Here is a 144,179-nt window from a genome sequence, read left to right as displayed (position 1 = left end):
AAAGAAAGAAAAACCGAAGTTGTGGAAAGTTACCTTTCCCCAACTTTGATAGCTTAGAGAACAATGAGTGTTATTACTGTATTATTAAAGAATGGGTAGGTATATGCATTTTGCATTTTGGGGGTTAAATTAAAATATACTTAAAATTTCTAAAATACTTTTATTGCAATTAAAACTAATTTAGGAATTTTTATTTTAGACTTAAAGATGATAAATTATTTTCAGTTTTATTAAAATTTATTAATACACCATTTAATTATTCTATAAAGAAAATTATATATAATATGTCTCGGAAAAGTACACAAGATTATGGGAGGTGGGTGAATGAAACCATGGGAGGGTAATAATGGATGGCAATGCCGTAGCCAATGAAATTCTGACTGGGATTGGCTATTGCTGCTACCCTCCTGCCGTGATCATAGCTTTAATAGCTCAATAACACCTTATCCCTACACTGTCCTCTAGCGATAACGGGGAAGATGAAAGGTTTTCTTGCTTCGCACCTTTAAGCCAGTCCTTATAAGGATAAGGTACACTAGATTATACTTAGTTTAATTTCTGGGATATAGTTTCGATAACAAAAAACTTCTACAACATATCTTTCGTATTTAGAAAAACTTAAAAGTGGAATTGATGGGGGGGGGGGGGTGAATAACAACAGATGAAGTCGCAGCAGACCTAATCAACTGCCCGCTCAACTCCATAAAGTTCATAGAAAATAGAGATCTGACAAACGCTATACGCCGGTTAGTTCTAGTTGCATTAAGTAAGTACCAGCAAGAAATATATGGCCTCACGAGAGTCTGGGCTGTCATCGTTACATCCGAACACCTTCTGCAGGAAGGCATCAACAGGTCAATGCAATAGATGCCAGAAATTCGACCACGCGCAAAGACTTAAATCAGTATATTGTTGCTTTGAATACAATGATAGCCATCCGACCAGCAATTATGAAAATCAATAACCACGATCTTGGTTTTTTATAAGTACTCGTTGGAAGCGACGAAGTGTGCAAAAATCCGAAGAGTAGACTCAGAGAAAAATATATGAAACTATCCCCCCCCAAAAAAAATAATAAAACACCATTCCATAAAAGTCAACGACATCTCAAAATGAACATCGACTAGATCTTTCGAAAGCAACCAGTGCTCCCTCGAAGAAAACGAACCACATCTAGCAACATCTCCAACAGGAATCAAGCTGCCACAGTCACCGAATCATTAGAATAAAAGCAAGTCAAATACTGTATAACGAAACAACCCCTACATAGGATTCCATGAACAGTTTATTGAACGCACTCAAGCAGTCCTAGCTGCACTCAGCAGTGATTGAAAACCCAGCGATATCTAACTATTTCCAGATAGTCGCCTGAAATGCCAACGGCCTGCCCAACAAAATTCAATGGGTGTGATAATTCATCACCTGAACACAACCAGCAGACAATTCAAGAATCAGGGCTACGTCTTGTATAGAAAAACCTCCTCCCCCAATTCACGGCGAACAAGGTATCCTTCACATTGACGCACACGAAGTTGAAGCATTCGCAGACAGCTTAGAGAAACAATGCAGTCCAAACTACAATAATGCCGAATAGTAAGCGCTGAATCATCTCACATATCAGGCGGACATCCCATTAACCTCCCCATGTAAAATAATCGACATCATTAAAAACCACACACACACACACACACACACACACACACACACACACACACACACACACACACACACACACACACACACACACACACACACACAAGTATCAAATCTGGTCAGAATATCTAATAAAACTATAAAGTTCCTGCGTGACAGGAACATCCTCCACAGTTTGCCATCATCAGCGCAATGTTGAGATTTCAATACTTTCCATATCGCTGGAAGATATCAGATATAACACCTTATCCCAAACTTGTAAAATCACTTCAATTCTCATAGAACTACCGGCCAATGAGCAGTTCGGATTCCTCCTGTACAGCAAATCCAAAGAATTGTATAATTAATCGCAACCATGTGCAACTGGAAACGCATATCGAAGTCGTCTTTCTAGACCTCGCTAATGCTTTTGATAAATTATGGCACAACGGCTTCTTCTATAACTCATAAAAGCTAATTTCCTTATCAACATACTCCACGTCAGCAAATCATTCTTAAGCATCAGAAAGCTTTCTGATGCTTAAGACAGACTACTAGGAACCACATCTTCGGAACGGAAATTCACCGCATAGGTCCCCCCTAGACTCCCTGTTATTCTTCCCTCAGCTCCTGTACGGCTGACATCCCCTACAAGCCTGCGACCACCATGGCCTTCTACGCAGATGACACAACAGTTCTACATCTAGTTACTAAACGACTCCAAACCACCGTCACCAACCTTGAAACCGGATTCAATGATATCTACCTCATCCAACGTAAATTCCGAATCAAAACTCAACACTGCTGTTCACAAGAAAACAAATATCCCCTTAAGGAAATATCTACATGAACAATATCCCAATCCCATGTCATCCAGGAGTCAAAGATCTAAACTGACTCCTGTCTAGAATCTAGACAGAAGAGTCCGTTTCACTCACCACATCAAGTACGCCTGCTCTAAAGCAACTAAATCATTCTGCCAACTCTACTCTACCTCGTGCTCAATCGGTGCAGCCACCTAAATCCAAGAAACAAGCTACTCCTCTATACTGCAGCAATCAGAGCCGCACGACAAACTCCAAATATGAAACGGATTTAGATCATACAAAATAAATGTGTTCTCATGATTCTAGAAGCCTCATACTTCATATCGGCGCTCACGCAAATGCAAGCAAGGTTTTTTTAAACAATAAAACGACCTAAAATGAATTCAGAAGTTGCTATGTAACAAGTTTCAGACGATAGAGGTATAAGTAGCAAGCAAGGGGAGGGAAGGATCCAAAGAATTAGAAGTGTTTGTTAACATCAAGAAAATATTTGAATAATCATATAGAATCAAAATTTACCGATTATGAACTAATAGATGGCTTCTACAATAAGATATTGTGAATTTTGGGAAATTTCTGGCTTACCGGTTAGTATTTTCGGCGTTGTGTATTTCTCCATCTGATGTTTGCAGTTGTGTCTTGCACAATTTATAGCGCCCTCTAGTTTATCAAAGTATTTCTTTTAAATGTTTTTAGCATAGGTGCCTCTAATAACAATTCATTCGAAACGAACTATTTTAATCTTTTTTTTTGTATAATATTATTTTATTAACTACCTATTATTAGTTATGTCTCTTGAATGTTATTAAATCTATCGTGGAAAAAGCGTCTAGGTTTTTAAAATAGACGATATTTTAAAAATACTGTGAGTACTAACATTTCAGACTTTAGTTTTGTGGGTGGATGGATAGGAAGAGGTATATAGGATCATATTACACATGCGACTCGTATTATCTTGTAATGCATATTTTACAGGAACAATGGATATAACAATGCTGAATAGTATAGGATCACTCGTCTGCTAGGTGTTTTATAAAAAAAAAAAAAAAAGAAGAAGAAGAATAAATAAATAATTAAACCTGCCGCTTCACTGAATGATACCCACTTGAGGATCTACGAGGAAAAACGTCGGACCATTAATAATATAATTAAATATGAAAATAAGTATCATTCCGTTTATATATATGTAATACATTTTTTAACTTGGGGATATTGTATATTAGGATAACCAAGTTATTTTATAAACTTAGTTATTTTAACTCCTAATCCCAAGTATGCAAACAATTAAGTTTGCGCCTGAAACAAAGTTCAAGTCTAAAGATGGTGCAACACCAGGTTAACTCATTGTAAAGGTGGGTAAAGATCTGATCACTATTCTTAGTATTTTCCCATAATGTAAAGCACATCTCACTAGAAGATGTATACTGCAATGCATTATGGGTGGGGTCACTACCCAGACCGGTTTCAACCTTTTTTGAGGTCTCCTCAGTGAGTAGCTAGACCCTAAATACCAAAGTTATAGTAATACTGTTTTTATTTTTAATAAAAATCTCTGGAGGAGATATAGATGGAATACATTTTTAACTTGGGAATATTGTATAGCCTGGTTCCCACTGACGAGCCCTCAATAAAGGTCGAAACCGGTCTGGGTAGTGGCCCCTTGCCTTTAATACATAGCATCATACATCTCCTCCAGGAGATGTGCTTTGTATTAAGGGTAAATATTAAGAATAGCGATCAGAGCTTATTCTACCTTTACCACGAGTTGTCTTGATTTGCACTACGTGCAGGGTCAGCTAGACTTGCAACACTTGCAGGCACAAATTTGACTGACTTGTCTGTTTGCTTACTTGGGAAATGGAGTAAAAAACCAGGTTTATATTTATATAAACCTTGGTTTATATAGCTTGGTATCTTTAACATATATATATATATATAACTTTTTAAAAAGCCATTATGTTTATTTCTTATATTGTAAACTACACTATCGAAAAAAAAATTTTTTTTTAATTCAAGTCTCTCATCAATGGCCTTTTGAACATGAAAGTGGCGCTGAGATTCAGCAGAGAGAGAGAGCGAGATGAAAAGATAGAGTGAAATAGTGATAAAGGAAAGAAAGAGGCCTCAGGTGACGTTTTAGCTGTTGACCCACTGTTTACTTCTAAAACGATCGTTTGACTTTTTACTCATTAAAGGAAAAGTTCCCTCCCCCCCCCCCAAAAAAAAACACTAAAATCCTTTAAAAATATTACAAAACCAGTATACGAAGTATAAAAGCTGTGGTTTATTACCAGGCTTTTTCAGAGGTATAATGTCAGCGATTTTCCAATCTGTGGGAAAGTACTGGAATCTAAAATGGAATTGGTAAAATATTAAGTAGCTGAATTATGGCTTTCCTTGGGAGTAGCTTTATTATTCTATTGGTAATGACGTCGTCGCCGGGAGCCTTTTGTTCTTCAGATGGGATATAATATTGATTATTTCTGTCGGAGATGTGGGGGTGATGATTTCTGAATCATCCTTAGGCTGTCTTAATGCTGTTCTAACTTTACGATGAACTTTGTAAATGAGATTAATATTTAAGTTTTTATAGGATGGGCTGCATTGATTTTCCAGATTGTCAATTACGGCTTCTACTTTTTGTTCATCAGAGTGTGCAATTCCAAGTTTGGTCTTCATAGGGGGAAGGGCTTGTCTTTTGGTACGAAGAGATTTTACAAATTTCCACATGGAGTTATCTTCTGGGTTGATTTCCGTGAGTTTGGATTCCCATTTGGAATTCCTGTGTATCTGGAAGACTTCTCGAACCTGTCTGTTCAGATTTGTTTAAGGTTGTTTTGTCCTGCGTTGCTCTAGTGTTGTGATATCGCTTTCTGGCTTTGTTTTTGGCCCTAACCAGATCCATTATCTCTTCTAGGATCCAGTTGGATGCATGGAAAATAGTGGTTTGAGTGACCGATCCTATTACTGTGCTGATTTGCCTAGTATTTAGGCAACCGACTAAGGAAGAAAGCATCGGCAGGACAGTGTCACAGATGCAAAGTTTCGGGCAAGCCCAAAAACTGTGCAGAGCTGCCTGCAGATGCCTGAGATGTGGTGAGGGTCACCAAACCAACTCCTTCACCAAGCTCAGATCCACACCTGCCTGCTGTGCCAACTGTAGAGGACTACATCCCGCAAATTACAAGGGATGCCTTTTCCATCCAAAAAACCGTGGATCAACAAGTACGAGCCACGCTCCACCAAGCAACGACACCATAAACAACCAAGCAGGTCGCCCTCCAGATCATAACACCTTACATTCAGCAACACAGGAAGGCACTCGACCTTCATCCATGTTCAAATCATATGCGGAAGCGGTACGACCTGAGACTCCCTCATCGCAAGAGCAAACAAGCTCCAAACTCACATCAGCTCTAATCTCTTCACTTACAACAATGCTGCATGAACTCAACAAAGCAAACACCTCACCATCTTCCAGAAAGAGATTTTATCTGGAAACCGAATCCATATAATAGCTCTCTATAATGTTTAAAAAATTCAAACTGAATTTCCTCATGATAACAGCATGGAATGCCAACGGCTTAACAAATAAAATTCTTCAGCTGCAAGAATTTGTAAAGAGATACAATCCAGACATAATATTGATCAATGAATCTCACCTCAGACCATCAAACAACGCAAGACTAAGAGGTTATATTCTTTATAGGACAGACAGACTTAACTCTATTGGTGAAGGCACAGCTATTTTTATTAAAAATTATTTGAGCCACAATGCATTGACTAACCCTCAAACTGTAAATCTTGAAGTGACAGGTGTAGACAAATAACACAGGCAAACTCAAAATCTACACAGCATACAATCCTCCCGGCATTCCACTATTGACAGCAGACATAGACTCCGTGCTCGGCTCCACGGATCCAATAATTATAGCAGGAGACCTCAACTCCAAACATACAGCTTAGTTCAGTTCGTCAATCAACTCCAAAGGCCGTACCTTATTCAGCTAAACGTCACTCAACTCATCAATAGTAGCTGGACCCACTGAGCCCGCCCACTACAGCCCATCAGGAAGTTCTGACGTACTAGACATAGTTATCCTCAGGAACATCAGATATCAATACTAGCTGGAGGCATCAGAAGAGCTTAACTCAGATCATAATCCCATCCTGCTCAAGCTAGGACTTCAGGAGCTCTCTCCCCATCATTCTTTCTTAGTATGGGACAAGCTCTCTAAGATTCTCTCAGTCCACATCGGCCCACATCCTCTCATTCCAAAAAAGAAGACATAGGCCTAGCTGTAAGCAATTTAACAAGGTAACAGCATAACGCAGAAAGTTACTGTCTATAAGGGTGAAGCATAATGCTTTTAATCCCTACTATCTGATAGGTTACTGTGTAGGGAAAAATTTATGAGCTACGTGCTCAGTCCGAGTTGGCAAGTTATAGATCTTGAAAGCGAACTAAGATGGCCTTAGGTCATCTATATTTGCATAATTCCGGTTCATCATAATTTGCTGCTTGTTTAGATGTGAGGACGATTTTGAGAAGTACTTTACTGCGAAAGATTGCAGGAAAGAGTAGATATAAGGGATATTTGTGTCTCGATGAAGTTGAACATTTCTAATGTCCCATGGTGCATTTAAGATCATGCGTAAGCATTTGTTTTGCAGTCTTTGCAGTTTAAGGATATTTGAGCTTGAAGTATGGCTCCAGGCGGGGGACGCATAAGTCATAATGGGACGAATCATCAACTGGTGGAGGAGCAATTTGATTTTAATATCTAGTTTGCTGTTCCTATTGATAAGAGGATAGAGCTAAGTGATACCTTTTGATGCCTTTGCACATAAGGATTTTGTGTGCGGGCTGAAGGTTAGTTTTCTATCTAGCAGTACGCCTAGATATTTGGCTTCTGTTTTCCAGGGAATCCTGATGTTAAATAGAAAGATATCTTCTTTGGGAGATGTTGAATTTTTTGTGAACAGAAGAGCCCTGCTTTTTTGAGGGTTTACTTGCAGTCTTCAAATGGAGAACCAGTTTCAGCAGGTTATCTTATAGTCTCTTTGTAACAAGATGCAGTTTAAGAGATCTGGCCAGTATTGCTGTATCGTCGGCATAGAGAGCAATGATAGATAACATCGGGTTATGCGGGATGTCCGCCATGTAAATCGAGAAAAGTATCGGCTCCAGGAGGGATCCTTGAGGCACTCCAGCCAAGATCCACCGCTGGGTAGATACCGCCCCATTTAGTTTAACTTGCATACGTCTTCCAGAAAGAAAGGACTTAATGAGGTGGGTCAAATCCAGTGGAATGCAGGCTAAAATCAGCTTCTATAGGAGTCCAAAGTGCCATAAATTATCGAAGGCCTTTTCTAAGTCAAGAAAGACTGCTCCAGTATATTGATGCCAGTTGTGGGCCTTCAGTGTATCTCTCACTGCATTATTCAACCGGTTGAGTAACTTTTTGTCCTGGAGAGCCCTGGTATTAAAGTATATTTTTCTTGCCTTATTTTGTTCCCTGATTAAGTTCATAATATCTTCTGGAAGTCTTTTTTTAGGCTTAGAAGTAGGCGTATTTGAGGTGATAGATGATAAGGCTGCATTGATTTGTTGAGTAAATTTATTGATTGCAGAATCAATTTCTTCTTTAGAGTTAATATGAGGAACAGGACCAAAGTAGTTTGGAAGCACATTAGATAATTTTTCCGAAGGTATGAAGGTGTGAGGCTAGGGGGAACAGACCCTTCTGATTGCCTAATTGGAGTAGAATAAGGTTGTGGTCAGAGGTTAATTCGTCAAGTGAATCCAAGTTGTACTGCAATTTGATATTTTGGAGGACAACTATATCTAGGACGTCGGAGGAGCCAATTGGACTGAGATTAGTTGGTATTGAAGGACCAACCACAGCTATGCAATCGGAACTTCAGTAGTTAAACAGTATGCGGCCATTTTTGCTGATAGATTTACTGTTCCAGGCAGGATGTTTTGCAATGAAGTCTTCAGCGATGATGACCGGTCCTTTTACTCCAAGGATAACATCCAGATCTGAGGTCAACAATGTTTTTGATGGAGGGTTGAAAGCAGCAAAACTTTTTAGCTTTCCAATTGAGTTTGTGAGGACATTAATGCCTACGATTTCCAGGTTGGTGGTTGTAGGGTTGGTTATTGAATGATGGTTGATATAGTTTTTGAATGTTTTTAGAATATAGTTTTTTGAATATAGTTTTTAGGTGACTATACCTCCACCTCTATATCCAAGTCGGTCGTTTCTGTAAATCTGATATTCTCTGATTTTTAGGTTGTCAGCAGGCCTCAGGTGAGTGTCATTGATTAGAAATATATCTGGGTTATATCTATTATTGAATTCCTGGATTTCTATCACTTTATTTTTGATATGTTGGCATTCCAAGCGATAATCCTAAGCGAATCTGGGGTGATTTTTTCCTATGCATCAGAGAGTGCAGATAATATGGGTTGGGTTTTCTGTAAGAATCTTTTTATAACACTTGTTGATGAATTTGAGTTGCTGAAATCCTGCAGCATATTTGCAAGAGAAGAGGTGATAATAGCTGATAGATTTGAATGTGGATTAGCCAGGTTCTGTGTTTGTACTATCTGTTTGGGGCGGGCCACATCAGTATATGTTCTCTCTTGATGTTGAAGATTTATTTTCTTAAGAGGCTCAGTTAATGGTGGGCGAGCACCTGTTCTCATGTTCTCACTCTTGGAGGACTGAGGAGCTTGAATTTCAGGAACTCTCGCACTAGATGATGAGGTGGGTTGATAATTTGGATCGTTCCATATTTTTTTTGTGGTGATGTATATAGCCTCTATAATTAGTGAGGTGAGGACCGCCAAAATTAGCGCACTTAGCCGGGGTGGATTTTGGCTTGGTGCAGGTGTTTGTGGGGTGATTCTCGCCACATTTTAAGCATCTGTACTGGGCTTTGGATAGCTTCTGGGCATGGCCAAATTTTTGGCATCTGTGGCACTTCCCAGAAGATGCTCTCTTCCTCAATGGTTCTGGGGTGATTTTAAGTCCACAGATTGATTTTAGATTGTATATGTCTTTGTAAATATTATGAATCTCTACTACGACTAGAGGCAAAGGTGTCTTATTTGATCTGAACATTCTACTGACCTTTATGGAAGATAGATCCTGTAAGTTGAGGTCAGTGACTATTTCATCCGTGTCAATATCCTCGGAGACTCCTCGTAGGACCACTTTCAGATTTTTTTCTGAGGCAAGTGAAAATGTGTGATGTTGTGTTCCTCTTGCGTCCAGCTCCTTTGTAAGATTTCTATAATCAGCCACCGTGGCGGGCTGAATTTTTATGCCCTCATCTACATTTTTAGCCGATCTATAATTTATTTGTAAGTTAGCCATGATGATTCTTAGTGTTGTCCATCTCTGCTTTTCCCCTTAGGTTAATCGGTGGCACCTTTTCATTGGGGGAGGCAGAGGGGGTCTGAAATGGGAGCATTTTTGTCCATACCAACATCATTTGTTGGCTCAGCAGCGAGAGCTTTTCGCTTCTTACGAGTGTGGATCTCTCCTTGATCAGAAGGATTAGAGGCAGAGTCAACTAGATTGAGTTTTTCCTCCATTTGAGGAGAGTCTTCATTTTCCTCATCATCAACCTCGGATGAAGAATATAAGTTTAAGTAGCCGGGCCATTCTCGTTCAAATTTTTTGAGAAGCTTTTTAACAAAAGTGAGTGCTAGTCCTTTGTCGATCCATATTATGATATGGAAAATTTAAAGATATGTTATGTATTTTTATAATTTTGAAAATTTAATCTCTTTAATTAATTAAATTAATTCAATATTTTAAGTAAAATATAGGCTACATATATTAATTTTAAGAAAAAGTATACTAATTTTTGCTAAATTAAGATGATCATTCGTTTCCTCATGACCATTCGTTCGACGAGATTAATGTCGCGGTTAATTTATGTGCAAATTTTTATTTTATTTCACCTTCTCCAGTGAAATAAAATTTCCCATTCAAAAGTAAAAATTTACCTACTTTAATAGTTCATGATGGTAAATATGCCATTACGAACTATTATAGAAGCTAGCTATGCCTATTTTCTGAGGCATTTCAATTAGAAACAGATGACAAATCCTGTTATCGAAAGAGGTGCATTCTTTTATCATTAAAAAATGGTGTCTTCGTTCCCAAAATCGCCAAGTTAAAAAAAAAAAAAAAAAAAAAAAGGAAAAAAAGTCACTTTATTGTGAAATAATGTAAAATTAATATGCAGGGCATCACATTTTAATATAGATTTACTTATAAATTAAGATTATCTGTCAATGATAAAATTACATTTCTACATAATAAATAGCTACATTTTCCTAATTATTATTGTTACTGAGGATGTGACGTTAAGCTTCCACGTTTCCATGGAAACAGTTGGTTCCGCTTGCATATATCAGATGGCGCAAGAAACAGATTATTTTCCTACTTTTGTAGACCAAGATGACTGTTACGTCTCTTTCTCTCCATGGCAACAAAAGATTTTACTTGGTAACACCAGGTGGCAGAGGATGTTATGTGTACTGTCAATAAATGATTACAACAAACGGGATATTTCTGCTGCTTTGAAATATCGAAATAATAAAGAAGCTATCTAGTTCAACGAGTAGATAATATTTCTGCTTTCTGATCGCCACTGTAGGCTCTAATTCCACTACAGTATATCTTTAGGTAGTCGATGATATCTTCGACTACCTAAAGACCTCATGCTTATTGGAGGCGTAAAGGTGACATGGAAAAAAAAAAAATATTATGTGCCTCTAAAACAGGGTTCCCGGTTTATTCAAAGTATTAAAGTATTAAAGCTTTCCAATCATTACTGAGTGGACCTGTGATTAATAATAATAATAATAATAATGATAATAATAATAATAACTTTTTTCACTACCAGTGCAGTGATCACTTCGAGCACCTTGGGGCTTTTTTTCTCCTTTAAGATAGCGGTAGATCAAAGTGTCTCAATAAAAAAGCAGTACTTTTTTTTTTTTTGCTTCGTGTCAATCGGGAATATCATTAATTCTTAGGCATTCAGCTACTGTATTAGCAGTTATCAAAAGCAAGCATTTAAAGCAAGGCCATTACAAGGGGCGAACAAGGAGGATGAGTGTCCAAGGCCGAATACCTCTTTTTTGATCGAATATATATATCTTAATTGTGTCGCTTCACTGTTGGCTGTAAAAGTGAAGTGATTTTTAATTGTTCTAATGCTATCTTGACTCCTGAAAACTGCAAGCTCTTTCTGTAAGTTAAACTTGGACTTCACAGGATTACAGTTTTTTACCTTTCATAATCTCGGTTTGTACTTCCAAAAAACAGACAAATAGGCCAAGGAACGCACCATTAACAAACACAATATGCTTCTTCCATTATATTGGAATTAATATAATGGAAGTATAATTAATATATCAGTCGTTTGATGATTTTTTTTTCAGGATGACAATTTTTTTTTTTTTTTTTGAAAAATGGCATCCTAAATTGGGTAAGTGATTATAACATTGCTAACTAAAAAACTGCCAATAGTTTTAATCTGGTGGACTATTAAAAATATAAATAAAACCCCGCTAAGAACTTTTAACTAACAGATGAGAGTCAAAAAAAGTAATAATAAAATCCTGGAAATCAAATGTGTCGATACGAAATTGCATACGGCATCAGCACAAGAAACATCGAAGTTGTAAAAAAATATTGACGCTACTTTTTAAATAATTTTATTTTTAATGAAAGAAATTAATTGATATTATTTTAATTTAAGAAATAATAATAATAAAATTTCACCTCTTTATCGTATAAATTCCATATATAGTAAAACAAGTGTCTACGTCATATGCAACTGCAGACGTCGAAACTAAGAAATGTGTTTAAAAAATAATAATATAAAAAATCTCACTTCTGCTTCTAATCTGTACTTTTAAAATTATTTTATTTTTATTTTTAAATAATTGGTATTGTTTTAATGTAAGAAATAATAATAATAAAAAATTTCACCTGTTTATCATATAGATTCCATATATAGTAGAACAAATGTCTACGTCATCTACAACTGCAGACGACGAAACTAAGAAATGTGTTTTTTTTTAAAAAAATAATAATAATAACAGAAATCTCACTTTTGCTTCTAATCTGTAGACTCCATACATAGTGAAACAAATCTTTACTGCAGCCACAAAGTTTTAAATACATTACAGAACGCTTTCCTTGTCAACACAGGAAAAAATAAATAAAAAATAAATATTTTTATGCTATTCAGTATGAGTCACAGAAAAAAAAAAGTAATACTCATTTTAAATTATTATGCTATACTCCTTATAGACTGCTTAGCACAAGTAATGTCCGGCAACATAATAAATTGATGTCTTATTTGTTTTCTTCCGACAAATTTGCACTACTTAAATCCTTGCCATGTTTTTAACATAATAAACACTTCTCTTTTTCTGCTACTAACCAGTATTAATTTTTCTTAATGAAATGGTAAAAAGAAATGCGCTTTGTTCTCCTTTAACACAATGCCTCCCACACTTTTTTTTAATTTTTTTTCTCTCACTTTCTTTCCATCCCCAACGATGACGCCACGAAGCGGCCAACCATGATAGACTTCAGCCATTATTCCGCCTCAACAAAGATGTTTCGTTTGTCCTTTTTTTTTTTTTGCCCTCACTTTCCAAGTTAATCGCTGGAAAGATTTTTCAAGGCCATTTTTTTCTCTCTCTCTTACTGTTTCATCATTGAAGAAGGTTTAATGCTTAATAGCTTTGTCTCATTTTTCACGATACCATAGCAATTTAGAATAATTAAGGTGTCCAAGTACCCATTAAGAGCTGCTTATAACAAAGTTGGAGAAGATAGACAACTGAAGCGGTACAAGAGAATGTTGTTAACTAATCTGTGTTACGGATGACAGTGCCCCCTAGTTCAAATTGCCTCCCTCTCCTAACATGCAAACGTGGGTTGGATAAAAATTGCTAATGTGAAATTGTCCAACAAGAGAATGGACAAGAAAAGTCTGCTACCAGAGATGGCAAAATATTTTGATCAGAACTTCCGAAATGAGGTTTAAATGTTGATTTATGAAATAAAATTAAAAATATATATATATATTTTTGTTATCAGAATTTCAGAAATTTAAATGTTGATTTATGAAATAAAATTAAAAAAATATATATTTTTGTTATCAGAATTTCAGAAATAAAGTTATAATAAACGTCGCGTTATAAAACAAAAATAGCTGAAGTAATGCCCTTCAATTTACTACAAAACAAAAATTTAGCGTGCTTACATTTTGTAAACTTATTTATGTTTGTCATATTAATTTTATTTTGTTGTATTTTATTAATTTTTATTTTTTAGTTATTATTATTATTATAGAATGAGATAAGTGCTATATTGTTTTTTTTTAGATTCTATCCTATATATATCAGAGTAATTGAAGAAAAATAATAACTCGGCGCTTTCAGTGAGATTCACAGTAGCGCCACCCAAAGGCTGAAACCAGAGGAAATTACATTTTTTGTTTCAGTTGCATATAGAGCTTCAACAAGGGTTTTGCGACAACAAAGGTTATTCCTGTAGTCTTGGGAATAGGAATAAAAATAGATCTTACGAAGTCTTTAGGTATTATATCCTCCTCCAAGCTTCTATTCACATGTTGATCCGTATAGTTTAGGGAGTAGAATTGTAGATTTTTTCTTCCTGTACAGTATTGTTGAATAATAATAATAATAATAATAATAATAATAATAATAATAATAATAATAATAATAATAATAATAATCTAATCTAACCTGTGGCTTCCTGTTTAAGAGGGTTGCAGCTGATGAACAGTCCGCTTTCATGCCTCTCTATCTCTTGCTTTTGTAAGATTCTTGCCCGTCCAATCTTTGATGTTGTCTTTCCATTGCAGTCGGGTCTTCTTCTCTTTCACCCCACCATCCCCTGCAATACTATTCTGGGAAGCATTCCAGAAGAATCCCTCATCAAATGTCCTGCAAACGCTATTTTTCTTCTTTGGATACTAGACATATAGTCTCTTTTCATTTTGAATCCTTTAAGACCACTTCATTGCTCACTTTTTCAGTCCAGCTGATACGATCCATTTTTCTGAAGCACCACATTTCAAATGCATTCAATCGGTCACTCATCTCCTTATTGATCGTCCAGGATTCGCATCAACTTTTTACATTTTCTATTCTTTGTCCATTCAAAGTAATTTCCATCCCATCATTTCCTTTCCTTGAAATATTCATCACTTTTTTCTTCTGAATGTTCATTTTCATTTTATATCTCTCATTTCCAACTCTGTTCAGTCTGTTCAAAATTCTTTGCAAGCCTTCCTCTGTTTCGCTCATAAGTACAATGTCATCTGCATATCTTATATTATTTATCAGGTGTCCGTTTATCTTTATTCCATCCTTCAGATCTTCCAAGGCATCCCTCATCATTATCTACTCACTATAGACATTAAAAATGAGTGGGGCATCCCACACCCTTTCTTATGGAGATCCACTCAGTATCCTCTCCCTCAAATCTGACCGTGGCTTCTTGAGTTTTGTATATTCTGAAACAAAATTCTCATAATATTTTTATCTATCTCTATTTTATACAAAATATCAAATAAAACAGAGTGATTAACGTTATCGAAAGCTTTTTCATAGTCCCAAAGCATAGATATAAATCTTTATTGCACTCGATCATTCTTTCCCCCAATATCCGTAGTGTTGTGATAGCTTCCCTGGTTCCCCTGTTTCTCCTGAAACCAAACTGTGCTTCAAATTCCCTCTCTATCATCTGGTCTTTCTTTTATATATTATGTTGATTAGGACTTTTACAATGTGGCTAATCAAGCAGATAGTTCTGTGCTTGTTGGAATCCATTATTCCTGTAGTCTTGGGAATAGAAATAAAAATAGATCTTACGAAGTCTTTAGGTATTATATTCTCCTCCAAACTTCTATTCAAGATGATGGATAGAAGTTTTATTCCTTCCTTTCCCAATGCCTTCAGTAACTCTCCTTGAATATTATACACTCCTGGAACTTTCCTATCCTTTATTCTTTTAATGGTTGCTTCGGTTTCCCATTCTTTAATTTCTTGGGCATCATCATTTTCTATCTGATCACATTGTAAAGTACACAAACATCCAAAATTCAAATACATATTTTGCATTTACTGTAAGTTAAAATAATTCGTCTATTTACAAATACCTCTTTTCTTCTTCCAAGCACTTCAAGTGTCTCTGTCTTTGAAGAAACGAGCCACATCATACAGCATTCCATTTCTCATGCATCATTGTGGCATTATTGTGATGTCCTGGTGAAGTTGGTGACTCTGCTGTCACGTACTGCTCCAAGATTTTCAGAAAAAAAAAAATCGAAGTTAGAGTGAAGAAAAGAATTTTCATTAATGTCTTGTACTCATCGTGGGTACCGTACTCTAAGTGGATTAACTAGTACTTTGTAATTTTCAAATTTATTGTTGCTCTAAATTCTTCAACAATATTTTAAATACCTAAAATCTTACTCTTTTTCCTATTTTATCTGTTTTTTCTACCTTTAATCTAATGGTAAGTTATCCGGTCTCGTACAGAGATAGAGGGTTTCTAACCCGGAAACTCGGGTTGTTGTCGTCCTCCTAGAACAGGCAAACCGGCCAAATGAATACAATACACGCATCTACAGACATAGGACACACCGAGAGGCATAAGGCTAACCATCTTATCCTCGAGACGGTTGCGGTTGCTAGGGTAAAGATAACTTCGACAACGTAAAAGGTAGAAGAGGAGGATTAAGAAAGAGAGAAAGATCATTTTTGAAATTCACATTTTGACCCTTTACACTTTTATTTTGTAATTGTGCATTAACTATAAATTCCATAATTTGTATGTAAGTAATAACTAAATGGTTTAGAACAAGCAGAAGTACTAGATAGGGACCCAATACCACCAAGTATTTTCATCGCACATTTAGAAAGTACAACGGATAAAATGAAGGAAGATGCAAAAGGAATATCAGTGCATTGGATGAGAATTAACAATCTGAGATTTGCAGATGACACTGTTGTTATTGAAGAAGACGAAAGAGAACTACAAAAACATTGAAACTGTTCAATGAGGAAGGGAAGAGATTTGGCCTTGTTATGAACTTGGAAAAAACAAAGACAATGGTATTTGGTGAGAAGAACATGAAACAAATGATACAAGTGGATGGAATTGATATAGAAAATGCAGAAAAGTTCACATATTTGGGTAGTAAAATGGCATATGATTTGGACTGTAAAAAAGAAATAAAGATCAGGATTGCAAAGGGAAGAACAAATCTGAAGGCCATGGATAATATCTGGAAAAGTAAAGCGATCATACTGCAAACAAAACTAGAAACATGCATTGATCTGTGTGGATTTGATACGTGGGTAATAAATAAGGAATCAAGAAAAAGAATTTTGGCATTTGAAAGAACTTGTTACAGGAAGATTCTAAGAATAGGATGAGTACAGAAAGTCACAAATGAAGAGCTCTATCTGAAGATACAACTGAAGGCGAATCTAATGCAGAAGATTATAAAATGGTAGCTGCAATTATTTGGCCACATCTGTAGAATGAGTGAGGACCGGAAGATAAAGATTTTCATGTTTGGTATTATGGATGGTGTGAACAGAAGAGGTAGACCATACAGAGAATGATAGACGACATAAAGGACGTTGGAATGAATGTACAGAAACTGCGACACTGTGCACTGGACAAAGAAAGGTGGAAGAAGATAATGAAGGAGGCATCGAAAACCAACGAGCAGTGAGCCTATGGTTCGTGATGATGATGATGATGAATAAATGACATAGAAATAATTCGACTCTTATTAAGATACTTAACTTCCTTTGATATATATAAATTAATATTAAAATATACTAGGATATATAGAAAATATTAATTTATTTAAACTGAATAAATTCATTTAAAATATTCATTTAAAATAAGTTTTAAAAAATTCAAATCCAGTCCTCTCTCTCTCTCTCTCTCTCTCTCTCTCTCCCTAGCAGTTCTATTTCAACGTGATAGTATTGATTTAAAATAGAAAAGAGAGAATCTTCATACTGTGATCTTAGATCAAGGAATACTATAAAGAACTAGAGAATCTTTCAAAAGTCATGTTCTTTTACTGGAAAGAAGGGATTAAAAAAAACAAAAAAAAAGCCTCTGAATCACTAAGTGCACTAGAAACATCTTGAGGCCTCTGGTGTACTTACGATACGGACTACAGAGAAGTCACATAAAATTTTCTTTCATTTATCTAACTTATGTATAACTTACACTAAAATGCGTTATTCTTAAAAAAGAAATTTAATTTTCTTTATCTTTGAAAAAAAAAAAAAAAGAATACTGAGATGGTCGCTATTATCGGGAATTTCTAGATTTCAAGGATCCTGAAAATCTTTGAGCTCCACAAGTGGATATTTTTTTTTTCATTCATTTACCAATTAATGCACTCAAAATAATAAAATCAAACATATGCAACATAATTACTAAAATACTAAAATAAAATAATACTAAAAAAAAGTAAAATAAAATACTAAATTACATTACTGAAATAATGATGGATCTAATATCCACTTGACTTATGTAATATAACATGCTCATGATCCAGTTAGCCTTAGAAGGACATATCCATTGCAAGTTAATCAGTGTTGTTGATATTCCGTTGTCATGGTAACATTAACATTCGATTGGTAATGTCCTACTCGACCTAAGCCATATAGAAAGGTGATAAAAATAAACTGAAATTAACATCTGGTGATGCTGTGATTTTTTACGAACTGTCAGATGTTCAGCGTACCAAGAAAAAAAAAAGATAGAAAGAATTATGATCTTATTCTTTCCTGGAAATAAAAAAATAAAAAACCAGTGTAAACTTTTTTCCTTCTAGACCTTCGTACATTATTTCCCCTCTCAATTTTTTTTGTCTGGTCTTAGAACTTTATGTCGGATACCCATAGGCAGAGCGATATTGGCAAGGAAGTCTCCAAGGAAATTATCGTTTTCCAGCCCTCAGGCTAAACTTGCTTCACGTTACTACATCACACAGGGCACGAGTGCTGTAGGCTGTTAGTGAAGCGGAAGATACTCAGCTTGTCTTCCTGCCAATTCCAAATGCTCCGGGAAAAAAAAAAAAAAAACGAAACACCAAATCCTGAAAGGTATGATATGTTCATAGCTTCAATGACAGGATAGTAGCGCCTTTCCTAGTGATAAATTATCAACGAATAGAGAGAAAGAGAGAGAGAGAGAGAGAGCACATTTTCCCCTAAAGCGATCAGGAACCTCTGGAATGGAATAAAAGTAATTTACAGCTAGTTCCTCTTGGGGGAAACGAGTAATTTTTAAACACAAGTGTGGGTTGCGAATGTTTTCTTGACCTGGGAGGGTCTCTTTGACTGACATTTTGGGTTGTGCGAGGTCGCCACACCCAATTACAAACTATTTCCGCTTACTTCGAACAGATGGGTGCGTATATGTCCAAAAACGACGCTATTGGTACTATAGGGAATCTAGTGTGTAGTTTTGTCACGCGCTGTGTTAGTTAGCACGTGCGCCAATTAGTTACATTGGCCGGAGCCAATAGGAAAACAAGCGCCCCAACAGGAAGTTTGGACTTGGAGTGGCGGAGATGACTTCCGAAAAAAAAAACCCTCAAAAATATGAGAGTTTGAACGGAGGAAGTTAAAGGGGAACGAAGTGGTTGTCGCATAGCGTGCATGCTACTTTACTTTATTTGGTGTTTGGTACTTCCATGCATCCGCCAGCTGGCGTTTGTGATGTGTAACTACTTGGACTGTTTCTTCTCAGTATGAGGATGCCTGCGGACATTGATTTGATTAGAGATGAATGTGGGTGGTGATGGAGGAAGTAGGCCCATATACTCGAGCAATAGATCAAACTGTCATAGTCTTCCCGTAGTATCGTATATATAAATATAAATAAATATTAAAATGCTTAGGAAACGGATGAGACTGTTATGTTTTTCCTAATGTATACTATATAGGCATGGAGTGGTTTATGAACCTTTGTGCTGTTGGTATTTGAAATTTTCGAGGAATTTGTCAGGGTATGGCACAGAGGACTGTTTGGAAAAATATCATCGTATAATCTGAGTTTCGCTTGTAATGGGATAAGTAGTTTTCCCTCTAGTCTTCTTTCACTCACTGCATGGTAGATGGCTTTCTCTCTTTTTATTTTTAAATAAATATATATTTAAATATATCCATAAAATCGGAAAGGTCACTATTATTGATTTTCAAAAAAAAATAATAGAAGCCAATTACATTGCTCAAAATCTCAAGCTTTAAGAATGTGCCATTATAAGAAAAACGCACAAATATTTTATGGAATCTCGTCCATATGATAATTAAATAGGATTAAATACTTTCCACCTTACGCTGAAAGCAACCAAATTCCACTTAATATCTATTCATAGCAGCGAAGTCAAAACTAAGTTCATCTTCTATAATCTGATGAATTTACCGAAACAGTCAGCACACTGACACTTGTACTACTGACTTGTGCTGTATGTTACAGGTTTTTAGTTCTGAGCAGTTTAATTTAGAGTATATATATATACTGAATTGTCATTGCCAACGAGAACAGGAAGTGTAGGGTATCATCTTCGGCAAAGCTGAAATGATTTCTTTTGAAAATTCAAGGCCATTACGAGATAGGCTCTTATTGTGCATTGGTTCATTCTTCGAATTCATAGAATTCCACGAAACAAGTTCTAACCTTTGTAGTTTGTCTTCCTGCTCTTTGCGTATCGTATGCTGTTTATCTGTAAGCTTGGGGATCATTTGAGGAAATTAAATATCAAGATTGTTTGCCTGCTCTATATTCTTTTTAGATTATCTGCCTCTTTCAAGTTGCTAGTTTTTTTCCATTACCTTATCAGTTTTTTTTTTCCCTCCCCTTTAAGTGGGTTGTTCCTTTTTGAAGTTTTAAGTCCTGGTTGCCGTAAGTAGGCGACATTCCATCCATATTGTCATAACCCAAACAATTTTGTAGTCGTCCATCCACTCATCTTACTTCGCTATCTTGATTCGTAACTCCACATTGTCTTTCTCTTATATCCTAATACGTCTTTATCATTTTAGTTTTATTATTTATTTTATATACACTTCGGGGAAAAGGTAACCACTCTCTCTCTCTCTCTCTCTCTCTCTCTCTCTGTCTTAAAAGAAAGAGAAAATAACTATGCACGCATAAATTTTAACATTATTTATAATTTGTTACTTGTAGTAATGGTAATTAATTAAGATTAATATAAAAATACTGGCTTACTTTCAGCTGAAATATGCACGTAAACGATTACTTTATTTATTATTTTCCCAGTTAAAGTATTTCTCGATTTAGATTTTTTCATGCTTTTCAAGGAATGAAAATTTTGTTCTGTGTAAAATACTGTATACAAAAGTCGCGTATTGTGATAATGTTCGCTAGTGAGTCAATTTATATAACTTCAACCTTTAATTTTATTTCAGATAAACAATAAAATTCTAAAATAATTAAATGCATATATATTTTTTATTTAAATTTTGATTTAAATTTTAAGATAATTTAAAGTTTCTTAGTTTTTTGTAAAAACAATTTTACACTTTTCATAAATTAAGATAAGTTATAGACATAAATGTCCTTCGCATATATTGCATGTATCGGATTGATTCATTCAATCCAATACCCTTGGAGGGTAATGGATGGCAATGCTGTAGCCAATGAAGTTCTAAATGAGGCTCGGCTATTGCTGTTACCCTCCTGCCATGATCAGAGCTTTAATAGCTCAATAACACCTTATCCCTACACTGTTCTCTACAGATAACGGGGAAGATGAAAAGCATTCTTGCTTCGCCGCTTCAAGCCAGTCCTTATAAGGATTGCATGTATCTTTTACTTTAAATGTATTTTTCTATAAGGTATGAGAAAATAAGTTTCACTAGCTTAATTGGGATGTTGTTTTCAATAGGTTTGAAGTAAGGTATTGATGCCAGACCTTATCAAAAGCCTTGGCAACATTAAGCTAGAAAACGATATCACAACACTAGAGCCCCGCAGGACAAAACAACTTGAACATATAGGTTCGAGAAGCTCTCCGGAAATACAGGAATTCCGAATGGGAATCTAACATCACCCATGATTTTAACTGGCACCTTCACATTGCTGCTGTGTTCTTGGATGTTGCCAAGACCTTTGATAAGATATGGCATCAAGGCCTTATCTTCAAACTTATTGAAAACAACATCCCAATTAAGCTAGTGAAACTTCTTTACTCATACCTTAGACTCTAAGGCTTAGAGAAAGATACATGCAAGTAAAGCTCAACGGAATTGTTTCATCAAGGCGCAAAATTCTAGCTGAAGTACCTCAAGGTTCTCTTCTAGCCCCAATTTATTCACAACTTACGTATCAGACTATTCTAGCAAGGTCTCTCAGCCCTCGCCTGGCAATCACTAGACTCTAAGGAAGTATCAAAGCGCTGGAAAACTGGTTCACCAACTGGAGGATTCAAGTAAACCGCTCAATAGCTCAACCATGCTGTTCTCTCGAAAAAAGGTCTGCATTAAAGAAGGCATCTTGCTCTCTGGTCAAAAGATCCCATGGCAATCAGAGACCGAATATCTTGGGATTCTACTGGATAAGAAACTCCTTTTTAACAAGCACATCAATCTCATTGGCTCCAAGACATCTAAAGTAATAACTCAACTGTACCCAATAATCAACCGCAATAGAAAACTGAACTTACAGAATAAATTACTACTTTACCGGATGGTTATACGTCCAGTTATTACCTACGCCTCACCAGCATGGAGTCACTTCACGATCAAACATTTCAAAACTACAAAGAATCCAAAATGATGCCTAAGGATGATCCTAGATGCCCCATGGTTTATCAGAAATTCACAGATTCATCGAGAAACCGGCATTCCATAATCTCCTTCCTTCCTTCCTTCTTCGTGATCTCGCAGAAAAATTCTTCGTCAAGTCAAATTCACATTCAAACCCGCTGATCATACAAGCTGTCAATTACAATGAAACAGAGTACTACAAATACAAAAGACCGAAGGCTATTCTACTCCCAGCTGATCCTAGCTAACACAACTGCCCCCAAAGGGCGAGCTTAATTGCTCACAAAACTCCCTTTCCCAAATAACCTCCATTACAGACAAAGGGGAATATGAAAACACTTGTGCTTCACCAATCCTGACAGTAGCGTTATGCGTTAGGTTAATTTTACGATTAATTTTACGATTATATATATATATATATATATATATATATATATATATATATATATATATATATATATATATATATATATATATATATATATATATAAAAGGGGTATCTTTCAAGGTGACTCATCACATCCCATTGATCCCCTTAACTAGAATTTTAAATAAAACTACTCATCGTTATCAAACTGCGTAAAAAGTGCAGAGATATCTTACCTTTTATACATGGACGATCTGAAGTTATACGCAAAATCAGAGAATGAACTCAGATCATTCCTTAATACTGTGGACATATTCAGTCAAGACATATCAATGGCTTTTGGCTTAGACAAATGCGCAACTGCTGGAATAACAAGAGGAAAGTTTGAAGATCTCAACGAAATCGAGCTCTCAATGGTGAAAAAATCAAGGAATTGAAATTCGAAGATAGTACAAATTGGGAATTTTAGAAGCATCAGAAATTCTGCATAATAAGATCAAAGAAAGAACTAGAGAAGAATGCACAAGACGATTAAGAAAACTCCTTAAGTCAATGCTTAATGCTGGAAATTTGATAAAAGCAATTAACACCTGGGCCATACCTGTTCTGAGATATTCAGCAGGCATTGTTGAATGGACTTAGCTAGAGGTGGAAGATTTAGACCAAAAAACTCGAAAACTAATGACAATGCACCATGCCCTCAATCCTCGCTGTGGCATTGATAGGCTCTATCTGTCAGGCAAAAAATGAGGCAGAGGATTATTACAAGTAAAGCAAGTTATTGAAGAAGAAAAACGAAATCTGAATGATTATCTGCAGCAAACAACGGAAAATTTTCTAATTCAGGTAAGGAAACGGGGTTTATTTAAACCCGTGGAGACAAAATTGGAATACAAAACCAACCAAGTAGAAGTGAGAACCGAAAGATGGAAAAATAAGGCATTGCATGGAAAATACCTTCACAGCATGGAGGACAGCGTTGACATCAACTCGACCTGGTAATGGTTGAGAAATACAGCACTAAAGAAAGAAACAAATCGGTAATTTTTGCAGCACAAGAACAGGTCATTAAAATAATGTTATGAAGACAAAAATACAAAAAATTCAAGAAGATAGTAAATGTAGATTGTGCAAAGAAAAAGAAGAAACTTTAGACCACATTATAAGTGGGTGCAGGAAAATCGCACAAATTGAGTACCGTAAAAGGCATGATAACGTAGCTAAGATAATTCACTGGTATTTATGTAAAAAGTATGGGTTTGAAGTATCGAAAGACTATTGGAAGCATAAAATTGACTAAAAGATGATTGAGAATGAAAAACTAAAAATACTCTGGAATTTCAAAATCCAGACTGACAAAAGCTTGGAACGTCATACACCCGATATCAAGTAGTTGAAAAGAGTGAAAACAAGGGTGTTCGGTTTATCGAAATATCAGTACCAGGAGATAGTTGGATTGACGACAAAGAAACTGAAAAAAATCACAAAGTATCGCGAAGATATTGAAAGAGTAAAGGACTTTCAATATCTTGGATCGTACATCAGCAATACAGAAAATTATATCAGAAAACGTAAACAGTTGGCTCTAGTCTTCCATAGCAAACTCTGTCCCATCTGAAAATCATCATTAATATCATTAAAGACACAATTAAGACTCTACCATGCAACCAGTAGATCCATTTTCTTGTATGGTTCTCAAACCTGGACAATAAGCACCAAAAAAACTACGGATCTAATTAACTCCTTTGGAACTACATGTCTCAGACTGACCCTTGGATACACTTGGATGGATCTTGTCACTAACTCTGCTGTGTTAAATCTGGCTAAGCAAGAACCACTTGTCGATATAATCAAAAAAACTACAACTCAGATGGCTTGGGCATCAACTCAGACATCCTGAAGTTTCACCTTTTTTGGAATCCTTCATCCAATACAAACCAGAAGATGACAATCGCAGTAGAGGAAGACCGTGCAAACAATTTTGGCCATACCTATGTGAAACCATCAGTAGGCTGAACTGTAAAACTCCATCTGACATCTACCAGTTAGCTCAAGATAGAGAGACGTGGAAGACCATAATTTCCAATATTTAATTTTTGATATAAATCTCTTTTCCCTTTTCACATTGTATCACATTGTGAATTAACTATGATGATGATGATAGCATATAAATATAAGTTCACATACTTGGCTTACAAGAAAGCTAAGAGGCTTCAGGAAATATATAAAAGCAGGAAACTCTTGCAATATTAATTGTATGATAAAATTGGCGAGCGAAGGTACTTTTTATAATTCCTATCCTTAAAAAGAGCGTCTGTCCTATTAATGTTATTGATACTATGTTATTAATAATAGCAGGGCGATCAGAAAAAGCGGCAATGAATATAGTATAATTCAGAGAATGATAAGAATTAAAATTAAATAAACGCTTGACGTACAGGAGTATTCAGCAGATGCTCTCAAGCAAGATCAGCCAAGGTTCTTTGGGAAAAAAAAAACTATCCAACTAAATTCCAAGTAAACCTCCTTGCTTCTAAGAGAAACTCTCCAAAATTTCCACCATTCCCTCCGACATCCATTAAGAAAGGTGAACCAATCGGTCTCATACGGAGGTGGGAGGATTTTCTTTCCAAAAACTTTTTGAATTTTTTTTTAAAATTCGTCTTCAGCCATGACGTATTCAGTTTAAACATGAAACGTTGGAAAGATGAAAGTAATGACCTAAGAGCTCAAAAGGCTGGAGAAATTTGGGGAAGGATTTGTCGAGCAGTGTACGAAAATGGCTATTGATGGTGAAGAAGAATTATATTTGGAATTAATAATGGCAAATATAATAAGTAGTTAGAATAAGTAATAAGTAATATAATATAATAAGTAAGCAGTTTTAAAATTATATAAATTCTTATTTGTGTTTGATTGGTATAATTTTTTAGCCCTTGGGAGGAACTCCTGGAAGAATATTGAAGGGTAAGACACTATTATTACGTCTTCACACTGTAATATGTTTGCATTAAACTGGGTAATAAAAATTGGCCATACGGTGGGATGTATGCATAGTAGTGAAAGACAGAAAGAAACAATGAGAAGAACCACAATCGAATGCTATTTGTGCTCTCAAACAATGATTATTATCGTTCAGAAATGAACGATGTGGAATGATACCTCCATGGAGTCCCAGAACTCATCGTGCGAGACTACTCTACACCGTACAATTCGCTATCTACATCGGTGTTTCTTAATTTTTAAATTTGAATTTTTGAATCGTTATCTGCAAAATATTTCAATCAATAAAACATGATGATATTACAAATACGAAAGTAATAAATGCCAATTCAATAAAAATTGTATTTTTTCCATTCACTCGTTTTTTTTTTTCATAGACTACATCTAATACAAGTTACTCTGAGGAACCCCTATGGTTCCCTGGCACACAGTTTACAAATCGCTGGTCTCACTACATAATCCAACATCTACAGTACATCAACGTAACACATTACTAGACTGTATTACTGACTGTAAATTGCGTGCATTCTCTGATCTATTTTTTGTGAAAATACCCAACATTCTGATAGAAAAGTGCCTTCCATTATCATGTGAGATCGGTAACTCTCCTTTAGTTGAAAAAGCCCATTGTCACGAGAATCGAAGTAATGTCTTTTCCAATCAAAGGGTGCAATGTCCCTTCTTTCAATTGCTAAGAAGACACCGCATATAGTTGGACATGATTGATTATTGGTTGAAAAAGAGCATTTGGGACAGCAGCAGTTGGAATTTCCAAGTGTCTCATTCGATGTAATTATGGACATGATCGAGAAACTCAACAAGAGTCATGAGTAGGTTGAAGAATCAAATTTCCTCGTGACCAAAAAAAAAACACCAAATGTATTGAAAAAATGAAGGTCCTCTCTCTTTCTCTCTCTCTGTCTCTCCAGCTAGACCAATAGCCAACTCGTTTGACATTTCTTTGTCCAAAACGAAGAGCTACAAGCATAACAAAACTCCCACGTTTGGCTCCACGAGACTTTCCCCGTTTCCCTCTCCATGAAATCCAATAATTCATCTTTTAAATTCAATGAAGACACTCTTGGACGATCCCAAAACAGAATATCTCCAAGAATTTGTAGAAGTGATGAGTACTGTTGCAGCAGGAGTTCATTTTAAAGAATATTTGACTTCAAATCTTGTGGTTTCTTATTTGTAAAATCACAGTCTGGATATCTTTTGAATATCAACTTTAATTACTAATGTTGGTTTTTTAACTATTAATAAATAAAAATATGAAATTGTTCCATTAGGTATACAGAAGAGAATGCCTTTCAAGAAATAAATAAAATAAAATAAATCAAAATTTCATCAGGGTTATCAGGAAAGTGTTGCTGCTTAATCGTATCGCTTGTGTGCCATAATTCATGAAATGTGACATTGTTATAATCACGTTTCTAAATGATATCCTCGAAGCTGTTTGATATGGCTGAAGGATGCGCCATGGAGTGTTCTCGTTGTGGGAAGTCATCTTGCTAATGAGAGATGTTGGAGTGGAGCGTGGTTTTCTTTTGAAGTTCTTTTATTCCCTTCCGTGTTTTTTATTATTATTATTATTTCTTTACTATCACTCTTCACTGATTAGAAATTTGAGATTTGTATTCTGGGGAGAGTTTTTGACTTGAGTATTTTTGTTGTTTTGGGTTATGAAAAGAATTTCATTGTTAATCAAGGATAAATATCTCATTTTATTTTAACGATTTTTTTGAGAATAGACACTACGCATCGCATACGACTTATGACTGAGCATTTGCAGTGATTGCTAATTCATAACTAGTATAGAAATAGAAGAGACACGACACAACATAAATAAAAAAATGAATTTTAATTAGGAAAAGATTTTTGGAAAATTTTCTCGTGTTTTTTTTTTCCTTTTTTCTTTGGGGGTGCCAAGCCCCCTTGGCCCTCCCTCTGAGTGCGTCACTGTATCCTGGGATGTTTTGTGGATAACATCGAATATTTCTTGCAGAAAGTTTTTTTTTTTTTTTTTTGTGGATAAGCTGTTGTAAATGGTGTTTTGGATTTGTAGATTTATAGCATCGTTCTATGGAGACGTTTGTTTCTTTAGTAAACTACTTTAATGTTATACAATAGCGATCACTGAGTTTTCTCTTAATTATGTATGTGTGGTACTCATTATCTGAGACGAATACGTTCATGTGATGGACTCATGAGCTCACCAGCCAATTTTCTTAAACTCTCTCTCTCTCTCTCTCTCTCTCTCTCTCTCTCTCTCTCTCTCTCTCTCTCTCTCTCTCTCTCTCTCTCTCTCTCTCTCCCGCTATATCTGTTACGGCATTTGCAAAGCTGTAGCTGACTATTACATTCAATTATTTTGATCAGCTGTATTGATGTTCATATCACCAATCATAATAACTTGTTTATCATGATTGGCGATATGAGCACCAATATTCCTAGATGAATATTATTGGTCTTTCTGACTGGTCAGCATTAAGCAGCACATGTTCTAAGTCTTTTCAACTTACTGGTCCTTAGCATTTTCTCTCGTGGTTGATTGTTTGCTTGTTGGTAAACCTGAAGTATATAATTGGCAACTGTAGGCTGCTTCAATATCCACATTATATATTTTATTTTCCAATTCGTCATTTATTTGTCTTGCTGTTTCTTTATGCCTTCTCTGTTCTAGGTTTTCCTTCAGATTTTCCTACTTCGGAAAAATAGCATTACAATAATTAATTTTGATATCCCTAATAATGTTGAGAACCTTCTCTACGCTATGTTGTAATGTTCATTATTATTATTATTATTATTATTATTATTATTATTATTATTATTATTATTATTATTATTATTGGTAATGTATTTCATGAGGTTCAAGTGATAATCTTTCAGGTTATTGTTATTTTTGGTGTGGTGGTGGTGGTTGGTTGGGTAGGATTGTCGTGAATTACGGCCTAAGCAGCCACACCTATAAGACAGGTGTATTATATATATTAACTACGTGTGTTCTTCTGGCCAGTTTGCCTGCTTGAAAGTGGGATAACTATATGGGACAGACTAACTCACTTTCAACCGAAAAGCTTTATAAAGTTGTTTGCCTCATAACGGGATTTGAATCTAGATCTGAATTCAAATATTTAGGATTTTAATAATAAGTCCATATGTTCCCAATGGAATGAAGAGGAATAAGCAAGTAATAATAATATTATTTTCTGTACATAGAAAATAGCGATTTAGATCACTTTAGAAGTTTGATAATAACCTGAAATATTTACAGTACGTAGTTTGTATGTTTACTGTTGAAGCCTGATCAAGATCAAAATAATAATTTCGAAGAACGAACTACAAAAACGACATGTTAGTGATTAAAGTGTTTAGACTAAGGACATAAGATGATTTAAGAAGAATGTATAATTTAAATAGTGCAATATGAAGGCAACTCGTAACAAAATTGAAAACACACTTTGTTTATTATAATAATGGCAAATCAGTTTCCGAAACTATTGTTGGTTGTTATAACACTGTTTTTACAATAAACCGATATTGTAAGTGACTTCATTACCAACCAAGGTTTTTCTTTTCTTCCAATGGATTTTTTAGCTTGTGTTTCTTAAAAATTTTATAAATCTGATCTTTTTGATTTTTATCATGTTTATCGAAATATGATTAAACTTATTTATTTCATTAGAAGACTTCATGGTTCAATTTCATTAGAAGTCTTCATGGTTCATATCCTCTATCCAAAAAGAAACCGAACTTTTCGAAAATAGAAGAAACTAATGGCGTCACCTGTTGTATCTTTTTTGTTGTCGAAAGCGGCAACCTTCATTAGTGTTATGTCAACTGTTTATGACATTTGTTTCATTAGTATGTCGAGTTATAGTGCCAAGAGCGACAGCGTGTTTTGACGAACGGTCGGTCGTCACGATATTCATACCGTACGCGACGAATTCTCGCTATCAATCGCTTCAAAACCTCGAGGGAAAACTCACCATTGACCATTTGGACAGGCGGAACGAATTCTTTGTCGTTAATGCCCTTGGAAACAAATCGTAGAAACAAATCAGAATTGTCTTTACTTTTGACTTCTCCAAGCGACTTTTTTTCCGGATGCCCCTCTTCTGGTGGTCTCCATTAAGCACGCTGGCGCTTTGTTTCGGGCTCATACTCAAAACACCACGTTTCGTCACCAGTAATTTCAAGGAAGTTTGAGTCCTTACGAGCGGTTTTAATGAGGTCCTTGCAGTGTTCAATTCGATACATTTTTTGGTTGTCGGTCAACTTGTGGGGAACAAATCGCAAATTCAATTTACGAAGGCCCAAACTCTCGGTCAAAATGTTGTGCACAGTTCATTTTGGAATCCCCAATTCATCTTCAATCAATCTCACGGACGATTTCGGATTTTCTTTGATGAAATCACGCACTTTTTGGATGTTAACTTCGCTCAGTCCAGTTTTTGGACGGCTTGGCTTTTCGTCGTCCTCAAGCGTCTCTCGACCACTTTGAAATCGCTTAAACCACTCATAAACTTGAGTACGCGATAAGCATTCATCACCGTATGCTTTTTGAAGCATTTGATGCGTTTCGGTAAAACGTTTACCAAGTTTAACACAAAAGTCAATCGCAGCTCTTCGTTTGAAACTCATTTTCCGACAGTACGTCAAAACACACTGTCACTCTTAGCACTATAACTCGGCTTCTAATGAAACAAATATCATAAGCAGTTGATACAACACTAATGATGGTTGCCGCTTTCGACCACAAAAATATACAACAGGTGGCGCCACTAGTTTCTTCTATTTTCGCAAAGTTCGGTTTTTTTTTGGACAGAGGGTGTATATCGCACCACTCATGAAATTTTCCATACTTAAAATGTGGAAACAACCTCAGCCAGGAATATTGGCTGGGTAACATCTTCTATTAGAATTTTTATTGGCTTCTAGTAGTTTTTTTTTTTTTTAATTTAATGCATCTGTTTATTTTCTTTAAAAAAAGACCGGAAATACCGCAGGAGAACGTCATGTGACTTTAAAAAAGTGGAAAAAAGAATCGGCAACATCCATCTCCATCTATTGGCCAATCAACGAACCAAACAGCTTGATATCTTTTATATTTTATATCTTTTGCTAATATAGTAGAATTAGAAAACGTATGCATATTGCCATGAATGAACGAGACACTAAACTATCATTCCTTTTTCTCACTCATTTCCATATGCGAGGGTAGTCTGAAAAGTTCTCGGCCTCGATCACAGATGGCGACACTATCAGCAAGATTTTTTTTTTCTAAGTTGGTACATCTGTCATAAGCATCCATGGGAAATTGCAAATCATTCTATCAAGGAGTTTCTTTTATACAGCTATCTGAAGCAAATATCGTGCGGTTATAAAAATTCTTTGTAAAAGAAGATTGTAACTCCAAAAGAAAATTCGAAGTGTTCATAAAAATTTATGGGCAATCTTCTCCTTTGTTTTCGACAATTAAGAAATGGGCTGCCGATTTTAAAGTGGCCGTACCAGCCTTGAAGATGATCCACGTGAAGGACGTTCAAAAAGTGTAACTACACCAGAATTCATTGATCAAGTGCACCATATGGTATTGGATGACCAGCGAGTCAAAGTGCGTGAAATTGCTGAGATTATGGGCATTTCAAAAGAACGTGCAGGATATATTTTGCATGAAGAATTGCATATGAAAAACCTTTGCGCAAGATGGGTGCCGCGCTTGCTCACAGCAGATCAAAAATGCACTCGCATGAAAATCTCTGAACAGTCCTTGGAGCGTTTTAACGAGAATAAAACTAATTTAGTGCTTCGATTTTTTTACTATGGATGAGACTTGGATTCAGTATTATACACTAGAATCCAAACAGCAGTCAAAACAGTGGACAGAAGCCGTTTTTCAGCGCCAAAGCAGACAAAGTCGGTTCCATCAACAGGAAAGAAAGGTCATGGCATCGGTGTATTGGGATGCTAAAGTCATTTTGTTTATTAATTATCTTCAAAAGGGTAAAACAATAACCGGAGAATATTATTCCGATCTTTTAACCAGACTAGACGAAAAAATTCGTTGGAAAAGACCCGGTTTGTAGAAGAAAAAATCATCTTTCATCAGGACAATGCACCTGCCCATTATAGTGTTTTGGCAATGGGAAAATTAAGGGATCTGCACTATGAATTGTTGGAACATCAACCCAATTCGCCCTCTGACTTCTATCTCTTCCCGCAACTAAAACTCTTTCTCGCTGGTCAATGTTTTTCTTCGAATCCAGAGGTGATTGCAGCTGTAGAGGGGTATTTTGCAGATCTTACTGAGAACCACTACAGGGACGGGAAAATGGCGCTGGAGCATCGCTGGAATAAATGTATTAGTCTTAAGGGAGATTATGTTGAAAAACAAAAATAATTGTGAAATTATAAATTTGTATTTTCATTGTTAGGCGGAGAACTTTTCAGACCACCCTCGTATATACCGAAGTAATCGCTTGCACGGTATATTTAATGAAAAACAACCGAAAATCTAGAACGGTGTCCTTGAGACTGATTAGCTTCTCTTATAAATTTTCCTGGAAAAACGTTTTACATTTTGAATTGCACTTTGTTTCCCAAATTATTATTACAACACTTGAGTGGTATAAACTCATTGTCCACTCCTCTCACTATAAGCTCTCGAATGCTCAGCGAAGTCCAGAGGGCCGTATCTAGTTGCTCTCTGTTCTCATTTAAAATGAATTTCCCAAACTTCTCTGTCAAGCCTGCATTGTTCCATCAAATGTGTTTTCGATCAATATCCATAATAATGAACTTCTAGAAAATTTGGTGTTAATGGGTGTTTACGATTATGTCAAAGCATTTAACGCAGTGAGGCTAAAGATGTCATACCATTAGAGTTTCGATTCTAGTTCCAACCAAATGAATCAATGAGCTAGTCGATCTTTGCCGCAAGCAGGTAGGGTTTTCCTCCCATAAACTTGGCTCTTTAATACAGCTTAAAATATTCATGAAAGAAATCATCAGTTCTGAAATAATATGTACCTGATAGGGTTCGTGACCACGAGATGGTGACACTTGTCTGTCGTAATCTCTCCCTGAAAGCTCTGATTCATTGAGCTCACTATCAGCAATGGCTGAAGAGTAGATACATGCTGCTAACAATCTTCAGAAAGTGAAGGATAAACTCCTATCTCTATGGAAATAAAATTCTTACGAAGTTATTTTTATTTTATCTTAAATTTATAGCTGTAATATCATATGACATTTTTATGTGAATCCCACCGAAGAAAGATTTTAAATCAGCTAACGTACATTAGCACAGTGCTTTAGAGACGAAACATACTTTTACAATCCACTTCAGGTTTCGCTTTTGCCATACAATCCTAGTGAATGGAACTTTTGCTGTGTCAAAGACAATCGGTATGCACTTTCGGCAGAAGGCTGGGTTATTGAAGTTCTTGCTTCTTGGTGAAGTAATGTCGCTATTTTCCACAGACTGATCATTTCTTGCATCAAAAATTTGATTACTTACATGCTGTTTTTATACACTCTTGCAAGAGACTCATCCATTCTGTACGTAACAACACGAAAAATATAACTTCGATCGTATACACCACTATACACTGCTTATAAAGAAGTCAACAGACCCCATAGTGTGAGGAACCAACAGTAAATGTAGGACCTCTTTTCGCTGCGATGACTGCAGCAATTTTATGGAGCATACTTTCTACAAACGTACGATGGCGATCAATGGATCAAGCGAATTGCTCTCATCTACAAACAATCAAGAATTGAAACGTTTATATCTTGATAATTGAGCATTTCGGGTCGAATATCATCTAGAAGCTTGAGGTTTCTTTGATTTTGCAAAATAGGTTGGCCAGTTAGAAGAACTAATGTACGATTTTATGTTGGAACATAGTATTAGTAATGAATAGTAAACATCACAAGCAGAAATATAGTCTCAGCTTATCATTATGAACCCTGCTTCCTTCTCCAAAATTCTCATAATATTTCTGTAGGTTTGTGAATGATTTCTTTCTGGAATGTTTAGATCTTATGGCCTTAGCGGACATAATTTTATTTTCTGCATATAAATCATCATTTCTTAAAAATGTAAATTAAATATCTGGTTATACGAGGGGAAGTTATCTTAAATCAGGGCTGTCTAAAGCACTGCCCGCGGGGCCGCATGCGGCCCGGGGTGCGATTTTGTGCGTCCCGCCTGTGGGTTTTGATTTTCACGAGCGAAAAAAATAAAATAACAATTTGAATCGAATGCGTCTTAGATATTTTAATTCTATCACTAATCGATAATCTCGATGTTGGTAATTTTTTTGGTGTTTTTACATCACTAGATACCCACGTGTTTTTCAAATATTAGATGTGTCAAAGAAGCGTTCTTACACTGTTTTGTTCCAACGCGCATGCTCCGGGCGCTCACGGGGAACGTGAGCGCGCGATTAGTGTTGTTCGTTTGTTCAGCTGTCGAGGTTGTCTCGCTGCTGCTCACCAAATTAGTAGATATGCATTATGATGAGGCCCTCTGATAATTTTTTTTTTCTAATGCGGCCCTCGGATTACCTAAGGTTGGATAGCCCTGTCTTAAATAATAAGAATTATCAAGGTATAATTGTTTTGATAAAATTGTTTTGTTTTCCGATAACCCATTCTAAATGAAATTTTGATTGCTGTATTTTCATGAACATGTAACAAATTAACAAATTTTAGTGAAACACTGAGAGAATACATTTTAAAATTTAAATACATTGTTTATAACATAAGACCGTATTCTATTTTGATGTATTTACCAGTTGTAAACGTAATCATTACAGTCAATTCCTGTGATCCGATCTTCGCGAGGCTATTAAGATTTTTATTAATAGATTTAATTAATATTAATATTAAATATTTAATTAATATCTTTAAATCACTGCTGACATGCTTTACGAAAATTTTAATGGATATCAGAGCAGTTGTTCAGGGCTCCAGTAGAGAGAAAGTTGAACACGTGCCGATGACGTCATAACTGACATAACGGGCATCCATGATAGCGTGTCGATGAAATAATGTTCGATGTTACAGCGTAGAATAGAAAGATGTGTTGCTAATGAAAGAAGCCCAAGTGTTGAAACAAACGGAAATGTCGAATGGATATTGAAGGATCAAAGTAAATAAGAAATTTAAAATATAAAACAAACTTTCTTTTTTTTTTTTCAAGTTGCTAAGTAAAATACTAAAATTAATATGACTATAAACAGGCCATTATAACGACCGACACCCTTCTCTATCCCGTAACATTCCAACTAGCTTCCGGTCCAACATTCCGAGAATAACCAACTTCACAGCTTCTTTTTGCATCCTAGTTCCGGAATCACTTATTAAGAAATCCGAAACTACGGAGAAGTGAAGAGAAAAACAAAGAGCATCGTAGAGAAAGGGGTATCGTTGGCAGTCCACGACAGGAAATAGCAACTCCGTACACGATTTTCAGAAAGGAGTAGTGAAAAGCGAGTACTGTGTTCGTGTACTTGCACATGAATAGTGATGAGGTTGAGTAAATTTCATCCCGCAAATATCTTCTCGGAACGCGAATAAAAATAAAAATCCAGTCATTTTAATTGCCACTTGCTAGTCCCTCAGTGACACTTCAGACACCCCCGAACAACCATTTAGCGACTGCAATGAAATTTTTTATTAAGGGGGGGGGGGGGGGGGCTAAAGTCATGTAGACAATTCTGAAGAAAAAAAAAGCGCAATAATATTTTATGTAATCTGTTGTAAATAATTCAACCTTTATCAATTAAAAAGAACGGTTAAAATATCCCAAAGTTTTAAAACTACAACAGTAAACACAAAGTAAAGTTTAATTTTTATTTATCCAATAGCAACAGCTCTACATCGAACAAATATACATTCTGAGAAGTACATTTCATTTTCAAACAGCTATAATTTTCACAATCGCCAAGTGATAAATAGAATTTAAAAATTTGTACATTAAACAAGTCCAAACACTAAAAGTTTATGGAACAAAACTTTTAGTGTGTAAATGAACTTTAACAAAAAAAAAAAAAAAAACGCAGAGAAGAGCATTCACCATAGATTAGCAAGCAGACGAAAAGAAAAAGTAGAAATAGACAAGAATAACGACATCATATGAATCAAGTATCATTCGTCACTTTAATTTATTTTCATAATTAAAATTGCATTCATAGAAATCCATTATTTTATTTCAGTTATTATGTGTATTATATGAATACACAGATAATTATTGTAATTCCTAGTAAACGACTATGGTAAATTGCTATCAAATGGGTACAAAAAATCTTGACACTACCAAAAGCAATGCAAAGAATAATTTTGTTATTTTTTAAAAAAACAAGTCAATGATTCATTCTTTAAAGAGATGAATACACCATTTTTGCTCAGGAGAAATCCTTAAAAAAATGAAAAATGCTAATAAGAAATCGCACTGTTTTTCAGTGCGCTCATTTTAGAAATATGATTTGTACATTATTTAATTTTTATAATAATTATAATAACAAAAACATGATAGTTTAAAATTACTATATTTTATTACTGTTTACAAGTATTATTTTAAATAAAACTAATTATATTAAGCATATTAATTTAGACACCTTTTAAAGGAAATCTTAAATAATGTATATCAACGTTTAGTAGAGCAAAGGAGGAAAATGATTCAATCGACCGTGAGATGCGGTGATCGATTCATTCATTACCCTTGGAGGGTAATGGATGGCAATGCTGTAGCCAATGAAGTTCTAACTGAGGCTCGGCTATTGCTGTTACCCTCCTGCCATGATCAGAGCACCTTATCCTAACTGTCCCCTACAGATAACGGGGAATATGAAAAGCATTCTTGCTTCGCCCCTTTAAGCCAGTCCTTATATATATATAAGGACTATAAGGGAGGGAGAGGGGGTCAGGTGGTAGAATCCAATATTCTTGGAGGGTAATGGATGGCAATGCTGTAGCTAATGAAGTTCTAACTGAGGCTCGGCTATTGCTGTTACTCTCCCGCCATGATCAAAGCTTTAATTGCTTAATAACACCTTATCCATACGCTGTCCTCTACAGATAACGGGGAAGATGAAAAGCATTCTTGCTTCGCCCCTTTAAGCCAGTCCTTATATATAAGGACCTGTAGGGAGGTGTGTCTATTTCTTTCAAATTCATTCTCCTTTGGGCTGCTGATTACACGCACTATACTAAAAGTGAGAAATGTGAAAATTTATTGATTGATTTTATGAATTTATTGAATATATATTGATTTTATGAATTTATTGAATATATATACTAAAAGTGAGAAATGTGAAAATTTATTGATTGATTTTATGAATTTATTGAATATATTGATTTTATGAATCTATTGAATATTTTAGGCTATGTGAACTGTGACAGGATAGTGTGTACTTTAGGAAGTCCATACTGCTTATCTACAAATCATAGAAATATCTGGTCAATTATTACTGATTTCATACTTGTTGAGCTACTTCTATAAATCGATTACTTGTTATGAAATTCAGTACATTAATAACTTTGAAACAAACTCCTGGATAATACAAAAATGGAAAGGTGATAATCAAATTCACTACACTTATCATGATTCAAAAAAAAAAAAAAACTCACTTGATATGCATTCGTAGTCTATTCTCTATATGTTCTCGTCTTATATCATGCATTATTTTTTCTATTAAAATACACAATTCATAATCGAATAGTAATAATAATAATAATAAAGACTACTGAAGATAAAATATTACAAGAATTCGAAAAGAAATGCAAACTTTTGCTGAGAAAACTAAAATAAATTAGGACAAATAAACATTAGCCAGAGCTATAGAGAAGCAAGCATATTTAGATGCACACATTATTGAAAATATGATAGGCAGCCATTCGTTAGTGCTCATCCTACTATTGGAGTTAATACTTTTAACCCAGGAGAGTACTTAAGGGGTTACTGTCTCTAGTTCCTGAAACTGGTACCTATGTGATTCACTCCATAACTTTTACTCTTGAAGATCCATCCAAAAAAAGTCTGTCTATTAAATTTTTAATAGATCTCCATATATACTGTCATTGAGCCTTCAGAATGATTGCTAAACTAAGCTCTTTAATTTGTACTTCCTACCTGTTTTCTGGACCCTGTAATATCGACCAGAATTCCTGGTTTTTTTTGTACTTTTATAATTCTCCTTTCACAACTTATATGTGAATGATTAGCAAACTCTTCTTATTCTATGTATAAATACCGCTATTACATAAAATTAATGACAATTAAATCTCTTTACTATAAATATTGATTTAGTGCAGATAGATTTCAGAACGCTTGTTAATTTTTTTTCGTTAGTCACTTTTTATTAAGTAAAATCATTGAAATGTTTAAAACAATAACTGCAACTTGTAGTTACTATTAGTTGTTATTAATATTATGCAATTAATATTAGTTGCACTTGTAGTTACTATTTTATCAAGCACAAAATGTTTATTTAGAGGCAACTATTCAGGTGCCGATTTGATGTAAATTAAGTCAAGTATCAACAGTCTGGATTCTGAATTTCAACATGCCTGAGAATTTTTGTGTGTATTTATGTTATTCGGTTGCTTAACTCATCTCTACTTTGACAGCTATTTATTTTGACAATTTAAATGAAAATTAAATCAGTAACTGTCCAAATAAATTTACAATTAAAAATGTGCACACATGCGACTTGATATTTCTTAGGGAATTATTGTAATGACATAAGTGTGTTAAACAAAGTAAGCATTTGACAGTCCTAAGTAATTTAATAAATATAAATATATGTGTGTGACTAGCTGTTTCCCTCTCTCGAATCTACACTACAAGTTTAATACACAAACATGACAAAGGAAATTATTCAATAGTCTGTTACTCTTTATCATCCAAATATCCCATCATTAAAGAGAAAAACTTATACATCACACACGCATGTAATATTCACACATAATATATATACTATTTTATCATATATAACTTTTATCTAACATGTTACAAGAAGTTTATATGTGTAGTTAACAACAAACACCATTTTATATCTCTGATGCATAAAATATTATCACTAAAGTAATTAGAGAATTTCCGTTAAAGTTATATTATTAAGCAGAAAACCAATGTCTGCAATTATTCAGAGAGGCTGAAATTAAATCAATAAGACATCTCAATACACAAATTTAGAAAGTATTTTCAGTTGTTATCTCAAATGTGCGATGTTTTACAATATCCGCCTCATTGCAATATTGACTACTCAGAACACCATTAAAGGCCAAATTGGCTATTCTCATCTTAAAATAACGATAAATACCTTATCCCTTTGATATCGGAAATAATAAACTCATATATTTAAAATGAGGAGCTTCATGAACAAAGGTTCTATATAATTAATTTAACGTACAATGAATTGACTAAGCTGAGAACAATATACACCCAATTCTCCATTTACACGGTAGATTGGTTCCAGAAAAAATCGTGTAAATGAAAACAGTGTAATATATATATATATATATATATATATATATATATATATATATATATATATATATATATATATATATATATATATATATATATATATATATATATATATATATATATATATACGTCTCTTAACGAAAATAGTGTGTGTGTCAATAATAAAACAGAAATTCGAAAAGGTCCAAATACACCCGCGCATATGGTTATTAGTTAAATTTTATTCGCCGTCACTTTCTGACAGTAACCGCATTCTTTTGTGTGAGCCTGGACCATATGCAAGAAAATGACTTTGCAATTTTACTAGATATTTGAAGCCCTTCTTTAATTAATCCCGCATGCAGTCAGTAGAATCTCTTCATCTCGAGATTCTCAAGGACGGTTTCTATTATTTCGTCATCTCTAACAGCCTTGTCAACCATCAATTCTTATATCTGCAGACGAAAAATCATCAAATCCTTCTCCGCAAACTGCATGTGCTAATCTGATGATATTGGGATATTCAGTTGTATGCAAAGGTACAGGGTTTTCTTTTTCACACAATCTGGCTAAGTAACTTTCCAGCATGCATTTAAAGTTGATAGTTTCAATTCTGATCATGCCAACTTAGAAAGTTTGATGCAATCCAAAATAGAAAATTTCTTTCACACATCAATAACTGTTAGTAAATTATCCTTATCTAGTTTATCCAAAATGTATTGGAATGTTCTTCTTCTTATGTAGTAAGTTTTGAAGGTAGAGATCACGCCCTGGTCTAGTGGTTGTATTAGGTAGCAAAAAACAAAACTCCACATTCGGGTCTTCTAAAACAGGGTGGACAGGCACATTGTCTATAATCAATAAAACTTTAAAGCCCAGATTTTTTTACCGTCAAATAGCGTTTAACTTCTGGAACAAAACATTGATGGAACCATTCATTAAAAAGTTCTTTTGTAACCCAACGTTTTTTATTTGCCTTCCAGTGCACTGGTAACGTGTTAAAATCCACACCTTTCATTGCCTGCGGTGTTAGGGATCGATTAGTGAGTAATGGTTTTAATATACGATCTCCTGAAGCATTGCTGCAAACGATCCTTAGCTGCTTTAAAGGCACCAACACTTTGTGATTTCCACTTGGCATTTGTCTACATTCTGTTGCGTAGATTAATTCCTGATATTTACAACATCGAGGGGGGCGGGGAGGTCCCCAAAATTCAAGTTGAAGTACACATGTACTGTACTAGTAAATAATAATTATAATGGAAATACACTTTTTAAGAACTGAATTCAAATAGAAATTTTAAAAATAAGCGCCATTTGAACCGTGTTAAATCAAAATATACCGTGTAAAAATATAATTGATTTTGTTTTCTAAACCGTGTTATTTCGAAATCGTGTAAAAAGAGAATTAGCTGTATTTTTCGGCTAATATACCTTTAAACGTCGTTTGCAGACGCAGACCTGAAATTACATAAACTAATATGTATAAACTCACATTACAATATTAACAAAAAAATAGGTTAGGCTTATCATCACAGCTCTAACCAACGACAGTAATATATTAATTTGTTAGCTGCAGAAACAAAAACAGCTTTTCCACTTATGATTATAATTTACAGAGCAGACTAGAAGTTGGTGTTGTTACATTTCCAGCCACAATCACATCTCTTGATAGAATCCACTAATAGAGAAATGAAAGGGTGCAACAGTCACCACACTAGCGACACCTGAAATAATATCAACAATCACAATAATTATTAAAGAAATGTATATAATACATAAATAAGTACTGCATTAGCTAATTATGAAACCAATGTATTAGTAATCTGATTTCCAAATTTTTACACATTGAAATATCATAAATAAGATCATCATATCATAAATAAGTAAGAATATGTTGCAGGAAAACTACTAAATATTTATGATGAGCTGTCATCGAATATCGTAGTAATGCATAATCAGAAAGACAGATGATTGGTCAGTTAAATAGCTTAGTAAATTGCAATCAAATTTGCTGCGCGCGCATTCTGCAATCAAACCGATCGAAAAAGATGGCGCATACTTTCAGAGACTTGTCATTTTTTACGTCTGCTGTGTATGACAGATAAAAAATATTAATTTTTTTATCTGTCAAAAATAGCTGGAAGCTAAACTTTCCACTTAATCTTCGCCGACCGTTCGCTATATGTGGTAGTAGATATTTATCCTCAAGATTTTGCTAAGAAACTGGATATCCAATTATACTCTGATTGTAATATCGTTTCAAAATACTCTCTCTCTCTCTCTCTCTCTCTCTGCCACTCCCCCAACGTAACAAACAGACGATAAGAGTTGTTCGCTGAAGTAAACCACATGTCTTTTTTCGGGTGGACGAGTGGTTTGTTATTACATGCGCAGATCACCATTTAACCTGATTTTTGTGTTTTCTAAGATAAGTCAGATGATATTTTCATCTAAGAAACTAGAGTAGATCAGTTCAACCAGCAGATTAGATATCCTACATAAGTTATACTGATGATGACAAGGAAAATAAAAATTAAAATGAAAACATATAATAATAATAATGTAATATTACACTTTGTATGCTTTATGAAATAGAAAAAGTCATTATTATAAACACACACACACACACAGTTTAGCGTAAATCTATTTTTATCGATGATAGAAATATCCTTCAGACTCCAAAGCAATACCAGATAGTAGTAAAGCTTTGTTAGGTGAAATGATGAACAGCTGGTTGGTTTAAAAGCAGCTGCTGTACGATCGGTGAGTGGATAATCACTTGCGTTCTATATTTAGCTGTGACTACGGCCAGAGTAGTGACTTGAAAGGGATGCTGAGCAAAAATTTGAATTGGACCCATAAACGGAAGATGGGAGATAATATTTCCATTAAAATCGACAGTTTGGTCGCATTGCGAGAAATAGTGACTTTTATGAAAGGATTAGCAGAACTATTCACCTTGCTTATCGAAGTATACAATCTAAGGAGCTGTTCTTGACAAAATAATTTGCTTTATCTCTACAGGAAAACCATAACAAAAGAGCAGATGATAGTGAGATGATAACAAAGGCAGGCATGTTTTTAATTCCATGGTAATGGATGGAGGGATTGATTAGTTGGGGATAAAGAAGTCTAAAAATCACATTTTTAACAAAGGCTTTTTCTGAAAGTAAACTGTAAACAAGATAAGCACATATTCATCACAGAAATCAATTTTCTGGCTGGAAATTTTAATCGCTTTCTGCTTTGCTATTCACGCCGCTAGGAATCACCTATGATATTTATTTATTTACCTTATAAATAAATGTTGCATTGAGCACTTTTGAAGAATCCATGAGGCCAATATTAATTATATGATTTAGAAAATAGTGTGTATATATTTTTGATTAAAAATTACCTAAAAATATAAACTCTAAACACTATTTTTATTCAGTATTTGTACTTATTTATTTTGCATAAAGTTTTCTATTGTATACATAAAAATAACGTAAAAATTTGCTTCTGTCCTGCTTCTTTTGCAACAACTAGTAAATAATAAATGAATCATGCTTAAGAACCGAAGGAGTGGATAACCTTAGCAACACAGGATAATCTTTTCAATTTAACGACTATTCTGAATGAATTAATTTTGCCTATTTGATCCATAAATATTGTTTAGCGCACCATTTGTTTTCTTTTACGCTTAGGCATTCCTTACCGCAACTCATGTACATTTTCAAATTTTAAACAATGATTAAGGATTGCCATGTATCAGACAATGCAGGAAATGGATCTTCATGGTAAGTAAAGGGAAAAGAAGTAACCAGTATATTTTCTGAATGGAATATATAGAACTTCAAAGTAAAGAACTACTTTACTGTATCATTATGATTTCGGTGCTCCTAGAGCGCTGAAATATCATCTATTAATTACATTGTTTATTGCCGATATACACAATCCAGTCAAATGACCACAGCCATTATTTCACAATCGGCCAGTGGCACAAGCCAGTGTATGTGTGTGTGTGTGTGTGTGTGTGAAAAAAAATCGACTTAAATATCAAATACATAATGTTTCAAGCCATTTATTTCTTTGATAATCAGGGTGTTGTTTTCACACAACTTTTTAAAATTCATCTGCTCCTTAAAATAATCACAAAGCATTACAGTTACAAATTATCCCCGTGTGGTGGCCGGGATAAGAATAGCTCCACCGCAAATCCATGAGTGTCGTAAAAGGCGACTAAAATGGACGGAGAGTTTCGCTCTCTCAGGTTTCTTCCGGAATTTTGCTCCCGGTGAGGAGGCTTGGATTTCGGGGGTTTTCCCTGAGGGAGCATTTTGAGTCTCTGGGGAGGGTGCTCTCCGGCGTGGCCCGTGAGGGGGCTTTGTCGGTGGATGCTTCTCCCTGGAATATGAGCGGTTCTGCTCAGTGGTTGGGGGACCCGTCACTGAGTGGAACCAACGCTGAGTTGGACGGTCTTGCGGCCACTCGTAGGGAGTGGTCGGGGGGGGGATCGTCTTAAATTTTAGAGACGGCTTTACTTACATAGAAGCCCCACTGTAGCCCATGCATTTCGTAAGAGGCGACTAAAATGGGACACAAAGTTTCGAGTTTCGCTCTCTTAGGTTTCTTCCGGAATTTTGCTTCCGGTGGGGGCTTAGATTTCGGGCGGTTTGTCCTGGGAGAGCATTTTGAGTCTCTGGGGAGGGTGTTCTCCGGCGTGACCTGTGAGGGGGCCTTGCCGGAGGATGCTTTTCCCTGGAATATGAGTTCTTCTCGGTGGTGGCGGGGGGGGGGGGAAGTCACTGAGTGGAACCAACGCTGAGTTGGACGATTTTTTGGCCACTATGGAGTGGTCTAGGGATCGTCTTAATTTTTAGAGACTGCTTTACTTAGTTAGTAGCCCCAATGTAGCCCATGCATGTCGTAAGAGGCGACTAAAATGGGTACCCAGGGAGGGTAATGGATGGCAATGCTGTAGCCAATGAAGTTCTAACTGAGGCTTGGCTATTGCTGTCACCCCCATGTCATGATCAGAGTCATAGCTCAATAACACCCTATCCTTACATTGTCCTCTACAGATAACGGGAAATATGAAAAGCAGGTTTGCTTCGCCCATCTAGACAAAAAAAAAAAAAAAAATTAGTTACAAATTAGGTTCACTAAACATGAATAAGAGCATTTGGGTAGGATGGATCTGAATACTTATAACTTCATTTCTTTTACGGATGCCATTAGAATAAGATGGCATGTTCTGAGTTTATTTTGTATGCAGTATAACCTGTGATATAGTATTGCAGTGGAAAAAAATTGTTAAAAAATAATTTCGGTAATTAAAAAGAAAACAAAATTACCATATTGAAGACGGTAATTTTGTTTTGATGGTAAATCAGCATTGATGGGTATTGGGGTCGGGTACAACAAAAAGACAAACCTCATATTGACTCCTCATAATCAATTGAAAAAAAAATGCAATTTCTTACAGTAGTTTTCACATCGAGATCATTTAATCTTGCGTTTTATCAAGACCATCCTGCTTAATTCTCAACATAAAAACATATGAAACTTTCTCGCAATACTTCGGTTATGATACTTCATTATGAAGGCCATTGCTTTTTGTTTGTTCATCGAATGGTGTCTTCATACTAATCCCTACAGCTGTCATGCCACTCAACGTCAACTATGTATAGGTTTTCTCCGTGTATGTAAGCATGGAATTCTTTTTATAAAACAAGACAAAAAATGTATTTATTTAGGAAAGTGAGTAGCTATTCTGGAGAGCACAATACCGAAGTAACCCATGCAACATCTTTATTCTGAATTATGAAAATTATTTGCATACTTGTTTATTTTTTATTGTTTTTTTTTGTTTCAATTATCGTTAAAAAAATTAATAATCGTGATTCGTTTTCAGTTCTTTAACTCAGAATAAGTGGATTCAATGACAACACTAAGGGCAATGCATTTCCAGTTATTTAATTTAAAATTTAGTTCCGGTTATGCTTCAGAAAGGAACAAGAGGATAAATAACGGGGGAAAAAAAAAGTTTACAAAAGAAAGTCACTTTAATAGTGGAATGAAGGAAGGAAGGATTCTGACGAACATTAATTACGTTGCAATCAATCTTGAAAGAGCAAACCTTTCTGACCGAAATTCAGAGAGAGAGAAAGAGAGAGAGAAGGAACTGAACCCTTGCATATATCCCGTGTGTCACATGCACGTATCGCAGTATTTCCGGAAGGGCAGATCGTAGCGCACTTAGCAACAACCATGAACCAGTAACCTTTCGACCTACGGCTGGAATAACTTCTCCGGCAACTGTCTAGACACAACACTAAGGGAAGACGCTTATCGAGTTTGGAGGGGGGGGGGGGAAGAAAATGTAAGATTGCTAGTAAATGCGTTTTCTAGAGGATTCCTTTAAAAAAAAAAAAAAAAAAAGGCGACAATTCGATTCTAGGAAACAGTTCATGAATTTCATCCCATTTCTTCCCATTGCCCAAAATTCACGGGATGATTTGGAATAGGCAGTGACTGCCTTCTAATGTCCAGCAGGATGAAAATTGAATATTCCACTAAAAAAAATGTATATAATACTAAACATTCTTAAATAATCGAAGTTAAATAACTCTCAGATGCAAACTGTATACACTTGAATATACAAGCATTGTGTATTGAAAAAATAAAAGAAAAAAATCAGTTTGAAAAACAGAACCAAACAACCAGAGTTGACTAACGTAGTGGTTAAATGAATAAAAAGCTGTTTGGCCCTGTCAGAGAAGCATGTGGTGAAGTTATCTACAAAGACAGAAAAATACGAATTCTATGGTGAACACGGTAAGTTAAAGAAACACTGAAAGAAGTAATCTTATAAAAAGTTATTAATTGTAATTTAGCATGCACTCTTAGAGAATACAAAGGGGGGAAAATGCATGAAAATTATGTGTTGTATCTACACAAAAAAAGGCATGAGAAGATAAACATTATGAAAGTGGAGAAAAATTTTTGGTGGATATTAAAAAGCTTTGCTTCCTTCTATGAATCAGATACGTCACAATTTTTAGTGAATGTGGCAAATTAAAATGAGTTAGCCGGTCTCATACCGAGGGGTTTTTCGTTCCCCAGAATAGGCAAACAGGCGCCGTGAACACACATGGATTACAGTGATGAATACGTCCCAGCCATATGCCGGTCCCGAGCCCGGATCAAATTGGGGTGGTTGGGGAAAGCAATGGTGAACTACTCTGTAAACATCTCACCAGGAATACTTTGTGGGTAATGCCTAGAAAGACACCTACGGTCGGAAACGACTGAAAGGGAAAACCAGGTGGCAAATTAAATATAGAAATAGATTACAAAACAGCGTTGAAAACAATATTAATATATCGATCGGAGAAATGTATTAAAAATAAAACAGTTGATCAAAGACTAATGACCAGAGATATGAGAGGTCTATGGGGAAAATAAACAGATGATATTAATGGAATATACTGAAAGTAATGGATGTTTATATGAATATGAAAATGTACTAAAATATGAAGATATACAGGTGTTGGACAAAATAATAGAAACACTTGTTATACAGGTACATACATATTTCTTTATCAATATAGTGCTGGGCCACCTTTGGCCTTCAGTAGAACCTGAATTCTTCTTGGAATTCTTAGATTCTGGTAGAATTTTATACCATTCTTCTTGAAGGACATCTTCAAGTTGTCTTAAATGCCTTGGAGGTGGGAGAATCTGTTTCATAATCTAGTCTCCAATACCAGCGGTTCAATAATGTTCAGATTTGGTAATTGTATCGGTTAGGGAAGGTACTGAAATTCACCTTCACCTTTTTTGAACCACGACTGTACAGTACAAGCTGTCTGAATGAGGGGGGGAGGGCATTGTCGTCTTGGACTATTGCATTATTGGGTGGAAATAACATTTGGATCATGAGATGTACTTGATTATTCAAAATGTTCAAATAATCACTTGCGAGCAATTTTGCCATGAAGAGTACCATGATATTGCTGCCCAGAACATCAAAGAACCACCTCCATGCTTTACTGTTGGAACCATATATTTCGGATTGTAGTTTTCCTTGAGTGTTCTCCAAACTCAAACTCGTCCTGATGTAGGAAACAGCGTGAAGATCGACTCATCTGACCATATCACATTTCCAGTTATCTCTTGTTCAGGTTTTAAGTCGTTTACGATTCTGACCATTCTTTTTCAGTAATCGGAGGTTTAGCAATTGCAGCTCTACAATGAATATTGGATTTATGAAGCTCGCACCGGACATTTTTTGTTCTCTGTTACCTGTGCTGCAGTAGTTCTGTGATTTTTCAAAACAATCCTTCTCAGTGTCCGACCATCTCTTTCTGTCATTTTTGATTTGTACCCACTGTTTCTCTTCGATAATGTTGTCTTGCCATGATCTACGCATGCCAACATAATCTTAAAAACTGTCGATCTTGATACCCCCTAATGTAGCAGATTTTGTCACTGATACTCCAGCTAAACACACATCAACGACTTCTCTTTCAAAATCGGATAGATAAGTCTCCCATTTTACAATTTTTTAACACAAATTATCACTCAGTACTCACTAACGAATTTACCTGCGAACTACAGAGTGTAAACAAAACCAAACAAGAACATTCAGTGCTGCCACCACAAATGTTTCCATTATACAAACGAATTTGACAATGTGAATACTCAAGAATGTGTAAACAGAGTTGATCTTAGAGAGTATTGTTACTTAAATAGAACAGGTATGTAACGTTAAGAAAAGTATTTGAATAAAAATAAATAAATAGAAGAAGACCAAGATCGCAAGCAAATGCAATTAAGAGCGCTTCAGCAGAATCGAACTGCGAGAGTTGATGGAATCGGAACTCTGATATATATATATATGCTTTGAGAATAAAATAGCACTGAGATTCAGCACACAGAGAGAGGAAATAAAAAGACACAGTGAGATAGTGATAGAGGAGAGGAAGAGGCCTCAGTTGACCAGTTTTAGCTGTTGATCCACCGCACACTTCTAAAAAGGTCGTTTGACTTTTCACTCATTAAAGGAAAAGTCCCAAGAAGGGGACTTTTTATCTGTTTACAAGAGTAAACAGATAAAAACAATATTATAAATACTATAAAACCAGTATACGAAGCATAAAAGCCTGTAGAACCTAATAAACAGATAAAAAAAAACGGAGACCTGGCCCTGGAGATCCCGCCTTAATAGGGCTCAGGACCACCTCGATGTTGGCCTTCGCTGTCCGGGTTTGTTCAGGCCAACCCCTTACATTAGAACAAAATGAAATTAGACTAAAATGATAAAACGAATAAAATCTGAGTTTAAAAGGTCAAAAACAATGATTATAAATATATGCACACAATTTAATTCCTACCCTTGTGTAATCTGACATATGGTTGGTGGCCTACGCCATCTCCTTAAGGACCGTTCTTCGCCCAAAAGGAATCTTTCCTGCTCCAGGAATCGAAGGAGATAGGCGGAGAAACAGTTTGTAATTCGTCTTCCTCAGTGATGAGATGTTTTTACGTATTTTCCACATGGGATATTTCAGAACACTGATGAGAAAAATTAAGTATTTTTTGTTTTTTCTCACCAGTGGGTGAAACTGCAATAGTATCACCCCAGAGAAAGTGGGCAACGGGATCTTAAACAATTCAGCCAGCCTTCGCCACGTGCATTGCGCTGGTGTGGTAGAAGAGGTGCCTTACAGTTTTAGTTGCATAGCATATTTCACAAAAGGGATCACAAGTTCGGGAACGATATTGTGATTTTACTAGTTTCACCGGTAATCGGCCGTAAGCGAGTCTCCAAGCCAAATCCAGGTGAAAAGGTTGTTCCCAACTGTTTTTGATGTTCGTAAAGAGCACCTCTTCATTCGTAACCAGATCAGGCATTTCACAACTAAAAACATCAACACATTTCCAGTACAGCTACTTTGGGCTAAGCTGAAGCACCAGAACCCCATCTGTGACAAATCTTTTTAGTGTTTTACATATTGTAGAGTATCACTCTGCCATCGTCTCCACCTTCGATCCAGCGGTGGCCAGTGGTCCCGAAACAGGGCAGGAAATATCCAATGAAGTATTTAATTACATTGCCAGATGGGTGATTTAGTGCCAATGGTTTCCGTGTGGTTCGAACAGTGTTAATGAAATAGAAATATTTCAAGATCAGCCGGGTAAACCCTACTTGATTGTGGTTGTGGGGGGGGGGGGAAGACACGGAGAAAAGCCCTACGTACCTCGTGTTTCCTATGGCTCCAGAAGAAGTCGATGAGCTTAACTTCATATATATATATATATATATATATATATATATATATATCGCTGTCTGTAAATAACTTTATCCTGTGTGTCTGTGATGTTTGTTAGGTTGATTGTGTGTGTTAATTAGCATTATGATGATTTTGACAGCAACTTCGTTGTACTCATATATACACGGTACTATAGCTATTAAAATTAATTTCGAAATGATATACAATTTTGTTAGTGGACAAAATAGTTAGCAATGTTATTCTGGATATATCTAGTTAATGAAGTTAAGCATATGAATTTTTTTTAAGTTTCCATCTTATGTTTTCAACATAATTTAGTAATAATCCCAAAAATTATTGAAACGTTCCACATTACTAATAAATTTCTATATTTTCTTATAACTGAAAATCCATGCACAAGTGCATGGATTCCTCTGAGGGAAAAAAAAAAAAAAAAAGGAAATTTATTCTCCAAAATACATTTCGTTCCTGTTTAGTTTTGTAAAAATAATGTGGTTGCTTAGATACCAAAACTATACGAGTGCGGAAATTTCTTGTTGAACACAGAAGGTAAAAAACACCAGCTCCACCTTCCGGTCATGCGTGACGACTAAATCGCTCACTTCCGATATGTAGCAAAGGTGAAAACTGAGAAACGGAAAAAGGCTAGCCAAAAGGGACTCCACCCAGACAAAGAAAACTGAAGGGGGAAAAAAAAAGAGAGAAGTGATTGAAAACCGACAGATGTAAGCTTTTAGATGTGATAGAAATACTGTTAGGTGTTGGTGAATGGAATAATTTATATATAAAATTAATTTTATAACAAATACTTTTATATATTTAAGTATAATTTTATAGTATAAGAATTTCAATTAACTGAAAATAATTCATAAAAAAAAAAGACAGGCAACAACAGCCAAGAAAAGGTATGTGCGAATTTTCTTCTATTGTGCTACATATATTTGTCTGTAAAATACATCTGCAATGCCCTTAGAATTCTTGAGTAAAAAGCCAATGACATTAAAAAGGGACACTCCTAAACAAAAGTAGGCAAAATAGCCGTAAAAATAATACTTATAATTCATAAAATTTATCTATTGACACTATTAACAAGGATAGAAATACTAGATTCAGAAGAACAGTTCCATTACTGTAATTTTGATATTTAGGTTTGGGAGAAGGGGAGGCATAGTTGACTAACTGTAAAAACTTGGGGGACAAGTGGAGGGATTGCAAAATTTGACGTAGGAGAGGATGCATCTAGAAGCAGTGGCGTTGCTAGAGCTTTTGCTGACGGTGGCGATCCCAGTTTGCCGTCCCTCGAAATACTAAAATACCAAAAATATTACAAAAAATCAAAACGACGTATAGGGTAAGGTTCGAAGTGCCGCCCGGGGAGGACCTCCCCCTAGCTACGCCACTGTCTAGAAGTATATCCGTCAAAAAAGGAAGTCAGTGCATTTCCTTAGAAATATTTTGAATTTTTAACAATTAAAAAAATATATATAAAGATTCTTCCCATCTTAGACAAGATTCAAACCTGTTTTTTCCAAGGCAGCATATACAGCGCTTGTTACATACTGATTTGATGTGCAGATGTTAATGACTTGATTGTATAAAATTAGTTATATCTAAATAAATGTTTAAAAACGGGATGCTGTCCTAACATTATGTTTTTCAAAACTTCACTACGACTATGAAATATTTTTTTTTTTTTTTTTTGTCTTCTGAACATGCACTTTAACTCATTACAAGTCCGATATCAATCCTCGTGTATGAAGAAACACAGAGAGTGGATTCCTAATCCCAAACCCTATCATCACTCTTGTGCAACCGTGTAATCAGAGGAAATAATTTACTTGGAAGGTGTAAGTCACTTTTTAATACAAACAGCGAGTAATATATAACCCCGAAACCCACCCCTTAGGTCCGTTACATAGCTCTCGTTGAACCGAGTCTGCTAGTTGGTACACATCCATGTCGTTTATCTTTCCAAGTAGCCGTGTGCTACTACTGCACGTAGAAGGGTTTAGGCGGGGGTGTGGGAGTTGGTGTGAAGACGGATTGCACATCTGCGTGCGAAACTAGGACCCACCATTTTAATCTCCGGTAGGATTTTAAGGAAGTGAAAGGATGTCATTATAAGTAGAAATATATGGAAAAGCTACGTCCAAGGAGGGTTCTGAAGATATTAATCTCCCCCTACTTCTTGGGCTCACTTACTGCTAGCACTGCACCTAAAAGACTTGACGTGACGAATAATAGTGAAAAGGGGAGTCGAAACGCATTGTTGGTCACGTGTAAAATCTTTTTCCCTTTTGGAATCATTCGTTGTAAAGACACCTGTTCTGCATTTTCCTGCCTGTTCAGGATAATTGTTAACTTGAGTGTGATCGTAAGACCTTGTGTACGTCTTTTGTACTGCATTTCTGTATCACCACTAGTAGCCAAAAAGTTAGATTTTTTTTTTTTTTTTGTTATCAGTGGAATATCTGTCTTAACAAATTTTTTAAAGTATTTATTATATTTTTAAATAAAAAATAACTAAAATACTGTTATTCAAAATAAACATTTTATTAATTTTTGTAGAATTACTTTTTAATGCAAAATTTCGAACAATTAAATAAATGAATAAAATTATCTTAAAATGCATAATGTTAAACTTCTTAAAGTTGGTATTCGCTTTTTGAGCTCGATTCTGATAATATTTATTTGTAACATTTATTATGTATAACATATTTAGAAAAATTTTAAATTTCTTTTTCTGAAAAAAATAATTGAACTGAATTAAAGACACTAATAAATGAATTATATAAAAATGATATATGAAAGGAAAAACAGAAGAAAAAATTACGGATGTGTGAATGTAGCATAATCGACCGTGAGATGCGGTGATTAATACCATTGGAGGGCATGGATGGCAATGCTGTAGCCAATAAAGTTCTAACTGAGGCTCGGCTATTGCTGTTACCCTCCTGCCATGATCAGAGCTTTAATAGCTTAATAACACCTTATCCCTATACTGTCCTCTACAGATAACGGGGAACATGAAAAGCATTCTTGCTTTACCCCTTTAAGCCAGTCCTTATAAGGACTATAAAGCTTAAATTATTATTATTATTAATGGGTGGAGAAATTCTGGAAAAGCCAGAGGGTAACAGATGGCAATGCTGTAGCCGATGAAGTCTTAACTGAGGCTTGGCTATTGCCGTTACCCCGCCATGACCAGAGCTTATAGCTCAATAACATCATATCCATATCCATATATTTTATTCTACAGATAACGGGGAATATGAAAAGCATTTTTGCTTCACCCATCTAGCCAAAAAAAAAACTTAAATTAATAATTTAAATGACTAAATTAATAATTTTAGAATCTCTTTGATAAGAATTTTTGATGTTTGATAAATCATAATTATGCAATTAAAAATCAAAAATTACTAAAGTTATTTAATTTTGAGAATCTTATTTTAAGAAATATTTTTTTTAATTTAAGTTTTATCATAAAAAGTATTAATATAGGAATTACTGAGGCAAGAATTTGTTTTTTGATTTACATTTATAAGATAAAAACTAGAAAAAATTCTGAGCTCATAAATTCTACGCTCTACTATTCATGCAAATGTTTAAGTTCATTCTAAACAGTTTTAAGCATTGTGAAATAATATTGTGAGCAATATAGTTTTACAATACCATTAAAAACTATTTTTTTATAGTAATCCATTCTGTAATCATAATTGGAAACTTAAAAAATTTACAATTTCAAAAAAAAAGTATTACAAGTCTTAAAAGTGGTTACATTTATAAACTTTTATAATTTCTTAAAAACGATTGAAATGTATGAAAAATTATTGCAATTACGATGAATTTTTCCAATAATTATTGAGATATTAAAAATCTGTTACATTACAATTATAAAAAGCTGCTACACAGTGCCGTAGCTAGAACTTTTGTCGCCCAGGGCGATCCCCGAGTTTGCCGCCCCTCTCAATACACACCAAAAATACTACAAAAAGTCAAAACGACGTATAAGGAAACAAATTAAATCACTATGTTTATTTTTGAAGTAAAACTTTAATTTCAACATTCTAAAATGTTATTTTTCTTGCTTTTCCGTTAGCAAAATCGTCGATGACATTGGCGAAGCTATTTCATCACTCAGTTGCTGTTCTGTAGACAGTATAGCAAGATTTCTTAAACGCAAAAGTGTGAGCCGAACGTCCCCTCCGCTCTCCCCTACTGCTACAAATTAAAAATTTTTCTTCATCCATAGTCTATGTAGAACCGTTGGGATACTATAAAGGTGCAAGTCCTAACATGCTATCTTAGGTGTTTCTGTCTTGGGATCTCCTTTAACAAGGCAGAGAAGGAAGAATTAGTCGACTTTCTAATATTGTCTATCCAGGTAATTCTAGTTCGTCTCTGTTGTTTGATATCAGACGTCAAGCCCTCTAGTGCTGTTTTAGGTAAGCTCTCTGATCTAGTCACGTGGTCCAGCAACCGAAGCTGTTGCCGACGTATTTTAGTGATGATATTTTCTTGTGTCCTGGCAATGGAGTGGATTTTCCTTCTAACTTCACCATTTGTTACTTGTGCCGTGACACTTCAAAAGTCTTTTGTAGCACTTCATCTCGAAGGCCAGTAGCCTTTCCTCACCATCCTTTAGCAATGTCCAATTCACATTTCTATAGTATACGTATAGTAAGACAGAGTTAACAAGGATATCGATCACATAGTCTTGTAGGTAGCTGTATTTTATTGTATGGGAGCTCTGGTCAAATTTGCGTACTTTAATATCATGTTTAGACCATCCATCTGTGTTGTACACTTCCCCAGTAGGTGAATCGTTCTACTTCTTCCAATTTTTCATCATTAATATAAAAACTGAAAGATTTAATTGCTTTAGTATTGAATAAGAGTTTTTGCTCTCTTAACGTTTCTGAAGAGAATCAACCAGTTCGAAACAGCTGTCAGGACAGTGAAACTTTTATCAAATGCACTAGTAAAAGGTGACTATACGTACGCTTGGACGCTTGTATTGTTTTAAATAGCGCAAAGCTAATGCAACTCTAATGCCGAAGATTGTATTCTCGTACAGCGGAATTTTATGGGTTTTGTCTTCTTTTTTTTTTTTCACGCAGGGATATTTTAGTTGGTCTTAAAGAATATAACAGACAAAACGTTTGAAATCAGGATCCTTCATGTCCACAACAATATTGCCCATCTCTCCCCACAATTACTCCCAGAAGAGTAATTGTGGGGAGAGATGGGCAATATTGATGAAAATAACTGAAAAAAAGAATCGCTACGAATAAACAAACAAATTTGGTTTTGAACATAACACAATTCAGTAAGACCTAATAAGATAATAGGCAAGATGGAAGTGAATACAACTTCCTTACACAACAACTTATTTTATCGTTTACCTAAATTAATATTTGATGAGAAGTAAATCAATTTCCAATAAAACCATTAAAATAGTGAAAACTGGAAGCATATTCCAGATTTCCAAAAAAAAAAAAGAGTAACATTGATTCAATCTTTCTTCTTAGTGCACAGATTATCATCATCATCATGCGTATCAAGGATTTAGGCCTAGCATGGCCTGTTCCGGCCTTAGAAGTCATCGTTGAATCGTTTTCCTAATGGCTTGCACTTTAAGGCTTGTTTTGGTAATCTTTCTATTTTCATTCTTTTAACGTAGTCCATCCGTTTATGTTTATATTTTTTTAATTTTTTCTATTACTGGTTCCTGGTTTAATTCTTTCATAATTTCTTCATTTCTTTTGTGATCAAATAGGGTATACTTTGCAGTTTTTCTCATAAACTTCATTTCTGCTGTTGTTAATCTTTGTTTGTCTTTTTGTTTTATTGTCCAGATTTCGCTTCCATACATGAAGACCGGTAGGGCTAATGTATTGTATACTTTTAGTCTGGTTTGTTTTTGAACTAGGTTTGGTTTAAATAACCTTTCTTCTTAGTGCACAAATGAACCAAAAAAATAGATAATAACTCTTTGAATGAATCTAAATTTTGTGGGTTTAAAGATTATCAGTTTTGTATGTATAAGCATGACGATGATGGTAGTGGCAATTCGAAAGTTGGTGGACACAGAGAGTTGTAGAGTAGGTGCCCTCCCTCGATGAGTCGTGGACTCCTTGGAGGTGTCACGAAAAATAAATAAATAAATAAATAAATAATAATAATAATAATAATAAACTGCAGTTCTCCGATGGAAATCTCACTCCATTCCATTTGAATAAGCAGAAATAATGTTGATTAATATATAAAATCCAAAATAAATGCAAAATACCTGCTTTACTCCATCATGTCTTCTTCTTCTTGGTGAATGGGACTACTAGTTTTCTTCTCAACCGATGAGTTGAGGCGTCGCTTTTTCACAGAAAAATAATCTATTGGGAGGAAGATCAAAACTCTCAACAAAGATTACATAAAAAATAAAAACATTTATAATAAAGCAATAAAAACAACCACTAAAATTTAGCTATTTCTAGTATTGTATTTATTTGACACTTTAAATGAAGCATACGAAATTCTCTCATTTTTTTATTTAATTTAATTTATTTTTATTAAAATCCATTAATGAATGAAATTATTATTATTTTTTTACGGGAATTTATTTTTCTTAATATAACATCCTTTGCTAAACACGCGATGAAAATAGTTCGTGGAAAGAATTTGACTCTTTAAAAAGAAGTCGACAACGAGATATAAACATCGTTACATGTTGTCAACTTCCGGCTGTATTATCTGTAAAAGGAAATAAGAAATCTTTTCTTTCTGTAAAGAATGAGTCAAACAGGAAAGGAGCGTATGAAGACAGCACACCCTGGAAATGAATCATTTTGGACATTCTGAGCATCTTTCTAGAATACCCGGCATTTTGTCTTATTTTACTCCATTACGTATAATGGGAAACAAGTTTAATGAAGTGGTCTAATTTAGGAAATGAGAGTCATTGTACACAAACATCAACTATAACAATGCCATCGGCAGCATTTCCTGCCATTTCCCAGTATGCATTGCGGACGGCAATGCATGCTGGGAAATTCCATCCACCATTATATTATGTGTAAATTACATTTTCTAGCATCAATATTTCTGTCTTATAATAAAATAATAATCACATTCACATCGTTAAATTAAGCAAAAAAAGGTAAGTAAAGGACAGAAGAAAAGAAACTATGGTGGAAACTTTTAGGAAATCAAATTCTCTTTCACTGAAAAACGTGGGGGAAAAAAAGAAGTGTACATTTAAAGTAGTTATCATCAACATGTACAAAAAAAAAAAAAAAAAAAAAAAAAAAATCCAGACTCGGACTATAAGCTAGAAAATTGGTTTCTTAAACTTACATTTTCAGTATACTTTTATAAAAATCAAGAAACTATTTGCGAAGAACAAAGAAAAAAGTTTCAGTATAGCTGTCTGTTGGATGATAAGTTACAAAAATGACTCACTTCAGTAAAATAAAAATACATTATATGAAAAATCTGTTCCTATTAAAAAAAAAAAAAAAAAAATCCAAACTCAGAATGACTGATTTGCCGGAAGTTATTTACCAGAAGAACCAAAACTATTTTTAAACATTCAAATCCCGAAACTTGTGTAAGAAGAGACATGGATCAAAACAGTTAGCATAATCTTAACGATCAATCATTAATATAAATAATTAAAATGCATATTAATATTCAATGTCGCAAATGGAGCCATCTGGAGGTGAGAAGGATCACCAGTAGCTATTATCGTGGATGGAGATTTGTTAAAAAATGTTTATTGAGTTTGCCATATTCACAAAGCACTTTGCTCCGAAATTATCTCCAGAGAGAGTCCAGGAGGGAAGGAGGATTGTGTGCATGTTCTATAAGTGGTTTAGTCCAATTAACACTCATCCGTGTTTGTCGTTTGCCATCGTCAATCTGGTGAGGTTCAGTGCTCTACGGCAGCTGCTGATCAGTGTGAATCCTTCATCACCACGCTTAACACATGTAAAGCAAAGTAACAACAGATTTCTGTCGACTTCGTTCATCCACACCACGTGTGGACGTGAGTTTACTGGCAATTTTCCCACGAGGGAGTTTAAAGGCTGGACACCTCGGTCCGCCCTGATGCGCACACACAACAAAGGCGACCAAAACACAAGCGTAATCGCTCCAGTTAGACTCGTTATGGTCTTGCGCATGTGTGACGGACCGAGACTGGACAATTTCTCAACAGGAAACAGTTTGACGCCTTCCCATTTCCTCCCCTCATCTCTCCATTCCCAGACAGGTGTTCTACTCAGAGATCACTCGATAGTGCATTACTAGGGACGTTTTGTTTACTGAAATCAAGTTGAGAACCAGAGTAATTCCAATAATAATTTAAGAAAAAAATATTCATTAAATTTTGATTTGAAGAATTATTGAGTATAGAACTTTTCTGAATTTTTGATATGATATTTGATCGGCCTGACACAGAACATCACCTTATATAGTCCTATATGTATGGACTGGCTTAAAGGGGCAAAGCAAGAATGCTTTTCATCTTCCCCGTTATCTGTAGAGGACAGTGTGGGGATAAGGTGTTATTGAGCTATTAAATTAAAGCTCTGATCATTACAGGAGGGTAACAGCAATGGCTGAGCCTCAGTTAGAACTTCATTGGCTCCAGCACTGCCATCCATTACCCTCCCAGGGTAAGTTCTTCTTCCCAACAACCATCACCCAAAACATCACCCTTACTGCTATAAAGAATTTAAAGCAATATTAAGTATTCTTGTAAAAGGTATATGTAAAATTATATAATTAATTTCGATAAGACTAAAGATTCTTCATAGATTCATAAATATTTCATATTATATTTAAGATTCAACAATATTCTATAAATATATCAGATCTTTCTTTGAATTAAACTTTTTAAATTGACCAAAGATAATAACATTATGTGGTTCTAAAACTCCTATGAAGTTTTCTACAAAACAAAACACTGACAGCTTCCATTTCCGGTTATTTATTCAGCTAATTCCAGATATCAATATTTAGTGGAGGTGGATTTTTGTGGAAAGAAAGTCGTGTTTTAACTCTACAACAAAAGCAAAATCGACAGTTAAACACATGCAGATGTGTACAAATAAATACTATTTAAAATTAGGAATATCGTGTTCAGAGCCTCCGTAGCTCAGTCAGTATAGACCAGTGATTTTCAACCTTTTTCATAACACGGCACACCTAGACTAATTATTAAAATTCTGCGGCACACTAAAAATATATTCTTTTAATTTTTTTGATGATCTGACAAAAAAAGGCATAATTTTGATTGATTTACACACACAAGAAGATGGAAGACCAGACACTAATAAATAAATGCGCAAATTATGACATTATTTTTTTCAATTAATTTGTTTTCATAAATCTCGCGGCACACCGGTATTTTTAAATTCAATTACTCGAATTTAAAAATAAATTCGTTTTAAGTTCCATTTTATTTTATAGTATAATACTATATAATATAATATAGTATAATAATATATATAATAAGTACAGTAATTATAATTAAATATAACAAAATTAATAATATAAAATAATACGAATAATACAATATATCATATTACTTCAATAGAATATAAAAATAATATAAATATAAATACAAATAAAAATTACCCATGACAGAGAATTAAATAATATTTATTTGTTTGTCCAAGCATTTTATTTTTACCACTATTATAAAAGACAACCTTTTTATAGTATAATAATAAAATAATGTTATATGTATTAAGCAAAACTAACGAAATAATAATAAGCCACCACCATTTATCATAAACCACCCATAAAACCAAAAACATTTTCATTTAGCAAACCAACATTATTGACATTATTTGACTGACCCATTGGGTGTCAAGTTTTGGACCAAAAGGTCGTGTTGATGACTGGTATTAAGTGTTTGACCTAAAGGCCAGACACTTGATACCAGTCATCCACACCAAATGATGATGAGAAGATTACACTATCTATTATGAATTCGAGAACTTCGAAACTATATTTGGAATTTCTTTCGTAAGGAGGTTCATCTCTTTTGCTTTAAACGTGACGAGCGAATTGGGAATTTTTGTGGACACCCAAATATGTTCGATGTCTGATTTTTTTTCCCCAAATTGACCGATATGTCACTCACTCAGTCTGTGAACAGCGCCTACTCACCAACTAAGTTAGTTATAGCCAACGCCTACACTCTATTTATGTAACCTACACAAATGATGCAACAAGCAGAGTTTCCTTTTATTACACTAGCGTGGTTGGATGATAGGAATTTAAATCTTTTTTTATTTAATAAATGTCATCTACACCAAATCACGCAAAGTGATTAGCGAACTCAACTGATACTTGTTAAGCAATAGAAGAAAAACGTCAATAGAGTGCCGAGAAAGTACAGAATGGCTGAGGAAAAAATGAAAAACGTTTTTTATTTATTCTTTCTCTCTCTTGTTTATCGCTTTCGTGCTCTCTTCATCTCGCCTCTCAAAATGTCTTCATCGCTTTCTCTGAGTGTGTAATTAGTCGTATCTGTCTCTGTCTGTCTGTCTGTCTCTCTCTCTCTCTCTCTTAATGAGAGAGAGAGAGAGAGAGAGAGAGGAGGAGGAGGAGGAGAGAGAAAGAGAGACAGACCTATTAGAATAAATGATTTTAATATGTTACGAAAATCTGGATTCACATATGTGCTTGATGTATGTGATTGACATTTTTTTTTTAAATGCCCTACTCAGAAATACGAGATGAAAAAAGGTCAAAATGAAATAAATACTTAGAAACAAATCACAGTTAGGTTTAGATCATGATGCGTGAAAAAGTCGCTGAAATTTTACATCGAATGGGATAGCCTATTCGGTGACCCTTGTCTATGCTTTTGGGTCAAATGAAAAATGGCAAAAAGAAACGTCAGTGGATTCAATGGATGTTGATATGTTCATAGGATTTGTGCATAAGGTGAAATAAAAAACTTCTGCAAGGATTTTCTTCATAGGAAGAATACTGAGATTTGTAACCCATAGCTCATTAGAAGCATTATGAAGAAAAACAAGTTAGTCAAACAATGAATCTTGCTTCGTTTCTAAACATTCGACCTTATGGGGCACTCGTAAAATATATTGAACATGAAACATCAACGACTCCGATATAAATTCGAGCAGACCCCATTCTCTATAGATCACGATCCTCATCGAAATGTGTCGCTGAAAACACCACGTTCACATAAAGTGTAACTAATGGCTGTCTTTATTGATTTAGTTGTGAAGTCGCCCAAACGGAACGCAAAAACAACATTCGACAAGTGAAACGCAGTGGTGCTGAACACACCTACACCGTAATTGTCAAGCAACCCCGCATGTCGTCCAGGTAAGCTACGTTAACAAGTAGCGAACGGTGTCATCTTGACGGATGAGCTGAAAGCTGGGCTGCATAATTAATCTGCAATTCTCACAGCAGTCTTTGTTTCTGACTTAGGCCCCGAGGCGGGACCCGTTACTCAACTTCCGCTGCACAACAATATAGATGGAAGCATCCACAACACACGGCTTTCCCATAGCAATCACGCTCGCTTGGAGAACATAGGTCAATTAAATCCTCGACCTTGCTCGATATGTAGCAGGAAGTCACCGAGTGAGAACAATACTGGGACAGGCGCATCTGCCTTTAGTTTTTATGGATACTCCATCCATGACAAGAAAGGGGAAAATATATTGGGGGAATTATGAAACCTATGGGAAGATAATTACATGTTTCCGTTAGCTTTTGTTCAATCGTTATAGACGTGCAAACGCAAAGGTGCAGCTGCGTTCTCTTTGATTCTGTCGCGTGGTTGAAGACACGCGTGCTTCACAAAAACAATGTCCTCTTCAATGGAGAACTTGAAATCAGTTTGTTTAACACGGGAAGTTGGGAACTAAATTAATCCCACGTGTTATAAACAACACGCAATCTCACACTAAGTAGTTTAACGAATGAGGTTGTAAAAGACAAATTATTTAATAATAAAAAAACAAAACCCATCTAATAATTACCACGACCTCACATTACAATGTAAACATAAGTAAAACCGGTAAGATTGGAAATCTCTTTCGTCATCTGAAATTTAAAAGGTTCCATTGAATCACGACATTTTACCGTATAGAAGAAGAAATAATCCTGAAAATATTCTTGACAAAGTATACTAATATGTTATATGAAAATCTGGTCCAATATTTCAAATGGTTTTAAAATAAGCAACTGATACAACAAGTTTTCTATTTGGAAAGAAGCTAACATGTATCTTAATGAAGAAAACAATTTAGCTTCCTTAAAAGAAGTATGAGAAGTCAAATTTATAGTTTAGTAAAAGAGGGGAGGTTCAAAGGTCTTCTCCAAATATGGAAGTACCTGTCATTCTCTTTATCATTGCCCTGGTCCTGATTATAAGTGCAACAATTGTGGTATTCAGGGAGATCTTATGTGTGTGCCGTCTTAATGCAAATCAGTTCTGATAAAATACATCCAGGTCCCAATAAAGAGAACCTTAGGACTGCAAGCAGAAGCAGGAACAGTATTTACATTCGGTTACATCTATATTAAACTCATCTGTATAATACTTTCTCCTCTCTCTCTCTCTCTCTCTCTCTCTCTCTCTCTCTCTCTCTGTGTGTGTGTGTGTGTGTGTGTGTGTGTGTGTGTGTGTGTGTGTGTGTGTGTGTGTGTGTGTGTGTGTGTGTGTGTGTGTGTGTGTGTGTGTGTGTGCGTGCGTGCGTGCGTGTTTTAAATCCTGCTCATCCTCAACTAATACAGCTATATCATCACACATTATAATATGCATTTGCACTTTTCATAACCACTTCGTTTATTCCTTCTTTTACTACCTTCATTCTATTCTCTATATATATATTCCTATTGAAAAGAATGATAATGAAAGAAAAGATAAGAATGATAAAGAAAGAGTGATAATGTTACACTAAATTCCAACCTGGTTTGCCGAGTGGTTAGCACATGAGCTCTCCAATCAACAGGTCGTGGGTTCAGATCCCGCCATGAGCATGTGATATTTAGGTGAGAGACCACCATCCTACTTACTGGAGGCCTGAAGTGGCTCGAAAAATTTCCACGGTTGATCTCTAAAGCACGGTTTCGGGACTAAAAAAAAATCTTAACCCACTCATATCAGTTTGTTTAACACGGGAAGCTGGGAACTAAATTAATCCCACGTGTTGTAAACAACACGTGGTATTAATGTCCTATAGGCTTACAACGTTTTGTGAGTTGGAATCATATTTAAAAAAAAGAGTATTCAAATGGATGGATGGTCAAACCATTTTGACCAAGAGACCAGCGTCTATATGATATCTATCATTTGGTTGTTTTGAAAAAAAAAAAAAAAGAAGAAGAAGAAGTCAGAAGAATAGTGTTTATTTTTCTAGCAGAAACTAGGAAGTATTGTGAATAATACATTTTTCTTGCGACAAATAGTTACTAAAAACAAAGAATGAGTCTCTAAGTGGCGTAAAAGCTGGTTATGATTACCTTCTCTATCGCATTCAAGATCATTGAGGTTATGGCGATGAGACGATAGTTTGATAGCTGAATTTTATCTCCCTTTTTAGGAACAGGCTGAATAAGACTTGCTTCCATGCTGTTGAATAAATGCCAAATGTATGACAACTTACATAGGAAATGATATTGGATGTGGGTTAATTCTGCAGCACAAATGGAGGAATACAATCAGGACCAGAAGATTTAATAGCATCATCATCATCATCATTAAATTCCTGACATGGATCCTCAAGGGGTGTACAGGATATTATGATAGTGCTACATGAAAAACTTACATCATTACTAACTTCCTATCTACAATTTTCCTTCAAATCAATCTGTTACCTGTCAAGACGTCAATTTTATCGGATCTTATATTTCTGTCTTCTAAGACACTTTGTACTTCCACTTATATCTTGGTCTTCCTCTGGGTCTTTTTCCTGCCAACCTGGCAGAGAACACTTGTTTTGCTAATCTTTCCTCTCCCATTCTGTTTAAGTGACCATACCACCTGAGATTAGCTCTGCTAAAGCTCCTGGATGCTGACAATGTCAAGTTCTTTCCTAATATTCTCGTTTTTAATAAGATATTGCCATTGATGCCATCTGTTCACGCCTCTAATCTTTCTCAGGACTCTCATGTCTGCAATCTCTAGTCTTTGCTCAAATATTTTACTTCTGACCCAGTTCTCAGATCCATAAGTTAAAACTGGTTTGAACACTGTCTTGTATACAGCTAATTTAGTGTTTTGACTAATTTCCCTCTTATTCCATATAAATTTATTCAATTGACTTCCTACCATACCAGTTTCATTGATTTTGTTGTCTATTTCCATGCTTAATTTACCATTTTCACCACAGGGTGCACCACGAGAAGGTGAAGATTGGACCTTTGGTCAGAATCCCTGGTCGGTTCTCTGCATTCCTTTAAAGGCTATGTGGAGGTCTCCTCTCAGTTATACAGCTTTGACCGTTGAGTACCACTTAATTCATTTTTCAAGATGTCAGTTGCTTTCTCTCAAGCCTAAAAAAAATTCCTCCACTTCTACCTTAGTAGAACCTTCTGCGGGACCATAGGCACAATAAGTCTCATTGTCCAGTTCCCATTCTGATATTTGCCCACATCACTCTACTTGAAATCCTGCCATTCAAGAAGATTAGTCTCGTATTTTGTGTTCAATACTATAGCTACACCTTCTTTTCCCTGATTGTCATTGCCTGAATATAACATTTTGTATTTATTGCTCAGGAAAATCTCGTCAGATATTTTTTTGTTTGTTTTTGTTGTTGTTGTTTCAGTCATCCCTATTATGTCGATCTGGTACTTATCAAATTCCTCAGCTAGCTCCATTTCTTTACCATTCAATCTTCTTATGCTGATAGTACCATTCTTTAACTCTGATGATGTTTAATTGGGGTGTGTTTCAGTATTTGTTCCAGTAGCTGACTTTTCGCTGTTCGCCCTGGTTTCCTGGCGAAAACAAATAGGGGGGGGGTCTTATTTAACCGGGCGACGCCCCAGTCGACATGAAATTCTGCCATGTTGTACCATCATTTTATATTTTGGTTTAAGCCAATAAGAATACAATGTGGTCGGCTAAATCCCAAATTGCTAGTCCTTCCTTGTTCGTTTAGTATCTAGGTAGATACCCAACAGGGTGCACAACGAGAAGGTGAGGATTGGACATTAGGTCAGAAGTCCTGGTCGGTTCTCCGCATTCCTTTAAAGGCTATGTGGAGGTCTCCTCTTAGTTATATAGCTTTGACTCTTAAGCACCCCTTAATAGCATCAATACATTTTTCATGCTCTTCTGGGGAAATTTCAGAGGAGGAATGCTGTGAGCACTTCGTTATGTTGTAGGGGTGATTTGCCCTTGATCATCTATACAAGAGTTGTCGAAATGTTCGAGGGTGATGTTCGAGATGTGAGGTGAAAACAACGTAGAGAAGAAATTATTCGCCAGCCTTATCAGCGACGGGAGAGCTCGAGTGTCAGTTGAGCAGGAGGAAAGCTTCTCCCTCACGATATCATGGAATGCAAAATCACATTTTTTAGAGAGCCAAGATTGGTGAAAGTCCGGTTTTGCAGTGGAGTAGGGAATTAATGCGCTCATTCCAGTAAAGGATTGCTTCAGTGATGTGGTCGGAACAGGTGTTTCTATCAGGAAAGCGAAAACAGTAATCAGACCATGAAAAAGAGACGTTGAAATCTCAGTCATCTCTTTTAGCGACCAAGGGTGCGAATTTGAGATCGATCTGTAGAAAGGAGAAACATTGATAAGGTTATCGTTGGTATTTTCAATATGAGAGGAACATCCACAGCGTATTTGGAGAGAGAGGTATTTAAGATGAGATCCAGTGTTGAAGAATGATGAGGGTATTTGCTATTCTGGTTGGCAAGTTAACCATTTGCTTTAAAACACGATTGAAATTAAATGATTCCTTCTGGCTTCATCTGTGAAGTTACAGAAAGGGAGCCAGTTTATGTTAAGATCATTAAAGTCTTTAAGGAAGATAATCTTATAGTTTAAATAATTAGACAGTATGAAATAAACTTTTAGAGATACGTACGTAGTGAGAGCTAACTCTATTTTACTCCAAAGACACGTAAATCTGGGCACTATTAAGAAACGTAATATGAACATGCGATAAGAAGCGCCTAGGTAACCAAGATCAAGAGGGGGGAGCAATATCCCCACCTAATACGTACAAATGTGTTCATTGAATAAATGAACAACTTTAGCCATTTTCCAGGAAATGGTAAATAAAATAATAACTTCATTCAAATCATCTGATGTAACAAAACGTTTTGGCATGCTCCTTCCAATGAGATAAGTTTTCTTTTCTGTATGCCTCTATTTATGTTTAAATACACTTATAAAACTGCTCAAGCAATCTGTATATGTCTGTCTAGGGAGTAATATATATCTAATATATAACCATACAAATCAGGAAAAACTTACATTCGAAACAATGTTTTTATTTTTATTAATGAAAATTAACATTATGTTATTATTATTATTATAATGTGACACCTCCAGGCAGGTCCAAAGACTCATCGAGGGAGAGTGTAGCAATAGCATCGAACGATAAACCCTTTCCAACTACTAACCGCGCTCAAACTTGCTTAACTTTTTGCGAGCCATTAGTAGCAGAGGCCCTACCAATCGACCAACATTTGCTGGCTTAGTTTATATATTTTAATATAATATAATAATAGTTTATATGTATTTTAATATTTTATATAATATATGAATTTTAAGTTTTAGTCTATTGTTGCCTAAATTTTATTATATTCATGTAATTATTTGAGAGATAATAAACTATTATTATTAAAAAAAATTATTATTATTATTATTATTATTATTATTATTATTATTATTATTATGTGTTTTTTGTTAGAAATAAATAAAGTACGAGCTTTGCCACTAGTGTCTGACAAATAAATAATAATAATAATCATCATCATCATCATCATCATGTGTATCAAGGATTTAGGCCTAGCATGGCCTGTTCCGGCTTTAGAAGTCATCGTTGAATCGTTTAAGAGGATGTCCTAGTTTCTTTTTCCTAATGGCTTGTACTTAATAATAATAATAATAATTATTATTATTATTATTATTATTATTCTCATCTACAAGTAATCCTTATAAGCAAATGCAGAAATTTGTATGTATAATCACTCTTTCTCAAACTTTAAAAAATATATAAAAATAAAATAAAAAATAAAAACGTATACAAAAAATTTTAATTGAAATGTAATGTAGGAATTGCAGCACTTAGTGCTGAACTCTGTAAAATTATAAGGTGCAATGTCACACAAGATGTTCATTGTATGTATAAATATACAATAAACATCTTGTAATCAATAAAATAAATACATATGGAAAATATATATATATATATATATATATATAATAATAATAATAATAATAATAATAATAATAATAATAATAATATATATATATATATATATTATTATTATTATTATTATTATTATTATGTGTTTTTGCTAGAAATAAATAAAGTACGAGCTTTGCCGCTAGTGTCTGACAAATAAATAACGGTTTTCCTGTGGCGTCATCTACCGGTTGATAAAAATAACGAACTACAAAATATTATCATTTCCCTTACGTTGCACAGAGACGCTCCACCTATCCTTAATTAACACAATTTTTAATGTAGAAATGCACCAGACTTAACTTATAATAATTTTTTGTAAATATTACGAAATTAAACTATAAAAGCAGATCTTTTTTAGCATTTTTAACTTAAAGAATTTTTAGTGTCTTCAGTTTTTAGATCGTTTTAAAATTTCACTAAATAATTGCTGAAGTTATACGTAATGTTTTAAATATGTTTCACAATATTAAGTATTTAATTAGTTCTGAATAATAAATTAAATATAGTGTCTTATTTAATAAAGTTTATTAACCTGTTTTTTTTTGTTTTTTGTTTTTTTTTTCGCTATGTTACATGTTTATGGAAAGATGGTACAATTTGAGGTCAAACTTCGTCAAGCAGGATGCCAGCTATTCATTACGTTACATCTATAAACCATAAAGAGGCGGATTTTTCAGACAAAAAAGCACGAATTTACTGGGAAGTCCGATCACACCACCTACTGACGTCATTCCCCTCTACTCCTGTATCCGGCAAATGTCTGACACGTTGCTACAAGTTCAGATTTCTCTGCTCTCTAGATTAAACCCCTCACCTAGGAGGCGGAAATATCGGAATGCGTTCGTTCCGGCACAGTTCTCTCGCCACTGCTTCAAAGCACGTGACGCAGTGACTCATCGTTCGAAGTCTGTCGGAGACAAGGCTCGTGATGGGTATACTAATATAGCCGTAGATTCAACGCGTACTTCGTCCTCTAAAAAGAGAAAGAAAGAAAATGCCGCGGTTTGTTTACAGAAATGGAAGTCGGTAACAAACGCCTCTTAAACTGAATAAAACTATAGAATCCAGCGCACTCTACTCAAGTACACGATTGCCTACACGCAGACGTACACGCACGCGCGTCGTGATGAAATGACGATGTTTTTCAAGTTGCAGACGATGATTAGATAGCTTACTGTTATTTATAAGGTAAAACTGAACACGTCAGAAACAACCAACAAATCGGGCTATTTTAGTATCTATAAAATATTTAATAAATATATTATAGTAATGTTTCCTACACTACTCTGGGAGTGCAAGCAAATAACTTAATTTCTAGTAATATGCTAGTAATCAATCAATATATATAAAGTAGTGGTAGGAAAGAACTATGAAAATTTGTATACCAAATAGTCCTTATAAGGACTGGCTTAAAGGGGCGAAGCAAGAATGCTTTTCATCTTCCCCGTTATCTGTAGAGGACAGTGTAGGGATAAGGTGTTATTGAGCTATTAAAGCTCTGAACATGGCAGGAGGGTAACAGCAATGGCCGAGCCTCAGTTAGGACTTCATTGGCTGCAGAATTGCCATCCTTTACCTTCCATGGGTATTATTCACCCAACATTGATCTGTATACCAAATAAGTTCTTAAGTTCTTAAAAGAACTGATGGGGTGTTATTGAGCTAAAAGCTCTAGTCATGGCTGGGTAACGGCAATAGCCGAGCCTCAGTTAAAACTTCATTGGCTACAGCATTGCCATTTGTTACCCTGAAAGTCCTAAAAAGGACTTCGCAAATCCTAATCTATACCAAATAAATTCTTGCTGTAATCTATTATTGTGATATTAACTTATAATTTATATGGTATGAGATAAATATTATAACTTATATAATATAAACATGAAAATGTCCATATAACATTACAACACATAATATATTCGATGTTTTTTTTTTTATTCAATAGTTACTACCTTTAACCAGAACTTATTAAATATTTCAAAAATCCATATATAAACATTTAGATTTTATTCTTTCATTTATAAGTCTATTCCTGATTTCCAAGGGCAATCATTGAAAAGCCTATTTAGTAAAATCTTTATTTTTATTTTATTTTTTTTAAAGAGTGTGAAAGTTAAGCCAACAATGATTGTCTTAGAACAGTTTCCGGACTCATAACATGATTTCATATTTCATTAAACCAAGAGAAATTATGGTGCTAATTTGTTAATGTCCTTTCTATTAAATTTTTATTATTTATTTTATTTATTTTTTATGTGATTAGTCGCCCGTTACTCTCTAGGAGTAGTAGTTTCTCTGTAAGGTCACTAGAACTATATTATGCAGATTTACATGTCAAAGTATAAACGTAGTAAAAATATTAAATATTTTAAAATATTATAAGCAAACACTAGGAATGGAGACATACAGCTTTATGCATCAACAATCAGACCATATAAAGAAACATGATCCATGCGTTTTCATGAAACGATAGACCGCTAAATATCAATGACACATTCTTTACGTTTATATTGTCCGAGACACATATAATAAATAAATAAATGGTATTAATAAGGGTAGAGATCATAAATTAGTCAGATTGAAAAACTTTATAAAACAAAGAGATTGGAAAGACAGAAACTAATGAAAAGGAAAAGACTTACTATTGATTACCAAAATCTTCATAAAAAATCTTCCAAAAAAGGGAGAGAAGTTCATTAATAACAATAAGAATGAGAACTTAAATTTTTTATATAAAATTGCAATTATAAATTAGAATATATAGTGCTAGATATATAGTTAAAATTAGCCAAAGAAAAAAAATTAAAGAAAACTATCCAAAGAAACCAAAAATATTCTCAGAAAAATGTAGAATATATACTGTAGAAAGAATTCCCAGATTGTAAAATTCTCTGCCTTTAGTTTCGAGATTACCGGGAATGAAAAGAGTGAGGGATTTGAGAACGGACGTATTACTTTAGACTGAGCCTGATTTCATTGCATACATACAAGGTTTCTCAGTATTCCCACATTGCACTGGTGCTAACATAGTGTGATTCCTACTGTCTCCCCCTCTGCACGAAATGTGCAAGAGGTCAAATGGCCGGCAGGCCCCACCCGCAATGAGGACCAGTGGTGGTATTAAGGTTTTATAGGGAGGTAGGTTTCTAACTGTGGCCAAGTGAGATATTGATACTCCTTTTCCCTTAGTAGGTTCTAAGAAGATTTTGCTAGTAGACTAACTCAGTCTATAGGACATTTGCTGGCAGGCTTCAAGCCCTGCGGGATCATATATTGCTAGTAATCCGTCTAGGTCTATAGGATACTTTGCTGGCAGGCCCCCGGCCCTGCGGGATTATTATACTGCTTTTAACCCATCTCTGCTGGCAGGAAATCGCCACTTTGAGATGGACAACATCAAAGATCACATCCAGTTCCTTAACAAGGAGAAGTCTCTAAAAGTGCTCAAACTTATAATAAGCAAATTAGAAACTGACTGGCCAGGATTCATAAAAGAGTACATTCACTCTAATGATGGAGAGGAGGAGGAGAATGAGATCTCACAAGAGGATCTCATTGCTGCTCTGTCACCAAAATCCCCCAGTCAAAACATCTCTCAAGGGGAGCACTCTTACAAAAGAAGAAGAATCATAGAAGACCAGATGGACGAAGACACATGTACATTAGAAGTCCCAAAGAACACCGAAAAGGTTCCACCAGTAATACTAAGGGACAAGGACAAATGGACCACTGTCACCACAGCCCTTAGGGAACACAAAATTGCATATTCCTGGGCAAAAAATCAAGCTGAAGGAGTCAAAATCCAACCAGCCTCAGTCACTGACTACAGACAGCTGACAAGACTAATGGATAACAAACGTCTTCCATATCATACTTTTGCTTTACCCAGCGAGAAAAATCTCAAGGTTGTGCTTCGCGGAGTGACCGAGGGTGTCACCTGTGAAGAAGTCACCACTGATCTTATGAGTCGGAACCTAACACCCGTGAAAGTGAGTAGGATGCTCAGGGCAGTAAAAAGACCAATGCCACTAATACTCGTAGAAATTGATAAGACACAGAAAGAGATTTATGAATTAACAACGATATGTGGCCTCAGAATTTCTACTGAACCACTAAGGAAGAAGTCGATGGCTGGTCAGTGCCATAGGTGCCAAAGGTTTGGCCATGCCCAAAAACTCTGCAAGGCAAATTACAGATGTTTAAAATGTGGCGATTGGATTTGGAGTGCTTTTGGGAGCTAGATAAGCTGGATAGATAAGTGAAAAGTGGCATTTTGAGAGAAAGAGAATGTCTGGGTTTTTTTTTTCTTTTTTTTTCCGAGGATGCGAATGATATTGATATGATGTGTTTATCTCAGTCCAAGGAGAGAGAGATCTGATCCGCTCCGGGGATCTGTGTATTACTGTGGGTAATGATAGGTGAGCTGAGATTCCTTTACGAGAAAGACGGCAAGACTGCATTTTTGTGGCATCAAACGTGACTACATTAGATTTGCCTCGTTCAATGATGATATGGAGATCAGTGTTTGAGACATGGGTTGCAGCTTGGGATGTCTGGTCTGCGCACTGCATGATTTGTCAAAAGTGTTGGACGGATGTCGTCAAAGCTGTAGATTAGATTGGTGGTTACTGAGAGTTGGCCATTTTTGTATGGATGAAAGAGAAGTAGGTGATAGAACAAAACCATGAGGCAATCTCCGGAATTGGTGGCAAAGCTCGAAGAGAGGAAGCGTCTCCACGATAAGCAGTGAACGGCCAGAAAGAAAGCCTACTACCCATTTGCAGAGGGCGACAGATAGACCGAGGCCTGCCCAGGAAATTGCCTGAGCAGACCTCGCCAGAAACGATCACATGCTCTAGAAATGTCAAGAGCGACAGCTTATGATTCTTCGAACCTTTCCATAGCACGTCTTAATTTTCATCAGTAACCCACGTGCTATGGAAAGGTTCACTGCTTAACTTCTTCACTGCTCCACTTGTAGTGGAGCAGTTGACAACTGATGACTTTCTCCATTATTTTGGAGAGGATTGAAGCGAGAACAATCACTCGGCATTTTGGCGAAAGACTTTTATCTCCCTCTGTTTTTTTTTTTTTTGTTTGTTTGTTTTATTTTTTTTAAAAGAATATCTAGCTTATTTCAAATTTTTTGCATTTTCTAAATATTCGCAGTCTTCTCGTTTTTTTTTTCCGAGGAAGTATGAGATACGCTGTTTCTGGTATGGGAGGAAAACATTTCATCTACGCAGAAGTCAGAGGAGAAGAGAGTGATGCCAGGAGGTCAATTTTATTTTTAGGTGCTGTAACTGTGGTGCAATGATGAGAGAGAAAGAGAGAGGGGCATGTGACACATAAGGTCCGATAGCCTTTGCAACGTGCCATAAGGAACGACTTTTGTTTCTACAAGGAGAAGAACGAGTTTCTTATACGCCTCTTATGAATTAATATTTGGATTTCCTGATGGTTGTTTCGCATTTACCGAGTGCTTTACAGTAGACTATGCTGAATTTTTTTTTTAACCTTTTGTTAAACCATGATTTGGAAAGTGAGAAGGAATATTTGACATAATGAGAAATGAAAGGTTTCCTCCTTGTAAGGATAGTTTCTGTGACTCACTCAGAACAAACGTTTGGATCGGAAGAACGGAAGCAAGAAGTTCCAGAGGTCGTCCTAATTGCACTTTGTAATGCCAAAGGACATGAAGTTGGGAGTAGAATGGAATAAGAGGAAGGAAACTTACACAAGACTGTGCTCTGATTTACTGCTAGGAAAGGTGACCTTGCGATATCCCTGGAAAGAAAACTAGTTAAGAAAAGATCAAGGGTATTGAGAGAGATGAAAAAGTTATCAAGAAGTAGGATGGTAGGCGAACGATTTGTGTTTGGTGATTGCTTATTGCAAATAGTTCTGATACTTGCCCAACTTGGTCAGGAGTGCTGATAAGAGAAGCCAATAACAGTTGAGGGAAGAGTTTATTTGAAAGAAGACTCAGAGATGCCTGTTTCCGCTTTGTATCTTTTCTCCGGGTATTTTCCTGGGAACTATTCTGCATAAATGGCTGGCACCATTCCTCCGCCTTCCTTCTAACGTATAACACGCAAGAAACTGCTAGTCAACATTCTTTCACTGTCCAGTTCTAAATATACCAACCAACTTCTCATCCTTATGTTTTATATCTTCTATCTTTGTGCTCAAGAACAGCCTTCACAGTTTCCCTCATGATAACCACCTCTAATTCGTTAAAAAGCATATCAACAGGTTTTTTTTATTTCTTAACCCCTTGTCCACACATTACAGTTGCCCTAGTATAGGTTCATAACCTTCAGTTTGGGGAATTGCTATCAATAAACAAAAAAAAAAAAAAAAACATAGGTACCTCTATAATAAAGAAACGGCTGGATCCGTGTGTGTGTGTGTGTGTGTGTTATCGTACTGCACATTATGAGATTGTAAAAAGGTGACGAGTTTAGGATGAAGACAGAAAACAGTAGCCATTCGGTAGTGTAAAACATGTTCACAAAACTGGAACGACTTTCATGTATTATGGTTGAAATCGCGAGGGATAAAAACTAACAACTGTGTGTACCTGATTTTTCACGAAACCTCCAGAATGTATGGGATCGTCAGAGCATTTCTTTCAATTGTATATCCATTTATTTAGCTTTTCCAGTTACACAAATGAAGGAATTTGCCTAATCCTATTCATTGTATTCTATGCCAAGACTGCAGAGGTGATTAGTTCGAATGCACATACGATCACGGTACTGGAACAATGATCTGCCATCTCTTAGAATTCTACTTAAAAAAAAAAAAAAACTCCTTTATATATTTTTTTTCTGATACACAAAAAATATACAAAGTTGGTTGCATACATTATAAACAAAAATAATGTGATTACATGCTTGAAAACAAACTGTGAAACACTGCTGTAAAGCACCTTAAGAATAGCATTGCAGAGATGTTCTTCAAATTACAAAAACAGACAGTGAGAACAAGTATTTTAGAAAGCTCTTATATTGTATCTCCCGTAAGAAGAGGCCCTCAGTGTGGATTCAGCCATCACCTTTTTATCTATTATTTATTTCTTTTCATTTTTTTTCTCTTAAGCCCTTATCGACTATGTTGACTTAGGTGTGTAAAGTACTGACTCTCAAGTATGGACAAAAGGAGACGTATTCTAGCTGCAGACCAACACGAGAATGGTTATCAAAGAACCTTCAATCCCTGTATCTTTAATGTCATTGTTTGACATACAGTTACAATAATCTCTGGATTTGAAAGTCTATACACAGAATTCCCTAGATAACCACTTTGTGCCGATTGCATTTTAGTTTTGTCATAGTGCGTGAATTATTAGTCTCCATGACAACACGAGTCCTTCAAGCGTATGGTTCTTAATCCAGGCATAAAAGTTCTACGAGCTGTTGAAGGAGATATCAGAAACAAAAATAACATTTTATCAAGCTCTTTACTGACTCTGACACTATCAACTGCAAGAGATCATAAAAGATGACTTCATAACCATCTTCATCAGCCCTTATCACATTCACATAAAAATGAGCACGTGTTAAGTATTATTATTTCATTATTATTCATCAGATTTAAGTCATAATTTTAGAGGACAATGTAAAATCCATCAATATATTTAACATTTCACCTGTAGCTAATCAAATATATATACATGTGAAGAAATAATAATAATAATAATAACTACTCGAATATTCTCCTGATCGTTCTTCATTCGTGGGATGGCACTTTTTTATTAAATACTGGACACAATTTTAGTATAAACACCTTCATGACTCATGGCAATTCGTCTATAATACTGACACCACAAACATGGGTGTCGCTATCAGCTGCTGCCCACTAGAGGGCGTTAGTCCTTTGTACTTATAAAGGACACGCAAGGTCAATAATAGTGTTGCAAAATACTGACGAGCTGAAAGTAAACTATCCTTTTCTTTTAATGTCTCCGAGTAGCAAACTCGCCAAATATCTTTCTGAAAATGGTAAGTTGGTAAAAAAAAAAAAAAAAAGAGTTGTTCCAAATTTGGAAATTTCGAAATGAAAATATTTTTCCTGTGAATTCATTCATAAACGCCAAACAATTAATAAAGGAAAAACAGCTTTGTAGATATCTATAATACTATAACATGAAGTTTAAAATATCATGGTGTATTAAGAACAATTTAAAAAAAAGAAAGAAAAATTGCTTCATTTTTAAGAAACTGCTGCTATTTTGAAGAGATTATTATTACTCTCATTTTATTTTTAGAGAAATGACTGGTTCCAAGCTAGAATACGATAAACGGAATATTGCAACCAAATAATGTAGGCTAATATTGCAATCTTGGGTGATTTTTGACAGGAAAAAAACTGAACAATATTTCAGAAGTGAATAAAGTAACTATTTCCGTAACATCAGCAACTAAAAAATAATAATAATTAAAATTAAATCGGCCGTTTTGTAAAGTTATGTTTTAACTTTAAAAATTTTATAGTTTTTTTTAAATATTTTAAAAACTCATAAACTTACAAATAGGAAGTTAACAATGTTGAGTTTTATGAATACACACACACACACACAAAAAAAAAAAAGTCCACCACAGCGGACTTCCGACCGATGTAGTCTGCGTGATCACAAATCCTACACACTCATTCCGCTTGTGCTAAAGAGACCAAACATTATCTCACTGATCTCTTCAGAAATATATGAATAGTATTATATTCATACATCAAGGACCATCTACCATTTTTCAACATTTTTTTTTTTTTTTTGCAAAATCCATATCAAAACAAAAAGTAAACCAAAAGTACAATTATCAAATATGAGTATTATAACATAAATTGAATAAAAACAGTTTCTATAGATTATTTTTATTTAAAATATAATTAAATATATTAATACACCATTTGTAATTTTATATATAATACTTATTCGTTTAATTTTCTTCATCAAATCGACCGGGGATCAAGTGATTAAAAGTCCTTTTTAAGACTTCCAGGGTAACATAACAAATGGCAATGCTGTAGCCAATGAAGTTTTAACTGAGGCTCGGCTATTGCCGTTACCTAGCCATGACTAGAGCTTTTAGCTCAATAACACCCCATCCACACAGATTTTCTTCATTCAGATGACAGGATAAAGAGTCAAGGACTCAGTCCATCGCCCAGTTCTTTTAAGAACTTTAAAATCGAGCGGGTGTGTAAATTGGTGAGATGCGGTGATTTAATGCCCTTCGAGGGTAATGGATGGCAATGCTGTAGCCAAAGTTCTAACTGAGGCTCGGCTATTGCTGTTACCCTCTTGCCATGATCAGAGCTTTATAGCTTAATAACACATTATCCTTACATTGTCCTCTACAGACAACGGAGAATATGAAAAGCATTCTTGCTTCGCCCCTTTAAGCAAGTCCTTATAAGGACTAAATCGACCGGTTTGGAGGGTGAGAGTCCTTTTTGGGACTTCCAGGGTAACGAATGGCAATGCTATAGCCAATGAAGTTTTAACTGAGGCTCGGATATTGCCGTTACCCAGCCATGACTAGAGCTTTTAGCTCAATAACACCCCATCCACACAAATTGTCTTCATTCAGATGACGAGATAAAGAGTTAAGGACTCAGTCCATCTCCCAGTTCTTTTAAGAACTTTAAGAAAGGATGGACCGTGAGATGCGGTGATTAATAATATCCTTGGAGGATAATGGATGGCAATGCTGTAGCCAATGAAGTTCTAAATGAGGCTCAGCTATTGCTGTTACCCCCTGCCATGATCAGAGCTTTAATAGCTCAATAACACCTTCCCTACACTATCGTCTACAGATAACGGGGAAGATGAAAAGCATTCTTGCTTCGCCCCTTTAAGCCAGTCCTTGTAAGGACTATAAGGAATCATACATATACATACAGTTACCCCGTGTGGTGGACGGGATAAGAATGCCCCACTGCATCCCATGCATGTCTTACGAGGAGACTAAAATGGGTACCCAGGGAGGGTAACCGATGGTAACGCTGTAGCCAATGAAGTTTTAACTGAGGCTCGGCTATTGCTGTTACCCTCCTGCCATGATCAGAGCTTATGTCTCTATATTACCCTATCCATAAATTTTCTTCTACAGATAACGGAAATATGAAAAGCATTATTGTTTCACCCATCTAGCAAAAAAAAATTATACATTTGAGCTAATATAGATTTCCAAGGTAACGGATGGCAATGCTGCAGCCAGTGAAGTTTTACCTGACACTCGGCTATTGCCGTTACTTAGCCATAACCAGAGCTTGTAGCTCAATAACACTCCATCCACCCATTTTCTTCAATCAGATGAAAGGATAAAGAGTCAAGGAGTCAGTCCATCTCCCCCCCAAAATTATACAGTTGGTGTTTCTAGTACTGGCTAGGACAATTAAAGGAGCATTCGTCATGATTTAGTTGGAGAATAACTAAAATTTGATCATTTAATCATATGAAGAAATCAGTAGCTTAAATTATACCAGTTTTTGTAAACAGGCTGTCTTTCCTCACACTGATCTTGCCAACCAAAAGATACGGAACCATGGCGACAAAAAAGCAGTGCTTGATTACGAGGAAATTAACTTAAAAAGCTCTAACTTAGCAATTAACAGTATTAATAAAATTGGAGTAATAAAGATCCAAAATTATTGTGAAACCGAATGTATGAAAGTTTGAAAATTTGAGGAAGTTTGACATTTTCGAAAAAAAATAATCAGAAAACTTATGTGAATACATCCTCCGCATCGGAGTTGCCTTAGCATGCACAGACTTCCATATACAGGCCTTTTAAAAAAGGTTTCACTGGTCTGACAGCTGTTCTCGAACTGCTTGGTTCTCAGAGACCTGGCAGAAATCTTAAGAGGACAAGAACTCACATTCAATACCAAAGCAATCCTATGTCCGAGAGTTGTATTTTTCATAAGTGAACTCTCAGTCGGGGGGGAATAGTAATTATCAACGAAGCAGCCATGCGGGTTCAAATTTCTGTCAACTTTTTTCGAAACTCAAAGATTTTGTACATATTTGGCTTTGAAATAAGATTGGATCTTTAATGTCCCCTATTTTTATTATTTTACATTCCCAAAATGAAGTCCTACGACTCTTATTTTTCGTTATTATTTTGTATAGAATAATAACGAAATAATAAGTAAATTATAAAATTTCATTATTTTATAATTTACTTCCCAAAAGAATCACAATCGACCGTGAGATGCGGTGATTGATTCATTCAATCCAATACTCTTGGAGGGTAAAGGATGGCAATGCTGTAGCCAGTGAAGTTCTAACTGAGGCTCGGCTATTGCCGTTACCCTCCTGCCATGATCAGAGCTTTAATTTAATAGCTCAATAACACCTTATCCCTACACTGTCCTCTACAGATAACGGGGAAAATGAAAAGCATTCTTGCTTCGCCCCTTTAAGCCAGTCCTTATAAGGACTATAAGGACTTTACTTCCCAAAAGAAACATATGAGTTATTATAGAACTTCTCCGAAGACAGGATGTTGAAAGTCTTTGAAATATGGAGTAACTATTAACTTTATCCTGATATTCTATGGTATTTGTCTATAATCAGTAATGCAAAACAGACGGTTTCGTATATATAGATAGAAAAAACCGCGTCATTTGGTTGGTGGTGGGGGGGATCATTAATTAGTCATAAAGTTTTGCAGATAGTAAAAGTTATGAATATTAACTTAAATATGGAAATTTCAATAAGAACAATACAATGATAATTAGAAAGTATAGTCGTATTACAGTGAAATGCTGCTGTAATTTGCTTGGTCTTTTTTTTGCCTTTGTAATTTTTGATGACGTACACAGGCAATCAACTATTTTACTGCGTGTACAGCTGTGATGGAGAATGTATGGAATACAGCGACCTTGCAAAACGTACGTGTGGAAAATGGATAAAAAAGATTCATGGACTTGCTGCAGAGCATCGTCAACATAAATGATATAACCGACTTATAGCTTCACACGTAAAGATTTTAGAAAGTATTCAAGTGCAGTAAAACCTGAAATTCTTATGTGATGAAATACTTATAACATTATGGCAGAGAAATATTAAAGGTATGTTTTAAGGTTTTATAGTTTTTAAAGTAGTTTTAAAAGTTTAAGAAGAAAACAAAATATAAGTTGCATCAGTATCGCCTTCTAACTTCCAAGAAGTAGAATTTTTTTTTCCACTCCGCTTTTAGCATGAGCGAGTGCTGACAAACTCTAAAATTTAGTGAAGCCTTCTGCGAGATTATTTAACCCCATCGTAGCCTGATCCCAAGTCAAATGGAAATATTTTGTAATTTTATATGATTTAACATACTGTTAGTGTGTGGGAAGAAATAATATGTTATTACTTTATTATTAACTTTACAATGCGTAAAGGCCATTCAATCATAGAATTCTGTTATTGCTATTAGGATAATGTCCCAAAGAGCTTCCCAAAAGTATTTTATCTCACTGCAAGAAAGAGCAACTAGATTGATCATAAGTCTCCAACTTCCTGTAAATCTGATACGATGCAATCAGCAACCATCCTTTTACAGTTCAGTTCCTAACTCAAGAAACATTTTTTATTCTTCTCTTTCAATCCTCTATTGCTTTCTTTCCCCTTTCTTCTTAGTTTTTTTGTCCATTTATCTGTGTATTAGCATGTTGATAGATTGAACAGGGTGTCCTGTTTGAGATTACATCAATTACAAAAATAATAATAAAAAAAAAACTCTTAGATTTGTCTTTGATTAATAATGATAGCAACGACTTGACCATCATTATTAGCAGAAGTGAATAAAGTAATTTTGAATATAATAATATTCAAATTATCAAGAATTCGTTGTTCATGAAATTAGGTTATTTGAAAACAAAAAGTTTAAAAATAAATACGTGTTTTATAAAACTAAAGTTAGCAAATCAAATTTTCGAAAAACGGATGTAAAAAGTATACAGTAATGCAATATTTTGATTTTTCAAACTTAAAAAAGTTGTTCACGTACATAATAATGAGTGGATTGATCATCCGTAACCCTGCACCCCCTTATGGTTCTTCTGGAGAGTTTGCGTATTTTGTGGGATGAAAACCACTAATTTCTGGGATGGAAAGCTCTTCCACCTCCGTAGAAAACTAGTGAACTCACTTTCAATTGAAAAGTCCTTATTAAAGGTTTATGTCTTAGACCGGAACCAACTTCATTCACGATAGGGTGCAAATTTGTGCATTAGTACCATGGACAGACAAATTATTAAATAAGTCGGGAATTTTGTCCTCGACTGTTATCAATTTTGAATACTTCGGTACGACGACAACAGACACAATGCGTCACACTGGGCGACGAGGCTCATCTACATGATAACATTTCCTAGCCTTACCTCTGTCAGATGTATCAGACCCGCACACCTCAGCAAAACTTTTGACTCATCTGGGTGGCTTATTCTAACTTATTAGATGGTATCCACGCCTTGGCCGGGAGGATACTCAAAGCTACTTAATAGGCCCACTAGCGTGAAGGTGGAAGAAATGGATTTGATGACAGAAGAGTAAATGTCTTTATAGAGAATAGAGAAAACGAACGTTTCATTATTGTTATTATTATTATCCTATTGAGTTATATATACACAGTGACAAAATTCTACACGCATATTTCACAGGCGAACTCCTCCAACAAATTAGCAAAAGACAAAAATTATGAATTTTATTCTACTTCACATAATTTCCATGTGGGGGCGCAGCATGCAATGCCAATGAAGAATATGTGTTTTGGTGTGAAAAACACCTATAAAATAAGTAAAAAAAAATTATCTCTATATAATTACACGGGATATTTAATTATAATTCTATTATTATTTAATATTTAAAATTATTAAATAATATATTAAAATATTTTTGATCATAATAACAATAACCTTTTTATAACATTTCATATAAAATATATAAAAGCAATTTTGCAGCAAAGTAAAAACAAAATGGCTGACGGGGTCAATTATGGATTGATTCATTCAAACTTACATATATTCTTACAAGAGTATCGATTAGATACAAATTTTAAAAAAGTGCTAAAAATACAAATTTTAAAAAAGTGCTAAAAACGGCAAAAGAACTGAGTGAAGAGGTGGATGGAGAACAAGAATTTAAAACTGGTACGGAAGTTCGATGATAAAAGAAGACAAGACAATTTGACTACGAGCATCATGACGAACCGCGACAATCGCCAGATGATAAATTTAGAGTGAATGTGCTTTATACACTTCTAGACGTTGCAATGTATTCCTTAATAGAACGTTTTGAACAACTAAAAACATATTATGATCTATACTTTATACATATAAAGCATAATTGCATACTTTGACTATTTTTTTATGCATTGGTCAGTTCTGCAATTTATGTTGAGAGCGTATAACTAAGAATCTTCTCTTGGCTAAAAATCTCTATTCAACCAATTTATTTTCTGAAATTTTTAATTTCCTTCGATGTCCTTAAGTTCAACCTGGAGTGAATTTTCTAAACGGTCGAATACTGCAGACAGAGATAAAGAAAGGGTTTTGTAAACCCAGTACACATTCCGGCCACTGAATTAGAAACGTTTATTTTATACTGTGCTGAGCCTGCTTTAGCTGGAATTACATTATGCGGTTTGACATAGATTCCACAAAGTGATGCTTTGCATTTACGTCTACAACATATCAAGCATTCACAAACAGTCCTTTAACTCAGATAGTATATATGTATATACTTTGACAGAAAAGAACTTTGTTCCTGGAGAGGTTTTTCTAATATGTTCCATACATTCTCAACAGAATTCAGATCCGGGTTTGTGGTGGCTAAAGAAGATGCTCGCTGAACCACTGCTGAAGAATTCTGGCGCGATGGACAGTAACATCGTCGTCCATGAAACAGCCGTCAACTGCTGGATAAAAAGTCCACCTCAGGATGGATTTGATTAGTTAATAATGATCATATATTCCTTGGAGGACATCCGATCTTCCAGCAATATCAGGATTTTGTACCAAGAGAACATGACACCACCTCTAGAACCTTGAGTTGTGTTTACAAGGCAAGATGGGCTCGTTGATTCATGCGGCTCCGGCCAAACCCTCTGCCTACTGTTAGTACAAAACAAGGTGTACCGTGACTCGTCGGACTTCATGATTTTTTTCCAGTGTCCAGTTCTTGGCAGAAATCAGTGGTTTCTGTATAAGCATGTGAATGGCAATGCCGATCCTCTTCAATTCCCGGCGCATAGTTCGGTGAGTTGAGCATTGGTCAACGCTTCGGTCAGCTCCTGCTCAAAGGAACTTCTGTTTGTCAGTACACGGGCCTTCTAAGACGATGGCGATCTCGTTTCTGACAGACTGTCTTGAAACCACAGTTACCATGTAGGTTATTTTTCCACTCATTAAACATCCAGGATAGCTCACCTTTTGAAAATCAGCTTTGCTGTTTTCGAAATCGTGATTCAGGCCAGACGGGCATCCACAATAAGTCCAAATGATCTTTCTTGTGAACTCCGAAAGACTCTGTTTTTCCTATTGTGATCAACACTATTAACGATTACTAACCAGCAGCACTCTTATATTGTTGTCTAGAGCACGCAGTGACGCATGACCGACCATGTATTTTGTATATACGCTTCGGAAGTGACGCTTACGTCTCTGCATGGAGTTTCTAATCCAGTGAGCGGTGTGTGTAGATTCGTACCATGGGGAAGCTAGGGAATTTTTCTTATTTTTATTTATTGACTTATTTTTTGTTTTTATATTATTATTCATTTTTTACGTAGTTCGAAAACTCTGGTCTAGAGACCAACCATGTAGGGTTTTCAAGCCACTTCAAGCCTCCAATAAGCGGTAGATAGTCTCACAGTAGACGATAACATTCATCTTCCACCTAATTGCTGTTCCAAGTAATCTTACACCTACTCGCATGCGCACTGGTATATCAGATAATATATACCAATTTATAGTCTCTGAAGTAATTTATATTGGCAGCCATCTTTGCTTTCATTTCACTTTAAAATCTCATTCTCAATCTAATGTACTGAAGGCTTCTACAGTAAGTACTTACATTAATTGTCCAAAATAAGAATCAAACACTTCTCAACTGGATTTTATTTAAATATTCTGCTTCCTTTTTTGCTTTTACTAAAGCTCGAAACAGTAGTAGATTGTTAACAAATGCAAAACTACACGTTTCCATCTTTAAGCCAATTCACTTCTGAATTAGCTAAAAATATTTTTCACTACAATTCACTGTATACCAAAAACAGTTCACTGCATCCTCTGGTCTTTTGCCAGAAAGATTAGCAAACCGAACAGGTTAGGTACAAACAAGATCTCTGGTTCTGATCATATCATCCCTGGTTATATTCCAGAATCTCGTCCAATATCGTATTTACGTGTTTTTTTTTTCCTTGAAAATAATGAATAATTATCTAGCCAATTATTTCATCACCCGGAGGCCCCAAATGATCATCGATCATCAATATGGATTCTAACATTCTCGATCCACAGCAGATCTTCTGCCCAACATTACCAGCCTTTGTTTGGATATAAGACAAAGCAAGGTTTTCGACAAACCTTTTTGTCAACATATTCAAACTTATGAGATTTGATAGAAACAGGCCATCTTATGGCCTGTTTCCACACCCCTTTACAAATGGATAGCTATTTTCCTCTTAGTACGTGTAATGATGGATAGGTTCCTCTCTTCAGATTTCCCTATCAGTGTCGGAATATCCCAAAGCTCTGCATTTTCTCCCACGTTCTTTCTCCTGTACACGAATGACTTTTTTATTATGCTGCGATTGAAATCGAATCAGGCCTTTGTGATCAAAGGAGTTGACGGAAGATCTAAAAATCTTCCTGGTAAAATCGTATATCTCTATGATATGCTTATTGCAAAAGATTTAAAAGATAAAAACATGTTGATGGGGGGGGGAGATAATCTATATTACAAAACTTTGCAACATATACTTCATTTTTCTATTAATAAACAGAGATGCCATTACTGAAGGTAGAGGTTTTTTTCAGCTGCAAACTCGGATTTTTCGTCCCTCAGAACAAGCAAACAGGCCCCGTGAACATAGACACGTATCTACGGACATAGGACCATAGGGGGTTCGTGAAAAAGCTTAAGACAAGACTAGCTCAGTTCGTCTACAACAAACCATAATCCTGATATCACCTTGGTTACCTACAATGCTCTCTCTCTCTCTCTCCACTGTTTTTATTTTAAAAAATCTCCCTTCAATCTAGATGACCATACCTCCACACACAGGTTCAAGTGAGGTCAGATCATGAGATTAATAGAGGAATAATAAATTATTTATTCATACTAGTCATTTAATAACTTTCTTTATTGAAAAGATCGTTTTCATCACCTTTGCTCAGCCAGATCCTCCTAAAGTGCGAGGGTGGTTTGAAAAGTTCTCGGCCTCGACCATAGATGGCAACACTATCGACAAGATTTTTTTTTTTTTAAGTTGGTACATCTGTCATAGGCATCCATGTGAAATTGCAAGTCATTCTACCAAGTAGTTTGTTTTATACAGCTGTCTGAAGCAAAAGTGTTGCCTATACCCCTTGAAATGGATAAAATTGAGCATCGTGCGGTTATACAATTTTTGTAAAAGAAGGTTTAACGCCGAAAGAAATTCATAAACGTTTATGGGCACTCTTCACCTTCGTTTTCGACAATTCAGAAATGGGCTGCCGAGTTTAAACGTGGCCGTACCAGCCTTGAAGCAAAAAAGTGTAACAATACCAGAAATCATTGATCAAATGCGCGATATGATATTGGATGACCAGCGAGTCAAACTGCGTGAAATTGCTGAGACTCAAAAAAACGTGTTGGATATATTTTGCAACGAAAAAGCTTTGCACAAGATGGGTGCTGGGCTTGCTCACAGCACATCAAAAACGCACTCGCATGAAAATCTTTGAACAATGATTGGAGTGTTTTAACAAGAATAAAACTGATTTGGTGCGTCGATTTATTACTATGGATGAGACTTGGATTCACCGTTACACACCAGAATCCAAACAGCAGTCAAAACAGTGGACAGAAGCCGGTTGTTCAGCGCCAAAGAAGACAAAGTCGGTTCCATCATCAGGAAAAGTCATGGCATCGGTGTTTTGGGATGCTAAAGGCATTTTGTTTATTAATTATCTTGAAAAGGGTAAAACAATAACCGGGGAGTATTATTCCGATCTTTTAACCAGACCAGGCGAAAAAATTCGCAAGAAAAGACCCGGTTTGCAGAAGAAAAAATCATCTTTCATCAAGACAATGCACCTGCCCACAAAGGTGTTTTGGCAATGGGAAAATTAAAGGATCTGCACTATGAATTGTTGGAACATCCACCCTATTCCCCGGATTTGGCTCCCTCTGACTTCAGTCTCTTCCCAAAACTAAAACTCTTTCTCGCTGTTCAGCGTTTTTCTTCGAATCAAGAGGTGATTGCAGCTGAGAGGGGTATTTTACAGATCTTACTGAAAACCACTACAGTGACGGAATAATGGCGCTGGAGCATCGCTGGAACAAATGTTAGTCTTAAGGGAGATCATGTTGAAAAATAAAAATAATTTTGAAATTATAAATTCGTTTTTTCATTGTTAGGCAGAGAACTTTTTTCAGACCACCCTCGTAAATCCTGCACCCAGTTCTGTTCAAAATGAAGAGCCTTACACTTGTCGACATTACAATGAGATCCATCCTCCTTTGCTAAACTACTACTCTGTTTATGTTATTCTGTTTGTCTATTTATATCTGATCAAATTAATACTCCATTTCTATCAGTCTCAGAGTTATTTCTTAATCACTCTCTTCGTAATCAAGAAACAAATGTATATTCATTCCCTTTCAATCGACAATATTGTTAATATACAAATCAAATAGAAGGATAGATTGCTGTCTTTTTTTTTTTATTCTTTTTTACTCTGTTCTTGTATTGTACATCCCTTACTCACGTTCAAGCTCATACATACAGAAAGTTTCAGGGTTCCCTCCCTTCAAACGCAGGTTTTCCAGCCCGCAAAAAGCGAGAAAAACAATCGGGACCTATAGCTTTAACAACCCAACTCAGTTACCGGGTATCCATGTTACCAGCTTATTCCCAGCTCTTAGCTGTCTTGTTCATGTAATCGTATTCTGTCAAAGTCCAGTAGTATAACTATAGGATATTCTTCAACTCAGCTATTAATTTATTATAAAATATAAGTAGATTATTTAAAGTAATTTTCTCTCAAGAAAATCTAATAATCACAAGACAGTAAACATGTGGATTTTGTACAACTGCACAAGCCCAAAGGGCACAAAAATCCTTTATCTTCCCTTGGTTCTTTTTTTTTGTTGTTGTTGTTGTTTGTTTGTTTCAAAAGGTTTTTGCAATGGCTTCAATCCAGATTAATAACAGGAGCACTCGACGGATTCCTAGGAAAGGACACTCTAAAACACCTATAACTGGAACAATTAAAACCAGTTTTTTTTTTCTTTAGATAATATACGATTCCTTATATCTTCCTGCTCTAAAACAGCACTTGCTATTTATTAATATGGACAAGCTAGTTGCGTTGTATCTCTCTAAGAATTCCTGGTGATATTCAAAAGAGGGCAATCAGCTTAATAGACGAACCCTCAAAGGTTCGTCTATTAAGCTGATTGCCCTCTTTGAGGGTTTTATTTGTGAATATTTTATTTGTGAACTATGATATGAGAAGCACAGCTCTATAATTTTGGATTTAGAACTAATGAAAAGGCAACTTAGGTCCATATGAGGTCTATGAATTGCATATGGTTAGCAATAACTTTTTCTACTACTTGGGAATAAATTATGAGGTAACTCTTCACGACTGTCTTGACATTGCGTAAAGACGATCCATTTAGAACAAGATTAACAACAAAAAAGTTCTAATTACACAGACTCAGAATCTGAAAACCTTGAAAAATCTAGTATTGTTTCCTTCTTTTTTTTCTTTCTAAATCAGTTCATCAAAAAAATAAATAAAATTAATAAAAACATTATTACGAAACCATTCAAATTAAAAACAATTATTTTTCATAGACAAGCATAAAGCTAGCAAAACTGTGTAAAATATTTGTTTATATATTACAAAATGCATTACGTAATGCTTTGGCTAAATATTACACTTCAATACGAAGCAATCGTATTTCATCTAAACCCCCAAGTGTTATTAAATCGTAATCATACCTTGAGGAGTGTTTTCAGCGTCTAGAGCAGAGAGCGACCATGACGTAGTTAGTTGGCAACGTACCTACCCGCCAAAACAACTTTTGGCGGGAAAATAATCAGTAGGAGTCATGTTACCGCTAAGCAGTGATTCCAGGGCTCGATTTCGCTTCACTTCGTAAAAGCAGACTTGTGACGCTCCAGGAAATATCCCGCGCGAGCTTCCAGAATGATAAACTTAAAGTCTATTAATTATGATTATCGCAAGCGCACATAAAATTTCGTAATTCTTAGAAATCCCTGTGAGCTTTTAAGATAATCATAGTGGAGTGACGTCATCAAAATGTAGTCGCGCTTTTGACAGATTGACAACTCAGTTCACAAAAGCGCCTACAAGTTGAAAAAAATAACATGAAAATAAATGTGGAGTCATTCTGTTTAGTTGGAAAATAGAATTCTTGGAAATTTGTATTAAAGAATGTATAATGCAAAATTAAAAATATTAATATAAAAATTAAATTAAAAACGATATTTTCTTTGGTGATTTTTAATAAGAAATTGTGATATACTTTTTGTTTTTTTAAATGGAGAAAATTTGTAATGAAAACTGATAGGGCGGTTGACGTTTTTGGTACAGGGGAACGAATAACAATGATGTAGCCAACGAAGTTTCAACTGAGGCTCTGCTATTGTCGTTACCCAGCCATGACTAGAGCTTTTAGCTCAATAACACCCCATCCACACAGATTTTCTGCATTCAGATGACGGGATAAATAGTCAAGGATTCAGTCCATCTCCCAGTTATTTTAAGAACTAAGGTTGACGTTTTAGTTGCGATCTTAACAACCAACAAATTTATTTATATGCAGTTCTGAGTTTTAGCATGATAATATTGCAAGCAAGGTCAGTGGTGCAAATTGCATATGCGGAGTTACCAAAGCAAAGAAGGGGGGGGGGTGCATTATAATCTTCACTAAATCTTGCTGTTTGTTTCAATTTACAGTAACATGACAGATATTAATCTTTCAAGTCCTACTGATAAACACGTAAACAATCTGCTTACATTCCTCCATTATTCTCTCTTTCCATTGAAATATAGATTTATAAATAACATTTAAACAAATAAATTTACATTTTATACCTAATTTTGATTAAAATGATTTTAAAATAAAGGAACTATTGAATATATTAAATGAAATTACATAAATGTGTAATATAAATAAAGAAGATGCGTTCAGCTGAATTTTATGTTTAATTAAAATGATTATTTATTTATTTTTATTTTTGAAAACAATTGTGTAATACCTAATTATAACACTGACTCCATATTGTTTATGACAGACATTTAGATATTTCTGAATGTTATTTTTCTCTCCACGCATAGCTCCCTAATTAATTTTATTTTCAAATAATCTATCATTATTAATTAGAATTAGTTATTGTAGTTTTAACTATCAATATTAAATCTAGAATAATCGATCCTTGGAATCTTATACTATTTTCTTATTTTAAATTGTATAGACTAAAAAAGAAACACTCTTTACGTTTGATATAGAACAAAAAATAAAAAACTGCCTTCAGATTTAATTTTGCTATTAGAAGAAAAATTATCAAATCGTAAAAAAAAAATTATTGACATAAGATATGTGGCACATTTATACTGAAAAACGTTTGCAGTTCGTTCAATACAAGAAGTTTCTATATTCTATATTCTAATGGACGCCAATACCAAACTTAATGCTGGGGTTGACAGTGTTTCTATTTCTATACATGCATTTTGAACTACCTGAAGCTTAAATTTAAATATAACAACATAATAACAAATTATCAGTTATTTAACACAGTGAAATGCGAAAAAAACAGCACATTTAATAAGTATGGCAACATTTCTTATTTAAAATTAACATATAAGAAAACAAAAGGTGTCATTTTTTTCAGACACAGTTTCCTACTTTAAAAAAATGTAAATAATATTTAAATTGAAGAAATAATTAAAGTATGTTGCTATATAATTCCTAATTGAAAATATTTTTTTATTCAGTACAACAAAATTATTCAGCACCTTCATTTTTTTGATAAACTATCGATCTAGAGGCTAAATTTACATATTAGATGAGATGTATATACTAAATTACCCATATCATACTAAAGGAAAACGTATTGTAAGGAGGGTTTAAATTTAACTATTCATCTGTCTGTCATATCTCATACTTCTTCCTTCATTTTAACTTTTGCGAAAATAATTTAATAGTAGTAATTTAATAATTTATTTCAGTATTTTTCTAATACTGAACTAGAGAACTTTAAGGCTTCAATTTCGCATAAATAAGATATTAAAATGGAGGATATTATTGAATTATCCATATTTAGCTATAAAATATGGATGGAACTATAATATACTCCATTTCTGTATATGTGATTTTATTTCTTTATTGTTTTGTATATAAACTGAAAAACTCTTAACTTTAGGTTCATTAGTTTTTGATTCCTTAAAACCAAAAAAAAAAAAAAAATTAACCGAACTTGTTTACGGGTTGTATGAAATAATTTTATATATAATTTTATATTTTAACTAAATTCTTCAAACATGATGTACTTTGAAGGTGACTAAAACCGCAATATTTTTTAAAAATCTATATAATAAATATACACTATGTAAATATTATACTAAAATAATATGACCCTAAAAACAGACGAAAAATTTAAATGCGCTCATTCTGAGCATAAAATCGTGATCAGAACATTATCAAGAAATGCTCGAATTGAACTGGCAGTTGCAATGGATAGCAAATAACATTGGCAATTTCCTGTTTCATTGTTTAGTGCAATTTATTCATTGTAAAGCTTCAAGAGGAAATTAAAACTAATCAACGGGTTCATGTTTGATTATGTAATCTTGATGCTATACAAAGTCTAGTTTTCAGTGATATCAAAAGTTGTTAAAAGAATCTCAAATGATAGCCCAAAAGAAAGAAGAGACCCAGGTAAAATATATAATATAAAAAAAGCCTTATAACTGCTTACTCCATGAAAATAAATAAATAAAACACATGAATTTATTAAACAATATTCATCCAAGCTTGATTTGCTTCCTCAGTCTTAAGAAAAGGCTGGTTATATTCCACTAATTCAAGCCCTATGAGTTGTGAAAATACTTTCTGAAAATGAAAGCTGTGCCGAACAAGGCGGCCTTTTGCAGCTGCCCAATTTTTAATCCATCTAACTCGAGTGCTTCTAGATGTTTTTTCAATGTTTTAGGGATGGCGCCTAAAGCACCTATTATTATGGGAACAACTTTCGTTTTCTTTTGCCATATTCGTTCAACTTCGATTTGCAAATCGCGATATTTTGTAATTTTATCATTTTCTTTGTCGTCAATCCGACTATCTCCTGGTACTGATATTTCGATAAACTTGACACCCTTGTTTTCACTTTCTTCAACGACTGTGATATCGGGTGTATTACATTCCAAGCTTTTGTCAGTCTGGATTTTGAGTTCCCAGAGTATATTAGCTTTTCCATTCTCAACCACTTTCTGGTGAACTTTATGCTTCCAATAGTCTTTAGATACGTTTTACATAAATGCCAGTGAATTATCTTACCTACGTTATCATCCCTTTTACGGTACTCAATTTGTACAATTTTGCTGTATCCACTCATAATGTGGTCTACCGTTTCTTCCTTTTCTTTGCACAACTGCATTTACTGTTTTTTTTTGTTTTTTTTTCCTTCATAACGTTGGTTTTAATGGCCTGTTCTTGTGCTGAAAAAAATACCGATTCTGTTTCTTTCTTTAGTGCTCCATTTCTCAACCATTGCCATGTCAAGTTGTTGTCTATATATATATATATATATATATATATATATATATATATATATATATATATATATATATATATATATATATATATATATATATATATATATATATATATCCCATGAACGTATTTGTTATGCAGTGAAAAACGTTTTTGTGACCGTGTGGCAACATATTGGCTTCTCTAATGCTAAATCTCCAGAAAGCGATAGGTTTGATTCTGTTCTTCCCCTAAAGGATCTATTTCTAAGTTTGTTTGTTTGTTTGTTTGTTTTTTTCATTCGGTTCAAGAATTAGTTAATTTTTAGCACAGGTACTAATAGGGTTTTCTCCTCTTCCAGAAACTCGTTTTTTTAATTCGGTAACTCAGAAAGGGCTATCACACAGTTCACACTAGTTTAGACAAATAATACCAGTTGGAGTTAGGAACTCGAGATGGTGGAAAATGTGACTAAATTTCTTTCCGAAATTTTCAAAATCATCGGTAGCTATGAACTCAACTATGGGAGGCGATTGGGTGCCTGCCGATTGCCAAAAGTCAATTAGGACTGAAAGAGACTTCATTTGGGAAATAGAAAAAAAAGGTATTAGAAAATTTATTTATTGAAAACTTTTAGATCCCCTCCCTCTAGAAATTCTCTCATTTGAGATTAAAAAAAGCACAGAATTAATTAATAAAATACTTAGCGAACAATGTAAAGCATTTTGAAAGAAAAAAAAAGTAAAAATAAAATACATGACTTCATTATTCTCTCGAACATTTATTATTTGATGCACTGGTAACCATTGTGTTAGCGTACTGTGTGTACACACAAATATAAAATGTGCATGTATTACAATACATGCACATTTTATATTTGTATTCATACATGTTTACATTCACGAAATTAGTTTGACAAAAGAAGAAATAAGACCTAAAAATTTTAATGGAAAGAGATAAACAAGTATGTGGATGATATAAAAAATAAAAACATTTCAGTCTTGCTTTTTTACAATTAATTTTATCAGTGAGCCTCATGGTCATTTCGACCCACATACAGCCTATTTATAACCTGTTATGCAATTTATAATTAACCTAGTCACTGGAAAATTTATTCGTCCGTTTTGAGGAGGAAAAATCGGGATATTAAGATATAGCTAAATAATAATAATAATAATAATAATAATAATAATAATAATAATAATAATAATAATAATAATAATGCTTGTATTGCAAAGTGTAGTGAATTATTGTATTTGATAGGGTAATAACCTAAAAATGAAAAATTTTATCAGTATTAATGGTAAATGAAATTACCAGCAATATTTTAAGGTTATTATTATCTATATAAAATACCCTGCATGATAACCGATAAGTTGAATAATTTAAATAAAAGTTAACAATTTTAAATTAATATGCAGTTACTATCAATAAATATAATTTTAATTGGTGACGATTTCCAATTATTGTTTTTTTTTAAAGTAATAAGAAAGAAAAAAAAATAGACGGACGACTTTGTTTTCGTAATTGATACGAGAAGTGCAACTCACCTGTCATAACTCGTTGATCTGCGTTCTGTCCTTCACTGGGAGTACTGCATCTGTCGCCATGACAAGTGCTATCTTCGGAATTCACGATTACAGTCGGCCTCGATTCACCGCTTACCGAGAAACGGTTAGAAGTCTGTGAGACTGCTTCCTTTACTGCGGAACACATAGAGCCGTATACAGGCGGTATGTTAGCATCGTTAGGACCAACTGCCTCCCATTCCCAGTCTCCGGGAAGAGGGATCTCGTTTCGAAAGTCGAAGTTGTATTTCTCCATGGCTTCCCTGTCGAGCACGGCGTTCTGCTCCCTCAGAAACCTCTCCGTTTGCACGTGATCGACTGGACCAAACAGACAGACTTTGATATCCATCTTAGACTTACGACAATTGAGCGGCCTAAACGTAGCGTCTACGAACGCGTTTTCCTTCAGACGAGGAACTATCGATTGACTAGAAATGTTCATTACTTGTCACTTAAAAAAAAATAAGGGGAAAAAAACAACAAGAACGTTCGATAATTTCTACGAAACAGCGGTCTTCGGGGTTCGCTCCGTAACACTCTTGACGACAGGGGCTTTTTTCGTAATGACGAAATCGTCTTGTCGTTACACCAGCTATATACGCATATCTCCTATGACGCAAGCGTACGATCCGCTTGTCCTCGACATCATCCAATAGCGCCAGAGTGTTGTGGACACACCACACATGACGGAGGGAGTAATATCGCTCGGGAATGGGCGTTCGTTTTGCCGCCAAAAACACTCGTACATGAAATAAAACAAGTACGAACTGGAAACACGTGGTTGTGAAATGACTGAAGGCTTCTCCTCAAGGGCACGGAGAACCTTTGAGAAGAAGAGAAAGACAGAGAGAGAGAGAGAGAAAGAAAAAAACACACTTTTCCACTTCCTATTTAGGATCAAGGAAACCATTATGGAATGCAAGGCGGTTTAAACTGAACACGCATTACATATACCGCGGTAGCTACTCGGTGACCCACTTTATTTTGCAAGTGCGAAAGAGGCCACGTCCTTGGATGAACGCTGTAATCAAAGGATAAATGCGATTCCCGTACCGTAAGAAACACATAGAACACTGGTCATCTCCTGGCGAACGGAATTGTGGGTGCTAATGGAACCGGATGTGTACAAGTGTCAAATAAACGATCCTTGTAACAAAAGATCTTGCTTTTGTCTTAACTGAGTTAATCGCTTACTCAACACAAAATACATTAATTAATCTGAAACGATTCTTATAAAGAACCGTCACGTTAGCCTTCGTTATTAGAACATTATCCTATTTGTTAACAGAATATTATCATGTTTGATAATAGAATGTTAGTCTTTTGCTAACAGAATATTAGCCTTCATTAATTGCATATTATCTAGTTGATTAACCAAAATTAATATTTTAATAGAATTAGTTTTTATCGATAGAATATTATCCCTTTGTTAATAAAATATTAGCCTTTGCTAAACAGAAATTTATCCTATTTGTATGCGTAGAATATTAATATTTGTTAATGGAATAGTATCCTATTTGCTAATATATAAACCTTTGTTAACATCGTATTTATTAATAGGATAATATAATAGTTGTTAATATAATAATTATCAATAATTGTTAATAATTCTTAATTTTAATGTTAATATAATATTTTCTTGTTTGTTAGTAGAATATCACATCCTATTTCTTAATAGAATATATTGTATTTCTTAAACATGTTTTTTTCTGTAGAAATATCTGAAAAATATTACGAATAGCTTGGATTCCTATTATAATTTATTACATCTAATAATAATATTGGTCTTAATCTTTATTTCATTATTCTATTAAATTCGACTATCCAGTGCCTTTTATTATTCTGATCTACTGATCGGTTGCTGGCTATCAACACAGACATGTCAGTCATTTACAAAACATTTTCAAATTTTATGTTACTGTTTTCACAGTGACGAAGAGATAGTTGCAGATTGGAAATTTTCTTGGTTGTGTGGATGATGTATTCTTCTTTTGAGTATAAAAACTGTAAATTTGGTCTCCAGTTTGTTTATAAAACGCTACATGTAGACTGCCCAAAAGGTCCCTATTGGATCGCAGAGAATGCGATTCTCCAAGTACTATCCCCCATAAATTCGGTAATTTTTGTAGCATAGAAGGAGTGTGGTGGGTATTGTCCGACATTGTGCGATGTTAGCATCAGATGTGAATGCTCCACTCTAGTAAGGTAGATTCCAGTAACGTTGTGTTTTGCTGAGATGGTGAAGGATTCCTTATGCTGAAAATATTGGTGTAATTTGTGTAAAACTGATACATTTTTGGAGTATTACTGCAATATTACCAGATTACAAGAAATATCTGGTCTTCTTGGCAGTTATAAGCACTAATGCACTATAATTGTCAAAGTTCAGCTTCAGATGTGATCTTGGCATGATCATCTGAATAGTAGATTTGATAATGCCTATCTATTCACCGTGGTCCCATAATCCCAGAATGGTAGGGATCTGACAATGCACCATCTGAGTGAGACGTGGGGATAGAATATTCTCTAGAGTGATATTCCTTTCACGCTAGATAATAAACTTGTTGCTACTGTTTCAGCTGAAGGTTAAATGCCTACTGAGGTTCAGCTAGTGGCTGTATTTCTGTGTGAACAGTTTAAGTTCGTGTTACCGCTGTTATCAGTGATTGATTGTAATACTCATACATCTCTGATAACAACATTAATATAATTCTTTAAGCTGATTTAGTATTTTGTACCTAGTATTAGGCTGTTGATCATCCAGCATGCTCACACATATGCAAAGAATGCTGTCTAGGAATGTAGATACTGCTATGAATGGAGGAATGATGTTGTATACTGTATTGTCCGTACATGTACCATACGGAATGGTGTCAGGGAATGATATATTTTCCTGTTGCGGTAGATAGCAGAGAAAAAAAGGTGCCGGACGATATGAATTGTAAATTAGGTTCATAGTCGGATGGAGATTTAGATGCTTTGGACTGCTGAAGGCCATCATTTTTCGATTTGGTATTAGAATTTTGCTTTTTAGTTTGTTTGTTTTTTATTCTATTAGAAAACTTTTGCCAGTTTTCTGTTTTAGATTCAACTGAGAGAGAGAGAGAGAGAGAGAGAGAGAGAGAGAGAGAGAGAGAGATGATCCTTTTTCTGTGCGTTTCTAGTGGGTAAATAGCATCTCAATAAAAGAGCATGGGTGCATTGCATGTTGTGAAGACTGGACAGCAGTAGATGTCTGTTAGATTTTTTTTGAAGAATATCTTCCTGTATTTGAATAGCGGTGTGTTATCCGCAGAATCCTGAGGAAGAAGATGAGAGTTGCAGGATGTAATCTTGTTTTCAAGAAAGATTAAGCGCTGACAAACATTGTTGAGGGGTTAGTAGACTAATGAAACTGTGTAATTACTGATTTAATATGATGGAAAACTTCAGGTGCTGCATTTTGAAATTATACTAGAAAACGTTGGCTGCCATCGGGTTTATGATTACTGCACTTCCCTGGATGAAGAGGTTACTCATGCATTGTGTTTTTCCAGAACCTTGTGGAAATGGTTGCGTAATTTTGTTAGTTAGTATATTCTTCGGTTAGTTTGCTGCTATGAGGTGTTCCCGATGGTTTATGTAACCCATTCATAAACTTTTTTTTTCCCTGGCAGATTTCCATGACTTACTTAAGAAATACTAATTACTTATTACTTTCCTGCGCCACTAAACACAACAAATGGAAGCATAAACAGTTTTTAATTGTATGGTAAATTATTTTCTCGTCTGTGAGTAGATGTTTTATACTGTATTTTCCAAAAATGATATTTTAACATTTTTTATGAAGAAAAGCTAGTATTTCTGGTTTTTCCCCTCTTTGGGTGAAGGAACAATAAGAGGACCATCTCCAAAAAAAGGAGATGGTCCTTTGGGAGATGGCTCATTGGGATCCTAAATACTTCACCAAACATCCGCTAGATACGCTATGAAGACTGTTTCAATGCCGTGGCATGCAGACGTCACAATATGGATCTCACAGTCTAGGACGATATTCTGATTTTATCCATTTCACCAGGAGAAGGCTGTAAACAGTCCTCCAAGTCAAGTTCCAGTGAAATATTTTCATCAAACTTTTTTAATGTTTGTGAAACGCATCTCTTCTTTTGTATCCAAGTCTTCAGTTTCGTGAGTGAGACAATAGTACCATTGAATAGTGCAATCCAATAGTACCATTCTGGCACCATCTTGGTACACGATAAGCACAACCAAGTGGTCCGAAATAGGGAAGGAAATGTCCAAGGAAATATTTTATTAAAATACTGCTGTGCGATATGAAGTCACTGCTTTCTTTTCTTTCTTTTTTTGGTTTGAATTATAATAGTAAAACAGGTATGTAGGAAACGTAAACCCTTAAAATAGATGGAACATGGAGAAATATCCCTTATATGACTGTTTTTTTTTTCTTGTGCTTCATTTATGTTAGTTATATTTATTGTGTGGAGCAGGTCTTGAAGACTTACGCAGGCAGGATTGCCTACACAAGGCTTCTCGAGTTGAAATTTCCAAAGATTTTGATTCTAGTTTTTTTGGATTATCACAAAGACTGTTGACCACACTAAACTGTCGTACTATGATGAAGAAAATGTCTCCAAACAGAGCACTCTTGCTATGATTAGAGGCTATTGGTATAGCTACTTCTCTCACTGCATGAGAGTCGTAATTTCTTCGGAAAAACGGTCTCAATACTAGAGACAAGAGAAAAAAGTTTGGTGGGGGAGAAACCTTATCAAATTCCTTTGAATATAGAATAGGCTCTGATAATGTATTGATGTTGCAACTTTCTCGTAAATTTTTTTCATTACATTTGGCACACCAAGGACCACATCGACTTTCTTTTAGGTATAATGTGGGAAGTTGCGGTTTACACTATCGAATTACTACTTTTCGATATCCACTGACACAGGGGGCGAGTGAAAGTTGCTTGTTCATCACGAGGCAAATGAGATCTCGGAGCAGAATAGGATGAGCTGCATCGGCCTGCTCTGAATCCCCATGCTCTTGAGTACTAGTACGCGCATTTCCCACTTGTTTTCATGCAACATCAAATCATTTTGGTGAATATCTTGTCGTCTATGTTTGTTAATCAAATGGACCTCCAATTACACCCAAACTATGTGGATCTCTCTCTCTCTCTCTCTCTCTCTCTCTCTCTCTCTCTCTCTCTCTCTCTCTCTCTCGCTCTTGGGAGATAAAAATTGCACAGCTGCTGACAAATTCAGCAGATATATAGTTAGATGCATATGACTTATCCAGCCCAGGGCTTTAAGTCTTTGTAAGCTAAGGTAACTTCTAAAGAAACGGAATCCCATTGGATTCCCTCCCCTCCTATTTGTCGCATAGCAACTGCAAATCCCATTAAACATGCTAGAGAAATTTGTTGGAAGTTTCCAACGTCCTTTAGGTGTTATATTTTGATGACTAAGGGTAAGTTGATTTTTAACAGAACCATGTTGTGATATGTTATTGAATTATCAGCTGTGTTCCTTAGGGTAACACTGTGTACTCAAATTTCCTGGATAATCGAGTCTTGTAGACTCCTCCTGTGATCATGTGATACCAACTCTTTTCAGATATTTCCTGCTCGAAATGTCAATTAAATTATGGTTATTGCAGTCAAGTTGGAGTTCCTTACGACATGCTACTGGTACAGAACTGCTGTTAGCCCCCCCCCCCCCTTTGTCATAGTGAGTATCTTCGATGCATTTCCAGTCCACAAATGCGATGATGCACTGACTCTGTAAACGAAGGGTTCCAGGAATGTGAAGAAGCATCGTTGGTGTATGTTATTATATGTATGATAAGGAAGTGGATGACCCTTCCCTCAAACTTCCAGTCTGTAGAGAAAACTAGATGTCTGCACATTGAAAACCCAGCCTAGAATAGTCGGACGACAATGATTGCCTCCTCCTTTCGATAGGATCTCTAAAACACCAGAAGCTTCATAGTTTCACAACCGATAAAACTATTCTCCGAATGAAAGCACATGAATTTGATATATTCTTCAAACAGTGCGCTGTGCACAGAGAAACAGGCGTAGACATTTAGAGCAATCGCATGGAAGAGTTGTTATTGGTGTTAGTGATTAGTAAAGTAACCCCCCCCCCTTTTAGCTATTTCTGTTAAAGTGTTATATAAGGATGATACATCAGCTTAATTGAGCAATAGTAGTAGAAAGCAGCGAATTGCATGCCGTGCTGTCTATAGATAGAGGGTCTTGATTTTTTACCTGTTCGTAAGCATGATCCCTGGTGCTTTATTGATGTTTTGATTGTAACTTCCATTTCTTCAACCGTTTCTTTGTCTTGTGTTCAATCAACAGGCGGTGATGGTGTTGCCGTTTTCTGAGTTTCGTTGACTAGTGTGTGTTCGAAGATATAGTGGTGGAAGTTCTGTCTTGAGAGCTTTTTTTTTTTAATTTTGTTTTCCTCGTTCATGTTTTTGTGAATTTTTGTCCATTTCACCTCCTCAGGATCAGATGTTGTTGGCACCAACGTTGGAAAGTCCTGAGCCCTGTTTGTGGTGGTAAACATGTTCGTATTATCGAATGGGGGATGGTGAGTGGTTCTATTGCATTCCTCATTCATTCGTGTACAATACGGATATATATTGATTTTATGTTCTTTGAAATAATTTCTGCAAGAGCTGTTGCAATGCTGTTTGGACGCCTCCTGACTCAAAGTCGGTCACCAGAACCCTTGAGGAGTCGATGAGAACAAAACTGACAGGCGCCCTTCATTTCTATCATTAAAATTAATTCATTCGTAAAGGATGAATATAAATATTCTTAGATCTCATAGCAGCAATTCATGCTTAATCGTCAAGGATTATTCTAAGATCACCAACAAATCTAGCCACAAAGACCAAACAGCAAGAAATTCACTATCTATCTATAGACATTGTCTAAACAACTTCTCAAGGTGGGAAGAACAATCAGTGTCTATATACATATATCAGATACTAATATTTGGGAAACATAAGTTAAAGAGCAAATTTAACAAATGTTAAATGTACCTCTTTAATCATAATTGGCTGAGTACTTGACGCATGCGCTCTTCATGCAACAGGCTATGAATTCGAATCCCGGCGTGGGAATAGATGCTTGTGATGGTCTTCAAGTAGGAGATGAATTTTATCGTTCGGTGTAAGACCACATTCCCGCTTATTGGAGGCCTGAAGTGACTTGTAAGGATCCATGTTCGATCTCTACGTAAAAAATAAGATAAAAATATAAAGGGTAAATAAAAATATTAAAAAAAATTCTTGGACCGCAAACTAATGTACTGTAGGTTTAGAAACTTTTGTGAGTGTGAGTCACAAAACAAGTATGGATTTAATTTGCATTAGTATTTTAATAAAAAAAAATAATAATAAGCAACAGTCTTATGTGGGTTCTGGCATCTTCAGAACCTTTTGCCAATCTTCCATGTTCATTGCAAAATTTAGATCTTTTACGTTTTCCTTCTCCCCCCCCCTTTCCTGGTCTGATATTGAACGCATATAAACACGCCCAGTCCATCCCTAATTTGCTGGTATTTGATAATATCTGCTTCATTAAATAATCTGTATGATTCACTTATAGTGCTCCAAAATGCATGTGAGTATCCTTTTGTTTTCAAGGGGAAAAAATCTTTCGTCCATTTTTGATAATATCCAGGTTTCAAAAAACTCTGTCCGGTTTTTTGAATCTCAACACTGATTTCGTTTTTACAATAAACTTCAGTTTCATATTTATACGAACCGATTTCTATTTTATAAATAGATTCTATTTATCCTGCCTATAATATAGATAACTATTACATTACGTCAAAATTTGTAGTGATCAGTATCTCTGATGAACTTTTTCATGAACTATATGTTCGCGGGTTAGCCTAGTGGCTTTGCGCTTCGCAACCATATGCCTGGGGAAGGAGTGTCCTAGGTTCGATTCCGTCGACGACATGAGGAACTTAAGGCTCTTTCTCAGCCATAGCCAAGTTAGTCGGTCTTGGGCGTGGACAGCAGGGTTTTTTCCCGCAGTTTATCTAGGGGTTTTCATCCCGCAAGCAGGCAAACCCGTCGTCGACACACACGGACTACAGTCAGGAATACTGACCCAGCCATAGGTGTGATTCGTAAGCATGCCGGTTCCGAAGCCCGGATAAAATTTGGGGGGGGGACTTACATGGTGCCGCACATTCCCGTAAAAGGGAACTTACTTTGTATCATCACACGGTAAGGAAAGGAATGAGCTGTATTAAACAGTGAACAGGGTCGGGAATCCGTTGTCGAACATGCCTTTTTTACGCATACTGGTCTCGACATGTTCTGACTTTTATTAGGACGCCGAGTGTTTCTCATTGTTGCTTTGATTAGGACAATAAGCTTCTCAGTGCTATTATATATCTCGGTGCTATTCAATTATATATCAAAATTGAAAAATTTATTAACCGTATGGAAAGGCTTATGTGTTCGTCGCACATGTTGATTGGATTTTAAGAGTACAGATTGATAAGAAAATAACTATTTATTGACTTAATTGCTAATATTTCGCTGGTATTCTATCCAACATCTTCAGAGCACACAAACGTTGTTTACAGTAGCGAGACAACCAGAATGCTGTGTAACAGTGGAACTAGTATGAGCAATTGTAGCGTGCAACACATAGACTAAAGTCCTAATTAGGCGCCAAAAGTTGGGGGAAAATATGTCATCGAGCCTACTATGGAGAGACAGGAAGAACTGTGGACATCCGCCTCAGTGAACACAAAAAATATATCCAGCACATTCACTATGGCAAATCGGGTCTAGAAGACCATGCTTTGGATATCCTCGCACACAGGATCGATTGGGAAAAAACAAAAGTGCTGCACAGAAGCTTTTACAAGTCAGAGAAATTGTTCCTGGAATCAACGGAAGCCTTAAAACATACTCAGCCTGTGTTCGCATCTATACAATCAATATGATAAATGTCTTATCAACCTGTGTTCGCATCTATCTATACCGTTAAAATCCAATCAACATGAAAAATAAAAATTTTTATGGACCAGTGGAATTTCCTTGCAAATTCCATTTTTACTCTTATAGTCCTTATAAGGAGTTTTCTTATAATGCTTTTTATCTTCCCCGTTATCTCTAGAGGACAGTGTAAGGATAAGGTGTTATTGAGCTTATTATATATATATTATTATATATAATAATATATAAATAATAATATATAAAGCTCTGATCGTTGCAGGAGGGGTAACAGCAATAGCCGAGCCTCAGTTAGAACTTCATTGGCTACAGCATTGCCATCCATTACCCTCCAAGGGTTTTAATCACCGCATCTCACGGTCGATCGATTTTCCAATATCCATTTTCCTTCCATTTTTGTACTTTAACATTAACATTAACATTTCTGGCTAGATGGGTGAAGCAAAATTGCTTTTCATATTCCCCTTTGTCTTGTAATGGAAGAACTTTGAATGGAGTGTTTGTGAGCTATATGCTCGCCCATTGAGGGCAGTGAACTTAGTTGTGTTCAGCTGAGCTTAAAATAGATTTTGGTCTTTTATATTTGTTGATTTCTTCTTCATTATATTCCGAGGCTTCCTTGATTAACGGGTTTGGATGGTTACTTGTCTTGGTAAAGAACTTCTCAGTTAGATTTATGAGAAAGCAAGAGATATAAGGGATATTAACTTCTCTATGGATCTGGGTGTTTCTTATAAACCAAGGGGCATCCAGAATCATCCTCAGGCACTTATTCTGTAATCTTTGGAGTTTTAGAATGTTTGATTTTGCGGTGTGGCTCCATGTTGGCGATGCGTAAGTGATAACCGGTAGAATTATCATCTTGTAAATTGTTAATTTTGTTTGCGTGTCCAGTTTACTTTGTCTGTTGATCATAGGGTAGAGCTGTGCTAAGACGTTGGATGTCTTTGAGGTAATGTAACTAATATGTTTTCTGAATAGGAGTTTATTATCAAGAATCACTCCAAGATATTTAACTTCAGTCTGCCATGGAATCTTTACTCCCAATAAATAAATATCCTCCATGGTATGCATTTTCTTTCTAGTAAACAATATAGCTGAGCTTTTCTGGGGTTTAACTTGGATCCTCCAGTCTGACATCCACTTTTCTAAAGTGTGTATGCTAGATTGTAGTCTTTTAGTTGCCAGTTTTGGGCTGAGTGATCTTGCCATCAGTGAAGTATTATCTGCATATAATACAGTGAATGTTGTTCTTGGGTTCAGAGGGATGTCTGCTACATAGATTGAAAACAGGAGAGGTGCCAGAAGAGATCCTTGAGGTACGCCTGCCGAGATCCTGCGTCTGGTCGAAACCTTTTCGCCCACCCTAACCTACATATATATGTCTTTCAGGTAAGAATGTATTACCTTTATTAACCTGACTGGAAAATTAAATTTTATCAGTTTGTGGAGAAGACCTTGACGCCATACTTTATCAAACGCCTTCTCTGCGTCGATGAAGATGGCAGCTGTATTGAGTTTCCAGTTGAAATCTTTAGTAATGATTTCTACTAGCCGGTGCAACTGTTGAGCTGTACTATGGGCCCTACGGAATCCGAACTGTTCATTAGGCAAAATTCCTAATTTATCTGTTTCTGCTTGGAATCTTGAGAGGATCACTTTCTCTGTCACCTTTCCGAGGCTGGATAATAGGCTTATGGGTCTGTAGCTTTCGGGAAGGTGAGCATTTTTTCCTGGCTTTTTCAGTGGTATGATTGTGGCTGATTTCCATGTAGTAGGGAAATGCTGGAATCTAAAGATGGCATTTGTAATGTTGACGAGATGGACAATGGCCTTTCTTGGAAGTAGTTTTACTATTATGTTAGTTATGCCACCGATCCTGGAGCTTTTCTATTGTTTAGATGGGAGATGATATTTATCATCTCTGTTGGAATTTGTAGGAGTGATATGTTCGGAGTTACCTGTGTTCTGTCTTAAGGTTGTCCTAACATGACGATGTATCTTGTACATAAGGTTGATATTTAAATTTGTATACGATGGCTTGCACTGAGATTCCAGGTTATCTACTAGTGCTTCGGCTTTCTCTTCATCTTTGTGAACTTTCCCTTTCTTGGTTTGTATAGGGGTATGCGTTGCTTTTTGGTGCGGATTGCTCTTAAGAATTTCCATACAGAATGATCATCAGTGTTGATGTTAGCCAATGTAGTTTCCCATTGATGGTTTCTGTGCTTTTGAAGAGCTTCTCGGACCTACCTGTTTAGATTATTCAATACTTTTTTTATCTTGTGGGGTTCTTGTATTGTGGTATCTCTTCCTGGCTCTATTTTTGCTCTGATTTGATCCATGATTTCTTCAGGGATACGGTTGGTTGGGTTGAAGACAGAGGATTGTCTGACTGATTCAATTGCTTTCTGAATTTGTATGGTTAAGTTATTTATTGCTGTGTCAATCTCTTCCTTTTTACTGATATTGGGTAGTGGACCAATATGATCGGGAAGAACCTTGGCTAACTTGTCCCATGGTATGAATGTGTGCAGAGGAGAGAATTGATCTGATGAACCTAGATTAAACACTATGGGACTGTGGTCAGAAGATAATTCGTTGACTGATTCCAATTTGAATTGGTATCTTAACTTTTTAAAGATGACAATCTTCAGCACATCCGAGCCACCCGAAGGGCTGAAATGGGTGGGCTCAGTGGGACCGGGCACTACAACAGAGTTGAGCATTGCATAGTTTAAAAGTGTGTGGCCTTTGGTGTTAGTTGATGAGCTGTTCTAAGATGTGTGTTTTGAGTTCAAATCTCCTGCTATTATTATGGAGTCATTTGGACCAAGTATGGAGTCCAGATCTGTTGTCAGCAGAGGAATGCTCGGAGGGTTATAAGCAGCATAGATCTTGAGACTCCCAGCATTGAAGGTATATGCCTCCAGACCGGTCACCTCCAGGTTTACCGTTTTGGGCTTGTCTATTGTATTATGATTCAAATAACTCTTTATATATATATGGCTGTGCCTCCACCTCTTGTGCCAAATCTGTCATTTCGGTACATAGTGTATCCACGGATTTTTGGGTTATTAGCTGGTCTTAGGTGTGTTTCACCAATCAAGATGATATCAGCACTGAGACGAGTTGAAAATTCTTGAAGTTCCAAAATCTTGTTCATCGATCCATTTGCATTCCATGCTATTATCTTAAGAGCTTTTGGTGTGAATTTATTATTCATGACAGATGGCTATTATAATGTTTTGAGTGCTTTGCAGGAATCTCTTCTGGAAGATGTTGAGGGGCATGTCTTGCTGAATTTGTGCAGCATAGTGGCAAGTGAGGCTGTTAAAACGGATGCTATGTTGGAGCTTTCTAGCTCGAGAGATGTAGGAGGCTTAGTTCTTGCAGCCTCATCATATGTTTTGGTCATGGTTGTTCCTTCTTGTGAGGTAGAAGGCAAGGAGTTTCGGACTGGAAGACGGTTTGTTTGGTTGCTTAAAACATTGTTACGTGGCGGAGCAAGATTGACTTTTGTTGGTCCTCGATTTTTTGGATTGGAAAGGCACCCCTTGTAGTTGGCGGGATGAGGTCCTCTGCAGTTTGCACAGCATGCTGGAGTTATGCGAGGTTTGGTGCAAGAGATGGTCTGGTGTCCCTCGCCGCACTTCAAGCACCTGAAGGCTGCCTTACATAATTTTTGGGCATGACCAAACCTTTGGCTTCTATGACACTGACCTGCAGATGCTCTTTTCCTGAGAGGCTCAGTTGAAATTTTGAGACCGCATACTGCAGTCAGTTCATAGATCTGCTATTGTGTGTTGTTTATTTCCACCAGCATCAAAGGCGTTGGTCTTTTATCTGGTCTGAGCCTCACTTTAACTGGGGACAGGCCCTGTCTGGAGAGATCAGTGGACACATCTTCAGGAGTGATACCTTCAGCTATCCCACGTAGAACAACCTTCAGGTTCTTTTCGCTGGGTAAAGTGAAGGTGTGATATGGGACGTTAGCATTGTCCATAAATCTGGTCATCTGTCTGTAATCTAAGACAGTAGTGGGTTGTATTTTAACTCCCTCATCTGAGTTTTTAGCCCATAAGAATGAGATGTTTTGTTCTCTTAGGGCTGATGAGACAGGGATCCATTTTTCCTTATCCCTTAATATTGCTGGTGGTATCTTTTCTTTATGACTATTCCCTGTTGTTTTGGGTTCTTCCACATTGGTGGAGATTTTCTTCTTCCTTTTCACCAATTGGAACTCTATATCTGTTTCCAAGGTATGATAACTGCTGTCTTGTGATGCAGCATCTTGCATACTTGAGGAGTGTGCTAAATCTGATTGCGTCAGAGTTATGGGCTCTTCACTCATGTCAACCATATTATCCTCTGAGACTGCTGTGGGGGGAAATGTGTCAAAGAGTTTGACTTTTCCTGGCCAATTATCACTCAGCAGCTTTCCTAGTCTGAGGAATTCGAAGTATACTTCCTCGAATTTGGCCTCATTCAGCAGTTTTGCCATGACAATAATTTGGAAATGTGTTAAGACACGGATGGAGAAAGAGTAGAGATTGCTCAGGTGTTCCGAGCAGGTAAAGATAATCCTGTGAACTTTTGAGGGTCCACTAGCAAATCCCGTAGACACACTAAGGTGTCTACCAGCAATAAGATGTCACGATATGAAATACAACAATTGCGATACTAGCAGCAGTAGGCCTAGCGTATCGCCCTTTGTAAATTCAATTGATTTACCTGGATGAACCAGTATGGAAAATAAAGGGCCTGTTTATGGCAGCAAGCAATTAACTGATATTACTAATGAATATGCATAAATCTCTAAAAACATATCAGTCAAATTCATTCACAGTTCACCATCAATAATACACGACACGAAACACTAACACGCGAGCCGCCATCTTGCAATCATCCTACGTGCAGTGTCGGTGAATTTTCTTCTCCCATTTTTGTACAACAACAACAACAACAACGTTACTGGCTTGCTGGGTGAAGCATAAAATGCTTTTTATTTTCCCCTTTATCTGTGTCGAGAAGCTTGATGGGGGGAGGTTGTGAGTCTTATGCTCGCACTTCGTGAATTATGGAGTTAGCTCTGTTCTGCTGAAAGCAGAATTGCCTTAGGTCTTTTATGTCTGATTAGTGGGTTGGGATGAGAATGTGCCTTGCTGAAGAACTTTTCCGCATGGTCATGAAGGAGAGAACGGATGTCAGGGGTTCCGGTTTCTCTGTGGATCTGCGTGTTTCTGACGAACCATGGAGCGTCCAAGATCATCCGCAGGCATTTGTTTTGTATCCTCTGTAGTTTCCAGATGTTAGATTTGGATGTGTGACTCCATGCCGGGGATGCATATGTGATTACTGGTCGTATTACCATCTGATATAATAACAGCTTGTTGCGTTTATCCAATTTGCTGTTGCGATTGATCAGGGGATAGAGTTGGGCTATGGTTCTGGATGTCTTTGTGCCTATGAGCTTTATGTGACTGTTGAAATTTAGCTTTTTGTCTAGCTGTACTCCAAGGTATTTGGTTTCTGTCTGCCATGGTATCTTTTTACCGAGGAGATGCATATCATCTTGGATGAAGGTTTTGCGTCTGGTGAATAGTATAGCTGAGCTTTTGACGGGGTTTATTTGTATCCTCCAGTCGGAGAACCATTTCTCTAGCTTTGTGATGGTATCCTGGAGACGACTGATCGCCAGGTGTGGGCGGAGAGATCTTTTCATTATGGCTGTGTCGTCAGCATATAGGGCTGTGATGGTAGTCCTCAGGTTCTGAGGAATGTCAGCCACGTAGATTGTGAAAAGTAAAGGAGCCAATAGAGATCCCTGTGGTACTCCTGCCAGTATTTGGGGCCTAGTTGAGATGGTGCCATTTATTTTTATCTGTATATGTCATTTTAATAAACGTTAGATATAATAAACTTTAAGGTGTGTATGTCTTTTGTAACTGATTTTACTAAAATTTTGGATAGCTTTCTACTCATTAAATATGTCGCAAATAAAAAATCTAACATATTTTAATTCCGATACGCTAATATGATTTTAAATTGAAAACATTAGAGTATATGAGTTTACCACTATATTTAGTACCATAGTTGTTTGATAGGTGAAATACAGTATTGGTATTCATTGAAATTACGATGAATGACATACGTTTTAATTGTATTTGCATTAAGACAGTATATTTATACACATACATTTTCCGGGAGGAAAACCCTTCATACCTCTTTGTGAGACCAGCTAACTTACCTTCAGTTGAAAAAGCCGTAAAGCTTTTTCGTGTCTTAAACGGGATTTGAACCCAGATCTTTTTCCAACGAAGATATGAGCACACTTCCACTTTATATTCCACAATACTATTATTAATCTACGAGGGATAAAAATCACATATTTTCTAGAACAGTGTTTCTCAAAGTGTGGTACGCGGATCCCCGGGGGTCCGCGAAAGGTCTTCAGGGGGTCCGTGGCAATTTTGGGCTATGCATCATTAACGCATGGAATAAAATTTAAGTTTAAGATCGTAAAACGTTCCTATTGTATCACTGAATAAGATACAGAGACATCTGCAGGCTATGTAATATGTTTCTCAACAAATAGTGCAATTAGAGATAACTGGGTAAAAACTGAACTAATGAATCGCATGACCCCTCCCACATAAAATGCTAGATAGTAGACAATCAAAACCATGTGGTGCACCGCCAACATATGGTTTTGTTTGAGTGAACGTGTTAAAACTAAGAAATATATAGTGATTGTGTTTCAGATATTATATAAGGAATTCGGTTGAAGAGAATTAGCATTTCAACTGAACTGTCGGCTTGCCTTTGTCAATTAGTAGCGCGATCTTTTGTTAATACCGCACCAATCATATGGACGTCTTCATAGCTGCTTTATCTCTACTGGCCTACTATTGCTGTCTGTTTCGAGTTCTGCTTTCACTAGCCATTTGTTGAAGGACTGTTCGTTAAATACGGTAATTTTTTTAACCTTTCAAATTCTTCAGTATGGATCACTGGTTATAGACTGGATTTTTAAAATACGCAAAAGAGAGGAACATAGTAGATACAAGTAGCTGTCAGCAACAAGAAAATGTTGATATTGTATCTGGATCAAATGAAATTGATTAATGTGTGTCGTCTGACATCTCTAAAGAACCAACTAGGAAGAAGATGAGAAAACTTCGTAAGTATGATATAAATTACTTGAAATGTGGATTTTCATGGACGGAAATGAAGAGGAACCTATTCCATTATGTGTCATTTGCGGTGAAACTTTAAAAAATGAAAGCATGAAACCATGTAATTTAAATCGCCATTTTGAATCGAAACATAATGAATGCAAGGACAAACCTGTCGAATTTTTTCAAAATAAACTAAAAAATTTAAAAGAATCTCAAAAAGTGATGTCGATCGTGTCAGGAGGTGAAAACATGAAGGCTTTAGGAGCTTCATATCGTGTGTCGCTATTAATAGCAAAAAGTGGTCCAGCAGAAACAATTGGTGAAACTTTGGTCAAGCCTGCAACAAAAATAATAGCGGAAATTATGATCGGAGATAATGCAAAAAGATCTTTTGATAGGATTTGTCTTTCAAATAGTACCGTTCATCGAAGAATCACTGAAATGGCTGAAAATATAAAACAAACATTGTTATCCAATATACGTAAGAGTCGTTATTATGCGTTGCAGGTAGATGAATCCACCGACATTACAAATTTTGCAAATCTTCTAGTGTTCATTAGGTACGAAAAAATTCAAAAAATTCATGACGACCTTTTATATTTGCCAACCCTTACAGAAACATATAACAGGAGAAGAAATATTCAACAGCATAAATGCATCAAAACAAGCTTGATTAGAAAAGTTGAAAAGAATAATCAGAATAATCGAAAAAACGAAAAAAATTCGTTTTGTAAAAGGGAATTTTGAATAAGGCTGCCGAAATCGTGGTTTGGGATTTGATTTACTCATCGATTACTGATTCATTTTCAACTCTTAGCCCCCTCTTCCCCCCCCTCCTTTGGTTTCTGAAATTTCACGTATATAAAAAGATTTTTATTTTCATCTTAAAACGTTTCATGGATTAAAAATAATCACATAAAATAATATATTATTATTAGGTTCTTTACTTTGTAATTAATTAAAATAAACTAGTATGTATACATAAACCATACGTAAATCTCCATTATTAAGAGACCAATATAAATAATAAACATACAACCAAAAACTAATGATGTTGTTCTCAATAGCCTAATTTAAAGAAAGAGCGAGGAATATTATACTAATAATAAAGTTTTGATGGCTTTAAAATGTAGTGCTTTTGTTTATTTGATTTTTATTATTTCCCATTGTTTCTTAAGCATTTTATTATTAAGCATTACTTATTAATGTATTTTATAAAGTTAATTATGTGCCATTAAATATCATTATTTGTTTATTATTCATATGTATTGAATTTATTTATAAATAAACGATTTAGTCGCTATTCAACTATATTTAGCGGTATGTAAAAATTATCGTAGAATTCAAACTGATTCAGCCACTGCGATTTAAGCAAGTTAAAAAAATAAATAAATAAATAAAATAAATAATAAAAATTTAAACTCGATTTTTAAATGAATGATAAAACAGATGTTACTTAGAATATAAAATATAATTATTATATGTTATATAATGATATATAATAAAAATATATAAAAAATAAAATATAATTACACTGAAATCGTATTTTACATAATAATCTTTATTGGTGCATAATTTTGCTATTTAGATTATATTATATAAGAAAAGTCTCTACCATCAGTATTCTATAGTGCAATATTTCAGAAATTATTTTTTTAAAAAACACGATTCATATAAATCACATGATAACTTGACGACTATCTACATCAACTATATTCAATCTAGAAGTATCCATGTTCTAAAAACGTCCATGTACATTGATACTATGGTAATTTTAAGTACCAGTAGCTAGAAAGAATTTCATTACAGAAGACACACAGTCGAATTTATAAATGCCTTAAAATATCATTTAAATTTATTAGACATCTTCCTAATTTAAACCTTCTTCGGCCCAATAATTTCCATCATATAGCTGAATTATCTCAAATATCAACCTTGATTTTGAACGAAAGAATCGAATTCCATTATTCTTTCATATCCAGATATTTTCAACGTTAGCGTTAGAGTTGTGATAGTGAACTACTTAAAAGACACGAACTCTACACAGGATTCTAAAATGCTGAATAATCGAATTATAGTATGTTTTATCAAACTCGTCCCAAATGTCGGGAAAAAATTTAATTTCCTCATATTGTAACAATTATAGAAAGCTTTATGATAAAGCTTGTCATAGTTGTGCATAAAAATATACTGAAGTGCTTCCCCCCCCCCACGATTAGTGCTATATGTGTTAACTAGAATATTTGTTATTATTCACTTGCTTTCTTATTGCGTTGATAATTCACGACTGTTTGGTTGTTTACGATGGTACACGTGACCCTCATTGTCAGAACAACAACACTCAAATTTCAGTCATATGTGTTTCCGCACTGTATATTGTTTCAACAAGCCTGTCCACTTGCTATCTGACCTTTTGGGCCATAGGACTCCTGCGTTCCTTTTTCTTCCTTGTTAAGTCAGAGTGTTTTGTTTATAGACGTCAAAGCAGTTCAATTTCGTTTCACAATTTCAAACCACATAGTATGATTTGAGCGATTTTCTCTGCATTATTCATTCTTTACACAAATTCTGCTCTGTCACTCCTTTATAATCCATATTTCTCTTTTCTCTTTGTAACTTTCACAAGTAACTTCGTCTTACCTAAGTATCTCTATGTAACTCACACAAGTAACTCTATGTAAATTTCTCGCATAAACAACTGTATGTAAATTTCACAAGCAACTACGTCTCACATAAGTAATATGTAAATTTTTATGTTAAAGCCTGTCAATGTTTTTCTAAAATCAGGGTAACTTTTCGATGTTTTGTATAACTAAGAGAACAAAAGTTTTTTTTTTAATATATAACTGAAAAAGAAGCCGGCTGTTGTTGATGATAAAACGACAGAAGATAGTTTTAAGAGGAAAACCTCGCTGTTCCTAAACGAAAAATGTCTCGTCTGCTATGCGATTATTTCATTCCTATCCCACAATGCCTTCAAGTTTTTACAGCAAGGAAGAGCATTTATTGTACGTTTTACGAGAAAAGCAAATTTCTATTGGGGCGGGTTTAATCAGAAAGGTAGGACTAAAGGACAAAATGCTGATCGTATCGGCGGAAGAGATGTTGTAAAGTATAGGAACACCATGCACATGTTTGAAACCTCTTCAGAATCATATTTATATAATTTATTTCTATAAAAAATAAATATAAATAAATTCAAAGTGTTTTTTAAATGAAATTAATGATTATTAAAGAAAAATATTTGTAATAACGTGCAAAAATAAAGACACCAAATATATATATATATATATATATATATATATATATATATATATTAAATATCTGAAGTATGAAGATTATACAGAATGCAAAATGTTGGCTAATACCCTTGGAAGGTAATGGATGGCAATGCTGTAGCCGATGAAGTCCTAACTGATGCTCGGCTATTGCTGTTACCCTCCTGCCATGATCAGAGCTTTAATAGCTCAATAACACCTTATCCCTACACTGTCCGATACAGATAACGGGAAAGATGAAAAGCATTCTTGCTTCGCCCCTTTAAGCCAGCCCTTATAAGGACAGAATGACCAATTTTTAATAAAGATGGCAGTCCGCCGCCTCTATAATCGAACCTGTCGTTTCCTTATAGGAGATAACCCCTTATTTTAGGGTTGTCCGAGGGACTCAGCTGTGTCACGCTTATTAGAATAACATCTGGTTGATTTCTATGGGTGAAACCTTGGCGCTCCAAAATTTTGTTTCTAAGGCCGTTTGCATTCCATGCAACGATCTGAAGAGATGCTGGAATAAGTTTGTTTCTATTCATCTATAAGTGCTGTGAGGGTGGCCTGTGTTTCGCGTAGGAATCTTTTAGTAGAGGCTTCTGAAGGGTTTGACGAGGCAACGATATATTCAAACATAAAAGACTAAAAGCCATTTTAACTTCATGTAGCGATGCATAATCCCCATGCCCATCCAGGACGAGCAAACTGCTCATAAAATTTTACATTCACTGTAACCGTAACAGATAGCGAGGAATATGAAAAGCATCGTGCTTGATCCCACTAATGCCATTAATGTGAATTGTCACAAAATGGGAAAGGTTATTGAAGCACGTGTTTAATGTCGATAAAAGGATGTAAAAAATGCTATGAGAAGCACAACTGGTTTACATTTTCAGCAAATTAAATCAGGACTGCAATACTGAAATGATCTTATATTTCGTCTTCTAGTTCCTTCTAATTGTCTTTTCCATCTTATCTCGGCATTCAACGTGCTTGAATAACCTTTCCTGTTCTGTTCTGTTTAAGTGACTCCACCTTCGATTGGCAACGCTAATGTCAAGTCCCTTCATATTATCTTCATTTTTAATATGATGATGCCATCTGTTCACTTAAAAAGTTTTTCTCAAAACTTTCACGTGTGCTGTCTCGAGTCTTCGATCGATTGTTTATTTCTAGTCACGTTTTTCAATCAATAACTTAAAAACTGGTTTGAACACTGCCTTGTCTACTGATAGTTTAGTTTACTAATTCTTCTGTTATCCCATACAGATTTATTTTTATTATTTTGCTTAGAGTGAAAATATGATCCCGATAACCTCTAATTGGACAATTTCTTCTTCTTCTCCATCAAGTTTCTCTTCCAAAAAATTTCTTCCCTTCTTCTCAAGTATGCCTGCATAAATTTTACATGGAACACTCGATGCGAAAATTGCTTTGTAATTTTCACATTCATTTGTATTTCTGTCTTTACATACGAGTACTCTCAAAAGTCTAGTCTACTGCAGTTATTCGGAATTCGACCCACTGAGCAGGCCTTCTGAATTATGCAGTACAACCACTATAAAACGTTTATACTTCCACATTATTTCTGGTTGAATATCATCGGTTACAGACGCCTGTCCATATTTAAGGATTTTTCATGACTTTTTCTACATCGAATAATGACACACCCACAGCTTGAAAAAAGATCAGCGGACACCTACCATGAGCAATGTACATCATACTAATGAGTGACCTTCTCGTTGCTAGTATAAATTGGAGGAATATGATGCTCCCAAGTCAGTGAAACTGTGTCCGGGTGCAATGGCTGCGAGAAGGGAACTAATGGAGTCAGAAAGAGGCGTTTTGATAGGATGCCATGTTGTAGGCCTATCCGTTTGGCAAATTATTGACAAGTTGGGTCATCCCAGGTCAACAACTAGTTTTGACTTCATACACTTCCATTCCAGTATGGTATCACTGGTCAACTGTTGCAAGTGCTACCTGCGGTGGACGACTCACCACACTCACTGAACGTGACCTCAGGGTGCTACGAAGGATATGTGAAAATCACCATTCGTTGGCCCACACGTTGAATGAACAGTTCCGGGCATCGGCTAGAATACGAATCTGCACCAAAACATTCAGAAGCGAGGTGGATATCCATGGTAGGACCACAATACGTAAGTCCCACATTACTGGAACCAACATGCATCGTCGTCTTCAGTGGTGCAAATAGCGCGTTCAGTGGGACGTGGAAGCTTGGAAAGCTGTGTTATGGAACGATAAATCACGCTACACCCTTTACGGTGAAGATGGACGTGTGTGGGTGTGGTGGGTGCCCTGTGAACATTTCTTACCAGAGTGTGTAACCTTAACTTTGAAATTCGGAGGTGGCGGTGTGATGTTATAGTTCTGTTGTTCCTGGTTTGGCCTTGGACCTCGGTTTGTGGTGCCACGAACATTGAACTCAGAGAGGTATCTGAACATTCTGGACAATGCAATGTTTCTTACTTTGTGGTGTTTCTAAGGAGTCTCTTTTAGCAAGACAATGGTCATAAGGCTGCTGCTGTAACTGCGGGTTTCTGGATTTGAACATCATCGCATTTGACTGATCTCAAATGAGGAAGGTTTCATCTGAACCCTATCGAACATCTGTGGGATGAGTTGGAGCGTTGGATGAAATCAAGGGACGTTCGTCCTGCAACATCCAGGACCTCATTCCATGCCTACAGGAAGAATGCTCCAAAATTCCCATTGATCACAATCGTACGCTATAGAAAGTATGTCCCATACGATTGTTGCAGCCATCGCAGCGAAAGGTGATTCTACATCTTATTAAGGTGGGTGCAATATGGCTCTTTGTTCCTCACACTATGGTGTCCGTTGACTTCTTTCCAACCCTTTTTAGATGGGAGACGAACTTCATCACTCCATGTGAGATCAGTGTCAGGCTTACTAGAGATCCGAAATCGCATTGAAGAACTTCCCTGTTACGTTTCTAGATCTCTCTACATTGCATAAAAATGGCCAAACAATCCATGAAAATTTAATAAAAAGAAAAAGATAATATCCTTAGCCCACCCATGTACCAACGCCACACTACCATCCCCAAATGGTTTATTACCTTTTGGGGATGGTAGTCGCATAAAAATTTATTCCAACTATCCACAATATCTTCATTTTTATGTCGCCTTTTTCATCTCTGAATCTTTTTACACCATTCGTTCTTGCATTTCTAAACTTTGAAATCTTCCTCATATTTTATCTTTCATATTCTTAGGCAAATTCTTCCGATGAATTCTATTTAGCTACATTTATACACGGTTTAGCATTCTAAAATATTTCAGAGAATATGTTTAGTTAGTTTTTAGGAATTTTCGATACGCTTTCTTCTGTTCGTTGACTTTAACTTTCTCAGTCTGCCATGGAGCGAGCTCTGATTTTTCTATCCGTACAGAAAACTTCACACATGCTTCTCCGACTAAGTCAATCAATGCGTTTCTTCCTCTAAGGTTTGACTTCTATCTTCAATTTTTTTTCTTTTTTTTCGTCTCCAATAATATTCTTATATTGAGTTTATATGTTCGCATCTGAGAGCCTCCGTAGCTCAATATAAACGAAGCGATTTGGTCGGAAAGACCCGTGTTCGATTCCCGTCAGTGACATGAGGAACATTTATCTGACCTCTTTCTACAAAAGGTGAGTTAAGCGGTCATATAGAGGTAGGTTTTTTTTTAAACCAGGAAACTCGGGTTTTTCGTTCCCCAGAGCAGACAAACCGACCTGTAAACACACATGGATTACCGTCATGAATACGTCCCAGCCATATGCCGGTCCTGAGCACGGATAAAAAATGGGGGTTAGGGAAAGAAATGGTGAACTACCGTGTAAAAATCTCACCAGGAATACTTTGTTGACAAAGACTACAAAGTATCTCCGGTCGGAAACGACTGAAAGGGAAAATCATTCATTCAGTTTGCCACTGAAAGCTGCTCGACTTAGATTATTTTTAAAACTTTTGTAGATATTTACCTTTTTTTTCGATATGATATTCATTTTCTCCTTCGTATGAATAAATGGAGTCTACGCTCGATTTCCTATTTCGAATCCTGTGAATACTCTTATGTCCTGAAAACCAATGAAAGCACAGCGTTATCAACAATAACGTAGTGATTAAGACTATTCTTTTTTATCTTGTATCTTCTCTCCGTGTAAGTTTGTGCACATCATTATATTGGAACATGGTGTTAGTGATGATTAGTTCATGTCCTGAACATAAATTCAGCAGGTATTTACATTATTATTATTAACTTTGTCCATTTCTTCACATTTTTCAAAATATTTCTGTACATCTGGGATTCATTTCCGTATCTCTATTCAAGTATAAGCCTTCACATATTGCATCTTATCTTTCTCTAATGCACATAATATGTTATTTGATCGTTACTTCTATTCTTCGAACGATTTTCTACTGGTTGTGGCTTCCCTCGATGAGTCCGTGACTCCTCTGAATAATTTCCATGATCAGCTTTTTCTTTTTGATAAAATCGATTTTTAACTAAAAATTTTGATTTCCAGAAAGATAACCTCCCAACCCTAGTACGAGAGTGGATGACTCATTTTCGACTCCGAGTAAAAGGCTACTCGGACTCGAAGTCCTTATGAAGTTCTTCAAGTCCGAATAGTCTTTATACGGCTCAAGCACTATGTAGGCTCTACTTTTACAAACATACAAATAATAAGTCATTTTATTTTAAATATTTTTGCTTATTTTCTATAAAATAAAATAGTATTTCTAATAGAAAATAATAATTAGTTTTAATTCAGATATTTTCTGAAGATAGAAATGATTTAGAATATAAAATTCAAGACAGTACTTATAATTTCTGATAAGTGTATTTATTAAGAATTTGTGAAGAGTTCATAACATAATGAGTATGGCAAATGCTTGTTAATGTTTATGGGTATTCCTTGGTTTATTTATATTTATTTATATATTTCATGTATTTCATGAAAATTTTCATATATTTCATGAAAAAATAGTTGAATTTGAAATTTCATGTGTTTCATGAAAATTTTCATGTATTTCATGAAAAAATAGTTGAATTTGAAATTAAAAAAAAGAAAACGACTAGGCTTAAAATTCATAGATGCAGCCATTTCGTAGCTAATTATAGACATAAAAAATTTCAAACTGATATTGTCTAGGAATAATTATTACAGAACAACCCATTGCAGGGTTGTTCTGTAATAATTATTGCAGGAGTCCATTCTGCATTCTCCAAAGTGTATTATCAGATATTTATTTATTATAATTCTTCTTAAAAATTACAAATTCGAATAATTTGTAATTTTTTTTTTCAAATCTACTATTTACTAAAACAATCTACACATTCCTATCTTAAAATCCCAACCTTAAAATCGCACAACACTAGTGGGATTTTAAGGTTGAATTATATAAGTTGAAAAAATTGTTCATCGGTTTTGAAAAAAAAATAATAATTACGCCTATTTTACATTTTATTTAAAAGATTCCTCTTTTATTTTGCTGGATTTATATTAAAGAAACATACTTTAATGCAAATAACTTTGCCTTGCATCATACCACTACATTTTAAGAAGTTTGATATATTTTCATCCAAAAATTAATTTCGCAGTTTCATTCCACCAGGTGGTACTCCTATCACGGTGAAAGTCAGTATATATGATAGTGAAGGTGTGTACAGTATGTACTATTCCTTCGAAATCGCTGATCGACACGGCCAAGGAACGTGCTTTTTTTTTTTTTTTTTGAGGGACTTCAAAAAAGGCACGATTGTAGGGTACCGTTGAAGGGTGGTAATAGTCCATGAAACTGCCAATTTTATAGGCTCTTCTCATAGCGCTGTGAAGTATTCCAAGAATGGAAAGACATTGGACAGAATCATTCGCTGGACCAATAGTGGGTAAGCGTCCAAGACTCATTGATGCTCGTCGTAAACGCAGATTCACCCCTTGCTTAAGTCCATGGATGAAAAGATATGTAACGGCTGACCATGGAATTTAACCAGGAATACATGGCAGTATTCTCCAGACTAAAATCTAGCATACCCTTCACTGCATGTGTCTCCGAAGTAAGTACCTAGTGAAGATATCCATGCGTACGCTAATCTTAGTTCAAATATATTGAACATTACATTGTGATAAGCAAATGCTACAGCTGTTGGGGGGAAAATGTCATCGAGCCTACTATGGACAGACAGGAAGAACTGTGAACATCCGCCTCAGTGAACACAAAAAAAAATATCTGGCACTTTCGCTATGGCAAGTCAGGTCTAGCAGACCATTCTTTGAATACCCCGCACACAGGATCAATTGAAAAAAAAAAAAAAAAGTGCTGCACAGAAGCTTTTACAAGTCAAACAGGTTGTTTCTGGAATCAAAAGAAGCCTTGAAACATACTCCAAACCTCAACAGGTATGGCTGTATAAATCTACCAAAGATTTGGGAGACAGTCATCCTAAGACTAAAGGCCTAATTAGGACTTTAGTCTTTGTGTTGCACGCTACGATTGCTCATACTAGTCCCACTATTACACCGGATTGTGGTTGTCTCGCTACTGTAACAAACTTTGTGTGCTCTGTAGAATACCAGCGAAATATTAGCAATTAAGTCAATAAATAGTTATTTTCTTACCAATCTGTGTTCGCATCTATACCGTTAAAATCCAATCAACATGAAAAATTTCTTATCAATCTGTGTTCGCATCTATTTGTGTGCTCTGTAGATGTAGATGTCGGATAGAATACCAGCGAAATATTAGCAATTAAGTCAATAAATAGTTATTTTCTTATAAATCTGTGTTCGCATCTATACCGTTAAAATCCAATCAACATTAAAAGTGAAAAATTGCCTAATCTCCTTGCAAATTCCATTTCTATAAAAGTGTGAAAAATTGCCTAATCTCCTTGCAAATTCCATTTCTATCTACTAACTGTACATATAATTTTAATAAATGTTATATTAAAACAACATTTATTAAAAAATGACATACACATAAACAGGTGTGTATTTCTTTTGTAACTGATTTTACTGAAATTTTGGATTGCATTCTAAATCATTAAATATGTGGCAAATAAAAAATCTAACGTATTTTAATTCCGATACGCTAATATGATTTTAAATTGAAAAGGAAACATTAGAATATAAGAGTTTACCACTGTACAGTATTTAAGTATTTAGTACCATAGTTGTTTGATAGGTGAAATACAGTATTGGTATTTCACCTATCAAACGTATCACACGTTTTAATTGTATTTGCATTCAGACAGTATATTTATACATATACATTTTCCGGGAGGAAAACCCTTCATACCTCTTTGTGAGACCAGCTACTCACCTTCAGTTGAAAAGCCGTAATAAAACTTTTTCGTGTCCTAGACGGGATTTGACCCCAGATCTTTTTCCAACGAAGATATGAGCACACTTCCACTTTATATTCCACATTACTATTTTAATCTACGAGGGATAAAAATCACATATTTTCTAGAATAATAAGAACGGAACAATAATTTTCCCTATAAACATAAATTTGTGAAAGAGAAATAAAAGAGAGTATCTTGAAAAGCATTCTGATAGCAATTGCAATAATCTGATTGTCTTTTAGAATAATCAGAATAATCGAAACACGAAAAAAATTCGTTTTGTAAAAGGAAATTTTGAATAAGGCCGCCGAAATCGTGTTTTGGGATTTGATTTACTCATCGATTACTGATTCATTTTCAACTCTTAGCCCCCTCCCCCCCCCTCCTTGGGTTTCTGAAATTTCACGTATTTAAAAAGATTTTTATTTTCATCTTAAAACGTTTCATGGATTAAAAATAATCACATAAAATAATATATTATTATTAGGTTCTTTACTTTATAATTAATTAAAATAAACTAGTATGTATAAATAAACCATACGTAAATCTCCATTATTAAAAGACCAATATAAATAATAAACATACAACCATAAATTAGTGATGTTGTTCTCAATAGCCTAATTTAAAGAAAGAGCGAGGAATATTATACTAATAGTAAAATTTTGTTGGCTTTAAAATGTAGTGCTTCTGTTTATTTGCTTTTTATTATTTCCCATTGTTTCTTAAGCATTTTATTATTAAGCATTACTTATTAATGTATTTTATAAAGTTAATTATGTGCCATTAAATATCATTATTTGTTTATTATTCATATGTATTGAATTTATTTATCTCAAATAACGATTTAGTTGCTATTCGACTATATTTAGCGGTATGTAAAAATTATCGTAGAATTCAAACTCATTCAGCCACTGCGGTTTAAGAAAGTTAAAAAAAAATCAAAATAAAAAAAAATTAAATTTAAACTCAATTTTTAAATGAATGATAAAACAGATGTTACTTAGAATATGAAATATAATTATTATATGTTATATAATAATATATAATAAAAAATATAAAAAATAAAATATAATTACACTGAAATCGTATTTTACATAATAATCTTTATTGGTGCATAATTTTGCTATTTAGATTATATTATATAAGAAAAGTCTCTACCATCAGTATTCTATAGTGCAATATTTGAGAAATTATTTTTTTAAAAAACACGATTCATATAAATCACATGATAACTTGACGACTATCTACATCAACTATATTCAATCTAGAAGTATCCATGTTCTAAAAACGTCCATGTACATTGATACTATGGTAATTTTAAGTACCAGTAGCTAGAAAGAATTTCATTACAATCGACACACAGTCGATTTTATAAATGCCTTAAAATATCATTTAAATTTATTAGACATCTTCCTAATTTAAACCTTCTTCGGCCCAATAATTTCCATCATATTGCTGGATTATCTCAAATATCAACCTTGATTTTGAACGAAAGAATCGAATTCCATTATTCTTTCATATCCAGATATTTTCAACGTTAGCGTTAGAGTTGTGATAGTGAACTACTTAAAAGCCACGAACTCTACACAGGATTCTAAAATGCTGAATAATCGAATTATAGTATAATGTTTTATCAAACCCATTCCAAATGTCGGGAAAAAATTTAATTTCATCATATTGTAACAATTATAGAAAGCTTTGTGATAAAGCTTGTCATAGTTGTACATAAAAATATACTCGAGTAATCCCCCCCCCCCTGATTCCTGTTATATGTGTTAACTAGAATATTTGTTATTATTCACTTGCTTTCGGCCTAACTTATTGTGTTGTTTTTCAGATACTTCAGTTCTGTTGTTAAGGTTTCTGATTTGTTGATAATTCACGACTGTTTGGTTGTTTGCGATGGTACACGTGATCCTCCTTAAGAGAACAGCCACGCTCAAATTTCAGTCACAGCAATCTGTTATTCCGCAATGTATATTGTTTCAACAAGCCTGTCCAGTCTCTATCTGACCTTTTGGGCCATAGGACTGCTGCGTTCATTTTCTTCCTTGTTAAGTCAGAGTGTTTTGTTTATAGATGTCAAAGCAGTCAATAAACGTTTCGCAATTTCAAACCACATAGTGTGATTTGATACATTATTCATTGTTTACACAAATTCTGCTCTGTCATTCCTTTATAATCGATATTTTTCTTTTCTCTTTGTAACTTTCACAAGTAACTTCGTCTTACATAAGTATCTCTATGTAACTCACATAAGTAACTATATGTAAATTTTTATTTTAAAGCCTGTCAATGTTTTTCTAAAATCAGAGTAACTTTTCGATGTTTTGTATAACTAAGAGAACAAAAGTTTTTTTTTTAATGTATAACTGAAAAAGAAGCCGGCTGTTGTTGATGATAAAACGACAGAAGATAGTTTTAAGAGGAAAACCTCTGTGTTCCTAAACGAAAAATGCCTCGTCTGCTATGCGATTATTTCATTCCTATCCCACAATGCCTTCAAGTTTTTACAGCAAGGAAGAGCATTTATTGTACGTTTTACGAGAAAAGCAAATTTCTATTGGGGCTGGTTTAATCAGAAAGGTAGGACTAAAGGACAAAATGCTGATCATATCGGCGGATTAGATGTTGTAAAGTGTAGGAACACCATGCACATGTTTGAAACCTCTTCAGAATCATATTTATATAATTTATTTCTATAAAAAATAAATATAAATAAATTCAAAGTGTTTTTAAATGAAATTAATGATTATTAAAGAAAAATATTTGTAATAACGTGCAAAAATAAAGACACCAAATAGTTAATTATATATATGTTAAATATCAGAGGTATGAAGATGATACACAGTGGCCCTATAGGTTCTCGGATTTGATAACCTAAAGTCCTTTTCAGGACTTCTAGGGTAACAAATGGCAATGCTGTAGCCAATGAAGTTTTAACTGAGGCTCGGCTATTGCAGTTACTCAGCCATGATTAGAGCTTTTTAGCTCAATAACACCCCATCCACACAGATTTTCTTCATTCAGATGACGGGATAAAGAGTCAAGGACTCAGTCCATCGCCCAGTTCTTTTAAGAACTTTAAGAACACAATGGCCTGAAATCGACCGTGAGATGCGGTGATTAATACCCTTAGATGGTAATGGATTGCAATGCTGTAGCCAATGAAGTTCTAACTCGGCTCGGCTATTGTTGTTACCCTCCTGCCATGATCAGAGCCTTAATAGCTCAATAACACCTTATCCCTACACTGTCCTCCACAGATAACGGGGAAGATGAAAATACCCTTAGAGGGTAATGGATTGCAATACTGTAGCCAATGAAGTTCTAACTCGGCTCGGCTATTGTTGTTACCCTCCTGCCATGATCAGAGCCTTAATAGCTCAATAACACCTTATCCCTACACTGTCCTCCACAGATAACGGGGAAGATGAAAATACCCTTAGAGGGTAATGGATTGCAATACTGTAGCCAATGAAGTTCTAACTCGGCTCGGCTATTGTTGTTACCCTCCTGCCATGATCAGAGCCTTAATAGCTCAATAACACCTTATCCCTACACTGTCCTCCACAGATAACGGGGAAGATGAAAATACCCTTAGAGGGTAATGGATTGCAATGCTGTAGCCAATGAAGTTCTAACTCGGCTCGGCTATTGTTGTTACCCTCCTGCCATGATCAGAGCCTTAATAGCTCAATAACACCTTATCCCTACACTGTCCTCCACAGATAACGGGGAAGATGAAAAGCATTCTTGCTTCGCCCCTTTAAGCCAGTCCTTATAAGGACAGAATGGCCAGGAGGGTTGAAGAGTCCTTTTTAGGACTTCCAGGATAACAAATGGCAATGCTGTAGCCAATGAAGTTTTAACTGAGGCTCGGCTATTGCCGTTACCCAGTAAAGTACCCAGTATGTGGCTTTATATTGTAGAGCACGTACTTTGGGAGGGATCAAATAAAAATTATATATACTTTGAGAACAAAACAGTCCCATAAGGCTGACGTTTTTGTTAACACTTTCTTAACAGAAGTACGACTCTCCTCCAAGAAAATTTTGTCGTTTATCCACTTCGCATTCACAGAGTGAAGTGCTAAAACAGCATTTAGCCTGGGTAGTACTGGTAATAATATATTTGGTAACATATACTATTCCATAAAATACCGTATACTGTAATGTAATTGAATAGAATCCTATATACCAAGTGAGATAACTCGTCACATAGCAACTTTAATTGAACATTGAGCATGTTAAATTTTTTTCTGAAAAGGAATACACCAACACGAAATTTTTTTTTCTTTTGACTAGATGGCTGAAGCAAGAATGCTTTTGATATTCCCCGTTATCTGTAGAAGACAATGTAAGGATAGGGTGTTATTGAGCTATGAGCTCTGATCATTGCAGGAGGATAACAGCAAGAGCCGAGCCTCAATTAGAACTTCATTGGCTACAGCACTGACATCCATTACCCTACCTGGATACCCATTTTAGTCGCCTCGTACGATCGTACGACATGCATCAGCTGCAGTGGAGCTATTGTTATCCCGATCACCACAGACCTAACACGAAAAATTCGTTAAATTCAAAAAGTTATAAATATCTTAAGTTTTCTATAAAACGGTGTATAGTTGAAAATCATTAACACAATAATCTAGCTTTCTCATAATAATTTTAATTAGTTAAAATTGTATACTTATTTTAATTGAAGAAGATTATTAATAATAATAATGAGTATAATAATAATATATTATTAGTTTACTTGCAGATGAGAAAAAGGTCTGGGTAACAGAACTCTATGGAAGTCACAAATACATTTTAGAACTTTTAAATCTGAGCCAAGATAAGTAGTTAGATGGGTGGAGATTGGATTTCTTCCTTCCGAAAACTCCATTAAAAAAAAAAAAAAAACGGATAATTACCCAGACTGATTGGTTGAGTTGGTAGTTGTGAAATTATTTAGATGGTAGGTGATTTTTGTCTTCCGGTGAGACTTCATCTTGTTTATTGGAGGACTGAATGGCTAGAAAAAGGTTCATGTTGTGTTTAGAGGGAATAAGCCGGATTATTTAAGCTTTGGTTAACCCTATCATGGTAAAATGACCATTCATATCTTGAAACAAAGCTAACGAAATCTAATTAATTGGCTGGAGGCTGACAGACAACACATTCTATAAACTGTTCTCTCTACTGATTTCATATTGCTAGGGCATCACCAATTGAGGCTTGCGTCACATCATTTTCTTTGGTGATTGAGTACAACAAATAAAAAAGTAGCAATGCATATCTAATTCATTATTCTATATCCAGACGTTCTGCCTCTCTTTTTTCGCATTATAATGATGTTATTTCTAACCCAAAACAAAATGAGTGGAAGAAAAAACAAAAAAAAAAGGGAGAGACTATCCACAAACTGTGTCGCAACTCTTATTTCCTGCCGTAAGAGACGTATGCCCAGAGACCGCATGGCACCATTACCCCGTTTTTATCACTTGGCCAACATCCGCAGCTTTTAATGTATGAATAGACAGAAAAATGGGGGAAGGGATGTTTACAGTTTCCTCTTGTATGATGTCAGAAAACGTTTCTCGGGTGACAGGTTATACGATTTCCTTTATGGTGACAACATGCAAACCTTAAATTGAATTCAAAATTCCCCTGGTTGCTGAATAATAGTACGAATGGTGCGTAAATATGATGATAAAAGCAGTTACATTCAAATAGTACACAGTTTTCGATGTGAATTTTACTGAAATTGAAGAATACCGTATATATTTTTCAATTTCAGTATTTCGGGTTACACATAATCTAGGTTTTTTTTTTTTTTTTTCATTTGTATAGTTTAAAGTTAATCGAATGAGAAGTGCTAAGTACAGTCATCAGCAAAACTGTGAAGTCAATCTGCAGTCAACTAGAGAAGATCGCTGATATATAAAAGCATGAAAGTATAGGTAAGAAACGGAGCCTTCTGGTTCCTAGCATTACTTGCAAACTGCAGATAAAAATCCATCAACCAGCACACGTAATGTACATCCTCAGAAAGCTAGAAACCCAATTGTAAAGAAAGAACTTTTACTTAGTAGATCTTTGTGCAAACGATCAAATTTTGTATACATATCAAAATCATCAGATTCTCAGAGTTTTCCATTTATCTAAAAGGGGGGGGGGGGGCTTAAGCCCAGACGATTCCATGTTGATTGACAGAATCCATAATGATTATTAGTCTATTAGTTGGATGGCTTCCAGATAGAAGTTGGTTGCTGATAGATTCCTTCATTGCTTTTTTGGGGAGAAAAAAACCGAAGTGAGAATTATCAGCCAACAGAGAATTGGGCGTTAATTAGATGGCAAAGATTTATCAACCTTTTTAGGAATGAACTGAATGAGGCGAGAACAAGAGTCGACTCGGGAGCACAAACTTTCAGTATAATGTTATGTGTTTGGAATGGTAGGAAAGCACTTACCAAGATCTTCTATGCACCAATTTGAGCCAAAGTAAACATATCAATGCCCAAATATCAGGACTAATATAACTTTTTTTTTATGGAGGAATGAAACAACGTTAAAAATTCGTTCAAATAATTTTAATGCAATAGTCAACCTAGTGTCTCAAAGCACTCCAATGTCAATAAACTGTTGTTTCTTTGAATTCTATTTCTCTGTTTACTTTTAAGTAGATGTTAGCTGTGAATTCGTAATCCGATTTCTGAAGAATCAAAACTTTTTCCGGAAGATAATTCATTTTATTCCATTTTTTTTCGTTTGTTTATTTATTTATCGTGTGATAGATATGAACTGATCCCGCTGAGAGTGAACAAAATCACATTATTTGCGTTTTGCTATAATATTATCAGGATCAACTGGATACATTTCCTTTTTTTAAAAAGATCTAAACACACAGATCACCTTGAATACTTAAAAAATCGTTGCAATGAGCAATTGTTGGTGTTAGACATTAACGATCACCAACGATATCACTATAATGAATACAGCATCCATGGCCCACTCGGTATAGACAAAGTCCTTTGATCGGAAACACCTGGGTTCTATTTTTTTTCTCTGACGCAAACTTTATCAGATCTTGTTGGCAAAAGGTGAGTTAACCGGTCTCATACAAAGGCAGGGGGGATAGGGGTTCTCTTTCGGAAACTCGGGCTTTGTATCCCTCAAAATAGACAAACCGACTCGTGACCACACATATTTACAGACATAGAACAATTCGGGATGGTAGCCTGCACTGGTCCCCCAGATAGGATGTGGTAACTTCTGCTTAATACCTCATCTCAAATCCAAATGCCAATCCTGGATATCCCATACGCTAATAACAACATAATAATGAATGCGTCTACCATTGGCAAGAAAAAAACTACAACTCAAAACTGTACGAATTACGAGTTATACTTCTAGCTTAAACTGAAGAGAATGAACCTGTAATATGTAGAGAAATAATTAATGCCATTTGTTTGCAAAGTGACCCAGGTAAATGCTTGCAGTGGTCAGTAACCTCGTACCATGTTTTGTTTTAGAAACATCCCATAACATTAATGTTTGGAAAGCAAGTTTTGAATAAAATTTCCTATTCATATACAGTATAAACAGAGGATTAAGGGAAAGGTTGTGTGTTGCTGTTGGCTCATTGGTTATTACATACAGGATTATAAGGATGCAGGCTTTCAGATTGGATCCTCATTCCATTCGTTGTCCAATGGAATTACAGTTGAAGCAACTAATTTACGAGGCTAATGCATTATGTCTGTTAACAGCAGGTACTCTCCTGCTGGCTTACCTGTTTTGCGAGATGAAAAAAAAATCATAAATAAAGAAAGAAGTTACAAGGTTTCTTGGAGAATAAACACTGCCATTTCCGCAAAAGATCGGTGAACTCACCTCCAGTTGAAAAGGCAACCACGCAGCTTCCAATTAATTACTCAACATGCCCTGAATTCCTTGATTTCAGGACATGTTGCTAGTGTATTCTCCAGTTGATCTGTTTATAGGATAAAACAAAACAAAACTGAGTCATGCAAAAGTGAAGATTCTTCCACGTCTGTATGAGACGGACTACCTTATATTCCATTGAAAAAGTGTCTTTTATTTCAGAGAAAATGTTGTACTAGTCAGAGATGAGATTCAAATTTAGATGTTCTCTAATTAACAGGTACATATTGTTCAAAATCTACAGTGGAGTTGAACAAAAATTTCTCAGAAGATAAGATAAACACCATCACATTATGCATTGCACTGACGAATATCATAAAACCTATTTCTATATGTGAATCCTGCCAACAAACGGTTGTAAACCCATCTTCTATCAGTAGTGTAGGTTAGCCAAGGATTAGCTATTACCTGTTCAAGGGACTTTTTCAATAAGCAGGATAATGGTCTCATACCACCCCGTTTACTATCAATGAAGATTATCTACTACCGAAAGACATACACAGACATTCATACCTGCAACGAGATTCGAACTCTCAGCCTGTTGGCTGGAGAGCGGATACACTGCCTAGATCAGCATTTACGTTTTTGAATCTTTCTAAAGAAAAGCGATGACAAAACCCAACATCTTGGAGTCCATTCTTTAAGATTTAAAAAAGTCTAGAGAACTTTATTTGTATTTCATATTGTCTGTACCTTCAAAAATAACTTACAAGCACTTTCTGAAACTGTGCATATTACGTGTAGATGGAAGCAGTGATACTGATCGCATTGAACGGCTTACATTTCTAACTAACGAAATGTTAACAGATTAAAGATGAAAGGTAGAGAAAGTGCTATTCAGAGAATTTTTAATCCGACTTCATATTAATAATAGAATACAAGATATTAAAATAGAATATACATGCTTACCTGTCTGCTGTTTTACCAAGTGTCTCAGTATTTTCTTTCTCAATTCCGTTTTGTTTATTCTCTCTCTCTCTCTCTCTCTCTCTTTCTTGAATGATGGCGTTGGTGTTCGAATTTTCGCATTATTTGGATATTCACTTGAGAATGGAATGATCTAAATCAAAATTCAAATCAATTATTTAAATCAGTTAAATCATTTTACTTAATTACTTAAATTATTTTTTTAAATAAATGAATGTTACTGTTGATTTCAAAACTAGAATAGGCTTGGTGATAGGCCCATCCAAATTAAATACCAACAAAATCAAATTTACTGATAGTTTGTGGTTGATTATACGTGAACTCAAATAACGTAGTATCCATGCTGCACACCTGATTCTGGGTCAAAGAATTCCAGAAATTTTACTGACCTAATTTACTGACCACAAGGATAATAGCAGGAAAGTGGTGGCATCATTGACTCAACTGAATATTCTCTACGGATCGAACAGACAGACCGATCAATTGATATTTTTTTTTAATTCTTTCGAGTTCTTCCAACCATGTGCCTCGGTGGTAAAGTGGGAAGAACTAAGGAGCATGCGTTCTTTGATTGGAAGAGATCTGCATTCCTAATCAAATACTAAAGTATAGGTCCAAGAGGCTTTAGTCTGACATAAATAAGATATCCCCATGAAGGATATAGTTTTATCCATATTTTATAGCCAAATATGGAAAGAACCATAACAGTTTTGAAATTTACCAGAGCTTATAGAATGTACTTTCGGTATCAGTTGTCTTGGTATGCGCTACTTTCTCTGTGCTGCATTCGATTTTCATCAAGTCTCAAACAGCTGTCATACTAAAATAACTGCTTCCACCCCCACCCCTCGAAACTTGGGTTCCAGAGTTTCTTGGGTTCCAGTTTTTTTCCCTTATGTAAAGCAGGTAAATCGGCCACAGAACACACGTAAACAATCGTTTAAAATGCTGGGTAGTTGTTAGTAGGTGATACAGTGTGTGTGTGTGTGTGTGTGTGTGTGTGTGTGTGTGTGTGTGTGTGTGTGTGTGTGTGTGTGTGTGTGTGTGTGTGTGTGTGTGTGTGTGTGTGTGTGTGTGTGTGTGTGTGTGTGTGTGTGTGTGTGTGTGTGTGTGTGTGTGTGTGTGTAACGCATAATAGCCTTTCACAAGCCTGTTTCGAATCCCCTCTATGAAGTGAAAAACTGTCTATAGAGCTTTTTCAACTTAAGGTGAGTTATGGGGTCTTATATGGGGTAGCAGGGTTTTTACCCCTGAAAACCGACACAAAGTGGCAGAAGAATACAGACATAAAAAACTAGCCTTCGGCAATAAATCCAGATAACAACAGCCTATCAAAACGAATCCTACATTCCATGAAGGTGCATGTAATAATAATAATAATAATAATAATTATTATTATTATTATTATTATTATTATTATTATACGGGCAACTCCAGGGAGTCCTTAGACTCATCGAGGGAGGCCCCAAATCATGTTCATCACAAATATTCGACATTCACACAGTATCTATCATACCTTGCCTTAAACTCTTTCACTGTCACAGCACCCATTACAGACTCTGGCAACTTATTCCACTCATTCAGCACTCTAAAAGTAAAGAACCCAGGTCTAAAACCCTTATTAACCACACTCTTTCCCAGCTTCCATGGATGTCTCCTAGTCCTCCCACCACCAGCCCTGTTCTCAAAAATATCTTCTGAATTAATCTTATAGAAACCTTTCAGTAATTTGAATGTCTCAATCATATCTCCCCTCCTCCGCCTATCAACCAATTTCTGCAACCCACAAATCCTCAACCTGTTCTCATAAAGTTCATTCCACAGACCTGCTATCATCTTGGTCACTCGCCTCTGGATCCGCTCAACCTCCTCCCCATCAAGAAGAAACCTAGGTGACCAAATCTGGGCACAGTAGTCGAGATGGGGGGGTCTTATCAAGGCTCAATACAGAGGAACAATAACATGCTTGTCTCTGCTCATCAAAGTATTCTTCAGCAACCAAGTGATTTGATGAGCTGATTTGGCCACTTTTGCAATGTGCCCCCTAAACTTCAACTCCTTATCCACCAATACTCCTAAATCTCTTGCCTCATCAATTTCTTGGAGTACAGTTCCACCAATGTAGTCAACTGCTGCTAATCTTTTCATCCCAAAATGTATAACCTTACATTTTGCCACATTAAATTGACATCCATTCTCCTTAGTCCAGACCTCCAATCTATCCAAATCATTCTGCAAAATTTTGACATCATCTGCATTCACTATTGCCCAACCAACTTTGCATCATCCGCGAATAAATGAACTGTTCCTCTCAGATCATTTCCTATATCATTAATGAACAAATTAAACAGCAGTGGTCCAAAGACAGATCCTTGTGGCACACCACTAGTCACAGACCGTCTTTTGGACTCTACTCCTGAATAAACCACTCTCTGATATCTCTCCGTCAACCACCCTCCTATCCATCTCACCAATCCTATATCCATCCCCATATGCTGCATTTTACTGATTAGAATTCCACAGTTCAGCCGTCACTGTGTTATAATACGTGAGCAAGTTACTGAGGCATGACCTACCCTTCACAAAATCATGCTGTCCCCGATACAGTATCCCATTTTCATCAATCCAATCTTGTATTTTCCTCTTGACTATTTTCTCTAAGACCTTGATAACGATTCCTGTTATGCTGATTGGCCGGTAATTTTCAACAGCAGCCTTGGAACCACCTTTATGCAACGGAACTATTTTCTCCTCTTTCCACCTCCTTGGGACTGACCCAGACCCGAGGCTCAAATTAAACAAAATGGTCAAGGCCACTGACAATTCTTTAGCCGCTTCACGTACGACACAAGTTGGTATACCATCCAATCCCACAGATGTATTCACATTGAGGTTTAGTAATAGATTATTCACCTCCACTTCATTCATCACAATTCCAGTATAAGCTGTTGGTTCTTCCATTCCTGCAAAGTCACCACCTGGATGATATACTCTTGCAAAGTGCTCGCTCAGTAATTCCACTATATCGACTGATTCGGTTACCTCCCTACCCTCAGCATTTTTTAAAATCATTCGGCCATGAACATTTTTCCTTTTATTTGCAACATATTGAAAAAAACTGTTTGGGATTCTCTTTAGCCTGCATGGCCAATATTCTTTCATAATCCGCTTTTGCTTTTCTTACCACCCTTGTTACCTTTCTGGCCTGAGCTTTATACTGTTCCTGCACCTGCAAGTCACCTTTCTCCTTAAATTCCCTCCAAATAATAATAATAATAATAATAATAATAATAATAATAATAATAATAATAATAATAATAATAATAATAATAATAATAATAATAATAATAATAATAATAATATTATTATTATTATTATTATTATTATTATTATTATTATTATTATTATTATTATTAGCAACAATAATAATGCGTCAACTGGCTGAAAGAAGCGATTTTTCTCCTTTTGCGATATGAAATGCCAGTTCACGAGACATATGGATTAGATGTTTATTTGATTATAAATAAAGTCACTACCCATAAATAAATATTTTTTTTAAAAAAAGAAAATAAACACATACTAAGTCTGATATTTCGATACTATGACAAGGAGGAAGCCGCTTCTACTTCTGATAGAAATAGAGAAGACTAAAGAAATGATAAATCTACATTCAAAATCGTGATTATTGTCACGTGCTGTTACCAAGACTACAGTCATATTTAAAAATAGTGATTGTTGTTTTGGTTACAGCAGTGTATGGGATACACTATTAGGTTAAAACAGATCCAATAAATGAATATTATTGTTGAAAAAAAAAATACAAAAGTGGATTTATAAAACTCTCAATAAGCTAATACTACAATATGACACTAAAATTCCTATCCCAAGGTCTTGTCTTCTCGTCCCCTTAGAAAAATAACTTTCTATGAGCACTAAATTTAAGATTTCTCGTCATTTGCCGAAATTAATCGTATTAAAAAGAATTCTGTTAGAATGAAAACAAAACAACTAATTGGTGGAAGAAAGTTAATTGTTGGAATCCAAGTCAACAGAAGCCCAAGTACAGAGAAACTGCAAATGACAGACGAGTGTGTCCAGTGAACTCCGCATAACTTCCAGCAGTTTGAAAAATTTCCATGCTGATTCAGTAACTTTATCGATCATTCTTAATGTCTTCAAGAGAAACACACACTTCTGTTTAAAAGGGCTTCTTATCTATGTTTTCGTTCTCCTGCGATAAATACGAACTTGCGATGACTGATAGACCTCACATTCCCGGTCCTGACACTAAATACTTATTATTTCCAATAACTGCATCGGAGAGATAAGAAACGAACAAACATGACATGAGGGATCATGTTGCGACCTTCACACGAGAGATTAATAAAAACGGATAACTTGTTGCCCATTAGCCATGTTTGTTTAAGGGAACAGTCAAGTTTATTGCAGATAATAGCCTTTCATTTCGTAAATACTTTGCGATCACCCATTTATGGGAATAAAATCGTCAAGTCGACTCATTGTTGACAGTATCCACTCCCTGATTTCGGAGGTGGAAGGAGGGAATTGTAATGACGCTCATTTATTTAAAGAGTGAAGCCTTTCGAAATACAAGGGATATCTTCCACTGGGGGGGGTTTGTATTGTTGAACTATGACTGATTGATATAAATGAATCATTCAAAACAGACTCTAAAAGCAGGGAAGTTCATAAAGTGAAAACTAGAACAAACCGAATCTTTTCTCTCAAAGTACGCGATATATATACGAAGGCCTATCATAAAGCTGGCTTAGTTTTGTGTAAGAATATTAACACAACAGATGGCACTGCTCATCTTTTAATGATATCGACAATCTGCTATTGTTTCATGTTCGCTATTTATTTATTTTTTCAACACCTTACATATTGTTCAATCTAGTTGCTTGTATTAATGGATAATGCTACATATTTTATAGATGGGTTTTTATATTCTTCTGTTTTTTTTTTTTCGTGGTATTTATTGCTGCCCTTATCCTTGTATCGTCCTAAGGAGTGCAGAGACATCCAATCATTTTTTAAAAATTTCTATGCATCAAATTTCTATTCAACCACTGTTATTTATAACTTTTTTAAAGGTTTGTATAACCTTCTGAATATTTGGAAAGATCTGATATTGTCATTTGTAATTTATGATTTCAACGAAACTGAATTTAGTCTTTATGGAAACCATATAGACTAAATATAGTAGTTAAAATGTGATTCATCCTTCATATTTATTCACATATATTCTTATTCATCAACTAAAATTTCTCCTGCGTTTTTTATATTAAATTGGTTCCTTTCTTCATCGCATTTGACAAATAGCAATTCATTTTTTTTTTCAGAACTACCTGGTCATGGGGTGGTTTTGTACATTTGATTGCATTAATAATATATGGTGAGTGTTCATTTTTCTTTTGAGAATTTGGAAACATGCTTAGATCATAACAGATCTGAGTTAGTTTGGCTGACATATAGAAAGCTTTCAATAGTAAGAACTGTGTACTTTCTTCCAGTTAAAGAAATGAGTAGTGACTTGGTTTAGTTTAGTTGTAATTACAACCGAAGCAAAAGGTTATGAGGCCAATGTTTTTTCTGGCTTGTTTCACAGGATGTAAAACCGTGTTTTCCGTAGCTTGTGAAAAGTGAAAAGTTTTCCGTAGCTTGTGAAAATCAAGTGAAAAGTTCTCAAACAGGGTTTTTGTTTCTCAGAGATTAAAAAAAAAATTTTTTGTTTGAAAATGTTGAAATCTGATAATTACTTTAGGTTCATGTGAAGGAGTTGATGATTGTCTTCAGGTTGTTGTGAATGAGCTTATGCTTACTTTCAGGTTATTGTGAAGGACTTCTTGTGTATCTTCAGTTTTCCAGAAAAATTCTCCACCAGCGTAGTCCTCAAGTCAAAGAAGGCAGTTTGGAATGTATGAACATCTTGGTTGATCATAAACATTCCTAATGATTCTTGAAAATGTTCTGTTATCGATCTTAGCATTGCCAATTCTATCTTTCCCAACAGTTCCCTTGTGTGTAAAAAAAACATCACCCTACTGGCTTGAAATTTGAATGAATTTGGTACTTGCCAAACCCTCTTCTCCCCCCCCTCCAAAAAAAAATATCGATTCACTTCACTTTTAGTTATTCGGACCATTTTAGTGCAAAAATTGGACAAAACAATACAAAATTATGTTACAGATGATACAAACTTTTTGCACTGACTGCATTATATAACTGCCAAAACTGCTCTAGATTCAATTGCTCTAGGCTGGCCTGATTGATCGAGTGGTTAGTGTATCCGCTCTCCAGCCAAAAGGTTGCGGGTTCGAATCCCGCCGTGGGCATGGATGTTTGGGAAAATACTAGTGGTAGGTGGTAGATGGCGTTGGTGTGGATGATGAATGTAATTGGTGGAGACGGAGAAGTGTGGAGTAGGTGCCCTCCCTCGATGAGTCTTTGGACTCCCTGGAGGTGCTATGTAATAATAATAATTGTTGTTGTAATTACAATAACAAATTATTATTATATTGTATTATAATAATAATTATTATTGTAATGTCACTATGCAAAAATGCAGTTCCTAAACATTGTTTATGTAATTGTCTACAACCATTTCTACACGTGTTTTCCTTCTGAATGTTTCCATTTCTGCTTTGCATATTATTATCAAAACACTGTCTTTCTACTTTAAGTAGAGATGCAAGAAGAAGTGGAACCGTTTTTTCCAGCCTAAGAATCGAAGATGGATCCTCAATGTGTTCACCTTTCCTTAGCGTTTTATCAAATCATTGTTCTTCATTTCGCATATTTTGGTAAGCCCGTCACTGATTTCTTTGTCATTTTCTATTAGAATAAATCTGTTTTGACTAATTACTGTTAATTAGTCAAAACAAAACAATTACTGTTAATTAGTCAAAACATTACATACAGTACAATAACATGACGGTTAAAGAAATGCTAGAAACCGCACGAGAAATAAAGACAAAATTAACGGAAGCGATAGAAACGCAAGAAACAGTCAAGCGCGAAAATGAAGAATTGCGGAAAGAGGTAAACACACTCAAGTGTCAAAGGGAGCACATGCTACAAAAAGAAAGAAAAAAAGAACTGCAAATTGAGAGAATACCAAAAGAAAAGACAGAAGATTTAAGTAACATGGTGCAACTGATCGGCAGCAAAAGTGGCATTCAAGTTGTAACCACAGACATCGCCTCTGTTAGCCGACGCCCACAAAAAAAAAAAAAAAAAAAGAGAGAGAGAGAGAGAGAGACCGCCACCAATCATCGCTCGTTTTACGTTAGAAGTCTGAGAGACTCCATTCTTGCAGCAAGCAAGAAAATAAGGCTGCCAATATCGATCCTAACTGACAAGAAACTCCCAACACCAATCTATATATCTGAACACTGGACTCCATACTTTAAAAATCATTTATACCAAGCAAGGAAAACAAAAACAGAGAAAAACTACAAATTCCTTTATACTAATAATTCACAGATATTTATGAGAAAGAATGAAAACACTCGACTTTATATAAATACAAGAGAATCCGACCTACCAATATAAAACATTATCTCTTCACATCCTTAAGAACATGATTAGAAATCACTTAAAAACTATATAATGGAGATCTCAAATATATAACACATATCAGACAATATAAACTTCAAGGTCTTTGACTCATTGAAGAAATGGTCAGACAACATTTCCACCAATACCGATTTCACTATCATACACACAAACATAAGAAGTATAAAAAAAAACACTGGCTTACATTGATAACACTGCTCAACTACACCTTGACAAACATAGATGCCCTAATACTGACCGAAGTTGCAATAAACAACATAGAAATTTACGCATACGACATTAATAATTACCAAACCTACAACTTATGTAGACCAAACAAAAGAGGAGGTGGCATCGTGGCATTTCTTCTTCAACCACTAGCCCATATCTTGATATACTAAGTCAGTACAACATAAACCTTACCATTAACTCCCCAACAAGAGAAAAACTATTCAACAATTCACTAACATAATCATGCATTGATCATATCAACATACGGGCTCCCATCCCTACATATACATCGTCAGTAATTAACGTCAAAATTGCCGGTCACTACTTTGTTTCAACTTCGTTTTATTACGTTTCCTACCCCCCCCCTCCCACCACCACAAAAGTCGACAAAACTCGATCATACTAAAGAGCATTGTCGATAACCAAGTAAAAAATACAGACTGGAATTCTTACTTGAAAGAAGACTACTTAAAATAAACGATCCTGTAACATTATATGAGAATTTCTAACTAAAGTTCACAAGAAATATACAAAAATGCAACAAAGCCTACACAAACGAGGCGACAAATAGACAACAATCCATGGATAAATGACGACATACTAAATAGTATTACTGTAAAAGAAAATGTATGGAAAAAACTCAAAAAGTCACCCAGTAATTCACATTTACAAACCTTATACAAAAACACTAAAAACATCGACAAAACAAAAGTCGTAGCCTTCAAAGGTGCTAATCCAATAAGAAGCAAAATAGTAATAAACAACAAAATAATAGAGCAAGTAAATATATTCAATAGCAAGTAAATAAACAAAACTCTCGAAAAATACAAGTACGCCGTCCTTATACTGCTTGACTTAACCAAAGCATTTGATACACTTCATCATGACATACTACTCACCAAACTATACTCAATAGGTATAAGAGGAACACTGCATACCTGGTTCAGGAACTACCTCTCAAACAACACAAGTAACAAAAATAGGTACATTTCACAGCCGGGGTATACAAATAAAACACATTGTCCCTCAAGGGCCCATATTATCACCCACTCTATTCAACATATACATTAACGATGTTCATAACCTGACCATAAGAAGTCAATTATTTCAGTACGCAGATGATACGGCACTACTAGAAATCCACACAGACATCAACCCGGCTCTCTCCAAAGCACAACAAGACCTAAATGAAATCACAACATACTTCTACCAAAACGCAATTGTAACCAACGGCACCAAAACACACAGATGTTAATAATACACACTGTCACACATACCGTTGCATTAACAACAAAAATAACCTGCCAATGTCCCGAAATCAATCCTGTAACACATGCAAAATACCTTGGTCTTTACATAGATTGCCGCCTTAAATGGACAAAACATAAAGAATACGAACATACCAAACTCTGCATCATCGCAGCAAAACTCTTCCAAGTAAAAGACATTATTCATCTAACATAAAAAAATTCCTATATCAAGGTATCTGCGAATCCCTACTCAGATACGGTATAACAGTCTACCCAAACACATCAAACAGTCACCTAACACAATTAGAAATATTACATAGGAAAATTGTGTCAACAGTGATTTGGACACCTTATACACAAGCCAATATCCGACCAGCACATGGCGATACACAGAATCCTGAGCATTAAAAATCTGAAACACTACATAATATTACTAAGGAATTACTTCAACATCACCTATCGAAACAACAGACATATATCGTATAACAAGACCCACAACAACTCTCTTACATCCCTACACCCTTCAACAACAGTTCTTTTGTGAGATCACATCAGATACCCACGCTACTCAACAACCTACCAAGAAATTTAAAACAGATAGGCAACTGCAGAACATTAAAACAAGAACTCTGGAAAATATACCAACAAAGTTAAGAAACCATTAACACTAATATACTCATCACAAATCCAGCATCCAATGCTTACATCCCATTCATAAATAGTAACAGCAACATAAATAGTGAAGGCTAATCCCACTCTCTTCATAAAAGCTAGCCCAAGCTTCAAAGTAGGTGGGATGATTAATCCCCCCTCATTCAAAGTAATCCTCATAATCAAAGACTGCAAATTATGTAACAAAACAGTCAGTATGGTGTATAATAATAATGAAGATACTGATATGTATCTACCCTATAGATATAAAATGATAAGCCTTTTTATGTAACGTTTTTGTCACGTATTTTGTCAAGGTATTTGAAACGTTTTGAAACTCAGAGGCTACCCTGAGTGTCGAGTCTCCAAGATTCGAGTCATCAGAATTCAAGAACTGGCCTACCAGTCAGGAACTCGTCGGGGGGGGGGGGGGGGGAGCCTTTCGAGTCTTCAAAATTCGAATCATCAGAATTGAAAGAGAACCGACCTATCAGTCTGGAACTCGGGGGTTGGGTGCCGTAGGCGTCGGGGGGGGGGGGGAAGCCTCCCTTTCGAGTCTTCAAAATTCGAGTCATCCGAATTCAAGGAGAACCGACCTACCAGTCCGGAATTCGGGGAGGATGGCTGCCGTAGGCATCAGGGGGGCGGGCCTCCCTAGTATATATATAAAAAAATTGTGTATATGTAATAGGCTGTATAATAATGAGCTATGATATTGAAAATAAAAAAAAAGTATCTACACTTACATTTAAAAATAATCACTGTACTCTACATTTTGTATACTGAACAGAAAATGTAACAGTATGCTTTATTGTATATATGTAAATACTCTGTATGATGATAAATAAAATGTTATTACCGTTTTAAAAAAAATTATGTATTTTTGTAACTTGTGGCATTAAACTACATACAGAATTCAGTGCAACATTTATGCACACGGTTTTTTTAACTGTCTCATCTCGTTAGTGATGATTCAATATTCAATTAAAACAAAATGCAGTCGAATAAACATAGTTTTCGTCATACTGATCTAAACTCATAATAAAAGTTTTCCTTGCAACAGCTTGAATGTAACTATACGATTATAACATCGTATTATGGCTTTGATATGCCAATAACGGATGAACTGTTTTTATAAATGAGCCATAATACTCTGATCGTACTGTAGTTTATGCAAAATGACGGATAAAATGGTCAAAGAGAATCAATTAAATGCTAGGTTGATATTGTGATTTGAATTTTTCTATGGTATTATTCATATAAAAATACCAAATCCTAAAAATGAATCTTCATTGAATTTTAGTTGTTTTACAAAAAAAAAAACTTCTTTTTTTTTTTTTTTGGTAGAGATATTTTTGTACATTTAAGTATGATGATAAAGAATTCAAGCTGCGCTTTAATCTCGTAAAGTATATGAGTGATTGACCAGTCTATAAGAGGTTTAAATAGCATAGCTTAGTCATCTGATAGGAAAAGGATAGAAGCTTTTGAGATGTGTGGTGTTACTGTTGAGAGTCTCGTATGCTGAAAGGTGGTCAAATAGATGAGTGCTAGAAAGGATCGGTTAAAAATTTAAGGCTCCTTAAAATTTTTGACAGAAGAAAGCTGAAATGCTTTGGACACATTAAAAGAATGGAAGGAGAACTTCTTTAATAGAAGATAAAGTTCCTGGCAAAAGATGAAGGGGTTGATCCTCAATGAGATGGATAAATGGGATCTCTGAAATGACTGATGGTTACAGAGTTGAAGCCTCCGGAAAAGCATACAAGGGGACCACCTGATGGGGACTGGTGTGACAAATCATCTATCTGTCATCTGAGTGATCACACGGCATCTGATGATGTCCAATGAATAGACTGATGGATGTATCTAGCTATAGTTCACTGGGCATCTACGGATGCCGTATGGTCACTCCGATGCTCGGTGATGTGCCTCACCAGACCTCACCATGTACTCATGTTGTGTGCTTTTCTGGAGGCATCAACTCGCTAAAGATCAGTCACTCCACACACTCCATCCGTCCATCCATCTCATTGATGGTCTATCCCTTCCTCTTTTTCCAGGAACTTTACCTTCTATTACTGTTCTGAGAAGTTCCCTTCCATTCATTCTATGTGTCCAAAATATTTTAGCTTTTTTCTGTCAATATCCTTAAGGAGCCTTAAAGTTCTACTGATCTTTTCTAACACCCACTTCATTTGCACGCTTTTCAGAATATCATATTCTCAACAGCCTTCTGTAACACCACATCTCAAAAACAGATATCCGTTTCCTATCTGACTTCTTTAGGTTCCCTAGTCTCACATCCATAAGTTGCTGTTGGAAAAACAACTGCATCCAAAATCCTCAACTTTGTTCCCACGGAGATAGATTCATCCTTCCAGATTTTAGACAGCTCTGACTGTTGTTTTAGCCATTCCTAACCTTCTTCTGACCTCTTCTGAACAGCAATTCTCCACATTAATAATGGATCCCAGGTACTCAAACGTGCTGACTTCCACGATTCTTTCTCCATTAAGGTACACTTGTTTCTCAAGAGCTTCTTTGTTTGTATTTCCTTTGAGAACAATAATCTTTTTCTTGTTTGAGAACCATAATCTTTCTAGGATTGAGTTGAAGTCCTCTGTTATTTTACTGATCTTGTTAACTTTGTCAAGAATTAGTCCTAGTTCTTCCATGTCATTACAAAGGAGTATTGTATCAGCATACCTCAGATGATTGATCAATCTATTTCAATTGATCCTGTCCTGAGCTCATCCAATGCTTCACTCATGATGTCCTCCGCATATATACTAAACAAGTGAGGAGAAAGTGAACATCCTTGCCTAACTCCTTTTCCAACTTGAAACCAGTCAGTCAATTTAACACCTGTTCTTACTGGCTTCTTGCTCCCTGTACAAGTTGGCTATCAACCTGATGGTGTGTTGAGGAAAACCCATTCTTTTCATTACTTCCACACCTTCATACTAGACTGGATCACACACCTTTAGTTGAAAAGGTTTGCGTATCTCTGAGAGGATTTGAACCAAGAATTTTCCAACAAAAATTCACTGTCGCTACAGACTGAGCTAGAGGCTTGCTTCAAATGTCAAGTGATGTGATAGTTGTCAAGTATCACTGCTCTTATAGTCTGTACACCTTTCATAATAATGTATACTTTAGTAGAGCAAGAAAGTAAAGAAAAAAATAATAAAGTAACTGCTCTTTTATTTTTCTTGAAAGATTATCAGTGTTATCATCATCACGTTTTCTATAAAGCCTTTCGGTTTCGTCAAGTTCTCTGGGCGATAAGTTTGTATTGGCCCCATTGACAGAGGCAGATTTAACAACACAAGAATACTCCTTTTCCTAGGGACACACAAACAAACACCAAAGATTACTCATCAAGAATCCATTCAAAGGACAAAGAATGTCTTTGTCCTTCTTCTCACCAAGAATTAAACATTTACCTATTCCGACTTTACTAGGCTGTTCATCTTGCAACTGGTCTTCTTCCCTTCTCTCTTGGTTCCTTTAGTCTGCATCCATTTCTTTTGATAGTCGATATCTTTCCATTCTACATAAATGTTCTTTCTATTTTTATCTATATGTCGTGATGTTTTCATTTAAATAACTATAAATATTTGGCTTTCTTCATCTTTTACACGGTCTAATTTTTTGCGCCTTTAGTTGTTCTTAAAAAATCTAATTTGTGCTGTGAATTTACTTTGATCTTTCTTTTTAGCAGTCCATATTTCTGAACTAGGCATACACGAGTAATAGAGAAAAAGTGGCCATTACTTTATAAAATTGCAGCTAGGTTTCTCGTCTTTTTTATTTTGAATTTATTCATCATTCATTTAATTGTTCCACAGATTTTCTAAAATTAATTTATATTTATTTATCTATATCATTGATTTTCAGACATGTTATCATGTAACCTATGGTGTCACCTGCTCTATTATGCAGTATGATGTCTACCTATAAATGTCAGGATGTTTTATTTATGTGAAATCCTTGGATTGGATTGTTGACTTATTTTAATTCATAAACCGAATTTGCAGGTCATCTTCATTAAATTATTGTAAATATAATCCAATCTTTACTATTTCTTTATCAAAATGTATCTGTCATGATTAATTGCACTAAACATATAATTTATATTGTGGCAATTGTCTATCGACTCAACCACTTTGTGTCTTTTGTTTTCACATTACATTATATATATATAAATATAAAAATTCTCATTTATAATTTATATAATAAATTTATAATAATATATAATAATATAATAATAATAATAAATTAGAAATATTTATTGAGTTTAAAAATAACGAACATATACTTGACAGCTGTAAAAGCATGCATAGATGCCATTACAAAAATTCCACAAATGAATCAGTCAGTCACGGCATTTCACGGTCGATGTCACATTCAACAAACTTGTGTATTCTTCAAATATATAATTAGTATCATAATTTTGTTTAGGTGTGGCATGCAGTTAATGTTATGAGAGTGGCATGAATACGAAAAATTTCTTCACTATTACTATATAACATTAAAAAGAATTCGGTAATCAATTCTAAGATATCAATAACAATGTGAAGTAGGAAGTTTTGAGTTTTTTTATTATTATTATAACCGGTAATCTTTAATCAAAAAATTAAGTATTGTAACAGTAACCAAAGAGACCCACGTGATCAATCCATTTATGGACATAGACGGAAAAGAACTTGCACACAAACTGTTGATATTTCTTTCTTAACAAAGTAATTGTTGGTTCACTCTTGCAATCTAATGTAACTTTTTTGATATTATGTAATGATTAGAGCCTATTTAAGATAGGCTGTCATTCGACTAGTAATCTTAAGCTATAATTTTTGCTTCAAACTAAACTATAGAGGATTATGAACCATATTTGCATAATTTAACTCCAGAGAATTCTGCTTAGGATTTCAGGGACAACATACTCGGTCTTCTGCATTGGCCCCGATGTGATGATATTAATGAAGCCTAATAATAATATTCAGTAACCAAAGATTTTTACAAAGTCTAAAAAAAATGATAATTTCGGAAATTGCATGTATTCAAAAAGTTTAATGTGTCTGTCTACTTCTAGACCGGAATGTCTGTGGATCGTTAAGCCTGTTATTACATATGGTTTATGCTCGTCTGCTGTTATTTGCGTTGAAGTCCTTGCTTAGGCTATACAGTTCTCAGAGTACCAGTGGTGTGTGTTCTTTTTCTCTTTGTCTGATGAGTTGCAGGCCAAACGGAATACACGCGTAGCATGTCTAGACTCTGGTTAGTTCGTTAATGATCTTTATGCCCATAATACTAGCGATGCCAGAGGGAAAAACACATCACAAAGCATAAAAGTGTGATCAGTTTATTAACTCGCAACGAGTTTGCACGCCACTGTTAGCTCACTAAATAGAATGACAGTTGAATAGATTTAATATGGCGGTTGCAAAGCCTCCATTGTAAAATATTTTACAAGTTTATCCATAGCTAAATATGATTCCATTCCCATCATTTAGATTTTATTGTATATAATAAACCCTAATACATATATATTCAAATAAAATTAAATATTTATATATAATTTATTTTAAACTATAATATACTTCTTAACTTAAAAAAAGTAATTAAAAATCTTCTAAATTTCAGAATTTAATTATAATTTACATTAACCAGGATTTAGTTTAATATATAAGGCATGATAAGAAATTTAAGTTTTGCCCTTGGAATCTGAGAGATGATTCAGCCTCCATGAGATGCTGTAATAAAGATAACGGGGAAGATGAAAATCATTCTTGCTTCGCCCCTTTAAGCTATAAGGATTTTGAATCTGTAGTTGATTGATTTATTAGTCTGTTAATTTTTTAGTAATAAGGACGTGCAATAACTGTCATCACTTTAAAGTCTAAACTTTGGCATATGCAAATTAAACAGAAGTTTCGGATTTTACCAGAGAGTTTACAAGAATAAACTCTTTGGCATAGGAGTTACATTGACTTGCACTACATAAAACGCAAGCTCTGCCTAGGAGCCCACAAATTCGCCTTTTATTACTGCACAGATTAGGTTTCACTGGCTTCTCTATTTTCATCATTAGTTATTAAACATTCATATATATATTTATTTTATTTAATGAATAATTTATAATATTGTTTAAATATCCTCGGCATTCCGTAATTTTGGAAAAGTCAACTTAGGATTCCTAAAAAATAAAATAAGATTAATACCCTTGGAGGGTAATGGATGGCAATGCTGTAGCCAATAAAGTTCTAACTACAGATAACGAGGAAGATAAAAA

At 35.3% G+C, this 144,179-nt stretch overlaps 1 protein-coding gene across 1 annotated transcript; it reads right to left on the bottom strand.

The window, feature by feature from the left end:
- Positions 1-39,351: 39,351 nt before the first annotated feature.
- On the bottom strand, positions 39,352-93,034 carry LOC150094895 (uncharacterized). The gene is made up of 3 exons (XM_090411326.1): positions 92,467-93,034; positions 55,797-55,896; positions 39,352-40,948 (listed from the first exon to the last, which is right to left on the bottom strand). The coding sequence occupies exons 1-2, from the start codon at positions 92,924-92,926 to the stop codon at positions 55,802-55,804; spliced, it is 555 nt and encodes a 184-aa protein (XP_090267452.1). The 5' UTR covers positions 92,927-93,034; the 3' UTR covers positions 39,352-40,948; positions 55,797-55,801.
- Between the last annotated feature and the right edge of the window lie 51,145 nt (positions 93,035-144,179).

The sequence above is a fragment of the Typopeltis vanoorti genome, chromosome 21 (assembly GCF_054136105.1).
Source record: "Typopeltis vanoorti isolate ZY-2024b chromosome 21, IOZ_Tvanoo_1.0, whole genome shotgun sequence".
NCBI lineage: Eukaryota > Metazoa > Arthropoda > Arachnida > Uropygi > Thelyphonidae > Typopeltis > Typopeltis vanoorti.
Note: the sequence above shows the minus strand (reverse complement) of the source record. Positions and strands in the feature narration are given on the sequence as shown.

Excerpts from the sequence above, each read along its gene's own strand:
- LOC150094895 (XM_090411326.1), bottom strand. The coding sequence starts at position 92,926 with ATGAACATTTCTAGTCAATCGATAGTTCCTCGTCTGAAGGAAAACGCG. Across the intron at positions 55,897-92,466 it reads AGATCAACGAGTTATGACAG|ATTATTTTTCTGTGAAAAAG; the intron begins GTGAGTTGCACT and ends TCCTCCCAATAG.